The following is a 144,179-nucleotide window of genomic DNA, read 5'->3' on the forward strand; positions in this document are numbered from 1 at the left end:
TTTTCCACGGGCATATTTTGCATTTTTTTTTTAAATCCCTTTTGGAGGCTGGAACTTTATACTCACACATGTACGTTTTTACATATATAAGACAGTAGCACACACACGTATATGCCCCCTTTTCCCAACCTCCAAACTTGTGATATGTGAAAAAGCCCCAAAAAAATGTAAAGACACAAAAGCTCAAAAAAATTTATGTATTTATACATTTTTTACAATTATAAGTTTTGTGTTGTTCCTTTCGTTAATCGCAGTTCGTTTTTTTTCGTTTTTTTTACTTTGAGAATGAAAAAAAAAAAAAAAAAAAAAAAAAAAAAGGCTTAATGATGAATATAATAAATGTATACCCAAATTTGAATTTACTTTATTTGATCAAATTTTATTCCTTTCCCCTAAGAACTAATTATTTGTAATTAAGCTTTACCAATATTTAGTTTTTCTACGATTATAAAAGATTTTAATTTATTTTATTTTTTTTATTTTTTTATTTTTTTTTTATATTTTATTATTTTTTTCTTCCTTTTATTTTTGTTTAAAATGCTGTTAACATTTTAGTTAAATAAAAACATGAACCGGTAGTTATATATTTTACACCCTGTTTGATCTCACCTTACTTGCTTTTTGTAAGTTAAAAAAGTACATACAATTCCCTTGTACAAACTTATTTGCCATGGACAATGCACGAAATAAGGGATGAAAGGGGCAATAAGGGGTAATCTTCATAATGAGTTAAATTGGTGATATGTGGATATCTGACGATAATAACATTTTATTCAAAATGTGGATATGCTATACATTACAGTATTATTCTTATGTTCATTGGAAATGGTGGTGAGGGGTATTTCATTATATATATTCATGCTTAATGCTAGGGGAAAAAAAAAAAAAAAAAAAAAAAAAGGAATAATTGTGATGATATATGCAATGGAAGGCAGGTGAGTGCCTAACTGTGTATGTGTATGTATGTATATATGGGTGGGGGGAGGATGCTTTAAAAATTGGAAATTACTTATCATTATGAGCTGTTGCCTTTTCATCCTGTTATGACCAAGTGATCGGGCAAAATGAGCCACATTGTGAAGGTGACAAAGTGAAAATGGGAATCCCGTTTTTTACAATGAAGCAATGTGTAATTCTGAGTTAAAAAATGTATATCCCGAGTGCGTAATATTTTGTAATATATATATATATATATATATTGAAATTCTTAAAAAAAAATAATAAAATAAAATGCTCACTTCAAAAAAAAAACATGTTCCACTTTTAATGTGCACTATTTTGAGTTGTATATAAAAAGATGAACTGTTGTGTTCGTGTGTAGTGGACCGAAGGACCCATTTGTGTTTACCCTGGTTCGTAATACATCCTGGGTTATTGTTTCACTGCGAACACACAAACACAGGTGCTGCTTCTACCATTTATAAGAACCTGTGTTTCCATTCTAGGAGAGGCAAAATTTGCATGAAAAATAATGGCTCATGTACTGATGCTGAAGGCCAACCCAAGTACAATGTGCATTTTGACATTTAATTTTCACATTTGAATGAATTCTGTAAAGCAATTTCATCACGCCTGTGGAATATTCATCAATTTTAATAAGTCCATTAGTGAGGTATAAAAAACAACTGGGACATTTTATATTTTCTTTACCCCTGTGACATATGATATAACCCCTTAAGCAATCAGAACAACAGGAAGCATAACAACATGGAAATAATATGGGTTCATACGATAAATGAATTTTACATATTGAGCAAATAAATTCATCTAAGTTTATGAGAAGTATAGAAGAAGGAATTTTAATGGTAATTTCTTTTCCCTTTTTTGAATACGAATCTTTTTTTGCCCATGTTGCTCGAACCCTACTGCCTCTAACACGAATTCCTCCGGAATTTGCAGCATTTAAAGTTCTTTGTGCTTCAACATTTGTTGAAAATCGTACAAATGCATACCCTGATGTTGCTGTCCATTCTTTGTTAGGATGCCTTGATTTCTTATCACATACAACCATAGTTAAGTCTACATTTCCAAACTTGCTAAAAACAGATATTAAATCTTTACGTGTAGTATTTGGTGGAACATTAACGATTAATGTAAATTTAGCTAATGAGTTTTTATTTTTATTCTGCGAATCGTTTTGCTTCCTCTCCTCAGCATGTTCAAGTTTTCTATTATTTATTGTACCCTTTGTTGACATGGTCACATTATTACCTGCAGAATTTGTCATATCATCTAAATGCACTATTATTTTACTATTTTTTTTTTCTTTGTTTTTTTCATCTTCCATCAAGTGATCTGAAAAAAGGTTAGCATAATAGTAATTATAATCGTTCGGTTCATTGGGTAAGTTTAATTTGTGATCTGTGTATGTGTTTATCATACCATCATTTTTTTCATACATAGAATATGAGAAATTACATAAATGTGTGGTTGTTATTTCATTTTCCTTCTGTTTCTTATCGTAAGCATTTTTATTCTCTAAATTGTTATTATTTAAATTAGTTATGTCTTTATTTGCTGATTCCTTCACACAAGAAATGGATGGCGTTACACATGGATAAATCTCATTACAGGATTTATTCAACAAATGTTTTTCTTCCATTTTTGTTAGAAATATAAAATTATTGTCGTTCAACTCTTCGCAACTCTTGTACATGTTTAATGAATTTAAAGCAAAATCACTTTCTTTATAATTTATATAAGGATATTCAATGAAATAATCATTACTTTGTTCCATTGATTGATTCGTTCTGTTGTCAATTTCACATTTTGCCATTTCTTCCACCTTGTTATGTGGAGGATAATCCATTTCACTCACAATTAATTTTTCTATTGACGTGTTCTTCTTAGAGTTCGTTACATTCTCAGTGTAACTCCTTTTGTGGAAGTCATTTGGAACCTCATCATTTTCCACAAATTCCATGTGCTCCTCTGATGCATAAAATTGGGAGAAAGGTGTATAATCAAAAAACGAATTTTGTTTTTTTCTGTGTTTCAAAAACGATTTTTCTAGAATTTTAAAATTCAGATTACTTTCCTTGATTTCTGCTTCTTCCCACTGCACATTAAGATCTATGTCATGCTCTTTTGAATATTCATTAATAGTGAATGGTAACCGATTGTCACTATTCCTGTAACATTCGGCTGCCCCATCAGCACGTGACTCGTCCACTTCTGTCAAATTGGGTTCATGCACTTCTGCCAAATTGGGTTCATACACTTCTGCCAAATTAGGTTTACCTGCTTCATCCCAATTTAATTCATCCATTTCTGTCAAATTAGGTTCACCCGCTTCTGCCAGATTGGGTTCACCTGCTTCATCCCAATTTAATTCATCCACTTCTGCCAAATTTAAAATGTTTCTTTCATCATCTTTCCCGAATAGCAAAATTTGGGACTTCTTTAAGTCATAGAAATAGTCTTCGTTCAGCTCCTGGTTTAAGATTTCATCCCGGAGGAGTATCCTCTTTGGAATCGTGGTGGCGTCATACGAATCAACATTTGGAATTCCCCATTCCTTTATATTATGCTTGTCTGCACACTCATTCATATCAGGTTCTGTTTCTAACTCTCCCATGGCATTATTTTCATTTCTTAAGAAATAATATGACCAAGGTGAATCAACTATCTTTGTGATTTCTTCTAAATTTTCCCCATTTGGAATTGAAAACGGAATTTTGTCTACATCTTCTGCAGTATTAATGTGAGGCAAGGTAAACAAACTTAGTAAATTATTTGGTGGACATTGCACTTTTTCTAAATACTTGATACACTCATCAGAATTAAACACCTCATTGATTATAACATTATTTATAGTATTAGTATTGTTTCCTATTCGAATGTCTTTTTCTGTTAGTTCATCACTCCACTTGCTCAAATTATTTGCATGCAAAAGTTTATCTTTTTTTCCGCTCAAAATTTCATGTCGTTTCTGCTCCAAAATTTTTTCTTCATTCTGGCTTGATGTATTTCTATCATATTCAGAAAAAACATTTTTTTCATTTATCCCCCAAACATCCCTTTTACATGGAATCAAAATTTTATTATACATTTGCACTTGATCATTATCCCATGTGTTACATGTGTCATATACCAAATTAGATGGTTTTGGATTTTCATTAAAAAGTATTTCACCATTTTTTAATTTGCATGAAGTGTTATTCATCAGAGGAAATTCATTTTCATACCTCTTATTCAATGAGTTCTTTTCACAATTTGAAAATTTATCATTGCTATTTTTATCTTCCAAATTCAGTATATCTAAACCAAGTATATTCAAATGGTACTTAAAATGTGCACCCATTTCGTTAGTATTTTCTCCCAATTTTTCCAATGTCTCCTCCAATGCAATTTCGTCCTTTTCTTCCGAAATTTTATGCAAGTCATTCGTGTGTAAATCATTTTTGCATAAATACTTCTTGTCGTTCTTAACAACCTCTTTTAAGTTTACCTCATTTGGGATCAACATTCCGGAACATCTATGTGAATCTACTCCCGTTGAAGCGCTGCTCATTTTAAACCTGTCCAAGTATTTCACATTTTTATCAAAAGCAAAAAGAACTTTCGATTCACTTTCTGAGCACACTTTATGGCCAATCTGGGAGCTGTCGATTTCCACATCCTCTGGAGACCTCTGCATTTTTAAGAAGATTAGACACGCACCCTTAAAGTGAGACAAAAAGGGAAGAAAAATTGTTAAATGATAAAAATTCCAAATAAAAATTCCTCTATTTTATGTACACAAAAATTACAGTACAGGATAAGAAAAAAAAAAAAAAAAAAAAAGTGAAAAAAAGTATTACCCTAAAGTACTTTAATATACAACTCGAACATGTGCAAAATTGAAAAGAAGTCAAATTTTAAAAAATGCATAAATAGATGTGTGCAATACCTATGTTGAGTATATATGCTAAAGAACTATGGTAAAAAAAAAAAAAAAAAAAAAAAGGGTTAAACATAATATTTTTAATTAAAACATGTAAGAAAACAGAATCAAAGGCAAAATTAAACAACTCAATTGTAATGTACATGTTCTTACATATGTATGTGTGTAACTTGTAATACAAAAAAAAAAAAAAAAAAATGAAAAAAGGAAAAGTAAATGAGCATCAAGTAATTGTCTCACTATCTAAAAAAAAAAAAAAAAAAAAAAAAAACGTGAAATAAGGAATCTCAAGATAAAGCGTAGGAAATAGACTTAGGCGAAAAGTTTCTCTACATAATGTTGTTTCTCAGGAGTATACCTTTTTCAGAACTTGTAAATATGTACATACATATATATAAATCCTATGAAGTACTGACTAAATGTAAGAACTGTTCTTTAACGAGGGCATTTTTTTTTTTTTTTTTTTTTTTTTTCTATTATTTGTGCAGATAATGTACGTTTCTTTTTTTGTTCAATTTTAAAAAGGAAATTTTTTCGTTACTTCAAATTTTTAATGAATTAGACAATTTAATCTGAAGCAGCTAGTTTGATTGCGTTTCTATTTCTAATTCGTTTAGATATGTGTTTTTCTTTTTTTTAAATAATTGTAGCTAGCTAACAAGAGCAAAAAGCGTCACAAGTGCTTATATATGCATAGTACATGCAAATGTATAGATGCACAAGCTTGTGAGGGATTCCTTAATGGAACACGCCTGTGGTGCCATTGTCAAAGGATAAAAAAAAAAAAAAAAAAAAAAAAAAACTGGACTGAACTGAACTGAATTGAGTTGAACGGAATTGAACTGGACTGAATTGAATTGAAATGTGTTTACGTCCGTTTTGTGGTTAAATGTGTGGAAAAAAAAAAAAAATAATAAAATAGACAATTTGGGTCACATGTTGTACAATATTTTTGATAAGTGACATTTTAACAAGGAATATACAACTCACATTTCATATGAAAAATGAGCACGTGTTAAAAACTGTATTTAGCACCTTATATCAACGATGTGTACATGTACATAATATAATGCATTTTAATTACAGTTATTAGATTGTTATGTGTATCATAAATATAATTCGTAACTGTGAATTACACATCCGTTGTTTATTTGTAAGGCTGATTAGCTAAACGTTAAATGGAAAAAACATTATGCTTTTAGGTATGGTAATACATGAGCATGTATCTTTTATTTGTAGTGCACTATTTGTGTATATGATCTTATTACACCGTGAAAAAAAAAAAAAAATAAAATAAAAAGAAGAAAAAAAAATAAAAAAGGTCCCATGTTAGCTTTTCTCCCATTACAATTATTCACAATTTTCGTGATTAATATATATATATATATTTTTAATTTACAAAAAAGGCATTTCATGTCTATTGCTTTCATCAAATGTGGAGTTTGATACTGCTACACACGAAGAGCCATATTTCCACACCTTTTTTTTTTTTTTTTTTTTTTTTTTTGCTAAAAATTCCGGAAAGTTGAATTTTTTCCTTTAGTTCTGTATATATATGTATATATACATACACAACTTATTAGTGCTCTGGAGATGACAATGCATTTTCCCTTGGACGCATTATTTTTGAATGGCAGGAATGTTCATAAATACCTGCATACAATGTGAGGGAATGTTATAGCAAGGAGGACACATATATTGTAAAGGCATGGAATAAGTTTTTTTTTAAGGCTGCTCCTCCCGACGCTCTTCAGGAGTCAATTTAATGAGATCATCAATCCTTAAAATTGTAACGGTTGCTTCTGTTGCAAATCTGATTGATTTTATTTTACTAATCATGGCTTCCAAAACACCATTCTTCAAATTGTTGGCGACTTTTCCGTTAACTAAATCTAATCCATACCATCTATAGTCCTTTGGATCTTCTGTGTTCATAACCTGAGATTTTGTGTGATATGCTCTTAATTTACATACTAAATCTATAGAATCATATGATGCATTTTGGGCTAATATTTTGGGTATGACTAATAAAGATTCTGCAAATTCAGCAATAGCCAATTGTTCTCTAGAACCCAAAGTTTTTGCAAAATCTTCCAGGTAAACTGATAAAGCAACTTCAACACACCCTCCACCTACAACTACATAATTACTTTCTAAAGCACGACTCACTGAACAGAGGGCATCATGAATTGATCGTTGCATTTCATCTAAAACAAAATCATTAGCTCCTCTTAACAAAATAGTATTAGACTTGGAAGTTTTACATCCTTTAAAAAACATAACATCCCAATCACCTACTTTTTCTTCATACACTTCATCACAATATCCTAAAGATGCAGATTCAAATTTCTCGGTACCATCAATAGATGATAAAGTGAGTCGTATCTGACCATTGGTTAATTTAGCTATTCTCCTTAAATCATCTTTATTAACTCTTCTAACTGCTATGGCCCCAGCTTCAACAAAATATTTGAGTGGCATATCATCTATTCCTTGAGTTGTTAATATAACATTTGCACCAGATTCTAAAATTTTGTTTACTCTTTCTTTCGTTATATCTTTTTCTCTTTGTCTGATTTTTTCTAATTCTGTAGGATCATTAATATTTACCTGAACACCTAAATGTAATCTATACTGTTTTAAAGGGAAATCTAAAAAAGCAATTTTTGCATTTTTAATAGCAGTTGGCATAGACTGGGATGCTCTACCACTCATAATTGCATATCCATCAATTAGCTTGGAATCCAATGAACTTAATCCATGCACTTTAATTATATTAACAGAAGAAACAGGATATTTAGTTTTGCCTACATCGTTAATAATTTTTACAGATTGAATAGCATTAGCCACCATTTTAGCAAAATAGTCAGATTCATAGCTAATGAATTTAGAAGATAATGTAGTTTTGGCTATATTTATAATCACATCTTTTCCTAAATTACTTACTCGTTCACCTAATTTTTCTTTTATATATTTAACAGATTCTTTCATAGCTAATTTGTAACCACATATGACAGTTGTAGGATGAATGTCCATTTTAATTAATTCATTTCCTCTTCTTAACAATTCAGATGCTAGCAACACGACTGAAGTTGTCCCATCCCCTACTTCTTGATCTTGTAACTCAGACAAATTCACTAAAATCTTAGCTGCTGGGTGCTGAACTTCTAACTGTTTTAAAATAGTAGCACCATCATTCGTTATTGTAACATCTCCAATGTTATCCACTAACATCTTATCTAATCCTTGTGGTCCCAGACTTGATTTTAAAATGTTTGAAAGAGCTTGAACAGCCGTAACTGAAGCAGAAGTAGAAGAGGAAATAAAAGAGGGTGTAAAAAAGGTGTGCACACTATACTACATGCAGAATACTTTTTCATCTGAAGCAAAATTAACACACAAAAAAATGTAACTCAATGGGAGGGAACAGTAATTGTGCAATTTTAAGTAAAACATAGATCATCGAATAAAGTGGGATATGCATTTTGTACGATGCCATGTATCAATGTTAAAAGGCTGGGAAAAGGAAAAAAGAAACATGGTTCTTTTATTTTTATATTTTTTTATTTTTTTATATTTTTTTATTTTTTTATATTTTTTTATTTTTTTATATTTTTTTATTTTCATATTTTTTTATTTTTTTCCCCATCCCTGTTTTGTGCTTCTTTACACTCCTACCATTTGCCGTTCTCACATCTTGACCGCTTTCTCGATTTCCATAAATACTTAAAGACATTTTTACTTCCCTATTTTATCACTTGATTTTATAAAAATATTTTTAAAATACAATATTTCCGTGTTAAGTTGTTCTAATGTGTTAGTTGTTGCTATTATATTTGAAGTAATTTATATCATTAATCTTTCCTTTTCTTGTAATTCAACTATGTTGTATTATGTAGATATTTATATATATGCACGGTATGGAAGCAATGTTGATCTTTTTCTTTTGAAAATGAGAAAGCTAAAAAGCTCTTATGTTGTTCTTGTTATGAGTGATGCGCATGTTTTTGTTCACACTTGTTTTGAAAAAGTATACTTTGTCACCTTCATACGTGTAAAAAAGAAAATATATATATATATACATAATACATGTAAAAAATAAATAAGTATATAGGTGAATAACTAAAACGGGATAGGAATAACTTTTTCTCCTTAATGGTAAAAAAAAAAAAAAAAAAAAAACAGTGCTTAAAAATTCCTACCAATATAGGTTGCGTTAATGCATGTGCATATTTTTGCTATGTACTTTTTATTTTATATTCTTTTCATTTTTACGCAATATTTTTTAGTCCCCTTCTACATTTTTTGGTGTTAATGTTTTTTTTTTTTTTTTTTTTACAAGCTTGCAAATGTTCTAATATTTATTATTTTTCTTTCTTCCCTAAGAAAGTATCATAAGGTGGGGTTGGGAAAAGTTAGGATATGATGAATATCTGCGTTTGCATTCTCAACTGAGTTAAGAAGGGTGCAGTTTTTATAAGAAAAACATTTTCTCTCCTTTATTTTGCGTAATTTTTTCGATATAGTTCTTCTTGTCCCTTTTTTTTTTTTTTTTTTTTCTTTTTATTTTTTGCCTAACATATTTTTCGGAACTTTTTTACACCCAATGGGTCACAGAAAATTGGGAATACACATAAGAAATAAAGGGGGAAGCTACTTTGTAGAATTTCAAGTGCAATTTAATTTGAAAAAAAAGTTACAATAGTTTTTTTTTTTTTTTTTTTTAAAGAATTTTTAATGTTGTCAAATTTTTGGTTATTCGTATCCACATATTTGAGACCTTTTAAAATAGAAAAAAAAATATATATATATTTTTAAAGGACCATATTTTTAACACCAGTACACAGTTACATTTTTGCAAAATGGGCAAATGATGTTGTAGCAATAGAGATCTCATAAATAATACATGCAGACATTATACTAAACTTCTGTATACACACCGAACTGAAAATATAATTTCAATGTAGTTCTGTACCATAGATTGGTGAAGGTACCAAAATGAAGGATGAAAGGAGGATTCAAAAATAATTATTTTTTGAATAATAAAAGTTTTTTTTGATTTGTTTTTATTTACCTATTTGTTCATGTGTATTCAAAAATGCAAATTGTGCACGATAACATGCAATTACAGTTATATACACATACGTATATATTTTTATACTACAAAATCAAGTACATGGCTTTAAGTTGGTTGAACTTTCATACTATCTTGGTTATTCAAAGATTCGTAGAGGAATAAACATTTCAGTAGATCTAATCAAAGCTGCTTTAAAAGCTTCCTTTTTTTTTTTTTTTTTTTCTTTTTTTCATTATGTTCATATACCTTTTAGATGGGTGGAGATAATATAAAGAAATAGAAAATGAAGCGTGTACATGCATGATTGAAGTAGCTAATTCTCATTTAAAATGTTAATATAATATTTTTAAGCATACAACAAATTTTTGAAAACAAAAAATGCTCACTTCCAAGGAGTGATTAGTAGGTAAGCTGAATAGAATGTAATTCAGGGAATTTTCGATATAAAAAATAATATGCACCACTCGTATGTGAAGCTATGTTTACATATTTACACTTACAATTTGCACATATGAATATGTATACATTTGTCTGATACCCCACAGGAAGTTTCCCCAAGGAACCCAATAAGCGCGAATGCGTCAGACCTCCCCAGATTAAGCACATATTCTGGATAAACATATAAGCATATACAGACATACATACGAACACACATACGAACACACATACGAACACACATACGAACACACACATATATATACACATGCATACTATTGCCCATGCTCGAAAAGGGAACAGGAATGCTTATAGCGCGTTTTTCCGGAGTTTACACATTGCTCTTTTTGTTCATAATAAATTGAAAATACGTATAAACGAAATGTGTGTAAACGTTTTTTTTATGTTCCTTAAAAAAAAAAATGGAAATTGCAATTTTCATTTACAAAATCATCACCTAAAATATTTATTATTATCATCGGAAAAGTATCCTTGGAAAATTGTTTACCTTTCCATAGGATAGATAACAAGGAGAAAACTTGATTCCTTTTAATTTTCTATATTAATTAAAAAAAAAAAAAAAAAGGCTATAATGTTGAATTGGTGAGAAGAATATACATAAGTGTGAATACTCCCTTGAATGTATATTTTTAAAATACCTTCCTCTTTTACCCCTTGTGCAATTTCAAAGTATTTATAAAAACGATGTGATGAATAATATAATCGGTCTCGCTTCCATTCTTAATGTCTTTTTTTTTTTTTTTTTTTTTTTTTCTCTCTCTCTCTCTTTTTTATGCAAACAGAAAAAAATAACACTACTTTAAATCATTGGAATAAAGATACACATTAAATTTTCTATACCTTGAAAAGGTTACCATATGAAGGAAAAACATAGATACACTTCTTACTCTCAAATTTTGATAAAAAAAAATTTGAAAAGCTCATTTAAATTACATTTAAGTTTTTTCTGGTACTTATATAGGATTATTAGTCTGCCTTTGTGACAAAATTAGAAAATTATCTAAATTAGCATAAGTTTTCGCGTAGCTGTTTTTTTTTTTTTTTTTTTTTTTTTTCTCGCTCGAATTTTTAAATGTGAATGAACTGTTATACATTTTTGTAAATTAGAGGAGAAAAAAAAAAAAAAAAAAAAAAAAAAAAAAAAAAAAAAGGAAAAAAAAAAAAAAAAAAAAAAAAAAAAAAAAAAAAAAAAAAAAGAAAAAAAAAAAAAAAAAAAAAAAAAAAAAAAAAAAAAAAAAATTAAAAATCTAATTTGTAATTATATAAATTTATTATATATATTTTATGATAAAATTTATAAATTTTTTAATTTTTTTTTTTTTTTTTTTTAGTTTTTTTTTTTTTTTTTTTTTTTTTTTTTTTCTCGCTCGAATTTTTAAATGTGAATGAACTGTTATACATTTTTGTAAATTAGAGGAGCAAAAAAAAAAAAATAAAATAAAATAAAACAAAACAAAGGGTAACAAAGGAAAACAAAGTAAAATAAAGCATAATGTAAAATCTGAGGATACACGTAGAAAAAGAAAAAGTTATAAAAAAAAAAAAAAAAAAAATCCACATATATACAAGAAAACATGTGATAACAATAAATAATTTACACACATATGCCACAATTAAAATGCTACATAAACTGAAAAACGAACTTTTTTTCCAATTTTCGGCTATGTCAAAAAAAACGAAAATTTTCCGTATGTAGTCTTTTAAAGACCTCACTAGTTCAAATCTTCAACTAATGATATTAAAGGAAAATTGCATACATATGGCCTATACCTTATATTTGAATACAAATAGTTGAGTGTATATATGCAGAACTTATAAAAACTGGAAAAAATAAAATAAAAAAAATAAAATAAAACATCGCAAGCTCATTCTTAATTATACGTAAGGTAAAAGAAAAAAAAAAAAAATGGATACGATTTAGAAAAGAACATCCCTTTGAGACCTTTATAAACGAAACAAACAAAGATCAGTTTAAGCAAAAATAAAATTATTCCAAGCGAAACCAATACAACCCTAAGCAATATTTGTGTATTCATAAACACAGTTACCCGACTAACGTTAAATTAGTGGTGATTATTTACAGCCTTTTTCTCTCCCTTACTAGCCCCCTGAATTGAGCATACACACACCCAGTGGAACATTTCAAAATTTATAGAGGAGTTGCAGCTTCATAGGCTTAACTAGCCAATAGTGAGCTGTTAAACGATTAACGAAACGGACATCCAAACCTTGTAGGAACGGACATCTACCTAAGGATAGCAGCAAAAATGGATATGAACTTTGGATTTTGCAATGACTCCTTTTTCGAACAAGGAAACAGATCAACTGATAAGGAAGATATAGAAGAATTGAAAAAAAGCGAATCAAACGAAATAACAAAAAAAAATAATGAATTTGGTGAAGAAAAAGAATTACCGAAAGAATTATGTATACCAGTTACAATTAAATTATTATTAAATAAAATGATGAATCATGAAGAATTTAAAATCCATGATTTCCAAATTAGTGGTATTATAGTATTTGGAAAGGTATGTAATATCAAAGAATTGGCTAGTGCAATAATTTTTGAAATATGTGATTATACTGGAAACATTGAAGCAAAATATAATAAAGATGCCAAAAATGAAAAAGTTAAGGAGCACATTGAAAATATAAAAATAAATGATCACATAAAAGTAGTAGGAGTTGTTTATTCCCCTGAAAGTAAAACAGAACAAGTGCAAATAAGTATTTCTTACATTAACAAGGTAGATGACTGGGTATCTTATTTTTCATATTTCACTTCAGATGTAATATATTGTTATTTAAAGCTATTAAAATTAAAAAATATTTATGCTCCCAATGGAATTAATAATGAAGATAAGCCTTGGTCACACATAACCCTAGACACATATTATAATCAATTAGATGATATTGACACGGATATTATAAAATATCTCCACACGACAGCTGAGAAATATGCAAATCAGCAGGATATCTTTGAACACTTAAAAAAATATCATTCAGAAATGAATATAAAAAAATCCTTAACTAAGCTTATCGAGCAATACGACTTGGCCCAGTATGAAGACATCATAAGTATACCCTAATGTGAGAGTGGGCTTGTGGCCTATGCATGTGTTCATATGTTTATGCATTCATGTATGGACATCTCGTGAAGTGGAATTACAGAATATATTTATTTCTCGTGTCGATGGAATGGCAGATGTGAAGATGTTGATATTTGCATGAGGATGAAACTATAACTGATGTAATTTACCCTAATCATCTCTTTTACAAAGTATGGTTTTCCCATACTTCATAAGAAGTTAGGCTACTTATATCTACGTAGCCATATATGTTTACACCATATCATTTTACTCTACCCCCCCCACAGGGGTGTTAAAATATGAGCTTATATCCAATGATACAAGAGGGAAAAAAAAAAAAAAAAAAAAAAAAATGTGTCCCCTTGAAGCACACAATGAAGAAATTTTAGTGTATCAAGGAAGGATTGTGTGGGGGAGAGGGTATGTTCACAATGTGAGCTCTATATGTCATCAAAAGAAATATGCATAATGTCAATATATTATGTGCGTCCGTTTGCACATACGTGTGGATAATACATATAAAAAACGATATATGTTCTACTTACGAGGAAAATCAAACATTTGTGTGTTTGTGTCTTTTTTTTTTTTTTTTTATGGCATTGATGTTTTTATACAAAAAATGGTTTTCTATTTATTTTGTATAAAAAAAGGAAAGAAAAGAATATAACATTAGCCGCTACTTCAAGTTAAACGAACCTCATTTTTATCCCTTTTAATTAGATTACACTTTGGTTTTTAATGTAACATTGGGACTGATGCATTAAATATTTGGCTATTTAAAACACGGCTACAAATTTATAAGTGTACTTTGTACTTTCTTTATAGCGATACTTACTGTCAGATATATTGCGATGATTATTGTTAGGTTTACAAAAATAACGTACAGTGTGCACCATGGGATACCAAAAAAAAAAAAAAAAAAAAAAAAGGTTATTCAACAAATGGAATTAAAAAGGATGACTCTTACATGATCGTATATGATGCATTATTAAAAAAACGAATAAGGAAAATTTGTTTCTACAAAATATGTTAAAAATTTGGTAACATGGTGAGAGAAAATTTCAATAGAACAAATTAAAAGTAAAAATGGTTAAAGAAAAACAAATGAATCATTATTTGGGATGTGTAATCTCACTGAAAAGGGGTGGGGGAACACACAAAAGGTAATTAATTGAAATTAGGACACGCATAAACATAAACATATGTTTATAATGTAAATGAATACGTATACAGAAAAATACACACTAATGCACGGTAAGAATGGGTACTTAATAATTTCTTACCACATAAGAGGCTATACATTCTACAGAAGTTTTCTCATACCCCCCAATATGTTGTTTCTTTATTTTTACTTTTTTAATTTTTTTTTTTTACTTTTTTACTTTTTTACTTTTTTACTTTTTTTATTTTTATTATTATTTTATTTTATTTTTTTTTTTTATTGCCATTTTTGAAATTCAATAACTTCAACTATGCAAACTTATATTGATGTTTTACCTGACTTTATTTTTTTTCTCTGACGCAATGTTTTGATAAAAGAAATAGCTTACACCTGTAAAAACGATTATTATGCTGATGACAAAATAAATGGTAAAGTATTTGTCACTATCCAATATAAAAGGGAAATCGTAAAAATATAAAATGACCAAAGTAAGTGGAGTTGATGATTTCAAAATTAAAAAACATTCGGCTGATGAATAATTTCTGTAAAATGATGATACACTCAAATTAAATATTGCATTTACAATTATGTACAGACTATACACACGAAATGAGTATTTACAATTTGTATTATTTTCCATTGTGTGTCCTAAAAAACACTGAAGGCTATCTTCAATGTATAACAAATAAGACACATCTTTGTTCTTGTTAAATAGTAGTTGAAAATATATGATAATTGGTAGTAAACAAATCTGAATAAGAGAAGTATTGAATGACAAAAGTATTACACTCATTCTGTCTGACATGTTGCTCCCTCCCTTCGTAATTCGTAATACCTCGTGTTTAGATTCTCCTTTTTCTACATCTACGGGATCTACTCTGTTCTGAAGCGCTAAACTTGTCGAGAAGTCTGCTCCTTTAGATACTTTCATTTTTCCCCCTTCTTTTCTAAACTTTGGACAAAAAAATACAACTCCATTCTCGGTACTATTGATTTTGTTACTGACTCCTTTCCTTTCTGGTGTGGATATTCCACTCTGCAAGCCTTTTCCTTCCTCTTCCGCTTCTTCTTCATCTGTTTCTTCCTTTTTGTAGCTTACATTTGGAATCTCCAAATTCATCGTGTATCCATTTTTATCTGTCTCATTTTGTTTATCGAAAGAGTTATATTCGTCGATATTCCCAACTTTAGGATAATCCGTCTTATCCATTTGTCTGTTAGTCTCCTCTGATGACATTCTTACTTCAGTTTCCATTTCGTCGAAAACACCTTGTTGTGTCCCCACTCGTGGGATGCAATTTGCACTACAGATTTGTGTGCATTTCTTTTTACTTTTCCTTATACTTAAAACATTGTGATGTTTTTCTCTTTGTTTTATATACTCTGAAAAAAATATTTCTCTTAGTATTCCACCGAATGATGTTAAAAGAATAGAGAAAACACAAAAGAAAATGGATGCAAATATACCCAATGGTGGTGCAATAGTATCTGTGGTTTCGGAACTATGGTATAACGTAGTGAAATGATTATTATTGTCAAATATTGTATGATTTAAATTTATTGTGAAATTGGAATTCATATAATAATTGACCAGAATCTGCTTTGTGACAATAGTGTTTTCTTTGTACACATATGGAATGTAGAAGAAGAGAAATCCTACTATAACGATAATAACTGATAGCACGTGGTGTATGTTATACTTTCTTTTTAAAATCAAGAAAGATAATAAAATGGAGAAAATAAAATTCAACTGATTCAATAATAATAATATGGTTAATGGAATAGCTAGCTGCGACACGAAATAGAGAGTGTTGGATATTATGTCCAATATGGCTATAATACCTATATATTTATATGCTCCTAATTTTGTCCATTTATTTTTAATATTTGAAAATATTTTATTCACTTTTGTTTCTCTACAATGAAATATATCTTCATATGGTTCATAATGTTTGTAATTTTCTAGAATATCCTTTATGTCTTGCTTGCTGAATGAGGAAATTTCTACCTCATCAAAATTATCTTTATTCATATTACAACTGCAACTTTTATCTATTTCTTCATTATTACGTTCGTTATGATGGTTGACACGTGTCTCATTTGTATTTTGACCATTATACACATTTGTTCTTTTCTTATCCCCCCTATTTGCTACACCTGCAATAGTAGTGCAGTTATGACAAATGTTTTTATTTTCGTCCTCTTGAACTTGTATGCGTTTCCTTTCGTTTGTGTTTGTACGCTCATTAGGAATAATATTAAGATCACATTTTTTGCTATTACTTATGATACCAGTTATGCATTCACTTCCATTCTTAGGGTCACTATTTCTAGTCGATCGACTGAAACACTCATCTTCGATGTGTTCCATATTTCCCTCCAAGAGAGGCTCATATATCCTCTTTTTGTGAATGTAAAAAATTTTCGTAATTTTTTTCTTTCTCTTGATGGTTTCTTCATCTTTTACATCAACTGTGTAATTGTGCTTATCCTCCTTTCTCAAATCTATTTTTCCAATTTCAGCACTTTCCCCTTTTTTTTTAAAAAACTTACGCAAGCATGGATATATATACAACCAATGATCTTTTGTAATACTTCTAGATTTACTATATATGATACACAAAACTAAATATATAATCACATATGCTATGGCATTATATGAAGCAGTTAAGCTGTCAAAATTGTTCAGAACTCTGTTCCTCATTCTACCGCATATATTGTTGCTCACCCCCAAAAAAACAACTAAACATCCATTGAAAAATATTAAGAAAAACTTTTTCATTTTGCTCATAGTGGATTGCTTACTCGAATTGTCTTCTTCTCTAGGCATCGTTCTCCTTATCTTCTTGTTTTTATCGTAAAAGAAGTTATTATGTATGTCAATATTCTCCTGTGTGTAGTTCTTATTGCTGAATTTTACATAATCCTTATCATTTTGTGTAATATAAACTGAGTCATCTTCGCCTTGCACTTCTTCTATTTTGGAATTGCTATACTTTTTTCTGTTCGATTTCTGTTTCTCATTCTCGCTATGACTTTTGGTTATTATATTTTCCCGTCTCTGCAACGGATCGTCTTCACATTGCATATTCATAGAATTATTTTTTCTAATAATTGTATGGTCGGTATATCAGTTGATGTTCTAAATCGCGTTTTCCTGTTGTTTCACCCTTTTTTCCACATTGGAGGATCCCTTTTGGTTTCCTCTTTTCTAAATATTCTTCGTTTATAACCTGATTGATGGATATAAATTTTTCTTTTTTAATTTTATTTAAGTAATTTTCCAGTGAAACATTTTTGTACTCCAAGTGCTTTGAAATATTTTTACAATTTTCCACCTTAATTTCTTTATTCTCAATATAGGACTTTTTTTCTTTTTTTCGTTTTTTCGTTTTTTCGTTTTTTCGTTTTATCGTTTTATCGTTTTTCGTTTTATCGTTTTATCGTTTTTTCGTTTTATCGTTTTATCGTTTTTTCGTTTTTTTGTTTTATCGTTTTTTCGTTTTTTTGTTTTTTCGTTTTTTCGTTTTTTCGTTTTTTCGTTTTATCGTTTTATCGTTTTTTCGTTTTTTGTTTTTTCGTTTTTTCGTTTTTTCGTTTTATCGTTTTATCGTTTTTTCGTTTTTTTGTTTTTTCGTTTTTTCGTTTTTTCGTTTTTTCGTTTTATCGTTTTATCGTTTTTTCGTTTTTTTGTTTTTCGTTTTTTCGTTTTATCGTTTTATCGTTTTTTCGTTTTTTTGTTTTTTCGTTTTTTCGTTTTTTCGTTTTATCGTTTTATCGTTTTTTCGTTTTTTCGTTTTATCGTTTTATCGTTTTTTCGTTTTTTTGTTTTTTCGTTTTTTCGTTTTTTCGTTTTATCGTTTTATCGTTTTATCGTTTTTTCGTTTTTTTGTTTTTTCGTTTTATCGTTTTATCGTTTTTTCGTTTTTTCGTTTTATCGTTTTTTCGTTTTTTCGTTTTATCGTTTTTTCGTTTTTTCGTTTTTTCGTTTTATCGTTTTATCGTTTTTTCTTTTTTTCTTCGCGCGTTTTTTTAATTTTTTTTTTTATACAAGTAGTTGTTGCTTCTTCAACACATGTCGAGGTTGGGTTTGTTTCTTTTTTTTAAAGGCTAGTATTTTTTTCACTTTTTCGTGGTTCTTATTGTTCCCTTCTATTCGTTGTTCGTAATCAGCGGAATTTTTTTTTTTGGAAAATTATTTGTAATATGAAATTTTGGCTAGTCACCACAATTAGCATTGAGTATCCCTCTTTTCCATTTTGTTTTAGCTTTTGTTCTTTTTAACACATATGAAAAGAAGAAAAAGAAAAAGAAATTGTTCTAATAGATAAAAAATGAAAACATGAAATTGTTTCAAAGGGAATACTGAATATTCTACTTAAGGCTATATCTCAATTAATGAATTTTTATAGCAAATTACTAGCCAAAAAAAAAGAAAAAAAAAAATTACGGCATATTGTAAGTAGTATACATTTTTTGTGAAACTTTTATTAAGTTAATGTGGTCTCAAATGAGTGTAAAATAATTCTTTTGAGATTTGAAAAAGGTATTACAAAAAAAAGTGAATTTCTTTGTGATAATATAGTAGTAGGAACGAATTCAAATTTTGTTTTTCAGTCCATGCCTATTTTTGACGAGTGAAAAGTAAATTGACAAACAACAAGGACAAAAGGTACATGCCATACTCAGTGTGTTAGTGAAGAAAAAACAGACATATGTGCTAAGCATGAAGATATGTGTATGTGATATCGTACACAATATTTGTGTAAATGCAAAAGATATTCCTTTCTCTTTAGCCAATTTCATTCTTTTTTATCATTCTATATCACACACCATGAAAGAAAAAAAAAAAAAAAAAAACTATCATCTAAAGGGAGAGAAAAAAGGAAAAACACTTTTAAATATACATTCATATGTACATTTTACAAACCGCTAAAAGGTGTTTATCTAATATATTCATATTTTTCAGAACAATATACCTATCCAGGAATATGAAAAAGTTGGTACTATATATTATATGCACTCACTATTTTGATATTAGCTGGTCTTCGTTTTTGTCACTCGTATTATTCCTACTGTTATTCATTCCTTCTTTCTTTTTTGTTTTCTTTGTTTTTGTTTTTCTTCGATCACAAGCATTTAACCCTACAACAATACTCTCATAATTTCCTCAACGAATTTTTTCCTATTGCGAATTATCATTTTTTAATCAGAACAACATAAGACATTCATGAATTCTGTTGTCTACTGGTATGTGTAAGGGACGCACGGATGAGTCCACATCACGGAGAGGAGGGAATCACTTAAAATAAAATTTCATTACTCTAAATTTTAAATGCAAAAAGGTATAGAAAATTAAATTCAAGCAATTGAGAAGGTGTTGCGAATAGAGTTGTAAAAAAAAAAAAAAAAAAATGGAAAACAAATCTGCAAAGAGTAACAATAAAATTGTATAAATAGGATGAGAAAAAACATTTGTTCGACAAGCAACTGCATTTAAGAGAATTTTTTTTTCTTAACGTTTTGAATTCATATTTTAATCTATATATAGGTTTTAATAACTCCTTTGAAATATTCTTTCATGTGTGCGAAGGTGTAAAACTGAAGATATGTGACCCCTCTTCCAATTCAACATATTAGCAATAAGTACACTAGTTATAAACAGATAGCAACAACTTTGAAATTTTTTTTTTTTTTTTCTTGTACGTATACAACCACTTAAAGGCACATTATTCGTAATAATAAAACAAAAGGGATCACCTTGTTCCCAAATGAAGGTGTAAATTTAAAATTAATTATGAAGTAGCTTAGTATTTATGAATAGCGCTTAAAATGTTGTAATTATATTTATTTTTATTTTTTTTTTTTTCCCAAATATAATGAAAATAGTGCAACTTGTATGTTATGCACATAGTATGCATAACATGTAGGTGTTTTAAATTCCTCTTATTTTTCTTGTCTTACAATATTTAAACTGAAGTAAAAGCTTCAAAGAAAAAAAAAAAAAAGAAAAAAATGTAAGAAATAGATAATTCTTCAAAGGAGATGAACAAAAAGGTATTTCAAATGTGCCAATTTGCTCACACTGTGGGAAAAAAAAAAAAAAAAAAAAAAAATGGATAAACATTGCGTGAAAATAAGATACATGGACTATTCTTATCACATGTGCACTTTTTACGAATAAACATTGGCCATTCATATGTCCCAACTTAGACTCGGATAAGTCTCAGTCTTGTGTAGAATGATTAAGAGAGAACATTCGGAAAAACGTGAAAAAGCCCGAAATGGAAAGGAGTACAGAGAACAGAAAAAAAAAAAAAAAAAAAGACGACAAATGATCAACGTTGTGGGAGTTAAATATCCAAACGATTTGAAAAGTAGCCTGTACAATATGTGCCTCAGTTTTTCTTATAGTGATATTTATCAAGAATACATAAAGAGGTTAAGTCTAAATTCTTACAACAATTGTGATTATGATCAAATAAAACGAAATTCTTTTATACCTAGAGAGGATTTTTTAAAATATTATAATTTCACTCTTTATGACAATAATTTTGAATTAGAATCAGAAGAAAATTATGAAAACAAAATTTTTAAAGATTCTGATGACGATATTAGTGATATGGAGGAAGTAGGAAAATATGCATTGGAAAGATACGACGCATGGGGATATAAAACTAGAACAAGTCGAATAAAAAATCTGATATTAGGAACGCCTGAACGTAAAAATATTATCTTATCAAATCTGAAAAAGATAAAATGCGAAGAATCAAAAGATGAAGTTGTATGTTCAAAATCGTATGCATCTGAACTCTTCAGAGTTCTTAGTGAAAGAAAACATCAAAACTGCTTCTATGATAATTATGACAACTGTGGAAATAGTAAGAATTGTAAGAATAGTGAGAATAGCAGGAATAGAAAAAATTTAAGGGAAACATTAAGAGGGAATATAAAAAGTGAAGAAGAACAAAATGGATGCCTCGAAACTGTGAGGAGAAGATTTTCTTCCTTTTTCAATTTATTGCATGGTGCAAGGGAATCTTCTTTCATGTCCAATTTGAACATTTACTTTTTAAATTATCACGATATAGATAAAAAAAAAATAAAAAACTCATATAACGAAAATTACATCTATATGCTGCAAAATTTGGCAGAAGTTCAAAATGATCCCATAGTTGAAAAGTATTATAAAGGCGTTCATGAAATGAGATACGACAGATGCATGAGCACATCACACATAAGCACATTACACATGAAGGAAGAATTAAAAAACGAAGATGAAAGACACGGACAAATGATAACAAGTGTGAGAGACTATGTGGATTCACAAACTGACAGTTGCATAAAAAGTAGTAAAATGGAAAAAGAGGAAACTCACAACATATCCCCGGTTGTACCAAGTGAACCGTTCATGCTTGAACTCGAGGAGGAAAGAAAAAATAAGAAAAATGGGAAAAAAGTGCGACTAAGCGAAAATTTTGTTAAAGAGACAAAAGTGGACAAATCAGTAAATTCAAATGTGGAAAAACGATGTATACGTAAAAGTATGAAAAGACTTTGTTCAGAAGAAATTGATATATATTTTAAAAAAGTTTTGAAAAATGAAATTATAAATTTTAATCAAAAAAGTATTGATAATCGAGATAAATGGAATTCAGTATGTCATTTTGTATGTTCATGTATAGGTGCATCATTAAGTGCTCAATGCTACTTAGATATGCCACCAATCAGATCAACATTTGATTTTATATTCCTCCTTTTGCTTCTCCTCTTCTGTTATCTATTTATCGGGTTACCAGTAGTACAAATGGAATATGCACTTGGACAAATATCCCAAGGAGGTATAATAAATAGCTTAAACTTTTTACAAAAAAAATTTAGAGGAATTGCAATTGTTTCGTTCATTATATCTTTTTATGTATTGTCCAAAAATGTTAATAACAGTGTAGAAACTGCCATAGTTCTTGTCGGTTCCTTGGCAAATCCCTTGCCATGGAATTTGAACGAATGCAAAAAAATATCGCTAAGAATCCATTGTTTGCAGAATGAAAAATGCAAGTGGTTAACTGCTGATATGGACAGAGATAACACTGTTAGAGGCCATACCCAGCGTTGGTTGCCTTATACATACAAACGCTTGGATAATGTAGGAGAGCAAGTAAGAGTTAACAGACGAAGAAGAAGTAATGCTAGTCTTTCTAAAATTGAAGCTGAAACGAAAATATTACCTAACCACTGCACATCTGTTGCAACATCAGAGGGACATCGTTTCTTCTCACAAGAAGTAAAATTAACTTGGAAATTTTGGTTTTTCTTTTTAATTATACTAATTTTATATTTTCTATTAAGGATAGATGGTATGTGTCTATTCCAGATTTTGCAATACGCATTTTTCCTCTTTTTCCTTGTTGTTTTTTTTCAAATATTTATATTGTACCACGAATTGAAATCTCAAGTTGGCATCGATGTGAATAAAGTTACTACCAAGGAGGAAGGATCATCATATAACAACAAGAGCATATTTTTTAATGCTGACTATTTTCTTTACTTAAATTTTGAAATAATAGCAAAGGTATTTACCACTGTATTGATATCCCTTAACTGTTGCACAGGCATAAATTATATGCTTTCTTCCTATACAAATATTGGAGAAAACATATTTGTATGTGCCTGGTATGCCGTAATTGGTTCTTTTATCGGTCTAGCAACACATTTGATTCATTACTATTTTTGTGCTGAACTTATAAATTATTATCCACTTGTGCATGGAAAAATAACATTGGGCATGTTAGCACATGGCTATGGTGGATTCCCTTTGCATTCTTCCTCTGTTCAGAATTATTTGTTCAAAAAGGTAAAACCTATTAATGATTTTATCATATATATAGATGCACTATCAAGAGTGAAATTTCAAAACATTATGAGTTTAACATATTTTTTATCCTCTTTGTTGGCTTTGCTCACATCTTCTGCTATTTATTTAAAAGGAATAATAATTGTTCTAAAAGAAAGTAAAAAATTTAAAAATTGCCAAAAAAAGGTTATCACCGTGTTGGTAATAGTGGTGTATTTTTTTTTAGGGATTTTTTACTTGTTTCCATTTGGGCATAACACTGAATTGTTAGTGAATTATTCTACATCAAGTTGTATATACTTAATTGTTATTTCTTTACAAGTTGTATGCATTACGTGGATTTATGGTTCTGAACGTACAGAGAAATTAATAAATTGGAAGGAAAAAAAAAAAAAAAAAATTTCCCCTTCTTTGTCCTTATTATATTTGTTCGTTGCAATGTGGCTAATACCCATTATTTTGGTATATTTATATAGACACATTTTTCTAAATATTATTTTTTTTATATTTAGCTTGTTCTTACTATTGACATTATTTGTATGTGTAAATGCATATTTTGTGTGTAAAATTAATTTGAATATCAATTTTAGGGAGAAGATATACTTTTTGTATCTATTTAACGTGGATTTGTTAAGGATCAGATTGAATAATATTTTATATGGAAAAAGGAGAACATATGATTTGGAAAAAGAGGAAAAATGTTCCTTTGGTATTTCGTTACTCCAAAAATTGACAAATAGTTGGTGTTACTTAACAAAGTTTTTCATTCCACATATTTTAATAATCATTGCTTTGAGTAACTTGCTATATAACATTCAATTTCTCATCCATCGTGGAAGAATTGGAGCTCCTTTGCTACCTTCACAACCAAATAGACATTTTGAAAAAAATAAATCCGTTGTCCATTCCTATTTAAGGGCACCATGGAATGGTAAAAATGAATATACCTATTTATCTGTATCCTCAAATGAAGATGATATTCCAAGGGATGATATAGGAAATGACTCCGGCATGCAAAGCGGATCAAGAGAAAAATTCCTTACGCAGCACTATGAAGCAAAAAGACAAAGGGGTAACTCACTAAATTTAATGCAGAATATGGAGGAGAGAAGAAGCAAAAGAGAAATTCTGGAAGGGAAGGCAACTAGATATACACACACAGAAACAGATTTAAAAGGAACAATACACACTTTGAACAATAAAAATAAATCGAATAATTCATTTGGAGCTTTCACGCAACTTGGCAGTACGATAATAATGCTACTACTCATCATCATAATTTCTCTGATTGTTTTTATAAACCCTGACAAAATGAATTTTCTCACATGTGCTCCCACTAACACGTGGAAAATAAACGATGTACATTCTAAGAAAATGAACCCTATTAATTATTCTTACACGAGACATATACTTTTTTTTGAAGAAATGTTTTCCATCGAAAAAATTATGCCTAGTTATGTTTGGACACATATAAATAGGCACATAAAAAAAAACAACTGCGTTACTCCTTTTCAAGAAAATAATGATATAAACCAAACCATTCATGATAACAGTTTTGCATTTATGAATAAAAATGATTTTGAAAACCATATCTTTAACTTAATTGATCATGGTTCAAAACTAAGTCACTTTGCAGACATAAAATTGGAGCACTAAATTTTTTTTTTTTTTTTTTTTTTTTTCCTCCCCTTAATATTTTTTTCATTCTCTAGGACGAGAGGTAACCAATTGATCACCCTTTTGGGATAAATGTGGATAAACATTTTTTTTTTTTTTTTTTGCAGTTAAAGCAATTTACCTCTGCAAACTGACAAAAAAGACCTAATTTAATCATACAAACAAAAAATAGTTGCACAAAAAAGAAAAAAAAATTATTCACATTGCATATGACAAAATGGAGAAAATTGGGAAGATTTATATTCATTTAAGCGGCTTCATGCCTAAATCCTTTCTAATTTGATTCCAGCGCTCTACAGACAATGCATCCTTTTTGTTTTCCTCGTAATCGGAATAATCTTTTTTCTTCTTTTCTTTTTTTTTTTCCTTTTTTTTCTCCTTTTTTTTCCCCCTTTTTTTTTCCTTTTCTTCATCTAAGTTGTTATGTGTATGATGCACCCTCTTGTCCTTCTTTCGAACCTCGGGTGATTCACTCCTGCTATAGCTATAGATATTTCGCTTTTCTGACGAATGTCTTTTTATTTTATGCTTACGATAATCATCATATTTTCTTTTCTGCTTTTTCATTCTCTCCCGGTCAAGACTTCTCTCTTGTTCCTGCCCTCTACCTCTACCACTGCTTCTACTCCTGTCTTTGCCCCTATGTCCATCAACTCTATGCCTTTTTTTGTCCTTATCTGTACGCCTACACATTATTTTTTTCTCTTCATTTTCTTTCTTCTTCTCCTTCCTTGATTCGTAGTCCTCTTCGTCAGGGTATTTACTACTGGGGTGATGGCAATTTTCCCTGGATTTCATTTTTTGATCATGGCTCCTACTTGGAGGATCTCTTTTTTTCTCGGTTTTCTTCTCAAATAATTCATTGCCAGAAGAAATATTTAATAATTCTTTATAATAATCTAAATTGATTTTTTCTAATAAATTATTTTCTTCTAATATTTGTCTCTTGGTCAGGGTTGGAAAGTCGACATCCAAAAAATTATTTAAAATTAGACAGTTGTCAACAAATTCATCCATGTATATTTTTTGAAAGGTGCCATTCTGTAACCTCATTCTTATTTTTCTATAATCAAATAATACTGGTTCCAGGTTCTGATAAATTTCTAAGCTTTTCCCAATCAATCTAAGGTAAAAGATTCCTAACGCTCTTAGGTAAATAAATTCCTCATTTTTTATATATTCGTATATTATGTCTTTATCTGGCTGTATTTGTAACAATTTTAAAACCAAACATAAAAACCGAGTGGGTTTCCTATTACCCCCGTATGTTCCTCCAACGTACTTTAAATTTACTGCTTGGTCTATAATTGATTCGGCTGTAAAGTAGACCACCAAAAAAAAAAAAAAAAAAAAAAAAAAAAAGGAAGAAAGAAAGAAATAAAAAGTATGTAAGTAAATATATAAACAATGCTAACTTGTGTAGGATGGGGATATATACATGTATGCATATACATGTATATGCTTGAAGGCGGTCACGTTCCACACTGTTTCTATTATACTATCACGCGAAAAGACGAAAAAAAAATCTGCTACAGGAGCTTACAATAATGTAATATATAACAATAAGAACAAAATTTAAACATACATGTAAGGGCAAAACATTTCTCCTTCCAGTAGGGACTTTCGTATATTTTATTTCGTATAATGTTTGAAATTAAGTATTGCGGATTAGAGCCAAAAGTTTTAATGGCACTTACATCCGTTCTGTTGGCCATATGTTTGGGATTTCTTGATTTTTCTATTTATACCTCCTAACGCAAAAGCTCATTAGCTTGCATATGTACGTGTTATATAAATAAAACAAAAAAAAAAAAAAAAAAAATGCGAAGGTAAAAATATATGCAGACTATTAAAATATATATATGTATATATACTTAAGCTATCAACAATCTGCAAGCTTGTCGTGGGTAGTGTCATTTTGTTCCATTTCAGTGTTGTACTTCATTACTCAATCCATCTTGAAAAGCATAGGTAAATTATATACGTAAACAGCCATGCGTGCGTTATATGTAATTACCACGCTTATGAAGTTGATAAAAGCACTTTTTTCAAGCATCTTTCTCTCTTTTTTTACCTTGTTCTACAACCTCTGATAAGCAATACCCCCCAAAGCATGTTAACATTTCCTGTTTTTCACATTTATTTCCTTGCGTACTGAATTTTGGTTCAACCATTTCATATTTGTTGTATTCTTCACTATGCACTTGAGGGGAAGCATTTTTTTTTTTTTTTTTTTTTTTTCTTAAAGTTTACATCCCTTTTTTTGTGCCTCTTCTCTCATTCAGAAAAAAAAGAAAAAAAAAAAAAAATTGCTTCTACTTTGGTGCTTTTGTGGGAGGCACGCAGACAAATAAGTATATGTGTAATATTTTGGCATATATATGCAAAATTTAGATACGCATGTGTATGTATGTATGTATATATATCCACTTTTACATATTTAAGCATTCACATGTGCATATATAAGCACGCACATGTGGTAAATCTTCCAGTGAAGTGGTTATTGGACCAAGGAGAAATTTTCACATATAATTAAAAAGCGCTCACCCGCTTTCACACAATTAGTATATTTTTATGTACGCCTCTTTCCCTTCAAACCTGAGCACATACATTTTTGAATCCATATATATAAAAACATTACATTATGCAACACGAACGGGTGAAGTAGCACTATTCAAAATTAAACTTGTTTGTTAAAATTCACTGCAGACGCGAAAGATGAGAAATTGAAGAAGATCGCATATTATCTCATTCATCCCTTTTTTCCCTCAGGCCCATTCTACGTCAGAATGAATAATATAATAGTAGGAAGATTAAAATGTTGCACTTTAATTAAAAGGTGCTTCTCAAATTTTTATTCTCCTACTGTTAAGAAAAATATACCTGAATATATCGACTTTGAAACATTTTTTCCTAAAAAAGAAATAAAGCCAGATGTCTTGACAGCCTTTACTATAGCAAAACAACAAAGACTAGAAAAACTTTTAGAAAATAATTCTCTAGTATTATATCAAGGAAGAGTAATTAAAAATTTATCATGTCCAAAGATAAAAAATTCAGGGAGAAATAATGTGGGGAAAATTACAGTACGTCATAGAGGAGGAGGTCACGTACAAAGGTTAAGATTTATTGATTTTAAAAGATCAAGAAAAGATATCTATAGCACTGTTTTAAGAATAGAATATGACCCATCTAGAAGTGCACATATAGCTTTAATTCAATACGAAGATGGGGTATTATCATACATTCTAGCTCCACTTTTGCTGAGGCCAGGAGATAAAATTATTGCAAGTAAATATGCAAATATTAATCCTGGAAATTCTTTGCCGCTAAAAAATATCCCTGTGGGAAGTATAATTCATAATATTGAAATGAGACCAGGAGCTGGTGGACAATTAATAAGGGCAGCTGGTACCTATGCGACCATACTAAGTAAGGATAATCAATATGCAACTATAAAGTTGAAATCAACTGAAATAAGAAAATTCCCACTTGAATGCTGGGCTACTATTGGTCAAGTTTCCAACTTAGAGAGACACATGCGTATTTTAGGAAAAGCTGGTGTTAATAGATGGCTCGGAAAAAGACCAGTAGTAAGGGGAGTTGCTATGAACCCATCCAAACATCCACATGGGGGAGGTACAAGTAAAAAACATACCAAAAGACCAAAATGTTCCTTATGGGGGAAATGCAGAGATGGATTTAAAACGAGAAGTAAAAAGAAACCACTTGGGTTGATTATCAGGAGAAATATATGTGGTCGCTTACAGAAAAAGTATGGTGTTACTGTATAATTTTGTGATTTATATAGGAATTTCCTATTTTGCAGCAGTGTAAATGGGGAATAAAAAAAAAAGGTACCATATCGTGTATATGCATATTGAAAGAAGGATATTCTATTTTTATTTTTTTTTTATTTTTTATGCATTGAGTTTGATGTGGTAAAAAACATTTCTGAAACATCATTTTAGTACTTCTAATAAGGATGTAGTGATAGTAGTGTTGGGGAGATAATATATAAGGATAATTCATTGGGACATGTTGAAATTGGACCTAGTTATCTCTCTTTAGTCGCTTAGGGGAAGGGCACAGATTTTATCCCTGTTTCATTTGGTGACCGGGAGATTCATGTGTTTGTGCATCCAAAGTTAAGAAATTTCAAGATAACGCAATAAAGTGCATTCATCTAAGCTGAAGAAAATAAATAAATACATAAATAAATAAAACATATGTGTTGCGTTCAACTACCTCCAGATGGAGTATATTTATAGATGGGTCATTTCTATGGAACTTTCATAATGGGCGAATAACTGAAAACAAAATTTGTAGAAATGCTTTAAATTTGGAGAGGAAAAATTAAAAATCAGATGGAGGATAATTTTACAAAAACAAAAATATGTGCTAACGCGTTCACACACTGTTCGGATATTATGAAATGTGCGTTTGCCCATTTAAAATGAACTTGTCATTACAGCATACAGCATACAGCACACGGAGCACAACGGGATGTGGCAAAATTTTCGTAGTTATGTTTTGTTAAAAGAATAAAACATGCCGAAATGTGCTGATATATAGCAAAATATAAAAAATTGTAAAAAACTGTTATGGAAAGTATCAGTTCATGCACAAAGCATCACTTTTTATTTTTTTTTGTTGCATATCCCTTGTTTCCTTATTTTCCTTTTTTTTTTTTTTTTTTTCTCCACCCATTCGAAATGGGGGAAATAGAAAAAGAAAAATATATCGTTTTTACATATAAAATATGCAAATTTCAATTTTTTTTTTTTTTTTTTTTTTTGATATGTATATAAATTATCTATTACACGAAATTTCAATAAAGATGTGTCTATTTTAATATGATAAATGTTAATGTTTATTTATTTTTTTTTTTTTTTAATTAGAAGAAAATTATTAAGTTTTTTAAATTCACCTTTTTGTTTTTAATACATTTGCATATATAATCATAAAAAAGCAGTGGTCAAATCCACTTTTCAGGTAACACAACAACAAAATTATTTTTTAATTCAAGAAGGCATGTTCTTAAACGTACGCGTTAAAACATAAAATAATGTTGTTGAACATGGTTTTCGCATACCATTTAAGGGGGGAAGGGGTGCTACAAAAAAACCATGCTAGTATTTTTTAAATTGACCGCATTTTCATGTGCATGCATTCCGACACTTTAAAAATAGCAATTTCGTTTGAAAAAGTATAGACATTTCGAAAAATGTATAAAAAAACGATTTTCAAAATTGTAAAAGCAAAAAATGAATAGTTTGTAGCAACTTATGGAAAATAAAAAAAGGCGAATGCGAGTTTAATTTGAACTCTGCGATATTTTCATTTTATTTTATTTTTAAAGCGACTATTGTATTTGCATACACACATTGATCAACACGTATGCACCGGTACATAAGCGAATGTTTTGGACAGAGACATTTGCCAGTAGTCGCTTATAGCGATCGTTTGGATTCTCCATTCTGTTGAAAATAATTAAAAAAATATATGAATGCACATATGAATGAAAGGACATTGATTTTATTTTCCGCTTCTTTTGACACTCCAAAAAACGAACAAAAAATGAACTAGTAAATATATTTATATATTTTTACGCACATATATTTTAATATATATATATGTACTAACAGATATACGCCCATTTATTTACACCCTTTGTGTCAGGAACTGTTTTTTCTAAGACAAAAAGCATTCCCTTATGCGAATTATATCAACTTTATCTTTTTACAATTTTTTTGATTCATCTGTACTCACTCGAAGACATCACTAAGAGATAAATCACGCAAATCTTTACCACCAATAACTTTATTTTTTTTTTTTTCCCCATCTCCGTTTTGTCAATTATTTGTTTTTTTTCCCATCTCTGTTTTTCCAATTATTTATTTTTTTTCCCATCTCTGTATTGCTAATTATTTGTTTTTTTTCCCATCTCTGTATTGCCAATTATTTGTTTTTTTCCCCATCTGCCCTTTGCCAATTATTTGCTTTTTTTTTTTTTTTTTTTTTTTTTCTTGTTGTTTTTTGTTTTTTTACATTTTATGATTTCCTTATTGTTTTAAATTGACATTTACTTGTACACGGAAAACCAAAATGCAGATTACCACATGTAACGCCATCATTAGGGAATTCTTGGGAGAATTTTTGGGAACATTTGTCCTTATGTTTTTGGGGGAAGGGGCGACAGCAAATTATCACACCGTAGGAAATGAGAAAGATTGGCTTAGATTATGTATAGGATGGAGTTTGGGTGTATTTTTTGGTATACTGACATCAGCCAAATTAAGTGGTGCACATTTAAACTTAGCGGTGACTATAGGTCTATCCACAATTAAAAAATTTGATTATAAAAAAATACCATTATATTTTTTTGCACAGCTTCTAGGGGCATTTTCAGCAACCGCTTCTGTCTATGGGCTATACTTTGGATTTGTTAAAGTTAACAAAATCCCTGAATTTTCATGGGAAACAGGAAGAAGTCCTATGATAGGTTTTACCAGTGCATTTTTTCACGAATTAATATTAACAGGTATTCTACTTCTTGTAATATTATTAGTGATTGATGAAGACGTATGTGGACATTTTCACATTTTAAAAGTTAGTACAGTAGTTGGATTAACCATTTTATGTATTGGTTTAAGTTTTGGTGGTAATACTGGATTTGCCCTTAACCCATCAAGAGATTTGGGTGCTAGATTATTTTCCTTAGCAGCATATGGAACTGGAGCATTTACAAATGATAAGTATTACTTTTTGATACCTCTTATAGCCCCCATTCTTGGAGGTATAATTTTTAGCCAGCTGTATAACAAAATAATTTCTCCATTAAATGAAGGGGCCAACAATGATAAGGGCGGTGTCGATGTGTAACATTGAGGAACCTTATTACAGCAACACATAATGAAGTTTTAGTGCAATATTTGGTATTGATTAGTTACATACAATAATATGAACTGTACCCCTTATACAGAAAATCAACATTTGTAATATTTGTTTTATATCATATATTTGTTACACATTCATTGTAATTTGCTTGTTTTCAAACAGACAATTTGCTTTTTACTCTGTAAAATTTTTTTTTTTTTTTTTTTTTTTTTTTTTTTTGTATACTTCCATTTTGAAATTATATTAAAAGTATTAACCTAAGATGTAAGAACTGTAACAATGAAAAATTAATGATTCACATAACACTTTCAAATAAAATTATCATATTTTGCAGAAACTAATACACATTATCTAAGTTTAAGGCGTATGTATCAACACTTCAATTATTATGAAATTAAAAAAGTCCAAAAATATAACACAGTAAACATGTATACATGTCTTATTGTTTTATTTTAAAATGATGCTAGGGGTACTGGATTTTTGAAATTGTTTAAATAATATTATTTAAAAAACGTAGCCACGAAGGGAGTATTTCTACTCTCAGGTTATTCCTTATATTGTTACGATTCAGCAACTGTTATTTTTTGTTTGGTTTTGATGATCTACAGAATTAGTTGCCCCTTTAGTAGTCTAGCGAGTTATATAGTCGATAGAATATTCTTCAAACGCGTGGGCATTCTAATATGTGTTATTAATATGGTCAATTTGTATATTCTTAAAAGAAAAAGGTTTGCAAAATGAGCAAGTCACAAAATGAGCAACGTCACAAAATGAACAAAATAAATAATAGGGCCCCCTGTACCAAATGATGCAATTTAAGTTTACAACAAGATGATGAATATAACTACATACGAAATTCTAAGTGTGCTTATAAAAAAAAAAAATAGAAGCGAACAACTTTCCAAAAATAAATGTAAAGTTGTTAATGGTTGGTTACTTCTTTGTATGTCAGAACGTAAGGCTCATTCCTTGTTCCACTTAACCAAAAAGAAAAAAAAAAAAAAAAAAAAAAAAAAAGAAAAAAGAAACGAAACGAAACGAAAGTTTCTATCCATATCTGATGCGTACATATAGGTATACAAGATCTTATATATTTAGCACTTAGCTATGCATTCTCATTGTATTACAATGAGTTTTTCGTTTTCAAGTGTTTGATCATATTTGCTACTTTTTTTTTTTTTTTTTATTTATATAAGTCTTTCAAATAATGTTAATGCAAAAAATGATACGGATTAAAAGATCTTTTCCCCTTGAGCGAATTGGTTCATTTTACTTTCATGGGAGAGTTAGCAGATTTATAACATACTATACGAAATCACACGAGTATATCAAAATAAATGATGAAAATTTGAAGGAGTTGAAAAATAAAAACAATGTTAAATGTAAAATAGGAATTAGCAATTATGGAACAGAAAAATTGGGAGAAATTGTGTATATCGATATACCACATAACATAAATGATTATGTAAAAAAAGGTGACTGTATTGCAACAGTTGAAAGTGTTAAAAGTGTCGGGGATGTTTATACCCCCATCAGTGGGAAAATTGTCGACATAAATAATAAAATAATGGATAACGTAAATTTAATGAATGGAAATTCGGAAGCCGATGGATGGATTGTGGAGTTGCTAACGAACGACGTGAATGAAAAAGAAACAATGAGCTTTTCTGAATATAAAAAAATATGCGAAGAAGAGCAGCAGAAGGAAGAAATCAAAGTGCAACAGAATGAAATGAATTGTCTAGAGGAAAAAAACAAGAATAAGATTTTCGATTTGAATGACATTAAGAATATTGAAAACATGAGGAAGAAATAGGGAAAGAAATGTTGTAAAAAATATGCAAAATGAATTGCGGTCTCCAGAGAAATGATATATCGCTCTCCCAAGTCCCCTTAACGATACCCATATATGTCAATAAGCATATCCCATGTACGTAAAAACGCTCTGAGCATAAAATCGAGAGTGACATACACCCATGTATATATGTATGGGGAAAAACCAATGGACATTTTCTACAGATATAAAACCATTTGGTTTTAAAAAAAAGAAAAAGATGAAATGAAATAAATGACACATTTTAAATTAGTTACCGAAAAATATGTCTTTTTTTTTTTTTTTTTTATACATCTTTTAAAATATAATTCTTGACAATTCTTTACATTTGATTATGCCACTTTTACTCGCATTTGTTTACAATAAAGAATATAAACAAAGTATAGTATTAATAATAGTGTTTCATATGTATTTTCGTAAGTCTGCCACTAGGAATACTTTAAATAACAGCTGATGTAACAGTTGTTTTATTGTATTGTGTTGTATTTTATTTTCTTGTCTCTTATGGTTTTAAAATGAGGTAGCATTTTTTTTTTTTTTTTTTTTTTTTTTTTTTTTTTTGATAATTTTTAAAAAATTTTTTTTTACACCCTTTTAAAAATCACAACGAAAATAATTTTTTTTTTTTTTAAAAATGGTTGAAAATAAAGAATAATTTGAAAAATAAAAATTTGGAAAAATAATAATTTGGAAAAATAATAGTATGGCAAAACAGGAACATTAAAGAATAACGAATAGTTACACACAATGTAAAAGGAAAAAAAAAAAAAAAAAAAAAAAAAAAAAACATGCACGTTCATAACTTTCGTCTGAGGCGTTATTTTTTTATTCGCAAATTTTTTTCACTCTGGCACAGATCTTCCAAAACTGTTTTTTTTTTTTTTTTTTTTTTTTTTAAAACATAATATAATTTTAAAAATAAATTGCAACACCAAAACAAAAAACCTTACAAATTCATCAGTATACGATCCCTTATATCATTTCAACGTTAAAAATTTTTTTGTCAAAACACTTGTGTAGAGAAATATACAAGAAAATGGAAAAAAAATAATAAAATTAAAAAGAAATCATAAGTTTTTTGTTATACACATGTATATATATATATGTACTTACAAACCCACGTATTGTATACATTTAAATAACAACCCCATTTAAGTTAAAGGAGGAAAACAATATACTTTTGATGTATATTTGTGTAAATCCATATATCCAGGAAATACAATACTTAAAAAAAAGTTCGATTCAGTTAAAAAAAAAAAAAAAAAAAAAAAAAAAAATATTTGAAAATTTCCAGACCATTTTAACTTTTAAAAATAGACTTACGAAAATGTGTTGTTGTGTGTGCGGATTGTTACTCTTAGCCCTGATTGCTTTAATTGTTATCTTAATTCTTAATGGTATTATAAAATTGAACTAGGATGGAAGAAGATTCTTTCAAAAATGGAATACAAAAGAGAAAAGAAATTAGTATGCTACGATGAAAATGGAGTTTTTGTAATACCCATGAATAATGTTGATAAAATATACTTATATGAGATGTTTTAAATCTAAAGAACCAAGCTGTAGAAGAATTTATATTTTTTCAGGAATATCATAAGAGAAAGGATGGATTGTTACATCGTTTGAATTATGAGAACAGATACATATAGACAAAAAAAAAAAAAAAACTAATGTGTCTAAAATGAAAGGCATACTATCGTCTTGCTAGGGAACGTGTCCTACTTGGGGAATTGCTTCCCCTCTTCCGTCCTTTATACATTATATATATATATATATATATATATATATATATATAAAGGAGGAAGTGTACAAACATATACATGTATTTATGTAGGCACACATGCAACCCTACATACGTATACATATGCCTATATTTAAATGAGAAACCTGAGATATATTTTGCCCTAATTAAACTTTGTGCTTTTCTGCTACATATGTTTCAGTATGCCTTGGGGCATTGTGTTTTGAAATGGTTGCATCTTGTAAATATATATTGTAAATGTATTTATTCATAACGTCATTGTACTTATTTTATGTTAAGATTTTTTTTTTTTTTTTTAAGTATCAAACATTAATAACATTTTTTAAAAGAAATGTTAAACTTTTGAAGTAAACCAAAAGCTTAGACTTAAAATTGTAACCTTTAAATATAATTATGCAGATACTTTTGTTTTAAATATGCTTCGTGAGCATTTAAGTTACAACGAAAAAGTAGCATTTAAATTTAATAAACAACCCTAACAAAAAATAGGGAACTTCACTGATGACGGAAGCAATAAAACTTCTAATAATATTGGCTACAATAAAAAAAAAAAAAATAGCACTAAAATGTTAAAAATAGCTTAAAACGAACCCAAATGGTCCAAATTAAATGAAAGGGACTAAATTTTTCTGCAAGTGCTCCTATCTAACATTGATGCTTCTTCAATTTAAACAAATGTAAATTTTCCACGTTATTCATGTAAAAATATGTTAACCATTCTCGGTGCAAAAAATTACATTTAAAAACTACATTTTCACCCTTTTGCATTTTTTTGGGGACATGGTGCAAAGATCTATTAAAAATATGTAGATAAAAATTGCTTCTATCATAAAGTTGGTATTATGCAAAAATAAAGGTGCAAAATATAGTGGGATTACGTATTCTTTATTTGAAATAAATAGGTTTTTACGCAACTATATGTACCATACGGGATTTACACAAATACAACTTTTTAAAACGAACAGAAATAATAATATTTTTTTTTTTTTCCATTTTTATTTTGTAAAATGGCCATTCATGATATGGTAAAAAAAAGGAGAAAAAAAATAGATTTTTTTTTTTTTTTTTTACGAAACCTTTGTCAATAGAATCAGGGATTAAAGGCTTAAAACGAACGTTTTGGGGCTTTAGCATCGATGGAAAAAGCATTACTTGTAAAAAACAAGTTAACCACAACAATTTAGTACGACATGACGGATTGGTGCACCTTTTTTATTTTTCTTGCAATTAAAACAATTTTTCAAGAAAACCGTATCCATAGCATAACAAAGTTGTAATATTTCTTTTTTCAAATTTTGAATAAGAATTATAAACATTTTCTACAATTTACAACTATAGGGAAAACAATCGCAAAGTCAGACTTATTTAAAACTGCGGAAAGTAAAAGCAGAAGATCAAAGTGTCCTCTCATAAAGGAGAAAAAATTATAAGTAAAAAAAAATAGTGCTGGAAAATAGGGCAAAACAGAGAGCAAAAGCTATGCAAAAAAAACTCCAAAAGTTACGCTAAGGATACCCCCCCCTCTCAATCCCCAAATTGTTCCATAATAACATTACGATGAAAGAAAACATTTTTGACACAAATGTAAGTAAAGTTAAGAGAAAGAGAAATATCATAAGAACTAAAAGCAGCAAGAATAATTTCCAACCCAGAAGGGAACCAAGTGAAAGATACAAAAATATTTTGGATTATTACAAAAATGAGAAAAAAACAAACAAATTTATTGATAAGAGAAAAAACAAAGGGTTACATAAAAATAGTTCAAATTTTAAAAAGCATAACATTTTTAATCTAAATAATGACTCGTTCTTAAAAGATAAACATCTAGGTACAAATGATGATGTATATGGGGAAAGTGATCAGTCATATGACAGTTCCACAACTAATGGTGGCAAGTTTGGAATAACCTCGAAAAAGGGAAAAAGTAAGAATGGTGCAATGATTAATGATTTTGTTCAGGGAAAAATAAAAAACAGAAAATTGTGGAAAATTAAAAAGTACGAAATTAAAGAAAAATTACGTGAATTTGATAAACATTTTGAAGACATTAAAAGGAGTGTACTTTCTTTACCAAAGACAACTGGTGATGTGAGCAAAAATGGATATTTGGAAAATGCAAGAAATGAAGAAAGCAAGTTTTCCGAAAAATTGAAAAAAACGAAAATCCGTAAAGGAGATGGGGAAGATGATGATGAAGAAGATGATGATGAAGAAGATGGTGATAAAGAAGATGGTGATAAAGAAGATGATGATAAAGAAGATGATGATGAAGAAGATGATGATAAAGAAGATGATTATGAAGAAGATAATGATGCAGAAGATGATGAGGAGGAAGATGATGATAAAGTAGATGATGATAATGAAGATGATGATAAAGAAGGAGAAAAAGAGCAAAATAAACTGCTTCATTTAAGTAAGCATGCGAAAAGGTCAGTTCAGAGAAGCCCAATGCTGGAAAAAAGTAATGGGAAAATCGAAACACAGCTGGAAATGGATCCTCAGGCGGAATTTTATGATGAATGGGAAATGGAAGATGAGTCTGAATGGGAGGACGGGTTGGTAATAGAAGATGGGTGGGAAGCAGGTGACTTATCGGAGGAAGAAGAAGCAGAAGAAAATAAAAAAGAAAATAAGGATAAAAGAAAAAAAGTAAAAATAGGTGACAAAAAAATAGTAAAAAGAGATGAAAAAAAAATAGTAAATATAGATGAAAGGGTAAAGGACCTGGGTGACCAGGATAGGGAGGAAAATAATGATTATGATAAATATTTATCCAAGCCCCCAGAACAAATTCAAGCAAACGGATTGTTGAATTATAAGGAAGATAAAACGAAATCATCATATTTGATATATGAGAAAGAGAAAACGAATGAGAATGAGGAAAATATAAAGGACTCAAAGTTATTTTTTCCAAAAAAAAAGGGAAAGAGAGAGAATTTAGAAAATAACAAGGCATGTTCGGCTTCATACCTTTCAGATGATAGCAGTAATGAAGTAATTGAGAAATTGTTTAATAGAAAAAAGAGTTCCCTTTGTAAAGACGAATCAATGAAAAACATATCAAATGATAAAGTAGACAAAATGCTTGGAAATTTTTTAATGGATGGTAATAATGAATTATGTAGCTATTTTTCAAACGAATTAAATGATGAAAATGAAAAAGGTTTACCTATTTATATTTCCATAGAGAATAAATTGTATCAAGTGGAAGATGTTATAATGCTTTTAGATCATCATAATTTTAGTGCCCAAAAGAAATTATTATACAGAATATACTATATAAATATGTTTAATAAGAAAAAAGAAAAGAATATTTATCACGCTTCTTTCCTTTTTTCGTTAATGGATTATTGCATTTTAAAGATATGCCGATGTTTGAAATATAATTTAAGTTTACGTGACTTAATTGAGAATTACAAAGACATAATTGTAGAAATTTCTTATCTTATGAAGACAGAGTTATATCTGTACATATCTTTTTTACTTTTTATAGTCTATTCCAAAACGCAGCAAAAGGGAAAAACCAACTTATTTTATAAAAAGAAGAGGAACATGTTAGTAGAATATTTAGAATTAAACAAAAATGTACGCGATAAAATATATGACGTGCACATTTATTCGAGAATACTAAAGAGCGCCGATTTATTTAGCGATATTTTTGAAAAATATAATCCACAGGATGGAGAGGAGAAAGTTAATGATGGAAAGGGAACCTTATCCTACATCCACTTTTCAGTTATCTTCTTGACATTAATTATATATCCAATCAACAAGAACGAAAATAATTACGGAAGCAGAGATGGAAATAGAGATGGAAATAGAGGTGGAAAGAGAGGTGGAAAGAGAGGTGGAAAGAGAGGTAGAAATAGAGATGGAAATAGAGATGGAGAGAGAAATGTCGATTCTCGGATAGCCGCTCTGCATGATGTGTTTGAAATAAGAGAAGCTGCGGAGGATGAAGATACAATTATTGATCGTCTCATAACAAACATTAACAAACATGGACTGGATGATGAAAAGATAGCAAATAAATTTCTTCATTTAAAAGGAGAAAATGTTCTCATCGATAAGGAAGAAAGGATTCCTCTAATTTCATATATAATCGAATTTGTAGAGTATTTATTTTATAACTACTTCCATTCAGGCAATGTCAATTTGAGACTTGATGAAGATTATAAGAACCTCCATTACATATGTAACTGTAATACGTATGCTAATGAAAATAGTATAGAAGAATGCATACAAAATGTTGAGAAATTATTTTGTTTTAAACGATTCGAAATAGGAAATGAAAATACACAGAAAAAAGTAGAAATGCAGGATATGAAAAAATTGGATGCGCAAAGTGACCTTGGAATATTTTTCCAAAAAAAAGAACTAAAAAATGCCATTATCTTATTAAACATTTATAATGTAATTATAGAGAATAGTAAAAAATATAGTCAAAGTTTTTTTTATTTATCTTTCAAAATTTTAAATACCCTTCTGTATAACATTATATTTGAAAAAGAAAAGAAACGTATGCACAATGATGACAAAATGCAAGAGGGAAAAGACGAAAATAATGATGAAAAAAAAAAAAATTATAAGGATGCCAAAAATTATTTTTACAATATATCATTTAACACTTTTAAAAATTTAATCTTATTTTTGAAGATTTATATAGACAAAGAATTTAATGTCTACATATTAATAAATCATATAATTATCCCAAGTCTGCTCTATATATATATTAATTTTTTAAACTTTATAATGAAATATGATATAAAAATAGAATTTGTTAAAATTTTAGATGAATTTAAACACATAACTGATAGAGAAGATTTTTTACTTACAAGTGATAGTCTATTTATCAAATATAATAAAAAGAAGGAAAAATATTTCCTCTTTTTGATATATATATATAAATTAATTCAACACTCTAACACACATGATATTAAACCAATAGTATGTCAAAATTCCGAAAACAACCATATACCTCTGTTTACCCCCAAATATGCCAACAGTAAAGACCCCAAGGATTTTGTCATAATGCAGAGCGGTCATGCCATGTTTGCAGAGATGAAATCAGTTAAGAAAAAAATGAAGCAGCAGAAAAAGCTGGACTACAGTGAGGTGAGTCTCGTGCATGAAATTTGTGTATTTACAGGAAACTTGTGTGTAATTGTACATACAACAGAACATACACGGACTAGATGTTTGTATGGACACGCTAGGAAATTTCTCGTTCTTTATTCGTATGTTTATTTTATGTCAACTTTTTCTCCCCCCTCCCCCCCCGCTTTTTGCAGCTGAGGAAGGAAAACAACTACATTTTAGCTCTTAAGTCAAGAGAGGAAAATGAGAGGATAAGGAGAAACAGGGAAAGGTATAAAAAAATAAAACTTATGGCAAAGCAAGACGTTGAGGAATATAATAAGATGAAGACTTATACACATTAAATGGTTGATCATATCGGAACGTAGGAATAATCTACTAAATTACATAACCCAGCAATAGCATCATTACCACCCAATCCCATATACATACGTAGACCTACACGTACATACAATAGCAGACATATATGCTGTATGCATAAGTGTTAGAATGTGTAATAATTAAGCTGGCAACTTTTTGGATAAACGTGATCCGCTTACATGGTGCATTTGCAGCGCTCGAACAGTTCCTTCATATGACATATTTGTTTTATCGTTTCATCTTTTTACTGTTTCGTCGATTTATTGTTTTATAGATTTATTGTTTTATCGATTTGTTGTTTTATGCTGAATGTTAAGTCTCAGTTTCTCCTTCCCCATCCCCCGCCCTTTTTTTAAAAACTCTTCAACTTGTAAAAATATGTATGGAGGAGGAAAAAGAATTAAACCTTTCCTCAACTTCTATACTTCCCTAACCATACTATTTTTATAGGCACATTAAACCGAATTAATAATGCTTGAAATTTTTTTACACTATGCTTGTTGTACGACGAACAAATTAAATAAAGTGTAGTAAGGACAGAATATATACAATAGTGAATTTTTTTTTATTTTTTTTTTTTTTTTCCTTAAAAATGTGGATAATTTTTGTAATGAGAAATGGTGGTTATAATATGCCAATGTAAAATTAAGCCATGTGCAAAGTTAAAAATTTTAAACTGTGGCAAGGATAGAAAAAAAAAAAAAGAAAAACATTTTTACAGAGAAAGATAATAACATTAAGATGAATAACAATGGGATTTTCTTTATGTAAATAATTTCTTGTATCATTACACTTTCTCCATTTTGCATATATGTCTACGCCACTTTGTATATATATTTGTGTGTGCTTGTGCCTTTGGTTAGAGTTTTCTCCACTAAGGGGGACTGATCAATCTATACTTCCTTTCATTTTTTCTTTGGCGATTCAAAATTAAAATCCTCATTCATCATATTACGTATATCCTTTATTTTTAGCCCACACCACTCATATTTATTTATATAGGTGGAATTATAGATCTTTTCACATAATTTGTTTTGCATGGATATATGATCGTACAAATTATTTATGTTGGTTCTTATTTTTACTATTCTCGAAATATTTTCATGTATATCTTCATCAAAGGTAGTTGAAATTAAATCTCTCCACCCCTTTCTTTTCAGTAGTCCTAGACTTTCTCTTTCTTCCTTTTTCGGGATCATATAGTACATGTACAGTTCGCTGCATCCTGAGAAATGAGGAAAATGAAAAAAAAAAAAATAAAATAAAATAATAATAATATAATAATATAATAATAAAATAAATAAAAAGAGAATAAACAAGTAAAAAAACAAAAAAGGTTTCAAATATATGGCGTGATTTAATCTACTTTTTCCCCATGAGCTCATTGATCTGTTTTTTTTTTTTTTTTTTACATATATACTAGTATATCAATTTGTTTTTATTCTATTTACACTTCATTTGCATTATGTATGTACTTCTTTTACATTTTTCATTTCTTTTCCCCCGCTTGGTTAATTCTACTGAGGGCACTTACCGATAATCCTCTCGTACGATTCCTCAGCATCCGAGTTGGTATTTTTGATGGACGAGCATGGGCACACGTTAGACAGCTCAGTAGTTTTCCCTATGTTTTCTTTTTGGATATTTTTCAAATCCAAGTCGTAGTGCTCCGAATAACAGTCTGTGTCATAATGCATGTTTAAGCACATGTATTTATAAGAACATAACAACAAATAGCACTGTCTTGGGAATATATCAATGTCGCTAAATATTATGTATAAAAAATTTCCTCCATTTTTTACATTCAATTTATTTTCTCCTTCTGTTTCTTTATCCATATCGTTTGTGTTCCACGTTGGGTACGTGTGTGGTCTACTGTGTTCATTTCTACTGTTCAAGTATTCACCTGAAGAGTCAGCAGAATTGTTTAGAAGTGTGGCCCATTCTTTATTGAAGTTTAAGAAGTAGGTAGCTGGGTATTGTTGTGCGGCAAAATTACTAAAATAACATTCTTCTTCATTTGTATAATGATTCTGACTCTTATTATATTTCTTCGGATCATTTGAATTACTTTCTTTAAGTTGATGTAATCTATCGTAAAAACTCTTTTTTCTTTTTTGTTTAGATTCCTTTTCTTGTATTTCATCCTTCTGGTCTTGCTTCTCAATACAAGATGAATTAAATAACTGCTTGTGGGTTGAATTATTTTCTGAACATGTATTATTATTAAGAAATGCCTCCAGAATAGCCCTAGGCAAAAATGCACACAAAATATGATAAGTCGATTTTGCACTCAAAAATGGATGTGCCCAGATACATTTTATATTTAATTCAGAAGTACTTAAGTACTCAACTAAACAACCACATATAATTTTTGAAATGTGAATTGAATTTCCATCAACAGCTGTTGAAAATGAATTTGTATTTAATGTTATTATGATCCCTGAAAAATCATCCAAGAGTATGTCGTCATAAGTTTTTTGTATATTTTCTGCTAAATTTTCATCTAATTCTAATAATTGAAAAGGTAAATTTCTATTTCTAATATCATTCTTTTTATTAATTATATTTTCCACGTAACTCCAATTAATTAACATTTTTTCATGTAAAAAGTGTCGATGTCTATACATGTTAGTATATTTAAAAAAGTTTCGATGGTTGCTTAGAAGTACGTCAATTTTTTTTTCTTTTATTTTAATTTCTGTTATTATTTTTTTTAACTTTTTAAATTTTATTTCTTCGTTTTTTATCTTCTTGTATTTCAGATAGTTCTCTTCCTCGTTGCTGTTCATTGTAAGGCTCTTCATAACATTTTTTATAAATTCCTCCTTTTCTACATTTCCACTTTCGATTATATTCACTTTGCATTTATCATAATTCGTTATATTCTTATCAACAATTGAGGCTTCATCTTTTTCATCACTAGGTATATTTTCACTTTGATCCTTCGCTTCCGTGGGTTCTGCAAATTCATTGAGATTTTTCATATCGGATTGTTCGTGCACTTCATTAGTATCACATTCTTTTGAACAATTTCCCATATTCATTTTCGCAAAAACGTTTAAAAAATTATTATATTCCCTTTCCACAATCTCTTTATCGCTATCGCCCAAATAATTTAAATCATCGAATGAGTTAGAAACTTTCTCGACCTTCTTGTCATCTGGTTTTCTTTTCTTCTTTATATTTAAGCGACTATTGCCTTTTTTCATTTCATCCTCATTAAATATGTCCTCTGGATGATTCAAGGTCTCTATACAGGATATATTATTCTTATCGTTAGTTGTAATATGCACTAGTTCACTTTCATCAACATCCGTTTCACATTTATCAATATCGAGATCTTTACATTTTGGAAATTCCTTCATGTTGTTATTAATAGTTTTCTCTTCTATGTCAGATAGTTCTGGCATTGCTTCTTCGCTCTTAAGACATGTGATGAAATGCTTGGCATTTTCTAACACATCTCCTTCATCATTATGTGTGACGTGATTATTTATGGTAGGTTCATTTTTATTTTCCTTTTTGTCACAATCTGATTCAATTTTCGACACATCTAAATTTGTATTTAGTGCATCCCCATGTTGACTTTTTATTTTTATGTATTTTTCATCCCTTTTGGAAATATTTCTCTTTTCCTTTAACTCATTCTTATAATCATTAATTGTATTTACAATTTTTCTTTTTTTTTCAATAAGTGCTTTTAAGTCATCGGGAATATTAATTGGAAGATGCTCAATTTTAAGATTTAAATTATACATATTGAAGAATTCATTTGTTTCGTTAATTAACTTTTTGCTTTGATCCATTGCAAATTCAGGGAACTTTGTCCTTAAATTGTCTGTATCGTAAGTTTCATTTTTGTTATGTTCAAATTTCAATGAATTCTTGTTATTTTCTTTCCATTTGTATTTTTGATCTCTTTCAAATTCACTTTTTTCATTCTCTATTTGAACATTTAATTTTTGTTCGTCTTTCACCTTCGTTTCATTTGTTTTTATATCTTCCCCCATACATGAGATTTCTGTCTGAATGTCTATTTTTTCACTTTCTTCTATTCTTCCTGTTGAAATGTTGATCTCTTCATCTTGTGTGTTTTTTATTATTTCTTTTGTTTCCTTCTGAGCAAGTCCTTTTAGTTGTTCATCGGCACCAGTGTCAATTATTAGTGCTTTCGAATTAATATGATTGCATTCTATTTTCAAAGATCCACCCCCTTTGAATTCTTTTCCACGGGTGCAGAGACTTCCATTTTCACCATCCCACTCTGGTGTTTTCTTTTTTGCTATTGTCTCATGGTTTGAACTTACTGTTCTATTAGTTATTGTACCCATGGTACCATTAGGAGTATGCTCATTCGCTTCTTGTGTAGTTTCATCTGTTATTTTATGGTCTATTTCAATTTCATCAATAATACTAATACAATCGGTAGTGCTAATGTGGATCATTTGATCAGATATATTATCACTCTTGGAATTGTTTAATTGTTTTTCCTTTTTCTCATTTTGTTCTATAATGAGACTTTTAAAAATTTCATCAATTCTGTTTACCCTCTTCCCATCTCCATTATTTTTCATAAAATTTGAATTCTCCTTTTGGTTACTATTATTTATGCTACTTATGCTGTGATTTGTTTTTTGTTTTTTAATCTTTGTATTTTTTTTTTCCATTGTACTTTTTAGAAATCCATACGCTTTTTGTTGTTCCTTTTGATTGTTTTTTTTCTTCTCGTTTATGCTCTTTTCTTCTCGCTCCTTTGGGTTTACATGTGTTATATGTATTAAATTTGTTTCTTTCCCCTCGTTCAAGTCGTCAACAATTTCAATTATGTCTCCTGAATTGATAGCTGGTGTCTGTTCTAGACCACCTTCGGCTTGTACAATATCATCATTATTTTGTTCATTACTATTAATGGGGCTCGGTTCTAATGTTTTTTTTTTCTTTTCATTTTTGTCTTCTTCGTTTTTTTCGCTTTTTTCGTCTTTTTCGTCCTTTTCTCCTTTTTCGCCTTTTTTAGGTAATAAAAAATTGCAAATGCTTGTTGTATTTAATGTAACCATACTAGCAGAGCTAGATGTACCAAAAGTGATGGGAGTAATTGTTGTTCCAATTTTTTTCATATCCTCCTCATTTGTGTAGTTTGTTTCACTGCATTTTTTTATATTAATAAAATTGTCAATTAGATAAACATTTTCATTATTGTGTAATTTCATTAATTTCCTTTTTTTATTTACATTATGATCAGTGTTCTCTTTTTCTTCTGTAGATCTATTTTCTATTTTATCACTGCTGATGATTATGTCGTTCTTTAGTCCCTTCTTTTCTGTGGATAGAGAATCTAATGTACTTGTGTCCTTGGGATGCATTCCATCTTTATCAGACTTATTCGTTTTATTTTCACAACGTGTGTTATCCCCTTCCTCTTTGTTATTTTTCTTTTTCAAAATTGCAAACACATTTTGCACTTTTTTCGTGAAGAAATTTTCCATTATTCCTGTGTCAAGATGAAGAAAAAATTTACGTTCCTTCGTTCGGTTTCGATTGGTACTTTTTATGTCCTTGCCTAGGTTCCCTGCTTTGTTTTTCTTTATCTTTTTGTTTGTTCTTTTTCGTCGATATTTAAAGCCTCCTCACTTTTCCTCTGATAGCATATTATTTTAATTTTATTTTTAGCATTTCTTCTTGAACTTTAAATTAATAATGCACCTCGTACAGAATAAAGGATTTGGAAAAGTAGTTCATTGCTATAGGACAGATGTAGCTTATGTTAAGTGATGGATATGAGGAAATTTTTAAAAAGATGAAAATTTTGAATAAATCTGAGTTTTCATAAATTTGTTTTAAACTCATTTTCTTAATTTTATTTTAAGCTCGTTTTCTTATTTTACTACATGTCCTTGTACAATGAAGCTTGTAGGAAAGTTCAAGCTTTAATGGAAATTTCACTCGTATGTGTTTTGAATAAAATTTTATGCCCCAATACGAGTATATGTAAGCTAATAAAATGGTAGCAGCACTTAAACAAAATTGCAAAAGAGTGACATGAGTGAACGGGTTTCAATTTTTGTCTGCCATTTAAGCGACGAAAAAAAAAAAAAAAAAATATATGAGTAAATGTAAAGGCATGCACGAGAAAGTATATTCCTACCAAAAATGGGGATATTGTAAAATAAGGCCAAACGTAAAAAAAAAAAAAAAAAAAAAAAAAGAAAGTCATGCAAAATAAATATTACATCGAGAACTACACCAGAAATGAAGAGATACTGGTTATGTAATTTTTTATCTTTTTCTCAGACCCCTTGTGAATTGTGTATTTTTTTAAAAAAGTGCAACAAAGAAGAAGTTACATGTAAATATGTGTATAATATGTGAATATACAAAATGTCAAGTTGTCACAGAAACACAAATATAATGTATAATGTATAATTGGATATGCACATATTCTGGAAAACAAGTGCCATTTTTCAATAAGGCCTTAAATTGTGCAGTAATAACAAGATGTGTTAAGTACCTTTATTAGCAAATCTGTTAATATGTTTTATGATAAAGTTGGAAAAGAGATACTAGCGCGAAATTGGTTATTTCATAACTTAGGCAACACCAAATTAAAGGGGAAACATAACTATAAGGATCTTCAGAAAATGAACATACGAAAAATGTTCGTTATAAATTAAAGAGGAACATATCCGCACCATAGGGATATGGTGATTATGTTCATACCCTTTTAGCTCAAGGGAGTGTGCAAAAATACTAGCATCGCCATTTACACTTTTGTATATATACTAAAAAGAAAGAAAAAAATTTAAGTTAGAATAAATCCCAAGGGCTTACAAACAATTTTTTCAAATTTGACATTTTTAAAAATGTTCTCTTATATTTTAACTCCCTTAAAGAGGAAAAATCTGAATATACAACTAAAAAAATAAAATATTAAAGTTAACTAGTGCACACACGTGTTATGTGTATGTATCTAACACACATAAAATACCATAAACAAATTCTACATCTTTTTGTTTCCATTCATAATGCGAAGAAAGAATTATAACAAATAAAGTGCACATTTACCAAACATCCTTTTGCTTATTATTATTTTATTTTTTTTTTTTTTCCTCTCTTTTTTGTTTATTCAAATTATATTCATAAAAAACAGTGGGTGGAAATGTGAACGAATGAAAGAACATCAAATGAAAGAACATCAAATGAAAGAATATCAAATAAAAGTGCAAAAGTTTTCTCCATAGCACTTTTTTTAAAATATTCAACTGAATATATATATATATATATACACATTTTTTATTTAGCGTACTTCTTTACAGAGCCTGTTTTTTTTATGTGCCTTTTTTCTAAATAAATTTGGCTTGATACTTAGTTGCCATTTTGGAAACACATTAGATAATTGATGTCTTAATTGCAAAATGGTTACTAAGTACAAAGGAAGTTTCACCAACCTGATATTTATGCAATCCTGTTCAAAAAGGGGTGTTGTAAAAACTAGTAGAAATGTGCGTTGGACGTGTTGGTAAAATATCCCATCTCTTAACGTTGGAGATGTGTACTTGTAAACATTGGCACCTGTACATATTCAAAGAATTTGTCTTCATTTAAAAATTTAAATTTACTATTGCAGACTTTGATATTGCGTAAAATTCAAAACATGAAAACTTAAGTAATGAACGGTCATTACTTTTAAGGTAGAAATAGCTTTTTCCAATTTAATTATCATCACATGAACGTTCAGGATGTATATTTTTGTGTGTATGAGGTTCAGGTCAAGTGCTATAAATTTAGGAGTGAACAATATTGGCTGTGCGCAAAGTATAATTCCTCCTCGTCTTTCTCTATTTTCCAGTTTATGCTTATGTATATAGATATATTTCATTTATGTTTACACTTTTTAACAATTTGATTTACGAACTATGTAAAAACAAGAGAGATCAGGGATAAAGGGTAAGTCTAAAGTGCATGTTCAAAAATTGTTCACATGACCTTTTTCCATTTATTTTTTTTTCATGCACCTTTTGAATAGTTTTTAAATTTGAAAACCATGACATTAACAGTTGTGAGTGCAAATAGAACAAGGGGAAAGGGAGGAATAGAATAGCTTACACTTATCACAAATGAAATGGTTTTAAATAATTGTAACTCAGTACCTTTATGTGGGTTTACATAGGAGGTTATATAGTCATTATGAAAACGTATTAAATTAATACAAAATTAATTGACGCATTAGACAATAAGGAAGAAAAAAAAAAAAAAAAAAATTGTGTAATGATTCAAGTGAGAATAAATAAGTGTACATAAAATTGTTGTGAAAAGAAAAAGAAATGTATATAAATTTATTCAAATCATGTTCCCTTTGTACGATCCATTAAAAACTTATAAAAATATTTGACATATATCTATCATATTAATGCATCAAGGCATACATGCATGATGGTATCAAAAATTACATAAATTTAAATCACCTTATTCTTTAGATCAAGTTTGTTGTACAACTTTTCTCATGACAGTTTTATTTATTTATTTTTTTGTGAAGGGGTATGAATAGTTCATCGTTCGTGTTGATAAAAAGAACAAAAAAAAATAAAATTTTCCAAAAAATACAAAGTTGTAAAAAAAAAAAAAAAAAAAAAGTAAAATTGTCATACAAATCGAAGGTGAAACAAATTTAAATGATAATCACATATGAATAAACACACACGCCATGATGTGTGGTATGAACGCAAATTTCTAATTTCAGTGAGAATAATATAAGGCATAATTCTTTTAAAAGAATCTGAATAATATAATTTTTCGGTTGTATTTGAACGCTCAAGATAAAATACATATATATGTATATATACATGTATATGTTTGCGTGAGTACAACTTTGACTAAAAAATGCTTGAACTTACTCATGCATATTTTTTCTTTCACGTATTTTAATTGGTGCAACGCGACTGGGGTTGTCTTGGGGGGTGGGGGGCACTGGTTCAGGAAGAGCATGAATGTGCATATGTATGTGTGTGTGTGTGTGTGTGTGTGTGCGTATGTATGTATATACGAGCGCGTATTAGCGAGTTAGGATTTCCACTGCTACAGCAAAGGACGGGAAAATCGCCATAGCCAGAGTTAGTATAACATGAAGAACCCTAAAAAGGAAATCGAATTTTCCAAAAAAGGAAAAAAACTAGGTTATAAGAAAACTTCCAAATATATAAATTTTCTACACGAGTTTGTGCAATGGTATAGAATGGAAAAAGTAGTTGGACCGATTTGGGTGCCTACATACTGTTCAATAATATTCTTTTTACTTTTATTATTTCTCTTCAACATGCTAATGGGCGTGACGACATTAATTTTGAGCTCAAAATATATTGAATGCAGAATTCCGTATGAATATAAAAGTCAAACATATACGAAATATTCTATAATTAAAGTAACGCCAAAGCATTGTAAGGGGAATGAAAATATAAAAGAACTTAAGGGGAAAATAAATATCCATTATGAAATTCAAGGTGTTCAACAGAATCATTATCGATTCATAACAAGTTTTAAAAAAGAACAACTAAAGGGAAATATATTTTTGCAAAAAAAATATCTCAATGAATGTTACCCTTTAATTACATATGACCAAAATGGAGTAAATAAAATATTACACCCATGTGGAATATTACACTGGAATGTTTTTACGGATAGTTATCTTTTTTATGATAAAGAACCTGATGATGCTCCTTTTCCTAGTCCTTTACCTTTAAAAGAAAAACCCGAAGATATCACAATAAAATATTATAGAAAATATTTTAAAAATCCATCTCTCAACGTTATTAATTCGTATAAAAAATATATCTACTTTTGGATGGATGAAGAAATTCAATCACAAACATTAAAAGAACATGATGAAACAAACGAAAAGCTAGTTATTTTACCACAAACTTTAAAATATAAAACAGCAGGAAAAGCAATAGAAAATAGTCATTTCATAAATTGGGTTATCCCCTCTGCTTTTAATTATGTTAAACGTTTATATGCAAAAATTGATGGTCCCCTAGTTTTCCCTTTTTATATTTACATTGAAAATAATTTTAAAATTAGCTACACCAAAATAATTGTCATTTCGAATTCAGATTTTTACCTTAGCACAACATTGATAGGAATAATTTTTATTATTATCGCCATTTTTGCTTTACTACTGTCGGTTCTTCATTTCATAAGGATGAAGAAATGCCATTTTAAGTAAGTCAGTCTGATGAATCGCCGTTCGTGGTGAAAAACTGTTTGACGTACACACACACACACATAAAATAGCTAATGCAGAATGGATATCCCCTTAATGAACAAATCGAAAAAAGTGTCTTATGCGTTGTTATTCTATTTCTGTCTACAACATCAGCTGTTTCACTCCATTTTTTCGTTTCGCTATTTCTTTTTCACCATATGCGTTTCACCATTTTTTTTTCACCATTATGGTTTTATAATTTTTTCATTTACTCCACTTTTATTACATTAGTTAAGAATTTTTTTTTTTTTCTTTCCTTTTTGGGAAGCTCAACATGTAATTTAATATGAAAAACAACATATATTATTAAAGAACCGAAATCATTTTAAATGCAAATTAGACTTAGATGTATACCCCCCACGCTTTACAGATTTCACCTCGTAATGCAATTACTCATCTAGTAGAAGAACAATTTTATCACTGTGGCAAGCATGTTACCCTCTTATCATAAATTTTTTTTTTCCTTTTTGATATTTTTAAAGGCATTATGAATTATGATAGAAATTTTTCATGAATGGAGTAGACATATTGTCATCCTTTTCCTAGGCACACTTCTTACCATTTACAAACAATATGTATAACGGCTTTGTTCTATTTTTTTTTTTTTTTTTTTTTTTTTTTTTTTTCGAACTCTTATATTACAAGGCATCGCATAGGAAATTAGTTTTTAAAAATTCTACATATTTCTTGACGTATTTTCCCAATGTGCAAGTAACTTTACTTGGTGTTCGCATAAGGTGTGTTTGAATTTTTAGTAACATTTTATTCCTGATACTTCTGTAAGGATCCCCCGCAAAGCTCAGAAGGATCAGAATTTATATACACAGTAGACAATATACATCCATTTTTCTTTTTCTCTCATATTAAAAATTAGAATATTCAAACTTGACACTTGAGATATATATATATATATATGTGTATACATATATGACTCATTATCTTTCTGAAGTATGGTAAATGAAAAATTGGAGAACTTCTAGGGTTGAACAAGCAAAATAGGGATGGGGGAAGAAAAAGTATCAAAAAAATTATGTAAAATAGGAAAGCGAAACATGTAAACAAAAACATTAATCAGTTAACTGTTATTTTTCTTATTTTTTCTTTTTTTTGAAAACACTAGTTTAACTTGAATGTGTCTACATAACATTATTTTTTGCAAGCTGTTAATTCTTTAAAAAGTCAAGAAAAAAAAAAAAAAAAAAAATAGTAAAGTAAAATAAAATCCATTTTATCAAAAAATGAGTTTTTAAAATGTATGAATTTTTTTTTTCATTTTCCGTAATTTTTTGTTTTTTTTTAAAAATGGTAAAAATGTTATAATAGTCAAATTTTTTTTTTTCATTTTTTCCCTCCACCTTTCTCTTTTTCTTGTGTAATTTATAAAATTAGTAAAAATTAGGTTTTCAAATTTTTTCTGATACCTTTATGCATGAAGAAGGAAAAATCTGTTCACAAAAAAAAAAAAAAAGCATTTGACACATTTTGCGGAAATAAAAAATTGAGTGTGTACGAAGAATTATGCTCACATTTACATATTTATATAAATGAGCAGAACTTTACGTACAATGGGTAAATGCTTAGTGTACTCTTAAATTTGACACAACGCGGTCTATGTGAACGTGTGTATATAGTATAGAAGCTTAAACATGTGTATGTAGTAAGATTAAATATGTGTATATATTTGTACTGATGCTTTTATAGACTTGCATTCACATAAATGAGTTTTCCTTCAACTACATGCAGTTCCAGCTTGCGTCACTTAAATCATATTTTTTATATTTTTAAAATCGCAAAAAGTTTAAACGCAATTAATTTGAACACTTATATATAGGATTAAATGCCTGAAACACGTTATATCTGGAATTTCTCTATTAAGAAAAAGTTACACAAAATGAAACGAGTCACTAATTTGAAAACATCTGTTGTAGTAGAGGACATGGAGAAAAAAAAAAAAAAAAAACTCATCAAATGTTCTACATGAACTTGGAACTTTTAAAACATAATAATTTATATAAATGCATATAAAAGTTAATATAATTTTTATATATGCATGTAATTAAAGGATCATATTCAATGATGTTTTTTCATTCCTGCATTTTTTTTTTTTTTTTTTTTATGATTGCTTAGTCCTCTCACTAGCATGCGAAAGTTGTAAGAAAAAATAGAGCAATTTCGTTTTTTTTTTTTTTTTTTTTTTTTTTTTTTTTTTTTGTGTTTACTTCTTTTTCATAAAATTATTTGTTTTTTTTTTTTTTTTTTTTTTTTTTTTTTTTTTTTTTTTTTTTTCTTTTTTTTTTTTTTTTTTTTTTTTTTTTTTTTTTTTTTTTTTTTTTTTTTTTTTTTTTTTCTTTTTTTTTTTTTTTTTTTTTTACTTGTGTGTACACATGTTTATACACCTTTTTGCTTCACTTGTGTGTTTCCTTTTTTCCTACTTTTTTTGTTCATTTTTTCTTTTTTGAGAAAGTCTCTTGTTTAATGCAATCAAATAAAATAAAAATTAGCGGATCTATTTTTAATGCACAATAATAAAAAAAAAAAAAAAATTACTATTTGTTCATTGCTTTTCTAATTACGCGATGTAGGAAATTATATCTTTAAAAGAATGATTTTCCACAAAATAGTTTACGTTTAAAATATGTGTAAATAAAAAAAAATAAAATAAAACAAAAATTAAAATAAAAATTAAATTAATTATAAAACCTTAATTTCACTTGTTTTATTTTATTTTATCTTATTTTATTTACTTCTTTTTTTTTTTGCTTCTATAATTTCTTCTATGTCGTTGAACCCCTCAAGAGCTAGTCTGGGTTTTAAAAAACAATATGAAGCTTATTAATAGTATGTAATTTTGTAATTGTGTAATTATGTAACTGCATAATTTTGTAACTGCATAATTTTGTAATTGCGTAGTTTTGTAATTTTCGCAACTGCATAATTTTGTAATTGCATAGTTTTGTAATTTTCGCAACTGCATAATTTTGTATTTGCGTAGTTTTGTAATTGTGTAACTAGTTAGCGGAGTATTTGGTAAACTGTGAAACAGTAAACTAGTGAACGGATTTAAGGGTACGTACAAAGGCGTATATATCCGAAGGGGAAACTGAACTCTAGATTAATGCGCCCAGAGCTCTATATACGATACAATATATATTTTTTTTTTAATTTATACTTTAAAAAATGAAGAAAATATACTATATATTATTTTTAAGTGCTCAATATTTTGTGCACATCAGCAAGTGTGGAAGAAACCTCAAACCAAGCAGATTGTCTCATAGTGGTAACAATGTTATGTTAGAAAAGGGTCCAATAATTGAAAGAAGCACACGAATGACTAACCCATGGAAAAATTTTATGGATAAATATGATATACAAAAAATACACAGTTCAGGTATTCGAGTTGATTTAGGGGAAGATGTAGAAGTGGTAAATTCGAAATATAGGATACCTGCTGGTAAATGTCCAGTTTTTGGAAAAGGTATTGTCATCGAAAATTCTAATGTTAGTTTCTTAACACCTGTAGCTACAGGACAACAGAAGCTAAAGGAGGGGGGTTTCGCGTTTCCAAAGGCAGATGATCATATATCCCCAATAACCATAGACAATCTTAGAGAAAGATATAAAGATAATGCTGAACTTATGAAATTAGATGACATATCCTTATGTAAAACTCATGCATCTAGCTTTGTTATGGCACAGGATCAAAATACTTCTTACAGACATCCAGCCGTTTATGATGAAAAGGGAAAAATATGTTATATGTTATACATATCAGCACAAGAAAATGCGGGTCCAAGATATTGTAGCAAAGATGCAGCAAATAAAGATTCTATGTTCTGTTTCAAGCCAGATAAAATTGAAACTTTTGAAAACCTTGTATATTTAAGTAAAAATGTACGTAATGATTGGGGAAGTAAATGTCCTCGTAAAAATTTAGGAAATGCTAAATTTGGTTTATGGGTTGATGGAAATTGTGAAGATATTCCATATGTTAAAGAAGTAGAAGCTAACGATTTAAGTGAATGTAATAGAATCGTTTTTGGAACTAGTGCTTCAGATCAACCTGCTCAATATGAAGAAGAATTAACTGATTATCAAAAAATAGAACAAGGTTTTAGACAAAATGATAGTAATATGATTAAAAGCGCATTTTTACCTATAGGCGCATTTAATTCTGATAATTTTAAAAGTAAGGGAAGAGGATATAATTGGGGAAATTTTGATATTGTAAATAAAAAATGCTACATTTTTAGTGCAAAACCAACATGCTTAATTAATGATAAAAATTTTATTGCAACAACAGCTTTATCTCATCCTAAAGAAGTAGATAATGAATTCCCTTGTAGTATATATAAAGATGAAATAGAAAGAGAAGTTAGACAACAAGCCAGAAACATGCAGCTATATAGTGCTGATGGAGAAACACTTATAGTACCTAGAATATTTATTTCCAATGATAAGGATAGTATTAAATGTCCATGTGAACCTGAACATATTTCTAACAGTACTTGTAATTTTTATGTTTGCAACTGTGTTGAAAAAAGAGCAGAGATTAAAGAAAATAATGAAGTCGTTATAAAGGACGAGTTTAAAGAAGATTATGAACAGGAAGGAGCAAAAACAAATAAACAAAAATTGATAATTATCATTGGAGTAGCTAGTGGCGTTGGTGTATTAGCACTTGTTTCATTATTCCTCTTCAGAAAAAAGGCTCAAAATGATAAGTATGACAAAATGGATCAAGGAGAAAATTACGGGAAAGCCAAATCTAGAAAAGAAGAAATGTTGGATCCGGAGGCATCCTTCTGGGGAGAGGATAAACGAGCATCCCATACTACTCCTGTTTTGATGGAAAAACCTTACTATTAAAATGGAAATTAAGAATAATGATAATATAGTAGTAAAATAATATCAATTCGTGTTATATAGAGTCTAATTGTGTTATATTTAAAAAAAAAAAAAAAAAAAAAACTAATCAAGTAGCAACAAAATCAACCAGAATGTATAAAATATGGCATGCACTGAAGTTGGGTGATCGTCATGATTTTTTGTAATTTATAGGATTAAATAAAAAGTGTTAATATACATATATTAATGACAAGCAAAAAATGCGTTAAATTTGTTAAAATATATCAGCGAAATTTATCACACACTATAAATTCTGAGACAACTGGGACATAGATGTAAATAGATAAGGCTTAGAGGACAAAAAGAAAAATCGTTCAATAATTGTTTTTCTGTTATCGAAGATCTTATGTATACATAATGCTAGGATATGGGAAAGAGTGAAAATAAAAGAAAAAAAGAGTAGCACATTAACAAACTAACAGATTAAATAAAATATGAAAATTGTCCCATTTTATGTAACTTGTTCAAATTATGTTTTTAAAAGCATAATTTTCTTCTTTCGTTATAAATTTTTTCTATTAACGATATGCATAAATTTTTCCTAATCGGTGAAAGTATATACCTTTTTACACTCGCTTAAAATCCAATTATAAGTGTTTTAATGGTATTCTTTTTTTCGCCCCCTTTTTAATCCCCATTTGGGATTTTCTCTCTCTCTTTGCTATGATTTAATTAAAGTATACATATACACCTCCTTGACGCATTCGTCAGGTGTTACTTATTTGTCTTCTGTTTTATTTGTTTTAATTATGTGTTTATGCATGGATTGGCCTTAAATTGAAAAAGAAAATAATAAATAAAAATAAGCGCATAATATTCCACCGCCGCTTAACGTTTTGGGATGTTTATGATGATGTTCTCCTTTTAAAACAGCATCATCAAGAATTTCCGAGATTTTGCTATTTATATATTTTTTTTACTGATGTGTGATGACTTCATTATGGTTATTTTTATATACTTTTGTTTTCTTCACGATTGTTTTTTTATGAATATTTTCTCTTCTTTAAAAAATAAGTTTCCTACAAATTTTCAAATCAGCTTTATCTCATAAGCACAGTGTGCTATATATTCTCGCAGTTTTTTTATAACGTATATTTATTATTCTTCTTCTCACTCCTCACTGCACAACTTTAACACATTTTTTTTCTTTGATTAAAATCCTTATCTCATTTTTTTCTTTTATCTTCTACCACATAACTCTCATTTTTTTCGATTAACACAAAAATGCAAAATATTTAAAAAAGAAAAGAAAAAAAAAGAAAAAAAAAGAATAAAATTATGGATTTGTTAAAATGGAAATATAATTCAATTTAACTTAGTGAAAAGAACGTCGGGTGTCCTAGGCTTTTTTTACACCTAACAGGGGTGATATGCGTAAATAAATCTGACATGGCAATTTTGAGGTTATTCTAACAACTTCATTAAAACGGAAACACTTATTTAAACACATATTTTGACATATGTGGGGAAATTTTCTTTTTTCTTGTCCAAATTCAATCGAATTAGAAATAAACTAGACTCCTCTTGATGTAAAAAAAAAAAAAAAAAAAAAAAAAAATGTAATATTTACGCAACCCCTTGCAGTACATCGAAATGTTGCGGTATAAAGAAAGCGTCCGTGTGAATTATATGAAACGTAAAAAATAAAACTCCTTTATTAAATTAATTTGTAGAGAAGAACGACATTTTCTTCCAATTACAATTGGAGTTATACTTCTTCCTACATATTATTAGATCGATACATAAAGACAACAATAGAAAGGGCATTTGTGAGAAAGTTTACTCTGGCTTAATTTAAAATTTACAAAAATTTTCTTTGCAGTTGTGATATTTAAAGGGGGAAATCAAAATAAGGGTGAATGATTAAGCATGCTCGGAGTAGGAGGGCAGAGAAAAAAAAAAAATATAATAAATAAATAGGTAATTAGACAAATAGATAAATAGACAAATGAATAAGTAGGTAATTAGATGGACAAATAAATAAATAAACAAATGCATCATAAAAACGCAAAGTGAGGAGACGAAAAAGAAGAAGAGCGTGTGTACGTTCAACCTAAATTTCACATACCCCATTTTGTGGAGAAAACGAAAAGATGTCTACAAATTACAACGAAATAAGAAAAATATTCAATTATTACATTAGAGAGTATTATTATCAAAAGTCGAAAGGGACATACTTTGTTAATATTAAAAAGCCTGGAATATTATTTACATCCTTAAAATTCTACAAAAAAAAAAAAACCTTCTTTCCTAACATTTATGATTGGTACTTTGATAGTTTAAGCGACTTAAAAAAAAATAAAGATATTTTAAATTATCCAAATGATTATGATACAAAAAATATTTTTTCATATAAAATAAGAAAAGGAACTCAAACGAGTGCAAAAAATGATGTAGATAGCGGTAATGTATATATAAATGGAAACGAGGAATGTTTAGAAAATACATATAAAACTAGTAATTTATATTATAATATGAATCCGGTTTATTTGTCTAAAATATGCTTGTACAACTTAAATGATTATCACATATTATATTCAAATAATTATTATGATTCTTTTATGCAATTCTATTACAGCATTATATCCTATAAAATGGATATAAATAATCTGAAAATTTTCCCCAATTTAAAAATATTAATAAGTCATATTAAAAATTTAAGTAGTATAATAAATGATGAACTAATAAAAAATTCCTTTTTCTATTTCATTAGACAAAAAAAAGTATTTGATGAGCAATATCTTCTCAATATATTCAGCAGTTTGTACGCTGTTATGTTGCACAATTCTCCCTTTTATTTGTTCCTCGATGATTTTAATCAACTCAAAGTAGTTCTTAACCTTATGGATAGTGGGGTATGATAAGTAAACACACTTCCCGATTTACATAAATAAAAACTATCTAAAATGGAAGTAGAACAACAGAATAAGCGGGACACTGCTCGCACAACTGTAGGAATTTCTATGTCGAAAAAAATATGTAGCCCCTATGTATTATATTGCATCACTGTGTTTATCCCATTTATATGTACATACATTCCCATATATGTAGTAATTTTACAAAACACATGTGAAAGAAAAGACATGTAAAACAAAACACGTGTAAAACAAAACAAGCGTAAAACAAAACAAATGTAATAGAAACACACGCGTAACAGAAAACACATTTCCTTGGTTCTCATTCCTAATCTTCGGTATTCTTTTCTGTAGGGTGAAGTAAGAAACATGTTTGAGAGCGTCATTCCGTATCCATACTATTTAGTACTAGACGACAACATAAATATTTATAATCTGCAAAGTTTTAATATTTATTTAAAAAAAATTTTGGATAAAAAAATGGAAACCTCATTTTATGCTGACGAAAGCGGATATATTTCATCCTCCCCAGGAATGTCCTCATGTCAAAATGTTCGAATCTCATATAGGCATTGTGATGGTTTCAAAAAGGGTAACAGTCCTAATGGAAACAGTTCTACGAATGATGGTGCAGGTAGAAACGTCCATCGTAATGACAAATTAAAATGGGATGGAGAAGAAAAGTTACAAAGCGTTGAAAATGAGAAAAATATAAAAATTTACTTTTTTAAACTCATAAAAATTTTTGACATGAAGCCGAATCACCGTTTTGTCCAAAAAAGTGGAAAAATGTAGAAAAGGAAGAAGAGGAAGAAAAGGAAGAAAAACCGTTGTTTTTGCCCCATATATTGTTATGTACATAATTTACGCTTGTGATGTACATATGGTATATATGTATGTATATATATCTTTATACAATTTTAGCTCTACTGAATCGTTGCGTGCGCATTTGTACAGCATAAATAGTTTTTTGTTGGTTTATATAACGAACTTAGTTCTTCCAAAAAAAATAAAAAATAACATAACATAACTTCTTCACCCATGAGAGGTGGGATTTTATGATACTTTTAACATTTCACTTGCAAATATTTTTCCATCTGCTTTATTTCTGTACGTGAATACTGATCCATATTTTTAAGAGTATGAAGATGGATTTCATTTTTTGCCTTGTTATAGATTATATCATAATTGGACATAGAATTTAAAAAATAAAAAATTTGATATTTGTCTAATAAGCAAAGGCTGTTTCTCATTTTGTTAAAAATGTAACTGAATAGAATTTTTTTATATTTTATAAAAGACAGAATTTCCAATATTTGCAACAGGTGATTATTATTCATTATTTCTCTATTCTGGAATATGTAATTTATTAGCTGTTCTGTTAGTAAGTATATTTTTTCCTTTACTTCAAGTACATAATTCTTGTCTTCAATTAATTTGTTACTCTTATCAGAATTCACAAAAATGTGAAACGAATTTAGAGAACTCATAAATGACTTTCCTCTTAATAGGAAAATACAAGAATTTAATAAAATGATAAATGTGTTAATATTTGTGTGCATTTTATTTTTCAAAAATAGGAGTGGAAGGGATGCGAACAAATTGATTACAAAATGATTGGACATGCTGTACATGTGCATTAGTAGGCAATAATTGGAAAAACTTATCTTGTCAACGTTATATTTATTTTGTATTATGTCTAAAAAATAGTTTAAATACGATTCATTTATACTGTAACTTAGTAAAATTTTATCTTTCACGTTAACTATGTATGTTTGTTTTTTCTTTGCATCCTCAAAAACATATGAGTCAGAGTCCTGGTCGCTCACAAAGACATTTTTCTCTTTGTCCGGGATGTGATCGCCACTCCGATTGCATGTGTGTCGTATAGTCCTTTCAACATTCTTATTGAGATAATCTATAATAAAGGATATATCATGCACCTTTTCCAAAATAGACTTTTGCCTCTCCTCATAGAGAAAATTTTCTCCTTCGTTGATGTTCACAGGGGCACTACTACTATTACCATGAATGGTTACAATTCCTCTGTCCTTTCCTATATTCACATAACCATGAATAATTTCAAAATTCATTTGGCTGACATTTATTTCATCTTTAATTCTGTACAATTGTAACCCATTTAAAAAGTGTACAATGTATGTATAACCAAATTTTAACTCGAAAAAACTATGAAATATATTGGATATCAAAAATACTGAAACGATTTCATACCCTTTGTTTTCTACTTTATTTACTTTGTTTAATGCTTTGTAGTTATATATATAAGAGCAAATATGCTTTAGAACATTGTCTAGGATAAAACTAGAATAATTATTAGTTAATTCGAAAAGATTAAAAATTTCTACTCCTCTTTTTTCATCACTCATGGATGTATTGTTATTTCCTAAATTTAATAATATATGTTGAGATTCTGAATTTAATTCATTTTTTTTATTATCAGAGATGCTTTTTTCTGTACTCGTACTTTTGGTCCCTCTGGTTAGTTTTATTTTTCTCTTATTTCTTCCGTATATATTTTTTGGATCCGTGTTAATCTCTAGAAGTTGTATTGATGTTTCATTTTGAGATCCATCATTATTATGTGCATCTTCTTTACATTCATATATTTTGAAAGATTTGTTCCTTTCGATTAATGTTCTAAGTAATAAATGGTTAAAATAAATCTTTTTTTTTAAAGATTTCAAATCTTTTTTTACTCTTACATTATTGTGTATTATATTAGTTATAATTTTGTTCGGATTGATATGATTTAGGGTGTTAATTATTTGGATATTTATGTTGTCTAGATCATCTTGTTTTATCTCTTTGTGTTTGCTAAGCAGTTTTATTATGTCGGGAATTTTCATTCGATGCACTTTTATGTTTCTCTCATTCTGAGATAGAAAATGAAGTACCTTTCCTAATCCGATCATTCAAGGAAAGCAAAATTAAAAGGGGTACAGTGTGGGTGGTGCATAATTAAACTGTTGCCAATGAAAGCATGTTGTAAAAGTAATGAATGAGAAAAGAACAAAATAAAAATCATCAAGGTCCACAAAGGTAGCTTTAAAAAAAAAAAAAAAAAAAAAAAAAGGATAACGTTCAAAAGAGGAAATATAACATGGAAAGCAAATTGGACACCTTTAGGAAAATCCCTATACATGTATACCACATCGATAATGTAAGGTGAGTTCAGTTCTAACCTTACCCATATGAGTTATATAAATCTCTAAAAAAAAAAAAAAAAAAAAAAAAAAACACATTAACAGTGACAAGGGTATGCGAGATGTCTCAAAAATGTGATAAACTCCTCTAAAGCATGGAAAATTTTAAAATTATGTAGAAACTATAATTATATTTCTTATTTGCTTGAATCGAATGGGAATGAGTCGAGATCCTGTAGGGCATATTTCGTTTTTTTCATTTACGAAACATGTCATTGGAATTTTGTCATATAGAAAAAATAGGAAAGGTCTTATAATTAAACAAGCCCTTTGTTTTACTCATTGGAAAAAAAGAAAAAAAAAAAAAGGAGTAACATTATAATACAGTGAACGCATATAATATATTTCATAATAGCGGTTATCTAAATAGCGATTTAAAAAAAAAAAAAAAAATCAATGTAAATTTAAAATTTGTTTACATGAACTAAATAAGATACTGTTCATTATGAACAAGCCACGAAAACCCTACGATGCGTGCAGAACTGATAAGGCACATTAAATGTATAATAATTATATGGATTGTTATGTATGCACACATATTATATATGTATCCCTTTGTGAATAACGAGAGCATATCTATGAATTCATGATTATTTTGGGGACAAAATAATGAATTCTTAACTATTAAAAAGCAACTATGGCTACATGAGGAAAAAAAAAAAAAAACTGTGTTAACAAAGGAAGAAATGAAATATATTTTAAAACAAAATGAACCATAACTTGGAAACTATCATACCGAATGAAAAAGAATATAAGGAAGAATGTGTAATTACATCCATTGATATTTTTAGTGGACCACACAATTATTTAAATTTTTATTACATTTGTGAAGTACTTTTTAATGATTTCAGCTTTATTTCCCCATATCACTGTTATTTTTTTTTAAGAAATCAGTATGAAAATGTAGAAAATGTTGAAACGAATTATAAACAAAACACAAGTTTTAATTTTGATAAAAATATCCATTTTAAAATAATAAATGAGAAGAAGGCCATTGAATTATTTAAAAATCACAATGTAATTTACTATGAAGAGAAAGGGTTAACAGAATCGAAGCGGAAGGTCCTGGAGAATATCGCTGAACTTGTAAATAAGTTGACAGTCTCCGATTTGGAGGCCATTTCTCCCTATTTCGGTGAGGTAAGGCGAAGGAGGGGGGGGAGAGGGATTAATTATGAACCCAAGTTTATACGAATGTTAATGTTTATGCTCATGTGAGAGTTTACACGTATGTGCTAGTTTATATACATGTACGTGCTAGCCTATACATATGTGCCATGAGTATTTGGATCTATTCCCAATTATCATAACCCGTGTGTACCTTTTTTTTTTTTTTTTTTTTTTTTTTTTTTTTGGAAGCACTTTCCACATTTTCTCAACACGTAAAAACTTAATTGGGGTGTTTTCATTATCAACTTTTGTAGAATCCAGAATGGAAACGAAACAAACTGCTGTGGATGGATATGATCCAAAGGGATAAATTTCGGAGGTATGAAAAAATGAGAGAAAATTTGAAAGAAACAGGAAATCGTGAAATTGTATACAAAGTAAATAAGGAGGATGTGACAAAAGTTCAAAATAAGAATATGATAAAAGATTTTTTATTTTTTGGCGTTTTTGAAAAGAAAGGACAAAATAATTTAGGGAGAATTTATATGAGCATAAGAAATGACATAATGAAAAATGCAGAAATTTATGTGTGGCTTTTAACAAATTGTAACATGCAGACAGACAAGAATCTAGTTGCGGACATTTCTATTGAAGAAACATATTTCGAAAAAAAAATAGTTGAAGATGGTGATGTAGAGGAGGAAGAAGAAGATAACAAACGTAATGATATACTAGTCAAAGAAACTAAAAAAAAAATTTCAGGAAATGTTAATTTTTCATCAAGTAGACGCATAACAGTAGAAGAGAAAATACAAAATTACTCTTTTGAAAAAAAAGAATATATATCATTTGGTAAAAATGAACACAATGATATTATCTGTTTGAATCCATCGATTTCAAGATTCCATTGTATACTATTTTTCTCGAAAGATTATTATCTTTACCTCATAGATGTAGGATCTAAATCAAGAACAAGACTAAACAATAATTTGTGTGAGATTCACAAAAAGTACAAAATTGGGAATAACGACATTATCACATTAGGTGTATCAAAGAGAAGATATAAAATTAATATACATATAAACAACGTTTTGTCATACCTGGATAAAAAACAGAGTGAAATAAATCAAAAAATGAAATATATGAATGAAGATATGGAAAATCCACAACGAAAGAAAAATCTACTTAAATTAAAAATTTCAAATATTTATTATAAATGTAATGAAAATGATATAATAGATTTTTTTAAAGACTGTGGCGAAATTAAGAAGATACACATGTATAATGTACCTGCTATAAAATCCTCCGAAAATGTTAAATCGTCAAATAATTTGAAAAACAACAAATCTTTAAAGGAAGCACTAGTAGAAGTTTATGATAGAGAAACATCTGCTAAAATTATGAAAAAAAATGAGTCTTTTTTATATGGAAGAAAAATTTATATCATCTACCAACCATGGTCTCCATACAAACAGCGTGATTCAGCATTTTACAGAAAAAAAGAAAAAGCTTTTGACACACAAAGTACACGCAAAAGTGGAAAGTATCAGGGGAATAAAATCGTTGTTTCGAATGACAAATATACCTACAGGAAAAATAAGAATAAAAAAATTCATGATATTCTGGAGGGTGAAGTCCAGAGAAGGAGTAGCGAGAACAGATCTCCTCAAAGGGGTAAATTTCTAAAGTATGATTCCATTCATAGGAGGGAAAGTGACAGAAGTGATAGAAGTGACAGAAGTGATAGAAGTGACAGAAGTGATAGAAGTGATAGAAGTGACAAAAGTGATAGAAATGACAGAAGTAACAGAAGTGACAGAAGTGATAGAAGTGATAGAAGTGACAGAAGTGACAGAAGTGACAGAAGTGACAGAAGTGACAGAAGTGATAGAATTGATAGAAGTAACAGAAGTGATAGAATTGATAGAAGTAACAGAAGTGATAGAAGTGATAGAAGTAGACCTAGGCATAGGAGAAAAATGGCGAGCACCAGCAGTAGTAAACGAATCGAACGCTCGCATGGATTGCGCAAACACAAAAGACGTAGTGGGCAACGGAAATCCAATGATAGTAGAGTCACCAAAAGGAGGAGTAACAAATATCACCATTCCAGGAGAGACAGCAATGGTGGTTACAAAAGGAATACATAATTTAAAAAAAAATATATAGTTCCTGTCAGAAAAATTGTACAACGGGAGCCAAGAAACCTAATCTAAACACGAACAAAGAATTAATAATAGGAGAATATATGGCCCAATTTTTTCCCAGTCTTTTTTCCTTTTTTTTCCTTATAAACTAGTTTCCGAAGTTGCATAACATACTTATTATAACCTCATGTAGGCTCGAAATGTGCAGCTTCCAAATATAAAAGAATAAAAAAATAATTCATGTATTTCTTTTTCGTTCTTAATGTTTGTGTATTTTGTATAAAAATATATATAAGACGAAATTTATTTATCCATAAAAAACACAAAAAATAGTAAATAAAGCATCCAATAAAATGTATTTTTACTTATTTATATTTTTATATAAATACCACAATTTTATCCTCATTTTGTTCTTATTTTACGCCCATTTTGTCCTTATTTAAGGACCATTTTGTCCTTATTTAAGGCCCATTTTATTCGTATTTCATTTTACTACTACACATTTTTTGCAAGAAAATTTTGAGAGGTAACATACATTGCCTTGAGTCTCGAAATGGAAGTAGACACTATGCATATAATGTCTTCGAATAAACGAAGTGTACTCAGCGTGGCATTCAGGAAAATGTTTTTTTTGTCTACTAAATCCATGTGAAAAGTTGTATAGGTGGAGAGGGGAGTATTTTAATTCGGATCCTTTTCAAAAAATTAACTATTTACTTATTTCTTTAACTTGTCGCAATAATTCCTTCATTGTAAAAGGGAGATCTAACGATAACAACAAATCTTATAATTTTTTTTTTATCGCTATGCATGTAAGCAGAAGTAAATGTTACGACTACTACTGGGAAAGAAACCTGAGGAGTATATTTGACATTAGAAGAATATGTACAAGTTTCGGCTTCCCTTCAAACTTATTTTACAATGATATTAACGTTACATAACAATTTATGGTTCGATATTTTTGCACCTTGCACAAGAACACAGACATACATGTATCCCCAACCATATCGTTCCTTTGATTTAACATAATTAAGGGGGAATGCCAAAATTTTTATAAATTTTTTAATCATACATATTTTTGCCAAACGGTAGGGGAATTTTCCCCTTTGAATTTCCTAAAACACGGAGAATATAAAAGAATTAGTAACATCCTGAGGGCAATATTTGTTTAGTGAACTAATTCGTACATTAAGTATGTGTATTATATACACATGCATAGGGGGATGGTGGGAAGATAACACAGAGCATAGGAAGTAGAGAAAAATCAAACATTAAAAAGAGTATACCCGAGTATGCATAATTTCTCCTCCATTCTTTATTTTATTACTATTGGTGTTACTATTCCTATTACTATTGCTATTCTTATTGTTATTGCTATTGTGTTTCGTTGTATTGTATTGTATTTTTTTTTTTTTTTTTTGTGTGTGCGTCTCATGAAAATATCCTATATTCCAAACGGTTAAAAACTTTGATTTACAATGTCCCATTTGCACATACCTATCAATTATTGTTTGTTAACATTTTATTTGTGCTGTAGGAAAGAATACAAAACATTTTTGTCCTCAGAAAAGTACAAGTATGAAAAATAAAAAAACATATGGACTTATATATACGTATGAATATATATGTGTATAAAGGTATATATACTTTTTTATATGATCTTGTGACTTCATTTCATATTTCATAGCACACATAAGCTAAGCACCAAAAAAATGATTGGGCTAGGGTGAAGGGAAAATTGTGTTATCAAAAATGCATCAAAAAAATGAAATAAAACAAAATCAGTGCAAATGCTTATACAATTTGTCGCGCTTCAACTGTTGGTGCATGAGTGCAAACTTACAACTGCCACGGAAAGGAACTTTATGGCACAGTTTTGTGCATTCCCAAAAAAGGAAAAAAAAAAAAAAGTTAAGCGTAAAGTGTAAAACGACAAAATGTAAAGCGACAAAATATGGAACGACAAAATGTGATGCGACAAAATGTGAAGCGACAAAATGTGAAGCGACAAAATGTGAAGCGACCAAAAGTAAAGCCACAAATTGTAAAGTCCCAAACTGTAAAGCCACAAATTGTTAAGTGACAAAATGAAAGTATGAAATACAAAACAGATCACGGTATACATGCGAAAGAATTATACATTGCATTTACATTTGGCGAATATTTTGAGAGAAAATTTTTTTGTTTATCAAAAAGCTGATTTATATAATATTTTGTGTGTCACAAACTTGCGGTAAAAAAAAATACATGTACAACTATATGTACTCTCATTACATGTATATACTTATTATATTTTCCTTTCCTCACCGCCCATCATACCTCCTCTTCCCTTTTGTTGTTTTTCAATTGTACATATTATTTTTTTGTTCCATTGTGTTTTATTTTACCCTTTTCGCCTTTTTCACTCATTTTGCTGTTCATTATTTTTAAAAATTTCTTCCATTTGCTCTAAATGACTGAATTATTTTTCTTTAAAAACGAGTTTTCATTTAACATCAACTGAATAAAACATTGTTTTGTTATACAATTTCTCCGTATTCACATGTACATTTCCACCAAAGCAACAAATTGGCTTGCTATAAATGGCGTGATTATACACATGAATGTAAAACGTTTTTAATGTATATGCAACGGGGAACATATCTAACGACAGTGCTAATGTGGCATACAAAAATGCTAATAGGTACTTACATGCATACATGTTCAATTGAGTGAATGCCGGAATGCCGCATGTATATACACAGAACGCACAAAGGAAGTTTGAATGCATATACATACGTTTGAGAGAATTATTTGCTAATCCTTGAATGAGAAAACAGCTACTATTTTTAATAGCTTCTTTCTTGTTTTATTACGCAAAAAGAAAAAGTCTTTACTGTCTAGGTATTACAAGAACAGCAAAGACTATTCCTCATTTGTGTACTTGGAAAAAACGGAAAGGAGAAAAGAAGGGCATACATTATAATTACAACATGGAAGATAATAAAGAAGCAATAATTGCAAAAATGGGATCCCAAAATCTCATAAGGAACGGTAATAACAATGTTTATTTGTCATTAAACAATTACACAAGCAACTGTTCAAATTATTTAAAAAATAGTAATACAAAGGATAATAACGCAAACACAAAATTGGTGCGAAGCAATGTTTTAAGTATTTTCAGTTATACACTAAAATATATGAACAAGAAGAGCTTAAATAAATGGCTCAGAAATAATATTAAGGCTACGTTTTATGACACTTTTGTGCCGCGAAACAAACCTTTAGCATATATCCGATTTAAGTGTTATGAAGATTTAAAGGTATTTGAAAAAATGGTAGAAAATAAGCGTATTTATCCAAATGATAGCTTATCAACTATTAAAATTAACAGATTTTCAAAATACGCGAAGAAAAGAAAGTTATTTGAACGTGATAATAACAGAGACGCCATCAAGGACGTTGGAGAAAGTTATAACTGCAATGGGGATAAGAACAGGGACGATATGAACAGGGGTGATCAAGGCATTGATGATGACAACATGGAGGAAGGATACTCTGATGATAATTTCAGAAAGCAAAAAAGAACCAAGAGAGAAAGCGCAGAAAATTCCTTTGAGAATAATATCAAAGGAAAAACAAACGTAGAAAGCGAACTTCCAGATTTACAAACTGTTATCAAATTAAACAAAACTCAAAAGAACAAAAGCATAGAAAATTTTGTAACACCCTTTCATAAATATCCATATACAGATCAAATTAAAATTAAGCAAAAATTTTTAGAAAAATGCAAAGATCAAATTTTATCTAACTTAAGAAATAAATGGGAGAAACAAAGTTTGTTGTTTGGGGATATAGAATCAAATATTGTGGACGAAGATACCAATGTGAGTAGTACGAACGAGGGACATAATTCTGGCCCTTGTGGAAGTATCCAAGGAAATGGAATCAGAAGTGCAGGCTTCACCATGAACAACCACAACGGAAATTGCAACAGTAATAATAGCTTAGAAAAGAAAAACAAAAAAAATGAAACAAGCAAAGACAGTTGTCTGAATAAAGCTATACTAAGTGAGCTAAAGCAAAGTAGTAATAATAATAAAGAATATTCCATTGACAAAAAAATAAAGAAGTATGAATTCGAGGTTGACAATCCCTTGTACCCAGATGAAAGAGGAATAAATGAATACCGTAATAAATGCGAATTTACCATTTCATATGATGAAAATAATAATGTTGAAATTGGGTTTGTGACTGGAAAAGTAAAAACCGATATCAATGACAACAATGAAGATAAAAATTGCACTGATGATAACAACTGTAACTTTAGTGAGCACAATATAAGTAACAATGTATCTCCAGTTAATGAATCACAGAGTACAAAACTTCGAAACAAGAAGCAGAAGCAGTCTTACTATCTAAATCCTATTGTCAAAAACGTTGATACATGTGTTCATATTCATCCTTGCATGAAGCAAGTCGTTCAGGAGATGAAGAGTATAATAAAGGATTCCAATTATCCCGTCTTCGACAGAGTTTATAAAACAGGTATTCTTACATTAGCTCTTCATATGTGCATGCGCATTCATGCCGTCTTGTGAACAATCGAATACATTGTTATGTTCGCAGTTGAAAAATTCCAGTGCACATATCGCTGATGAAGTTCGTTTGTACGAGATACACGCAATAATTCTTTACGATTTCATCTTCCTGGATTCTGCTTTTTCCTTCCCCACCTTTTTCTTCCGCTTATTTTTCCTTTTTTATCTTCTTCTTCACTTTCCCATTGCAGGCGTTTGGAGATTGCTTGTCGTCCGCTTTAACAGCAAAAAGGAACTGATGATAACCGTGCAAACATACGCACTAGATCAGAAAAAAAAGAAAGAAATAAAAAAGCTGCTAATAAACAGGTTGACAAAGAAAAAGGATGAACTATTCATGAGTTTTTCCGATTTTAAAGTGGTTTCTCTATATTTGCAAGAACATGATAATTCTAATGACGCATCAAATCAATCACCGAATGAGCATTTATGGGGTGTTGAATTTTTGGAAGAAATTATTTTAAATAATCGATTTTTATTAACACCATCTTGTTTTTTTCAAGTAAACCATAGTAGCTGTGAAATATTATACAAGAGAGTTATTGAATATATAAATATAAATAATAAGAAGAAAAATTATATATTTGATTTATGTTGTGGTACAGGTACCATTAGCATATGTGCTGCAAATGAGTTAAAAGAGGAAGACACATATATAATTGGTATCGATATATGTGAAGATAGCATCATTAGTGCAAATAAAAATGCAGAAATAAATAAAATTAAAAATTTTAAATTTATCCAAGGTAGAGTAGAAGAACTATTTGCAAATGAAATTAAAAATGTATCTGAAAAAAATTCCAATGTAATAGTTATTGTCGATCCCCCAAGAAGCGGCTTGGCTAATAGTGTCCTTAATATTTTAAGTTCGAACCAACTTATTAGTCAAATAATTTATGTTTCCTGCAACCCAATAACGTTAGTTAACAACGTAACAAATGTTTTGTTCCAAAATGAAAATTTAAAAATCAAAAATCTTGTTTTTGTTGACATGTTCCCCCATACTTTCCACCTAGAGTGCATCACCAATATTGTAAAAGAGTAACATTGGGTACAATATAACTGCCATCACGCCTGTGTTATGCGAATACAAACATGGATTGCGTATACCCAACGCATATGCAATTGGCACGTATGCAGTTGGCACGTATGCAGTTGGCACGTATGCAGTTGGCATGCATGCAGTTGATACCTATACCGGCATCTTATCAACAACACACCCCATATTAGCCTTTTCTAAAAATAACAAAGTGGAGAATAATTACAACAAATTTTAAGTACGTTTACATTTATATACATAAATGTTTCACGCATAAAAAAGTTCCCATTGTTGAAAAATAATTATTTAGCATGTATTAAAAGACTTCTTCATTAATCATTCTTAATGATGCATGCAGTGAAATGAAATTAAGGCCTATACATCATATATGTATATATATATATATTAAATCAGCTTTTTGTATGCAGCATACAACAAACACAATTTTTTTTTTTTTTTTTTTTTTTAAGTACATAACAAATTATATGAAATATTGTAGATCATACAATTTTTTAAAATTTGCTAGCAGTCTGAATAACAAAAAGGGAAATAAATTGATATTCCGGATTATGATTTATGGGATTGTAATTTCTATCAACATTGTGAATTTTGAATGGATGAATGTGAATCCCAAAGTGTACATGCAGTTTTCAGCATTACAATAATATATGTATGTGTAATATGTGTACATGTGATGTATGTACATGGAAAATGTATGTATATGTAATGTATGTTTATGTAATGCATGTATATATAATGTATGTATATGTAATGTATGTATATGTAATGTATGTGTACGTAATATATATATAAGCATAATACTACGCACAATTACTTAAATGTATACACAAGCAGAGGTACATTATGAACATACATAAAAATACAACATTCTCCCTTTCCATTTCCCCCATAAAAGTTTGAATAGAAGAGTAAAATTACGGGCACTTAGCAATCGACACCCTTATTTGTGTTGAAACTAAGTTGCAGAGTTTTATTTAATCCCCGTATTCATTTTACCTAGATTTAAAAATAGTTATTTATTAAGCACTTTTTTGTTGAATATAGCATTATCTTAATATATATATATATATATATATATATATATATATAAGGAGTATAGCTAGAATCCTTGAATGAGTTTTCAACGTGGTTGAGAAATCGTTCTAGAGTTCAGCCTACTCCGAATGGTTTAAATCTTTACTTGAGTTGAAGTTGCTCAAGTTTGTCACAATGCAATTTCGTTAATCATTCCAGACTCCTTTATATCGAACTAAATAACATAAATTTCCTTAAACAAGAGATCTGATCGTTCATGAATTAGCTGACATATTTGTTCAGTTTTTTTTTTTTTTTTTTTTTTTTTTTTTTTTTTCCCATTATCCGCATATATATTAGAACTCGTGTATTACATTTTCATATGCTTTACACGTTTACATATTTATATTTTTCTTTGATTTTTATGAAAACTAAATTGAACTTTAAGAAAGTTTTCGGTTTATAAAGGAAAAACAAAATGAAGATTGCAAAATGAAGGACCTAAATGAGGACTTAAGAGGGTTAAAAAAAAAAAAAAAAAAAAAAAAAACAGGACTTCATGAAAATAATGATTTATTAACATGATTTATATGATCATGTAAATTTGTCTTTGAATATTTTTTTGTTTTTCCTTGTCTCGATAGTATTATTTATACCCCTTATTCATTCCATGAGTATTGCCCTGTCGACAATATATGATAAAATGAGAGTATTTTTATTGCCGATTTGGTATACCCTCTTTCTGTTCTGCAAATCAGAAGATTTGCCATACAAATTACCGGATAGACTTTTAAATAAAAGCTTAATAGATATACTAAACTATAACTTCAATGTTAATGATGTTATGGATATATTTGAAAAAATATTCAAGAACAGCGTTGACGATTTCAAAATCGAAGAAGAAAACAATGAGATGAAGAATTTACAATTCATGAAATACAGTTTTGATAAGGATAATTATAACTTTATGTACACCTCTTTTAAGGACTATTGTAATGCTTCTACATATAAAATTTTTTTTTTTTTTTTTTTAATTATCCATTTGAGGTGTATACATATCGAACCTAACAGTGCATGTCCAACCGAGTAGTGCATGATATTTTTCCATTTCCACGAATATCACATTGTGTATTTGCATCACACTGTGTGTTTACATAACATTGTATGTTCGAAACGTTGCATTTATTTTCCCATTTTTCAATATTTCCAAAGATCCATTATTAATTCCACCCTGCCACTCCCCCCCCCCTCTATTTGTAGGTCTAAATGAAGTTACAAATAATGAAAATTGCAAAAAATACACAGACAAAGATTACATTTCCAACATTTTCAAAGACATTGATAGCAATTTTTATTCTAGATTTTATAAAGAAATAAACAAATTGAAACATTACATTTTCGAAATAGGGAAATTATTAAAAAGAAGAGATGAGTTAAATAATGAAATTAATTGCACCGTTGATAGTATTAAAAATTCGAAAAGTTGGGTTAATAAAACCCTTACGAAAAAATCTAGCAAGGCATTACCTATTATTCGATATTTTGAAGAAATGTCTTATAATCTAAAACATTCAAATAAAGGTTTAAGTTACTATGATATGATGGTACAATATGGAAATGATTTAAATGCTATCATAAAAAATGCACTAGTAGAATATGTATATTTGTATAAACAAACAAAAACTTATCAAAAAAAAATAGAAAGGTATATGGAAAGAAATGCTAGAATCCTTTCAAAAATGCATAAGAAAATTATATTAAGTATTTTTTATATGATTTCAGATATGAATAAAACAAATGAAAAAATTGACAATTTAATAAATAAAAAGGTACACGAATTCAGTGAATGGGTAAATTATGAAAATAATAATTATGCAAAAAGACTAAAAAAATTAAAAACAACTGTTGATTTTAATTTAGATGACATTAATGAATATATAGATATTTCTAAAGAAAAACTTGAACAAAATAAAGTAGCCTTTATAAATATGAGCAAATATTTGACATTTCAAAATCCAACAAAAACTATTACGTCTATCATGAATCTTATTAATAACAAATATTCTAAGGATGTTAATGTCATTTTTATATATAATGAAGAATATATAGATTTTTCTTCTGGAAACGTGATAGAAGAATTAGAACCATGCAAAGTTAATATAAATACAAAATCGACAAACAATGTTAACTTTACTCATTTGGATTTTATGAAAACGTCCAAGTATGAAGAAATGCTTAATACTAACATGTATGAACAAAAGGGTTTTAAACACATAGATAAACAGAAGATAGACAATGTTATGAATGAAATATTTCATGGAGACAAGAAACTTGACACCGAATACTGGATCAAAGAAAAAGAATATGAAGATGTTAAAAGTAATATTTCTTACAATGAACTAAATAACCAAATCAAAGTATATACAGATGAAATGGAAAAAAGCATCACCATGAATAACGATAATTATATTTTCAAACCTACCATAAAAAGATATATTTCCAGTGTTAGAAACCTTTTTAAAAATCCAATTTTTTATTTTAACAAATATATTTATTCTTTTGAGAAAAATTTTGATTCATATTCCAACAACCATGCAGGAGTTGTCACTACTACTTTTAAAACCATTGATAAGGAAGATAAAAATGAATTAGAAAACGAGAAAGCAAGTGAAAATGAAGCCAAGGAAGAGGGTAATAATAAATTAGAAAACGAGATAGAAAGTGAAGAAGTGAAGAACATTAAGGATCATAAAAGAAATGAAGAAATAAAAGTAATCGGGAATGGCTCAAGCAATGTCAAAATTTATGGAGTGAAGAAAGAACTAGAAAAGGAGATATTAAGCGAAATAGAATCCGCTGCAAATTTAGAATTAGATTCTGATCTAGAAAGAGAGTTTGAAAACAGGGAAGGGAAAAATGCTTGGGAAAAATTAGGAAACGAAACTGCTCTTTCCAACGAAGTAACTGTAGTGTCAGAAAACATGAAAGGTGATAAAAATGAGCAAGTGGATGAAAAGATATTTGATGAAATATATTTGGAACATGCAGGAAAGGACAAGGAGGACGTTGAACATATCATCCAAGCATTAAATAAACATGATATTGAAAATGTTGAAAGTGAAAATAAGAATGATAATGAAAATGACAAGGATAATTCACATTATAATTATATGGATGACAACATTATTCTCGATGATGTATTTAATAATGTGGACTATAGAGAGAATGATAAAAAGAGCGATGAATTGAACGAAAAGGAAGAAGGTAACGACGCTTATAAAGAGGACCCAAAAGAGGAGAATAATAATGATCTTATTGATGACAGTGTGATGAAGAATAAGAAAAGAGGAAATTTAAATGATAACAAAGGAGACAAGGTAAACGATGAGGAGCAAGAAAATGAAAAAGAAAAAGATGGAGAAGAAGGAGAAGAAGAAGAAGAAGAAGAGAAAGAAGAAGAAGAAGAAGAAGAAGAAGAAGAAGAAGAAAAAGAAGCAGAAGAAAAGGAACAAGATGATGACGATGATCATGTTGAAGAAAAAGGCGAAAATGTGGACAAAAATGATGATGAAAATGATTATAATTATGGCAGTGACGAATCAGGAAAATATGAAAACACAGTGAACGAAAAAAATAAAAATAATTTATCCATTTTCCATAGTGCAAGTTTAAAGTATCTGTTGCGAATTCCATTCATTAAGCAGCTGTATAACATGTGTTATGAAAATAAAAATGAATGTGTACATAGAAAAGATGTAGAAGTGATTGAGATTTACGAAATAGATGAAAAGGAACTAGAAGAAATATATAACGATTTTATTAACTTAAGCTATGAAGACTCATTAAAAAAAATTAAAGAAAAAATATTTTATGCAGTACCTGACATGGAATATCTTTCGAAAGCTTTGAAATTACAAAAAAAAAATAAGGAAGAAAATAAGATTCGAAATTTTTTTTATGATGCACTTTATGGAAATGATTATTTGTTTGTAAAATCGAAAGGTGTTAATGTTGAAACATTTATTTATCCATATTTTGAGACTTTAAATTTACAGTTAAGTGAAATAAAAACATGCACATCAGAGGATTACTATGGTTGTATGAAGAATTATATTCGAAATGAAATTAAAAAAAAGGAACCAGAGAATAAAAAATTAAATGACAAATTAATGCAAAAAACATTATTTGTATATTTAGGAATTTTTAAAGATGAAGTTTTTAAATTGCCGAAATCGAAAATCACAGATGATTTAAAAAAAGCTCATTTGAAACAGTTTTTAGACAATCCTAATGATTATCATTTTTTTAATAATTTTTTAATTAAAAAATATGAAGAAGAGTACTATTTTTTTCAAAGATTAAAAGTGTTTACTGTATATCATTCTAAATACAAAAATTCCATTATGTATGGTATTGACTTTAACTTTTATGTTTCCTATTTTTCAAAAGAGGACATACAGTATTTGCCCTTATCATACTATCATGATTCTATAATATATTTTAAGGTGGTTCTTGCCACCTCAAAATATGGATTCCATGAAATAGTCCCCATTGATGATGAAATTATAAAGTTTGGGTTAATGCTCTCATTAGATAATAAAAATAAAAATATACATTATTTAATATTATCAGAAGTTATCAATGACACAAATTATGACCTGCTTAAAAGTAAAACCGGGGTTGTTAAAATTTATGAAGTGTCTTATGAAAATCTTAATATGCAAATGGTAAATTCAAAATATAAAGTTCAAGTAACAAAAAATATGAAAATAATTCTACAAAAGAAAGTCACTTTTAATAACAATAAAAAGAGAACACATGATTATATTGATACCTTTTATGATAAGATGAATAAAATAATGAAAAATAACATGAACCTGGAATTGTTCGGGAAAACTTTTTATGTTCATCTACAGAAAACGTGAATACATTTAGGTACTATAAATTTCACTTATTTGTATCTTTGCTTTGTTTTACTTTGCTTTGCTTTTCTTTGCTTCACTTTGCTTTACATTACTTTACATTGCTTTTTTTTTTTTTTTTTTTTTTTTGTTAAAAATGTTAAAATTGTGAAAAATATACAAAAGATTTCCCATTTGGGAAAAACGAGATACTGCTCTTTTAATTATACCTATGTGCACTTTATTAACACTTCCTTAACAGTTCGTCATTCAGTTTTTATATTTTTTGTTCATTTTTTCAGTTTAACTGTATCATAAATGGTTATGTATAAAATGTTCATCCACAATTGATCACATTTCATTTTGACATATTATTAATCTATCTACCCATACTTTGCTATTGTTCTTTTTTTGAAAACCCTTTTTCGCACATTTTCTCATCTTTTTTTTTTTTTTTTTTTTTAATTAGTTTTAACATTACTTAAAATTCAGTGTTGCACTGATTCTTTACACATATGTGTTTACGGCATATTTATGTGTTGTGTGTATCATATTTCATAAAATCATTTACGGAGACTTTTTACCTTATAATTAAGTTTTTAAATTACCCTTTAAAAAATAAACATTATTATTTTTTCTTTTTAAAAACCTCTACTCTGAAACGTCCATTATGTTATATCCGCACTTATCTCGACCCCTATTGAACAAGTATCCATTATACGTAACAAAAGGTAAATCACTTTTATTGAATATACCTTTATTGATATACCATTATTGAATATGCCTTTACTCAAGAGATCTTTTTTATGCACAGAATATGACATATTTTCAATAGTTGCCGGCATAAGTAAATTATGTAGCTATTACCATGTCACTGCGTATGAATTTAGAACACGCCATTTTTTTTATTTATATTGGACATATAGCTAATGCTACATAAAAAAATTTATTCATCGTTTCGGCCTCAATTTTTTTTACCTCGTGAATACAAAAAAAAAAGAAAAAAAAAAAAAAAATATTTGATCTTCTCTTCAATAACAACCTTTGCTTATAATATTACAACATAAAAATAAAAATGTAGGTATTCATGTTCTTTCAAATAAAAAATCTGTAACCCGTCAAACGGAAATGCGTTCCTTCATAAATATAGCACAGGAAAGTGCATTACACAACCATCCAATAATGTTATGAAAGTATTATATAAACATCAAAAAAAAAAGTAGCTAGCTCTATATTATTCTTTACTTAAGCGGAATTGATTATATGTGCAAACTGTTTTATTAAGGAATAGAAAAAGTGGATACAAAGTTCCACACTGAATGAAAAATACACAAACCAGTGGGGAATAAGACAGTCTCTCTATGTATATGAATAAAGCATCTATAATGTTGTTTATTTTTTTTACTAAAGCAGTGAACTTTTTCATTTTTTTTTTCTCCATTTCGTAGTTGTATTGAAAAAAAAGATAAAGCCAAAACAATTAAGGGATAATATTTATGTTTATTGATCTACAATATTATTATTTATTTATTTATTTATTTATTTTTTTTTTTTATTTATTTCTTAAAAAATATGTTTCATAAGAAACTTATAAAATATTATGAGCCTTGTTTAATTTCACATTCAGTTTGTAGTATTTTTTTTTTAAATGAAGAGAAAGTAACTATTTATTATTTTATTTTTTTTTTTTATTATTAGCACACCTTTTTTGAATTTTCTTTTTTCTTTACATCTTTTTCAGTAAATTAAAGGTGCAAAATATGCAAATGCATATTTTTTATACTTGTGCATTCCATTAAGTATATTTTCTCATATTTGTACATGGGCACATGTACATGCATAAAAAATACTTTATGAGGCCTTGATACTACAATTTGCATGTTGCAAAGTATTTTGAGACCATTTCATGAGGGCGAATGGGAGCAACACCTATGTGACAATTTTTATGGAGCCCTATTTTTTCTTCCTTATTGTGCAATTGATTAAAACAAAAAAAAATAAAATAATAAAAGTAAAAATAAAACAAACACATCATGATGTTATTTTATATCGAAGAAAACACCCTTTATATATATATATACATAAACATTTGAATAAGTGCAATGTAATAATACTAAATATTATATGCAAATTTTTTATTGTCAAATAAAATATAACACCCGCTTTGTGTACGTCCCACACAGCATATCATTTTTGAATTTTAGTATAATGTAATATAGCGTGTATGGCAAAAAAAAAAAAAAAAAAAAAAAAAAAAAAACCTCTGGCATACCATGGGCTTTAAAACAAGTGCTTAATTAAGTAAACATTACATATGCAAATGAAAAATGCACATATCATTTATTAACATGCTTTGAAAAGAGAGTGTGGCACATGTGCAGGGAGCAACATCTGTAAATTAAGTGAAAAATTGTTCAAATTAAAAAAACTTCAATATATTTGAATGAATTTATTTTATTTATTCTTAATTTATATGAAAAGGCGAGTGGTTATTTAAATATTTTTATAGGTCACACTTTTACCATTTTTATGGAGCCTTCTTAACGTTTATTTTACAAAATATTATTTTTGCTTCACATCTACAACATTTACAATACCACGCACCGCAACAACAAAAAGCGTTTTTCATTTCATTATTATATATGACAAAGGAACAAATTTAATAAAAAAAAAATTAAGTGCTCATTTTATTATCATTCAAATTACGTAATTTTTTAACCAACATGTTGACAACTAAAATGAACGCATAAATATATATATATATACATATATGCATATATACATATATACATACATGTACATATATGTATAAACATTAATTTACGCATCTCAATGTTTTTACATTTTTCGTTTTTAACAATTCATGAGGACACATGTACACCAACATAATAAATAAATGTATACTTACAAAAATACATTTGCATGACTTTGGAAATAAAACCATCAAAATTGCAAATCGTATATTTGTAGAAGCAGAAAAAAAAAAAAAAAAAAAAAAAAAAAAGATTAAAGATCAAAATTGATAACCATTAAACAGGGGAACCCCACTTTGAGTAAACAAAATAAAGCTATTAAATTGAAGTAATTCCTGTTAAATCACAATAGAACTTTATTTGACTCTCAAACGTAGAGGAATTGAAATGTAAGCTAATGTTCTTTCTTAATATATCTTGAACATATGATTTACAGCCTTTACGGGAGTAAAATGTGTAAATAGCTTAGTATATCATAGATAAACTCTTTTGTGCTTTCTCTCTTGAATCCAAGTGACATAAATTTATTTTTGCCTACATATGTACCAAGTTATGTTGTTCGAATATATCCATATGAGTGTACGTAGAAGTATGCACAAGTATATTTTTTTTCATTTTTATGTAAAACTTTGTAGAAAAATATAAAAAGATAATTCATTCTGTAAACAATTGCTCATGACCTGTTTTTTTTTTTTTTTTTTTTTTTTCACATTGCATTGCTCGTGAATGTTTGAGTATTTATGAACCTCAACTTATGCGACGTGAATGAATGCATTTTTGGTTCTACGTTTTGTTGTAAATATTTGCTCATTCTTTAAAAGCATTGAAGGCTTACTTATTATCTCCAGCATATTGTTTTTCTTAAATTTGCCGTTTTTCGGCTTTATTTTTCCGCTTCTTCATTTGTCTTCTTCATTATTCTTTCTCATCTTCATTTTTTCTCATCTTCATTTTTCTCATCTTCATTTTTTCTCATCTTCATTTTTCTCATCTTCATTTTTTCTCATCTTCATTTTTTCTCATCTTCATTTTTTCTCATCTTCATTTTTTCGCATCTTCATTTTTTCTCATCTTCATTTTTTCTCGTCTACGTTTTTTCTCGTCTACGTTTTTTCGCGCCCTCACATTTATGCTTCATTTTTTTTTTCATTGCCTCCATCAGAAAACCGCAAAAATGGCATCGTTGAATAAAAAAAATATTGTAAAAATTTTTGAAAAATGTGTAAGGAATAACATACTAACAGATAAGAGTCGCCACCTATGCACGAGCAAAACGAATTTCAATCGAGCATCTGGAGATATAATAGGTATCGACTTAGGTACAACAAATAGTTGTGTTGCAATTATGGAAGGGAAACAAGGAAAAGTGATTGAGAATGCAGAAGGATTTAGAACAACTCCATCTGTTGTAGCGTTCACCAATGACAACCAGAGATTGGTTGGCATAGTAGCAAAGAGACAGGCAATAACAAATCCAGAAAATACAGTTTATGCAACGAAAAGATTTATAGGTAGAAAATTTGATGAAGATGCAACAAAAAAGGAACAGAAGAATTTACCATACAAAATTGTTAGGGCACCAAATGGAGATGCATGGATAGAAGCCCAAGGGAAAAAATATTCTCCAAGTCAAATAGGTGCTTGTGTTTTAGAAAAGATGAAAGAAACTGCTGAAAATTATTTAGGAAGAAAAGTACACCAAGCTGTTATTACTGTACCTGCGTATTTCAATGACTCACAAAGGCAAGCAACGAAAGATGCTGGAAAAATTGCTGGTTTGGATGTACTTCGTATTATTAACGAACCAACTGCAGCAGCTTTAGCATTTGGATTAGAAAAGAGCGATGGAAAAGTTATTGCTGTTTATGATTTAGGAGGTGGTACATTTGATATTTCTATTTTGGAAATTCTAGGAGGTGTTTTTGAAGTGAAAGCAACGAATGGTAACACATCCTTAGGAGGGGAAGATTTCGACCAAAGAATATTAGAATATTTCATTTCTGAATTTAAGAAAAAAGAAAATATTGATTTAAAAAATGATAAGTTAGCTTTACAACGATTAAGAGAAGCAGCTGAAACAGCAAAAATAGAATTATCAAGTAAAACTCAGACAGAAATTAATTTACCCTTCATCACTGCAAATCAGACCGGACCAAAGCATTTACAAATTAAATTGACTCGTGCAAAGTTAGAGGAGTTATGTCATGATTTATTAAAAGGAACTATAGATCCATGTGAGAAATGTATTAAAGATGCAAATGTAAAAAAGGACGAAATTAATGAAATTATTTTAGTTGGTGGTATGACAAGAATGCCAAAGGTATCTGAAACAGTAAAGCAAATTTTCCAAAATAATCCATCCAAAAGTGTAAACCCAGATGAAGCAGTTGCATTAGGTGCAGCTATCCAAGGAGGTGTGTTAAAAGGAGAGATAAAAGATTTGTTGCTCTTAGATGTAATTCCATTATCCTTAGGTATAGAAACATTAGGTGGAGTTTTCACCAAATTGATTAATAGAAACACAACTATACCAACAAAGAAATCACAGATCTTTTCCACAGCAGCTGATAATCAAACACAAGTCAGTATTAAAGTTTTTCAAGGAGAAAGAGAAATGGCATGTGACAACAAAATGTTAGGATCTTTTGATTTAGTTGGAATTCCTCCAGCACCTAGAGGAGTTCCACAAATTGAAGTTACATTCGATGTTGATGCTAATGCTATTATTAACATATCTGCTATTGACAAAATGACAAATAAAAAACAACAAATTACCATTCAAAGTAGTGGTGGTTTAAGCAAAGAAGAAATTGAAAAAATGGTTCAAGAAGCTGAATTGAATAGGGAAAAGGATCAACAAAAAAAAAATCTAACAGATTCGAAAAATGAAGCAGAAACGTTAATTTACAGTTCAGAAAAACAGTTAGATGATTTCAAGGACAAAATCTCTGATTCAGACAAAGAAGAATTAAGAAAGAAAATTACTTCTCTAAGAGAAAAATTGTCTACAGAAGATTTAGATGGAATTAAGGAAGCCACAAAACAGCTACAAGAAAAGTCATGGGCCATTTCTCAAGAAATGTACAAAAACAATGCATCCCAGGATTCGCAATCACAGGAACAGAAAAGTGAAAATAAAACAGAGGAGAACAAGGACAATGCTTAAGGCTCTTGGAGAGGAGAAGAAGCGAAAAAATGTAAAAGTGCTATGCACAGATAAGAACCCGCGTTTGTGAAAATGTAAACCGATGTTAAACATAGTATCAAACAGAGTATTCCATCAGAACGTATTTTATTCGTTTTGTGTTTACAATTGAAAGATAAGTGCAGCAATTTGTCTGAATGCAGATAGCTAGCTGGTTTGTATATATATATATATATATATATATATATATATATATATGAACGTGTGCATATTCGCATTTGTAGTTTTACCCCATGTAATCTTAATTCGACGGTCATTGAAAGCACCCTTCCCCGCCAATATAAATTATTCATTTGTCCTGTATATAACCATGTGGCGTGAGGTAACATCTGATGCATCAGATGATTTTAAAAATATTAAGGAATTAAAATCCTTTCATATTTTATTTTACATATAACACTTTTTATGCTTGTTTTTTCCCACGTCCTCCCATTTTGGAATGTGGTATAAAGTAAATTATATGTAAATCTGTGTACAATTTACCGTACCAAAAATGTGGAATATTAACAAGTTTCGACTTTTGAAAAGAAAAAATGTGCAAGAATGTCTACAGGTACGTATATATATATATACATACATATATTATATGCATTTTTAAAATGTTTAAAGTTAATTGAGCCTCATACTCTTTCCCTTGTGCGTGGTAAAAGTGTGCATGCAGATGAATACTTATGTGTATTTTGACAACGATACTGGCAGGTAAATATATATATTATAGGCATGCACGCCTATTAAATATACACAAAAATCTCGCATTGCGGAAAACGTCATTTCATAAGACCGCACTTTATTTTATTCTTTTGCTGCAATATTTTCTTCATTTTTTATTTAAAAAAATTTAATAATCAGAAACAAATAAATTATTACACAAAAATTACAAAGGGTGGTGTTGTTCCAAGACCACTTGGGTGACTTATACAAAAAGGTTTTTTCCGTATCGAAAAAGAAGATGTTTTAGTGCATATGTGAAGTCATTGTATTTCACCCACAAGAACAAGATTTAGGTATATATCTCATTTCTATTTAGTTACACTCGTGTTTAATCGAAAGTTCAGCAAAAATACATGTACTCATTTGAAAACACTTATATATTTCTTAGTCACTTTTTTCTCCCTTCTGCATATTTGTAAGCCACACATTTGCACCTTTAAAAAGGGAAATTTGTCCTATTTGTCGCAATGCCTCTTTATTTGAATTTTTTAATAGGCAATTTGATTTGAGTCTTATCAATTGGCACTGTTAAGATGGTATTATAACTTAACAATGGTAGTTTGTCTCTTTTTTCTTTTTCGAGAAGCTGTCATATTTCTTTTGCATATAAATAAACTGTACATATATGTGTATGTACACATGAATATACCTCCCTACGTAAAACAGCATATTTTATAAAAAAGAAAAAATAATTACGAAAAAAGTTGTGTTTTTTTTGTGGGAAAACAACATCATCATGCTAAAAAAAATATATTTTTTTTTTTCCACTACTAAAGAGGCATAAAGTACAAGTTGATAAAATTACATGAAATTGTATGCAGTTACACACAAATGAATTGATATAGTAGAACATGTTGAAAAAAAAAAAAAAAAAAAAAAAAAAAAGAAAAGTTGTGGCATATTTTTCAATATATGTATGTGTAACATGATCAGTAGTTGCATCGTGTGGAAGTAAAAACAAATTATGAGTGAAGTTAAATACACTTATTTTTGCGTATGTTTGTGCATATATACAACAGGGGGGAAGAATTTAAGTTTATACATTTTTTGGTGACATAATAAACGTCTAAATATTCATATGTATGTACATTTTCAAGAACACCTTGCTTGTGTAAAAATAGGCTATTATTTCCTCCATATTTTTCCAACTTTTTTCCCGTCATTTGCTCCACTATTTTCCCAACCAGATTACAATTCCGAATTGGATTCATTCACATTACTGAAGGAAAACTTTGGGGCATTTTTTACAGTAAAGGGAACCAAGTTGTCAACAGAGGCTTTCCCCATCATCATTTGTGTGATAAAATTTTTTATGGAATTTTCAGAATAATTTCCCTTCAAAATCGAATACACATTTTTTGAAAAACTAATAGCAATAACAGTGGGGAAACCAAATGTTAGATTTAACTTTTGCACAATGTCTAATTGATCCCCTGCTTGTGTCCATAATAAAGAGACAGGTAATCTACTGACGTCTTTAATAACACTGTTTAATATTTGAATATATGATTTAAAATAGCTGAGTTCTGTATCTTCTTTATTTGGTAAAATAGCTAGTAGACATACGTCTTTTTCACAATATTCATCAAAAACTTGTTGAGAAGTTAACTGAATTACTTCCTTTTTTTCTGTATAATATTTTAAAAAAAATTGATAAAGGTCATCTACAGTTCTTGAGTCGTTATAATCTACTGCACTGTGTGATTTTTTATTTCCTGATGGGAATAATCGAAAAGATGGATAATGGTTTATCCCATAAGTTTGTGCTGATCTTTGTTCAACTGTTGCATCAATTTTCGCAATTCTAGCATTTTTCATATTAGCTACTTTTTTAGCTAATTCATCAAACATAGGATGTATTGGTTTACTATGTCCACACCAAGGAGCATAAAAAAAAACAAACCAAACATTTTCATCATTTTGCAACACATTTTTATCAAAGTTACTATCATTCAGTATTATAACTTTTCCATCATTTTTTTTTTTTGATTTTTTTTTATAAGAACTTTTATTTTTTCCACCAATATCAATATTCAATTGTTTCAAACGATAATTTTTTATACTGTCATATATGAAGGAAACTACCTCTTTTATTTTATAATTCCCATCAAAATTTTCAATATCTTTTTTATTATCATTTACGAAAAAAACTTGTACACTTGGGAATGCTTCAATTTTATAATGATTAATTATATCTTCATTTTTTACAGCCAAAATTGTTATGTCATCTTTTAACGTTTTTGCTATGCTTGTAAAGTCATTAGCAAATCCTCTGGAAGCCCTACACCATGTTGCATAAAATTCAACTAGGCAAATTTTTTTCGAATTTAACAAATCCTCGAATTCTTTCAGACTATCTACTGTTGTTATTTCTTTCACATTTGTATATAAGCCTGAAGTGCACCTACTGTATAGGACTGCCAAAACGAGTGAGAAAAATATGAGACCTATGCTTTTCATCTTTTTTTACCTCAGATGAGTGCAAGCGCGAATGAGCTAATATATGGCCAGACTTCACACTGGGGACGAGCCAAAAGGCGATACAAAAGAAGGCTACAAAATGGGAATTAAAAAAAGCGAACAGCAAAATGTTCTTATATTTCCAACTTCCTAACTGTAAATAATATTTAAAAAACGAATGCGCACTTTTTGGGACAGCAGGAAAAAAAAACAGTGTAGAAACTGCTTAAAAAATGTGCATGTACCATAAGCTCGTTTGGTATTTGTTATGTTTGGCTAACTTGAAAAAAAAAAAAAAAAAAAAAAAAAGCTAACATTAATACTAATACTTATAGCAATAGTTATATACATTACAAATATGGGTTGTCAATTGAAAAACGTAAATCCTAAAGTTACTCCTATAATGAACATGAAAATTATTTTGGTGCTATATAATTGTGCTACCTATTGGTACCCCATTTTCAACCTAAAATTTGGCCCCTTTTGATGCATGCGCCTTCAGATTTACTGCCTTAATTTTTGAGAGGGGAGAAGATTGAAAAAAATTAATAAATAAAAAGTAGCACTCTGAAGGGGATGTAAAAACAAAAAAAAAAAAAAAAAAAAAAAAAAAAAACATGAAGAAGTATCACATCCATATGTAAAAGTAAATATATATACACGTAAATAAGTGATTATATGTATATTATTGCTTGATCAACATATGTACGCACACACACATGCTATATGCGGCAAGGACGAAAGTGTGCCCAGAAATGATAGAAGTCAAAGTGATCTTCATGAATATATAAAAATTGTTCTATGGAAGTTTAGTATAATTGCAACCTAAATCCGATAAAAATAAATCATTCAATATGAACGACTAAACCTTATCATAGCAAAAACCTATCAATAAATGTTTGTAAATAATATAAGTCTATTCCTAAAATTGAATATCTGACTTAGGGTCACTACAAAAGAATACATGCATGCGAATATAATCACATGAGATAATTCGCACAAAAGGCTTATTACTGCTTTGCTCATATTGAAGGGAACTATAATATATGTGTCATTACTCGGGTGGAGGATATTAAGTTCTAACGTTTAAAGAGGTTCGATAAGAGTGATATGACAATTAAAGGGTCTTGTACAGGTATGCTATATTTCATTATTCTTTCTTCAATTAAAAAATTGCACATTTATAAATATGGACGTATTTGCGTATTTATTCAAGGTGTACATATTTGTTCGCTTTACTGTCGCTTGTTCAGAGTGTTAAACTGTGACATAAATGCGCCCTTTCATGTGCGAAAATGTATATAGATTTATGGCTTTATTTTCAACGGCACAATTTATTTTCACCTTTCTGCTAATCCAGTTTTGTTACCTCCAAATTGTGAACTGCCAATTTTTTAACAAGAACAGGAATATCATTTTCATTTATCGGCACCCCTTCACTTTCCAAAAAAAAAGGAATGAAGACAAAAAAATGATCTCATAAACATGCAAGGGGAGACGTAAAATTGGAAATACAGTCCATATGTTGTTACAACAAAATTTTGAACAATTTATTCACGCAAACGAGGAGAAGGGGTAAAAAAAATAAAATAAAATAAAAAATAAGTAACGTTAAAATTGAAAAAACATTTCAAATAATGCTCTCTTCTTTTTCGTAAAAACTGAATAAAATATATATATATAAATTGAAATTTCCATTTTTTGTTCATACCACGCTTCCCTTTTACAAGCATGTGATAATTTCCAAATATAGATAATTAACTTTCGTCCTCATATACGAACATCAGCCCATCCACCTACTTTTCCTTTTGAATATTTTGAACTTGTTGCTTTGAATATTTATTCAAAAGGTTCTCTGGTTCAACATTATTTTTATTGTTTGGATAAAAGAGTATCCTATACGAAATACACCCAACGACCTTTACTGTTTAACATCATGCTATTTATAGGTTCTTGTCGCTATAATATTTTTTTATGTGAAATATTTTCCATTACCTTACGATGATGATATAATATGAAGCTACTTTAGGAAGCTTTTAAAAAAATATAACCTAGCAGTTAACCATTATAAAAAATTATCCACCTATAAATAAGGGGTAAAAAACCCAAGCGTCCTCACAAATTATGAGAAGCGATCTGGTGAGGGAAAAAAAAAGTTAAAAAATTGCCTTGGAAAAGAAATACAAAGAGGGGCGACATATATATATAATGAAACCCCAAACAGCTTTAAAAAAAAAAAATAAAATAAAATAAAATTCAGTGGTTTTTAAATTTAAACGAATAATTTAAAAGAAAATTATTATCACAAAATTTGAAGGTCAATTTAATCAGGTCACTATATACATTTTTGTTACATGTTCTTGTATTTTTTATTTTCTGTTCCGAGCAAAAATATGCTTTTGAATTCAGAGGGGCAAGGTTACATATTGCAAAATTGTTCCTTACTAATTTTGCATATATATGATTACTTGGTTATGTCAATTTTTCACATGATTTAATTAGCGTATTTAATTTTTTTTTTTTTCAAAATCCCTAAATTTACCTACACGAGGAGCATATTGCTTCTGCATAGCAAATATTATTTTTTGTAATTTTAAAGGATCATTTCTTCTACATTTTTACTTATCTGTTTAAGTGATATTACATATATATGCTACAGTGTGTTTCTTTTTTCTTTTTTTCGAGCTTATATATATGTATAACATTTATGCATAAGGAGGAACATAAAATTTTTTTTTGGTAACGTCTCTAATGCAAACACTAGAAGTGTTGAATTTTCATTAGGAATAAAATTATTACTTAAACATAACACGAATACAGTTTAATAAAAAAAGGAAGTGACTAATAAACAGGCGTTGTTGTTTTCCTTACATGTTCATAAACGGAGTGACACAAAAAAAAAAAAAATATAAAATAAAATAAGGCATATGTCTTTATATCAAATAAACATACCGATCTAGTAAAGAAAAAACAAATAACATTTAACTCAGGGCACCAACACATGATAACACACGAGATAAATGGATAAATTCAAAAAATGCAAAAAAAGAAATTTGGGTCAACTGAAAAAGACCAAGACTTTTATTAAAAAAAAAAAAAAATTGCCATATGTGAACAGTAGTAACAGCAGCTCACCGAATGATTTTATCACAAATGTAATTATAAAATATATAAACCAGAGGAAATATGAAAAGAGGAAGAATGGAGGAAATTTTGAAAATGACAAATTTAACGAATTTATAGGAAACAAGAACGCAACTGAATTATTGAAGGAAAGATTATTCGGAAAGAACGAAATTAGAGAGACGGATATCGTTAAAAATTGTCTCCTTTTTAATGATAAAAATGAGATTCTTGAAAAAGTGAGCTATAAAATTCTTTATGATGTTATAAAAAAATGCATAGATCATGAACATGTATTAATGAAAGTAGAAGAATTAGGTTTTACAGCTGAAAATATAAGAGATAAAAATAACGAAAATGTAAATATATGTTCGAAATACAAAGCTGAAGTTTTTTTCAATTACATATATAAGAATTTAAAAGTTATAAAAATTACTAAAAATTTTCAGATGCTATATAAATTTATGAATGTTATCATATCCGTTACACACATAATACCATATATGTATAAAGTAAGATTTATATTTTCTTTTTGCTCCATTTTTAACATCTACCAAAAAGAATGTGAAAATGGTGTGAATAGTCCATCACTGATAGGAAAAGCCAAAATAAGAAATGACAAAGAGGATAATAACAATCATGGTAGTGGGAATTTTTTCAATTCAGACGTAGAAGAATTTTTAAATTTATTTTTTGAATTAATGAATGAATTAATAAATCTACATGAAAATTATAATACATACGATGATAATTACAAAATATTTAACTTTTTTGTTTTGAGGTGGATATTGGTTTATTTCCAAAATAAGCAAAGTTTTTTTGCAAAAGGGAAATTCATGAACTCTTTGATAAAATTGAAATACGTCATGTTGTTATTCACCTTGTTGAAGTTTCTACATGAAAGTGCAAATAATGTGACATCTAAGAAGTTTAAGGATAGTGAAGGAAAAGTATGTGTATTAAATAACATCACGATAGGAGTATGCAAAGAAGGTACAAACGTAGTTCATGTAAACAATCAAGAGGAGGAAGAAAGAAATATTTCCCAATTTTTAAATGAACATTCATCTTTTTTTGTGGAAGAAAAGCTTGATTCAAATAAAACAAATTTTTTGGATCATTTATGCAATAGTGAACAATTAAAAAATGAAAAGATAAAAAATAATAGGGACGAAATTAAGATGTTGATGGAAAATTTTTATGATAAAGTCGATTTGCGCTTGGAAAAAAGCTTGAAAGATGTGAAAGAGACCATGAACACATTGACACAGAACATATTTATGACAGTGTACAATCTATTTAACACAATGCACCTTATACATAGACATGTAGTATTGTTGCATTTTTCTTTTCATTTTTTAAAAACGAAAGCATTTGAATACTCGTACTTTATCATTTTTAATGCATTTCAATGGATTGAAAAATTATTAACAGTTAACAATTTTGTAATTCATCCGATGATATTTTTGACAGCTCAGGAAGTTTTTACCTTTTACGAAAATATTGTTATTCATTTATATAAAGAAAAAAATTATACAGAGGAGGAGGAGTTTTACCAATTTTATGACAAGTTTAATAGTAAACATAGCAACGTTTATTCAACAGTTTTGAAAAAGATATGGAGTTTATATATGCTGATTATTTCTGATGAATACATGAAAAGGGAAGAAGTTGGTAAATTGAGTGAAAATCCTTATTTTATAATAAACAAAATGGATGAAGAAACAGATTTAATGAACAGTTTGAACAAATTAACGACTGTGCTAAGAGTTAACAACTTAGAATTTCCAGAAGAATATAAAAATTTGATACTAAAAGGTGTAGATGAGACGTACAAAAATTGCTTAACAAATTGTTTATCAAAACTGTTTCGTGTATTAGGGTTGAACACCTTTTTTGAAGAATACTTTTTTTTTTCAAGCAAAGAATTATTATCAAAGGATGTGTATATAATAAATAGAATTCTCAAAGACACAAACAGAACATACCATGGTGGAAACTTTAAATTTTTAATGAATTTTTTTTATCCTTTGCTAATGTATTACATTGATTTATATGAGAAAGAAGAAGAACACAGTATAAAAAAAAAGTTATTCTTAACACATATAAAAAATGTATTGATTCATTTCTCACGTGTATTAAATGATTGTATCAACTTGTATTATTTCCTATCTACAAATATGGAAGATTTGTATATATTAGTAACAAAGTTTATCAATTGTAATGATTTTAAATTGCTACCTCTGTTTATCAACTTTTTTGAAAATTTTTACTTATCAACGTTGAAGATAAATAATAATCAAGGTTCAGAATGTATTTCCCAAATATTCGATAACAACAAGATTGTTAGAGATATAAAATGTAAATACACCATTTTAAATTTAAAGAAAAATAATTTCTTTTTAAGCCAAGTTTCAGATAATCTGTTGAAAATTTTTTTACCGCGATTCATATCCATTGTAACATCTAATTATGAAAACAAATTTTCTCAAGTTAATGTAAAAACAGATGAAAGTAGTTTAAATATGTCTATGGTAATTGAAGGATTTTCAAAACTGATACATGTGGCTTTATATTTTTCATCAGATGCAAATTTAAGTGAAATTTCAAGCCTCCTCGAGCAGCTTATACAAAGAAACGAAATTGAAAAAGAAATTTATTCCTTAATTAGTATATTAATTGTTCTCAAAATTTTAATACCATTTTTTACCTATGATGAACTTATCGCATGTTCATCTCATTATAAGAAATTAATTTATTTAGTGAATGAAATGGTTAGTAATAAGCTGTTACTAATTGGGAGAATAAAAAATGCAAGGGGAAATAGGTGGAATGTTAATAGTACACAAATAGAAAAAGGTAAAGATGCATATTCGAGAATGTCATCTGGAGGAAACAATTTCTGCGTCAATCAGATGGAGCAATCGACGAAGCTCTTTGATCAAAACCTGCAAGAAAATAATAATAGTGCCCAGTATTATTTGCCTAAGCAGGTGAGTGAAACTATGTACACTGATGGGATATACCATCCAATTGGCAATGAAAATGGTAATCCAATGCTGAATAACAACTACTGGAACAGGAACATAACAACGAACACATGTGATATAGATCCATGTGGTGATACAAATCAGATGCATGAAAATAGTAAAGAGGAGGAGGAGGAAGAAGAAGACTGCATGTTACATAGAAAAAACCAACGTAGCTACAAAAAAAACTTAAGAAGAGGGAAAAAAGACCAAAGTAGTAGTAATATTGGAAAAAGAAGCAAAATTAAAAATTTTATTAAAAAGAAAAAAAAAAACAATAATTGTTCACAGATGGAAAGGTTGAGAAGAACAAAAATTACAAAAGAGATCAAAATGGATGTAGAAAAGTACAAATTTATAAAGATGTTAATATATGATAACGTTGCATCCATGTTTAAATATTTCGGCAATATATTTTTAAAAAAAAATCACACCACTGGCTTTGGCAGTGGAGATGATGGGATTAAGAACCCAAGAGGCAGCTTATGTTTGAACAAAAACGAGATGCATATCCTTAACAGCATATATAGCAACAGTAAAGTGACAGAAAGTAAACTCCCTGTAATGTTGACCAAGGAAAATATTTTTTTATTTTTTGAAAATCTTGATAATTACAACATTAATAAGTATATTAAAAAATTTTACGTGTATTTAAACAGCTTACTATTTTACTTGAATGAGTGTAAACATGTGGATAGAGATTATTGTTACGATTTATTTTTTAAAATTTTGCCAATCACTATGAAATCTTTATTTTATATCAATAAAAAATTTACAGCTAAGTTAGGGAAAAATAGTTTCTTCGAACACATAATAAAGTTGGGATCCTCAAATTTAAAAAAATTATTTTTACATGTGACACCCGGTTTGTTAATGGAAGAAGCTAGCTGCAAAAAGACAGCTATTCATCTATTACACTTATTAATAAAAAGGTATAAAATTGAGTATGATGACCAGGTGCAGTTATTTAGTGTATGTTTAGCCTTATCAAATGCTAGTGAGAAGAATTTATTAAAAGTATTTTTAAAATTTCTCCTCTCATGCGTGTATCGGTTTAACAAAGATGTTATACTAGATAACATAACACAGTTAACGAAACTTCTAAATGACATTTCAGAAATTAGGAAGGGGGTTAAAAAATACACCATTGAAAATTTTTTATTAAGATTACACTACTTGGTAAGCAAATCGGAACAAGTAGTTGAACAAAAACAGAATCCATATGACATTATCGTGGCGTATCTGTCAAAACATAATAGAAAAATATTCAACAAATTAGTTCATAAAAAAAATTTCAAAAGTGGCAATAGTAGTGATGATGGCAATGATATGAATGATTATTTGAATGGGAAGGAAATGGAACATGATAAGAAAAGAAAGAAGATAAAAAGGAAAGGTACACACGTATCTCTTTCCTCATCAGATGAAGGATCATCTGTCATATCCTATGCAATATCTGAAGATGATGATGTGTCATCCGATTCAAGTGGAAAAAGTTCATATAACGATGGCTTACTTGAAAATGGTAAAATGGCTAAAAAGGCAAACGAGGATCCAGAAAAGTGGGAAGAACATAAAATAATGGAAAATGATAAAAGGAAAAACAAATTAAATAGAAAAAAATCGAACAAGGCAACCAATCATGATGTGAAGATAAAAAGTCAGAACCGAAATTTAACGAAATTTTTTGAAAATTTAAAAAATACAAGAGGTTCTAAAGAAACTACTTACATTAAAAGTACTCTGGATAATATCCTGCAAAGAACTCCAAAAAAAAATAGAAATAATAAAAATAATAAACATACAAATATTAAAGTTAATAAAAAAGTCAGTGATGTTCTTAACAATTTAGGAATATCCCTATTTAAAAAGAAACCAAATATCGCATTTACGAATCAAAAGGAAATAAATGATTTATTTGGTAAACAGTATTTTACTATGCAGAGTTTAAGAAAGGAAAAAACAAATCCAAAAGGAAAACATTCAGTTGATTTTAATTTTGATGATGAAGAGGAGGAGGAGGAAGCAGAAAATGTAGAAATAGGCTTGGATGGAAAAATAATTGTTCATCCAGCAAATTCAATATCGCAAACTTCTAGAAACAAAAAAAAAGATGAAATGATTAATAGAAAATATAACCACGTGAATGAAAAACAAAATATTCACTCCAAATTTAGGTTACATAACAAATCGAAATATAATAAAAAAAAGGCGAACAACTTCGTCACAGCAGATAAAAAGTTATATACATCAAAGAAGGGAAAAGGGGATATAATCAAAAAGGATAAATTGTTACCATATTCTTATGTTGAATTGAAGCCACTTATGACAAAAGAAAAGTTTAGGACAAAAACACTTCATGCTTTTAGATCAATTAAAAATAATTCCAAAAGACGGGGAAGAAAAAGAAAAAATTAAAAATACTGTAAATTATGCAGTGCCTTCCAAAAACTATATTGGACCACGTTTACATTTATAACCGCTATATAAATTGGTGGGGAAAAACTGAAAAATGGATATGTTTGAATTACTTTTGTCATCAAAAATGGGGATGTAGGTAATTGCTAAGACGTTTTTCTATACATGTTTGTTACCCTACATACAAACATCCCCCCTCGTCGCTAAGATATTCACTGAGTCAGAATCTATCGTAATGCACTACTTCCCTTGCCCGCCCCTTTTTTTTTTTTTTTTTTTTAACGCGTTTGTATTTTACATCCATTAGCAACATAAATATATATATATTTTCCAACACATTGTTGTAACATATACCACTTCTCATGTTGTATTTTACGCAACCTTTATTTATTTTCCTATTTTCCTGCTTTTAAAAATGGTGGAGAATGTATATAATCAAAAGTGAATTTTGTTTTGAGAAGAAAGGGGATGAATACAATTTTATTTTTTTTTTTTTTTTCATTACAGAACAATTTGAAAATAAACATTGAAATTAAATATTCTCTTTATTTTTTTAACACATATTTATGTTCAAATATATGAATTTGTATTCCCATTTTAAGGATTAAAAAAATAAAATTAACACAAGAAAAAGAAAAAAAAAATGGTATGAAATGTTTCTATGAAGTTATAATGGGGGGGCAGCATTATGTTACATTTAGACTTTTTATAATTGAAAAAAAAGTTTTACCAGGTTTGTTACATATGAAAAATTCAAACATGTATAAAGACATATGTGTATCCACATGCGCGTTTCTTTTTTTTATCGCATATACACATGTACATTTGTACAAATATAAAGGGATGTAATTTTTTTCATACTGTAAGGAGTCCATATCGAACATATAATTAGCACAGGAATTTTTTCTCATGTTAATTTAGCGTCATTATAAATTTACATTTTTTTTTTTTTTTTTTTTGTCCTGACTGCTTCATTTTGCTTGTCCACATTCCTGTATTTACCGCTTCCTCCCCCCCCCTTTTTTTTTTTTTTTTTTTTTTTTTTTTTTTCCCCTTTTTCTTTCCCTTTTTTTTTTTTTTTTTTTTTTTCCCTTCCTCCCCCCCCTTTTTTTTTTTTTTTTTTTTTTTTTTTTTTCCCCTCATTACTTGCACATTTTTTTTTTTATATAAAATTTGTTCATTTTAAAAGCAAAAGTAAAAGGGGGAAAAAAAAAATTATAACGAAAATATTAAACTCTTAATTAGAATGTCAAAAAGGTGAAAGTAGGTTAAAGTTGTGTTCACCTGTAGTTATACGTGAAAAGTAAAACGAGACAAAAACAGAAGAATGCAACACATCAGACCATAATAGCAGGGACACACAATTCTCCAATTGTTACGAGTTGACTAAACATGATATTTATATGAGAGTGTTAAAAAAAAGGGGAAGTTCACATATTTGCACTTACAACTTAAATGTAATTTGCATTAAATAGAGCAAACATCACTTATTAATGTAGATATAGTGAATGCACTTATGCAGTTATATATACAGACGCACACGCAAAAATTGGCATCTTTCCCTGAACGTGCATATGTGTGAAAGTATTTCTTTATAATCCATATGTTTGCATTTATTTTTTTATGAATAATCGGTTTTGGATTTTCCACAAACAAATGTTGCGCATGCTTGAAGACCCGTTTTTTTTATTTTCCAGTGCATAATTTTTTTCACAATGGTTAAGCCACAACCTCGTGTATGCAACACATTTCTGTAAATGTCTACACATATATATGTAAATATGTAAATATTATCAAATGAAAAGATGCTAAAAAGTACATTTCATGATAATATGGGGGAATACACTGAACCACAGAGAGCAAGGTCAAAATCTGCTTCAATCTTCTCGTTTTTTAAAAAAAAGAAAAAAAAAAATAACACTAACGATAGTGTCATTTCTACTAGTAATAACTCCTTTCATCGCACATCCGAAGAAACCAATGAAAAGAAACAGAACGGTGAAGGAGAAGAATGCAAACAAAATTGGACACGCGAAGAAGCAATCTCAGAGAAAAGGGGTGTAAAAAAATGTAAGGACAGTTCTGCAAAAACAGTTGACAACGAATACACGCAAAATTACCAGGAATGTCAAGGAAAAAATTATGATTTAAAAAAAAAGAGAGAAAGTTTTTTTCAAAAAATAAATATATTGCAAAAATTTAAAAATTATAAAAAAAAAAACGCATCCAGCACATTTCACACAGGTCATAACAGAAGTTCTATATCAGCTAGCGATGATGAAATGTTAGGAAATATAAGCAGATTACATAAAAATGAAAACAATGACTATACAAAGAAATCAAAAAAATACACGACTTTGAAGAACAACAGTTATAGCATAAAAGAAGAAGTAAAGAGCTTAAAAAACAAAACACAAAATTTAAAGGGTAGTGTATATTTTAATGGGGAAAAAAGAGCGAATAAAGGAAAATTAGCCAATAAACATTATACCTGCACTAGTGAAATCATCAGAAATGCTTACGACACAAATTCATCTTCTGATTCTTTGGAAACGTTAATAACAAGCATTAAAATAAAAAGTAACAAATTGAAACACGATAAAAGAGAAAATTCCTATAGTGATGATGATCGTGGTGAAAGTAATTTATTGAAAAAAATGAACATATTGGATGGAACTCAAAAGGTTGGAAGAAAGTACGTATTTGATAGAAATTCAGACATTGAAATATGGGACCATGACAATTTAAGCACCGATGTGAAAATTGTGGAAGAAAATGATATAGATAATCAGCAATTAATGAACTCGAACAGCAATGTGATAGATTTAAATGAATATGCGTATGGAGAGACGAGTGAAAAAGATGTAGGAGAAGGAGAAGATTATTTTGCAAAGCTTAATGGCCTAGAAAATGATCATGTTTGCACAGATGTGGAAAATTCCCAGCGTGGCGTCAGAAATAGCAACGAATATCATCTCAGCAGAAATCAGGAAAATTGTGCCAATTTTTATCACAAACATGAAAATAAACATGAAAACAAGCATGAAAATAAACATGAAAACCAAAATGATCAAAATTTATATCCAAAGCATACGAAAAAAAATGACAAAATCGAGGGGGAGAAAAAACGAATAAGCGAATTTTCTTTTTCTAAAAAAAAAGACGAAGTAATTCGAAATGTACGTTCAAGCATTAACAATAGCGCGAATAAAGTCAATAATCATGTGGTATATAAAAATATGGAATTTTCCAATTTAAATAGCCCTAATGTAATAAAAACAACTATTCAGGAGGAAGACAAATTAGCTAGTAAAGAAATATTAAAAAAATCAGAGTATGAGAAAAAGAAGACAAATGATGAAATACATAATGAGTCTGATTTATCAAATGCACACAATGATGCTAATTATTCACAAGAGAAAAACTCATTAAAATACTTTACCAACAAGGAAGAAGAAAGTATAGCACAGAGAGAAATTATACTAAAGCTAATGTATAACAATAATGGAATCTACTTTAATCAAGATGAAAAAGGAACAGGAATTTCCATAAAAAGTGAAAACACTGCTAAATCAAGGGGGCATTATGAAGTGAATAAGGACATGAACAAATGTGAAGTATTAAAGAAAATCATAAATGGAAGAAGTACAAATTTCCACACTAGTCAACAACAGTGCGTGTATGAGAATGTAACGAATTCGTCACATAGTCATAATAAACTTTCTAACTCTCCGAATGAAGTTACACATAGATATTTTAGCAGTCCAAAGGATGAAAGTAGAGAAAGTAGAACCCATCAGGGTAATGATACACATTGCAATAAATCACTTGGAGCCTTGTCTGTTAAGAAAACAATTTCTTCGATTTCCACGCATGAGAAACGGAACAATTTGCACGTTAATGAAGAAAAACAGAAGAAGCAAAATGATGATCCAGTGGATGACAAAAATGTAGGGGGTGAAAAAAACGTAGAGGATGAAAAAAGTAATATAATCAACAAGTACCTCATTAACCCTTTGTATAACTTATTTGTTCAATCCAAAGAAGAAATAGATAATTCATGCATTTCGAATAATAATATAAATATGCTACAACCAAAGGAGGGAAGAAATTGCACAAACGAATTGCAAAAAACTTACAAAACGTTGTATGACATTTATGATGTTTCACATGCTGTTGGTGTAGGGATTAATGCATGTGGAAATGTACGAAGCAAACTTAATTCGATGCACGGTTCGCTCGTTAGAAATATGCATAATAACACAGGAACCGGTAGTAAGTGTTCACAAAATAGAGGAATTCTCACAAATAATAAAATTGATGGAAGGAGCATATATTTGCCTCAACAAAATTGGAACAGTTCTATGGGCAAGATAAATGTACAACTGCCATCTGAGCCTATCCAAAAAGGGGAACCCAATGATTCCTCATCCAAGGGTTATCAAGCGAAGGATTCCTCATCCAAGGGTTATCAAGCGAAGGATTCCTCATCCAAGGGTTATCAAGCGAAGGATTCCTCATCCAAGGGTTATCAAGCGAAGGATTCCTCATCCAAGGGTTATCAAGCGAAGGATTCCTCATCCAAGGGTTATCAAGCCAATGATTATTCAACCAATGTGAGCGCTAAAAATGTTCACCATGATTATACAAAGAATACCAATTTTCATGATAACTATTTTAATACAAGAAACATAAAGGATAAAACAGGAGAAAGAAAATATTTGGGTACAGGGACTAGGAGCTTCATAGGCGAAGATTATTTAAAGTCTTATGGAGCCCCTATAAAAAATATACGAACCCTTTTGGATAAAACCATTTTAAGGTGTAACTACAACATCAATGAACCCAACACTAATAAGTTTAATGGAAGAAGCTACATATTTTGTAAGGAAAATGAAGGCAGTTTTATTAATGCCACCGGTACCAGAAAAATGTGGGAAAATGGTAGCATAAGAAAATCTTGTACATATTTTAGATATCAACACGATGGATATCAAAATGGATTTGGGGGCATTTACTCCCAAATGAACCCTGCAGCAATTTCTAAAGTGAACATGATTCACAGAAACAAAACATATTGCTCCAACGTTGGAGGAAATGTATATGCACATATGAATAGAAATTACACGACAAATAATGCCACAATTAGTGCCACAAATAATTTAGCAAAAAATGGAAATTCTTTTAATTACACAAAAGGGAATGTAATTAACACAAATGCTTTGCTATTAAACAATGGAGTGTTGAAAAACTTCACACAATACAGTTCGAATATCAGAAACGATCACCAAACCGAGAGTAGAATTTCACATGCACAGAATAATAAAACATTGTTAAATAAAAATGTGAGGAATTGCACCCCTTTTCCATGTATGGTGTATGAAAAGTGGACACAAAGTGGAAGCAGTTTCAGGAATAATGGCAAAAATAATTACACAAAAAATAATAATTTCTACACTCCTGTAGATATATTAAAAAATGAAAATTTAAGAAAATTGCAGAGTTATTCAGCGAATCCCAAAGGTTTTACCTGTCTCTCGAAAAGCCAAGGACATGGGTATAGTCAAGCAAATATACGACACTATGATATCAATGTTAGCACTTTGAAAAAGGCAAAAAGTGTAAACCTTATGGGATCAATTTCTGCCCCTCAGGATCCATTGGATATATACCAACAGTGTTATATACAAAATTGGGGCGAAAATAAAGATCAACAGTACAGATATCATAACTATATTCACAATGATGTTATGTTAAATAATCAGAGTATTGGAGGAAATTATGCCAACCAGAATGATCCTAGTAGTAGTGCTAATATTTACAATTTGAGGGATGATAATTTAATGCATAATTCCAAGGGCCCCCCTTTAGTTAGTAGTATTAACAGTGTTAAAGATGTTAATAATGTTAATCGTGAAAGTAGTTCTAATTTTATGAATAATGATAATCATCTTTACAATCAGTTAAGAGAAAATAAGCAAACATTTTTTAGAATCAGTTCCTCGAATGATACCACTAAGGGAGGTTCCATAATGGATGACATGGAGCTAGTGAATAAGGAGAAGTTTGACAACTTGTCATGTAGCCATTCAAATAGTGATGACAATATTGAAATTTATGCTGTCAGCATGGAGCAAGACGCAGTAAATAGTGTGCAGGTAGAGGACCCTGAAAATGGGTCTGTTGCCGTCGCTAAAAGTGCATCTACTGCCATCGCTAAAATTGAATCTGCTGCTATAGCTAAAAATGAATCTGCTGCTATAGCTAAAAATGAACCTGCTGTCATCTCTAAAAATAGCCCAGATTCCAACTTTCCTAATGAGCAGGATCAAAGAAAGGATGGAACTGCTCTTGGAGAAAGCATTGGAGAAGTGATGAATAGCAACGTAGATAAAGACATCCCATCTGAGTATCATACGTATGAGGGAGAAGAATCCTTATGGACAGTTCATAACCCTAGTATGGAAAATACACCATATAGATGCATAAGTGACGTGCTCGAAAATGATTCCCTTGATGATGGGCACAATTATTGCAACGTTTCCAACGTTTCAGATGTGATAACAGAAAAAAAGACACATAATAATAAAGAACATTCCGTTAGTACTACTATACATAACAATTTGACGATAGAAAAAGAAAGTAATGCAGAATTATTAAAAGATCCAATTCCTGATAGTTTCCCTAATTATACTAACTGTGATAAGGAAAACGAATTGCATAACGGTATGATGATGGCAGAGGTGAAATTTTCTTATCACAATGATGATAATAAAAATGTTAATACTTCACGTTATGATTGTATCGAAAGTGATGATAAATTTAAAAAAGAAACAACAAATAATATCAGTTCTGATGTTAAGCGTAGATGTACAAAGCTAAAAAAATTAACATATGAGCATAAGCATGGAGACAAAAGGGGAAAAGACATTACAAACAGAGAGAAAATGAATAATAGTTATAGTAAAAATAAAACATTCTCAAATGAAATGAATAAATATGAAAAAGAAAAAAAAAAAAAAAAAATTGTAATGAAAAAGGGAGGTAGTACACTAACTAAAAATTTGAAAAAAAAGAAAAAAAAAAAAAATTCAACAATTGGTGTAGGAGATAATAAGAAAATTTTGAAACATACGAAAAAGACTTGCGTATTACCAATTTGCTCTTTTTCACAAGAGAATAAAATTAAATCCATTTGTGAAAACTTAAAAAAGCGTTATAAAAATAAAAATATGGAACATTTTAATATAGTAAATACAGTGGAAGAATCTGTAAAGTTTAATTATAACGAGGAGGAAAATAAAATTAATTATAAAAAAGAAAGCATCATAAGTTCTAGCAATTCTGTATACATTCTAAACAAATTACAAAGTAATGAGGTGAAAATAAAGACAAAGAAAAGGATTGGACAGAGTGTAAGTAAAAAATACGACTTTAAAATGGAGGAAAGTTATTCTAGTACCTCTATTCAAAGGGAAGACTGTAACTTTGTTGAGTCTTTTTCTAGTATGTCTATTAAAAGGGAGAAATGTAATACTGAAAAGAGTTATCCACAAGTACATGATGATCCTCCCTTAGATGGAAATGGAAGAGAGTCGATGGGCAGCAAAATAAAGCGGGATAATGCAAAAAAATTGAAAAGAAAAAAAAAAAGTGAAAAAAATTTGGAAAATAAGCACGAAAGAAAAAAATCTACAGTTAATTTGTCTACACACAAGTGTATAAAAAAGAAAGAAAATGTAGATGAAAAAAAACAGAAAGAGGAAAATAAATTGAAAAACAAGATATGTACAAATCAAACAAATAAAATAACCATCAATTCAGTTTCTACGACAGAAACAGTGTATTTTCACAAGAAAAAGGAAGACAAATCCAGTATAAGGGAAGAATTCCTTTGGGATACAAAAAAGGAAAGTCAATCGAATGAAAATAATAGCAGTGATGCACTGATACTACCAATGAAAAGTGGAGACAATAAAATAGTGTCCAATAAAAAACTATATAACGAAAAAATGGGATTAACAAATGCCATAAAATCAATAGACATTTTGCATAAAACCGATTTGAGAAATGCTGCACCACTTGATAATTTCTACGAAGAAGTTAAAGTGCTGAATTACATATTATGTAATAAGAACAATAGCCATTTCTTAAACTTAATAAATTTAATTAACTTAATAGAAATTGAAAGAAATTTCATAAACAATAACATATATATTAACAAACAGATAATTACATCTAGAACTAATGGGAGCAAGGTGAAAAGACAGAGTAGTCAAGATGATAGTATTCTATATGACAACAATTTCAGTATCGTTCATTTAGAACAAGACATAATTTACTTAAAGAAAAATTTCTTAAAAAAAATTCTTTATATATTATTAAATGACGCTTCCTCATTTACTGAAATCAAAATAACAATTCTTCTCTTAAAATTTTTTGTTTCCATAGAACAAAATAAAGTAATATCTCCTAGTGTATTCCCCCTCTCTTTAATTAATACATTAATACAAAAGTTCAGTTTAAAAGTTCATAAAAAAATTAAAAGGACGCGTGAAAATGAACGTGTCATGACACCTAGCACTTCTCCGTGCAATTCTTATACAAATAATTATATCCACAACACGAATTCGAAGAGAGGAGAGACATTGAGAAAAAGTTCCTTTAATTATCTATTTATTTGCGACGGAAAAAATTACCTATGTATAAACGACAATTCCATGAGTGGAAAAACGTACAAAGCAAAAATTAAAATGAACAACTTAATTGGCTATTATCATTACATCAATTTAAACAGATTAGCTTACTACCTAGAACGGGTTACAGGAAGAACTACAATTTTAGACAATTAACAGAAGCCACAAAGTTGTGATTTCAAGAAAGCACTTTATTTTTCCACCAGTCTACTTTGCTACCAATCCAGTTTTCTACGAATATAATTTTCCATTTCGGCCACTGTTATTTCACCATTCATATAATTTTTTTTGAACCCACATTTTTATGTTTTTCTTAAAATGTAATTATGTTCATATTGTCATATATATTTCGTGAGCAGAGTTTCAGTCAAAAAAAAAAAAAAAAAAAAAAAAAAACAGCTTATAATTCGTTTGACTTGTTCATTTTTTTTTTTTTTTTTTTTTTTTTACTTTTTATATTTATGAAATGATGCTAAGGCAGGGTATACCCTATTTTGTTTTTTCACGTTTTTGTGTTTTCCTTTGGCTCCATCCACCTTGTCACTTGCACAATTTTACTCCCTATTTTATTCTATATCAAAAGGAACACATATAAATCTTGCCTAGATAAAACTAATTTTTATGTTTTCTTGTTTCGAAACACACCTTTTTTCATTCCCCAAGAATTGTGTTCCCCTTTTTTAACTCTCTGCATACCATAGGACTTGTTTAAATTGTATTTTAGCATCAATGAAAATTTTGTATCTAAGTAATCATTCTGTAAAAGTAGAAAATGAATGTATTGCATTGTTCTGTGTAATTACCTATTCAAAACAAGGTTCAATATATCGAGAAATGTACAGTTAGTATATGCCATACTGTGTATTACATGTATGCGTAGAAAGTAATAAGCAAAAAAAAAAAAAAAGGAAAACCTTGTCTAATTTTTCTTCAATTTTCTTAAATCCATCCTTAATTTTATCCATATTAGCTTCCTGTAATGGAGCGAAAAAATGTAGTCATATATTATTGCATACATTTTTGTATATTCATGTGTTACGTTGTGCATTACATGATAGTTGTCTGTTAGTTATATCATCCAGCGGGTTTGATACATGTATGTGTGTAAATATGCATGTATGTATATATGTATGTATTTTTTTTTTTTTTTTTTTTTTTTTTTTGCATTTACCAATATCTTGAAGTCTAAATAATTTAAGAACATTAATGGCCTCTTGGCAAAATCACAGACACAGAGAACAGTCTCTGAAGGAATTTTTTCATTATTTGGATTTAGCTAAAAACAGAGAGATGTGTTAGGACGAGAGGGATAAAATTAGTAATCATGTTAATTTGATAGGGAAAAAAAAAAAAAAAAAAAAAAAAACTGGGAGCTGATTAAAAGATGAAAAAAGAAGTATAGGTGCAGTGTGCTAAAATGATAGACAAATTAACCAGTGGCTTGATAGTGTTTGAAATTTCATTGTCAAATTTTGTGTCCCTCTTGTATGCATTAAAGACGAAGAATTGTTTTCCATAAGGCTCAATCTATGAATCCATCCAAGAAAAAAATAAAAATAGTGATAGTAATAATGATAGTGATAGTAATAGTGATAGTAATAGTGATAGTTATAGTGATAGTAATAGTTATAGTGATAGTAATAGTAACTGTGATATCTATAAGTAGGGAAACTAAATGTGGTAACACAAAAATAATACTCTCAGCATTTTGGACAAGGAATGCGAAGAATACATCAAATAGGAACATCATTTAGATGGATAAAAAAAATAAAAGGGAGGCGGAGAGAAAGGAGAGGCAAAAGATACTAACGACGATGAATGCAGGTTATTTTTATCTTACCGGATGTATAGCTGAACATTCTTGAGGAGGCCAATTGAATCTTCTCATTCGATTATAAATCAGCTCTGTCCAAATGTGGTAAGAGACATGTATACAAAAATTGATGTGTAAAAATGTACATATGGATACTCAAAAATGTACATATGGATACTCAAAAATGTACATATGGATACTCAAAAATGTACATATGGATACTCAAAAATGTACATATGGATACTCAAACGTGCACATATGGTTGCTCAAACATGCACATATGGGTGCTCAAACATACACATATGGATGATCAAATATATGTGTATACATGAGCCTATTTTTATACTTAATCACTTTTGAATATCTATATTCACAATGGAGAGAAAAAGATTTTCCTCCATATGATCATAAATAAAAAAATTTTTTTTTCGAATTTTCAAAAATTTTACTAATTTTTGTACACTCATTTTTTCTCACTTTTATGTGCATTTAAGCGAAAAGCATTGTGTCTGACTCCCGTTGCATTTTTAATAGACGACATTTTTTTTTTTTTTTTTTATTTATTCAGTTTATGATTATATTGTCGAAGAGTGCCTCTAACAAAAGGGTTCCAGTTCATTTCCGTGATGGTTCATATGAAACCCGAAAAGATATTTTTTCTCTTTTGTTCTAGTACGCATACATATTATGCATATGGCGTACGATAAAATATTCGTCTGTTAATTAAATAAACTTCTATGGGGAATAATTATCACATTATTCTAACTCTGTCCATATATATATGAAAAAGACAGTGAAATTAAAGAACATTAACTCAGTTTAACTCATATAATGAAATGGATGTTAAAATGCCTATGTGTACATGGAGACTTAACAAAATACAAAAAAAAAAAAAAAAATACCCCAGCTAACACTTCACATATATTGTATTAAAGAAATACTGCTTGCTCATGTTACATCGTTGTAGCATCGGAAATTTTGAATTTACGTATTTGTTAATCATTTACAACATTGGATGGATGATATATATATATATATATATAAAGTAACTACTTCTCTTTGACTAGGCTTATAAGCATAATTGATATTTTTAGGAGGTACTTCAACGTCTCCAACATTACTGCATTTTGGCAAAATGTTAAATTAATTAAAATTTTTGGAACAAATTTTATTACTATCCTTGTGTGTTCGTTAAATCACTTACGACAGTAATTTATGGATTTTTCACTTAATTATGGATCCTATATATGTACAATAAAATTATAATTTTTTTTTTTTTTTTTTTTTTTTTTTTTTTTTTTTTTTTTTTTTTTGATACGATTACGTTCCCTTTCAGCGAATCTTAAACTAGCCTTCTCCGTTGTAAAATGTGTTATCCACTATATCTTATGTCAGTTTGAAAACTATACAGTGTGCAGAATTATGCATATACACACTTATTTATGTATATTAAGCTACAACCCTTTTTACCATCATTTATGTATACCTAGTCAACCATTTGTTCCCTCGTATCATTTAGCAACATTATTTAAGAACACTGAAAGAAAATTTCGAATTAACGTGGACTTTCGTACAATTTCGGGTGTGTTAGCGTGATTCACGTAGTGTTCTTTTGAGTGATTTTATTTAAACATGCTTACTAAAAAAAATAAAAAAACTTTAAATAAGTTCTTTACATTTGTTTAACCACTTCACATTACAGCATTTCTCATGCATTAGAAATTCCGTAGCACCGTGGATCAGTGCAATTACAAGTTTTTTTCTCTTTTCTTATTACTTTTTTCCTTTTTCTTTTTTTGTAAAATTTTTTTCGTAGGCTGCTTGATGACTCAGAAAAAACTATGTAAACTAACTTTTTTTTTTTTTTGTAAGCTATTTTTATGCATTTTACTCCCTTATTTGTTTCTTCCACTCGAGTATTTTTTTTCTTTTTTTCGTCCATTCTTTCCTTTGCTTATAATATCAGGGCGTGTATGCATACACATCTCTATGAACGCACCCGAACTATTAAGATTACATGTTTAAATGACATGACCAGATGTGCCCTTTGGTATTTACATGATTCATCAAACGAAACCAGAGTCTTTAAAAAATGAAAGGTAGATATGAAGGAGAATATGCTTACTGAAGATATAAAAGATACAAAGGGGGGATTCATTTAAATTTAGTGCGCATGCATATATATATATATATATATATATATATATATATATATATAAATACATAAGCATATATACATAGGTATATAAATAAATGAGGAGTGGAGAATAAAGGAAGAAAAGAGACTAAATAAAAACATGTATGACAAGTTTTTAGAGAAAATAAGTTTTGCTTCAGCTAATTTACTTTCGAAGCTAAACTTTGGAGACAGGAAAAAGAACAAAAAATTAAAAAATACAATAAAGCATAGGAAAAACATTACGACATATCCCCTGTTGTTAAGGATAGAAGATGATCTAAATAAAAAAAGAAAAAAAACAGGTCATTATAATTACAAAAAAGAACAATCATTCTTGTACCTATTCAAAAAAAAAAAATACCCATCAATAAAATTTCTTTTTAATGACATTACTGAGACTTATAAGGATAGACAATTCTTAAGTGATTATTCTTTGAATTTTTTGTATGAATTAATTAGGAGAAACAAATTTGCAAACACTTTGGATGCCCGTGATGTCTACTCCGTGTTGTTAATTTTGAGTCAGGAATTTCTAATTACGCATGACAGAAACTTAAATTCCCAAGCGATATTTGAGAATATTGAAGAGATCAAGAGTGAAGAGAAAAATGTCGTTATAAACAATACGAAGGATTTAGAAAAGAGTACCTCCAACTATGCAGCAAACGATGGTTCTACAGGGAACCCAGAGGAGGGGAAAATCTTACCCATGGAGAATGAACGAAATCATAAAATTTTAAAAATTAGTTGCTATTTCTTGAGACATATATTATTGAACAAATCGAAAAGTAAAATACTAGATGACTCTTTTGTGATATATTTTTTAATGAAATTGAGTTACGTGATGAATAAAAAAGCAGACATTCAGAATAAAGACCTCAAGCACAACTACAGTTTCTATTTCTACACCTTTTTGCTTTATTATTACCTCTATATTTACAACAACACAAAAAAGATTTTCTTATTACCCGGGCAGAGAATATTTAAATACTCATTTAGGAATATCAATGAAATGTCATTAGTTCATAAAAATTATGACCACGTTAAGGATAATTCCATTTATAACATAGAGAGGTATGGAACACATATATATAAGAATTCTGAAAAAGATGAAAATGAAAAAAGATATAGTTATATGAAGAAACAGAAATATACCAATTTTTTAAAAAACAATTATTTGATCAATTTCGATTGTTTAAAAGAAAAATTTCATATTTTTTTCAAATTTAATGATATTTCGAATATACATTTTGTTATATACTTGGACAAATTTAACGTTTTACAAATGACTTCTCATCAATATGTCATAAAAAATAAATTGGATTTAATGAACGAATCGACAAATAACTATTTGCTACTAGCCATACGCCTTCTTTTTAAGTTAAATAATAAAAAAGAAAGAGAAAATTACAGCGAAGACAACCATTTTAATTGTATCCCTAACACCAGTAACGAATGTGTAAGAAGTATAAAGAAGAACAGAATGCAAGATTTCTCATTACAAAGGGAAAAAAATAAACGTAGAAATTTGTCATCCACTTTGTTATTAAAAAATATTAATAACCAAAAAAAGAGATCCCAAAACAAAGTAATTTTAACAGAATTGTTATATCAGATAATTGATTATGTTACATTAAATGAAAAGATGCCCACGTATACTAGCAAAGGGAATAACAACAACAGCAGCAGTAGCAACAGAATCAGCAGCGACAAGAACATTTTCGAAAATTGCTTGAGTGAAATAATAAAATGTTTAGAGAAAAAATATAAATTAAAGTACGTAGGTAATGTAAAGGACATGGAATATATATCACAGAATGAAAATAAAAAAAAAGCAAAAAATGATAAAAATGTGGATAATGAAGAAAACATCTTATTTAACCTAATTCATATAGACAGAAAATTAAAAAATAAAAATAACTTAAACATTGAAACGTTGCTAAAAAAGATAAACGATTTGTTGAACATAGGGAACGATCCATCTGTGTATGTAAACTCCGGGATTCATGTAATTCTCAGGAACATGTGCTTGAACAGGTTGAATTCGCTAAACCTAGATTTCCTCTTCCTCGTTAACTTGTATTCAAATAATAATTTTAAGAATAAATTTTTTCATTACGATAAGAAGTTTTCATCACCCCTCCCATGGGTTAACGGCAGTGAAAACATAAGCAAAGAAGTGAGTGGAAATGCAAACCAAGAAAAGAGAGAAAATGTAAGCAATGAAAAGGGCCAAAATGTAAGCAATGAAAAGGGCCAAAATGTAAGCAATGAAAAAAACGAAAATGTAAGCAATGAAAAGGACGAAAATGTAAGCAAAGAAGTAAGCAGAAATAGTGACATAACCAAGCATAGTGCAAATGAGAACGGAAACGCATATCAAGTATCACCTAAGAAGATTTTTATGGGAACTGGGTCGCATGAACAGCAAGAGATAAAAGAAAATGAAAAATCTTATAATACATCAATGCTAAATTTGCCAACGATGAGCTTTCCAAGGCTGAGTCTACCAACGATGAGTCTACCAATGATGAACTTGTCAACCCTAAACGTGACCTCCCCATATGGCACAAGTGCGAATAAAGGCGCAGATGATCGTTTCAATATAGAAATGAAAAAGAAATCTCATAATATTATGAAAAGACAAAATAGAAATATACATAACGAGTTAATTCTCTTTATGAAAATTATTGCAAACAGTTTTTCATCCAAGGATTTATGTTTTAACTCTTTTTCTGTTTTGTATTTTATGTATAAAAATATATTAGAAAATGTGATGAGGATATCATTTAATTTTACATATTTTATTAGTGCCGAATTTTTTTTTTTCAATGATAATATGAATTTTTTATCCCTCATAAATTTAAAAAAGGGACTAGTACCAAGCTCAGTATATTTTGATAGTATAAGAGCATTTACGAATATCAAGTCACATTATAAATATTTTATTGGTATGACAAACATACAACACGAGAAGAAAAATATAACAAGTACGAAAAAACACCCAATTCTATTAGCTACCTTACAAGGAGATGCAGAAGAATATGCGTACACATGTGAACGTCCTTACCAGGAAGAAGGAACTTCTCAAAAAAAGCAAAAGAAACAACAAGCTGTGAATGAACAGAAGGAAGAGATTCATGAATCACATCGAAGCCCGTTCGATTTATTTTTAGACAATGTAGATAATATGCTAAAAGATGAAACAATGCAACATAAGATAAATTTGAAGGAATTGTTATGTGATTCTCCCGCTCATCAGACATCCTTATTGCAGAAGAAAAAAAAAAAAAAAAAAAAAAAAAAAAAAAAAATATTGCTAGATGAGCACATGTACATGATAAGCAATTACAATCACCATTTTTATAACATGAATTTACGTTTTTTGCCTGTTTATACTTACTCTAAAATGTTTCACATAGACAGAAATAAAAAGATAGCATCAGAGGAGGGCAATCTTGATGGAAAAGGGCAACTAGGATATGGTAATTCACGGGAAGCACAAAAGAGAAAAGAAAAGAAAATGGAGAAAAATGAGAGAGATGGAAAAGTGATTATAACAAATACGGAGACTTTAAAGAAAAACAGAAAAAAGGAAAAGAAGAAAGAGGAAAAAAAAAAAAAAAAAAAGGTAGACATAGTGCTCGTACACGGCCTGAGGGGAAACGCCCTTCGTACGTGGAGATTCTCCAATTTATATAATAACAGTCCAAGCCATCGTTTTTATTATCGAAATAATAGATTGAAAAAGTACAAAAAAGGTATTATTAACACAGAGATGGAAAATAGTGGCTATGCAAGCAAGACGGTTGATAGTAGTACTGACAAAAAACATTACATGTGGAACTTTCTCGATATAAGCAACCAAAATGAAAGCAAAAAAACATCAGATGAATCAGAAAGTGAACCATCATCAAAATTGAAGAAAAATGGGCTGAAAGAAAAAGGTAATGATCTTTTTAATGCTATAAATGATAATACAGAAAATTTTAAGGATAATAAAAATGTGTTTTTGTTTGATGAGTCAAGTAAAAAAATAATGAAATGCACAAAAATACGAAATAACTTTCATTTTATTGCGCACGAATATTTATTTAGCATGCTAGTATTAAATTACAAGCACAATCAAAATATTTTGCCTATTTATGCTAATACGAAAATTATTAACAAAAACATTTTCAAGTTCATATTTTTGCATAATAAAAAATTAAAAAGTGATTTGGATCTTTATAGCGATTTATTATCCTATTTATTATGGCCTATTTATTTATTATACCCCAGTAATAAATATTCCAATATTTTCATTTTTAATTATCACGCCCCACTATATCCTGATGGAAACTACTACACCAAGGACTGTCGTCAAAACGAGAAAAAGAATGCAAAGAAGAAGGAGAAGAAGAAGAAGAAAGAAAAAAATGAAGAAAACAATAGAGAGAAAAAAGAAGTAGGAATTATAAACAGCACAATTAACGGAAATGAAAAAAAGGAACAAGATAGCAACTATAATTATATGTTTTCTTATCTGAACGTGCTTAATTCACTATTTAACAAAAAAGAAGAAAAGTATGAACACTATTTTAATAAGGAAAAATATTTTTATACAGATAGAATGAATTTGGATGAATTATCCAATTTCCTTTTGAAAAAATTAAAAGACATAAATTTAGGAAAGCATAATGATATTATATTTGTAGCCCATTCCATGGGAGGTTTATTAACTCAACACGTATTATTAAAAAATAATAACATTTTAAGCAAAACAAAATTTGTCTTTTTTTATGCTACGCCTCATTTCGGCTCTCCCTTATCATCCACTGCATATTTATTCAAGACTTTTTTATCGCCCTACGTTTATCAGCTAAATAATTATGATTCGTCCTTGAGCAATTTACAGTATTCCTTCAAGGAAAGAATTAAACATACTAATATTAAGGTTTATTCCTTCTCAGAATCGGAAAAAACACCTCTTCCCATTATAGGTTTGACAAATGAAAAGCAAAGCAGCAGCTGTTTGTGAAGCTGCTTGTGAACCTGGTTATCCAGCTTGATATGAAGTTAGGTTGGCAATTTTGCCCCATGTGTGATTCTTCTAACACGTATAAGAATTTTTTTTCCAATCCCCACCCCAAACACACACATACATACACTCTTCCGTTTTCCCCATTTAGGAATGCATACAATGATAGTACCAAGCATTAGCTCATATTTGAACTACGCAAAGATGTTTGCAATCATCAAGGACTGCGACCATTTGGAAATAAGCAAGTTAAATAGTAAAGAGGATATAAAATACCATTACTTGTATAAGGCAATAAAGGAAGTGTTACAAATGAAATAGAGAGAAGAGAACCTATTCAACAATCATGGTCGTTCATATTTGTATAGGATTTTATGCACGTCTTTTTTTTTTTTTCCTTTTTGTTTTTTTAGTTCTCTATAGAATGGTCAACCCATTGTACGTTTATAAATCTCCTATGCATGTTCCGCACGAAACTACCCCTTTTTAAACGCCTTCTCATTTATCTTATCGTATCCTGTCTTGTCCTGTCCTGTCTTGTTTTGTTTTGTTTTATTTTATTTTATTTTATTTTATTTTATTTAATTTAATTTAATTTAATTTAATTTTTTTTTTTTTTTTTTTTTTTTTTTGTGTAAACATTTAAATGATTTATTAAATGATTTGCCTTAAAATTGTCCCTATTTTTTTTTTTTTTTTTTTTGATGGCGTCCATTACAATTATTAACAACATTTGGTAACGTTTCCTTATCTTAAAAAAAATTATATTTAATAGGTGAAAAAGCTAAAGTATCATTGTTTCATTTTTTTTTTCTTTCTTTTGTTTTAAATAAATTGTATGTAAATATACTTTGAAGGGCATGGGAGGGTCCTGTTCTCATACATTCAACATACCGCTTGATGGTACCCATATGAGAGAAGTATAGATGGTACATCTGTATAGCGTTCTCATAGAGGTAGGAAACAGGATTGCGTAATATACTTGTTTAAATATATAAACACGGAGTGACGAGAAAGAAAAAAGAAGAAAGCAATATTTGTTCATATGTTCATCATTTGGAAACCGTTTTGTTTTGAACAAGCTTCCCAATTTGATATGTGTGTGTGTAGTGGACGTGGCGTTCTTGTTTTTGTGCATGGGTTCAATTTGCTTGTTTTGTTAAGGTTTAGTGTTCAGAATTTTTTTTAACAGAAATTACCTTTATAGAAATAACTGAATCGTTGTTTCTTCATACATTATGTTTTCAAAATGTATAGTGAATATATATAATGCTTAACAGCGTTATGACCGAAGGGAATAACTATGCCAGTTATTTTTACAGGTATATATTATGTTAGCATAAATACTGCTTTTTGTTTTTATGGATACACGGAGAGTGGTGAGGAGAAAATAAACTGCCCTCTTGATTATAGGATGTATCAGGAATACATCATTCTTATGAATTATGAAAAGGCAGGAACAAAATAAACGTTGCAAAATGATGATGGTAATTATGACAATTGTGACAATTATAAAACAAATAAACACACAACATGATGGGTATCTCTCCCTATTCATGTGATGGAAAATTCATTTGCAAAAATTGTGAATATAACTTACAAATGTGTCTTTTCAAAAAAAGTTCACAAAACGGAAAGGACAAAAACGAACATAAAAAGGAAGTGATGTAAAATGGTGTGCATGATAAGGGGAGTAAGAAGGGTAAATTCTTCTTTTATTATTATTATATTATTATTATTGCTGTATTATTTTATATATATATATGTTTTCATTAATAGCGGTAATTTACGGACAAAATAGGATCAAAAGAATTCCCCCATTTTCCCCCTTTTTTGCACATTACACATAAGACAACTTTCTGAGTTCAATTTCCTATGTTCCTTAGGGAAAACTAGTACAAGCCAAAAAGGTGTACACTTGTCTTTTATGCATTCATATGTATGTACATTTATATATGGGCCATTTGTACACATACGTGTAACCTTACTATACGCACGAGAATAATTAAAAAAAAAAATGTCTAATTTAAGCGCAAAAAAAAAATTTTTAATTCACCATTCTTCATTTTTTGGGATTTTGGAAAATGATGACTTGGGCACCTTGTGCTACTTCCTCTCCCTCTGATGCATTTTTCATAGGATCATTAAGTTCAGTTTTTTCCGTAGTTATGATATTTACAGTGTTTTCATCTTTGTTTGCCCTATTTTCATATGGTTCGTAGTTCGGGTGATTATTATTGGCAAATAAAAGGTTGCTATTCTGATCATAATTATGGTCGTTGCTGTTATACACGTGATTATTGTTAATACCACAATTGTTGTAGCTCTGGTTATAGTTATAGCTTTGATTGTGGACGTGGATGTGGTTATCATTATAGTTGTAATCATTGCTGTACTTCTGGGCACTTCCATATGGATGGATTCCACCATAATAGTGGTTGTTCCGATGATGGGGAGATGAGCTGTAGTGATGAAAGTTATCACCTTGCAGGATGCTGCTTTCATAGGGATGTATGCTGTTATAAGGTTGCAAACTGTCATAAGACTGAATGCAGTTATAGGATGGCAAGCTGTCATAAAGGTATGCACTATCAAATGGGTATATACCATCGTAGGGGGGCGGTATATTTCCATATGTATATTTGCCGTTATAATCATAGTTGTTATAGGAGTTATTGTTGTAAGGGTTGCCATTATATTGGTTGCTGTTATAGGGATTGCCATTATATTGGTTGCTGTTATAGGGATTGCCATTATAAAAGTTCATGTCATAGGGGGTGTTGTTATGAGTGTAGCTACTGTATTTGTCATGGTTATACGGGCGCTGGTAAGTATACAAGTGGTTGTTGTAGTAAGATTGATTAGTACGATAAAGAGGATGGTTAGCATAGATTTGGTTACTATAGACCTGGTTAGTATATATCTGATTGGTGTAAACATTATTGTTATTATAATTCCTGTAGTTTTTAAAATATCCATTGTTCATTCTTCTATCATAATTTTTGTATGTATTATATGGCATGTATGTATTTCTTTTTCTTCTCTCTCTCGAGGTGTTTTGCGTAATTTGCATTTCGCACGGATTGGCTTTTCCAGTATGAATGTTCGTGTTCAGTGCTTCTCTTGTATTTCCACCGTTTCTTCCACATATTATAATTTCTCCATTACTCATATTATCATCACCATTAATGCCATTGTTCTGGACATTTACTCCATTTCCATTATTTGAATTGAGGCTTAACGAACCTTTTGATGAACCCGATCTATCATTATGTGATATATTCAATGAAGATGATACCTCATATTTTTCCTTATGTATATGGGGGCTACTAATATCCGTACCTAAGCATGTAAAGGAACTTCTATTGTGACTACTATTACCTATTGCAACATTGGACAAAGCACAGTTTTTCTCATATCCGTTATTGTTGATTTGAACATTTACACCTCGATTTCCAATATTGTACATATTACCAGTGTCATTTAAAACATTTGAATTACTCGAAAACATCTTTGTATGATCATTTGAGTATGGCTGCAATTGGGGCCAATTATTTGGTGTACCATTGCTAGATGGAAAAATTCTGGGTTGCTCAGTTATGAGAATTGGTTGGTAGTTTGCATAAGCTCTGTTTAATGAGTATGGTGTTCTTCTGTTAAAGGTGTTCGCCTTGTCCATCATGTATACAGCTTCGTTTGCGATTCTGTTTGTGATTCTGTTTGTGATCCCGTTTGTGATCCCGTTTGTGATCCCGTTTGTGAACCCGTTTGTGAACCCGTTTGTGGCCCCATTTGTGGCCCCATTTGTGGCCCCCCTTGGATATACCATCGAATTCGTCCTGTCCGCCGTAAGAATGGGTATCTGGGTAGCCATATTCATTTCCACATTCAAATATCTTAAGCAGTTGTTTCGATTCGAGTTCAGATTGCTTACATTATAGTTGTAATAGCTAAAGTTGTTGACCAATTTGTTCAGGGGAGATGTGGGAGAGACATGTAGCATGCCGTTATTCTCATTATCCATGTTTTTATCATAATGTGAATTTGTTCTATAATTACCAGTGTCATAAATGATATTGTAATTTTCATTATGTTTAGGTATGGTATCCTGCATGTAAAGTGAATAATTCGTTTTGTCATAGTTTGTGTGTAAGCATTTGTGTGAATCTTCAATGTTATATTTTGAAGAATTATGAGATGGTGTAATATATGTCTTGTTAAACGATCTGAGAAAATTTTTGTATAATAAATTGCCATGTTTTAAGTCATAACAATTCTTTGTTTCTCCTCTTGTATTTTCTCTATCGCTCCTGTTTTTTTCCTTTTGCCGCTGCTCATGTATTTCCCTTACCTTTAGGAAGTTTCCACTGCAGTTATTTCCTTCGATGTGTGTTCCAATATGTCCGATGCCATTACAACCACTATTCCCACCCATATGGTTGACGTTGATTCCAGAAATGATGGTTCTGTTATGCGTGATGAACTTGTTGTTTAGCTTCATTAGGTTATTAAAATCGTTTTTGTCAAAATTTCCGTAGTTCCCAAAACTTCCACAGTTATTTACGTACTTATTTTCCATATTATACTTCTTATACTTATAATTAAAATTCTTTTGGCCATAATTCCCAGAAGTATTCGTTGTAGGGCAGCTAGCCAATTTGCTCAGGGATACATTTGTCTTTCCAACGTTTTCCTTTCTGTATTGATTCTTCAATATAAAATTTGTATCCTTTGAGAAATCATTTTCTGTTTCCTTGAACTTTTTAAATGTGTTATACTTGTCACTTTCCCTTGGATCATTGTTTATGCAACTCCCATGAATGTGGTTCTTCAATTCATATGGTTTATTTAAATAGCGTTCATCATTTTCTTTCATTCGTTCTGTGTACTTGTATTTGTTTTCAATTATGCGTTCTGATTCCTTATCATGACAATTCTCCTCTTTCTTATCATCCTTCTCATAATAATTCACTTCGTAACTGTTGTCATAATTCTCGTCTTGGTTCACAAGGTCATGCAAATAGCCATTCACATCGTCACCCATATCGTCACCCATATCGTCACCCATATCGTCACCCATATCGTCATCCATATCGTCACACATATCGCCATTCTCATAGCCATCCATATCTCCATTTTCATGTTTATTATTTTCAAAGTCGTAATTTCCCTTCATTCTCATTTCTGATGAACCATCTTCTAGTAATGGATTATTTTCTCTAAAATCTGCATAATTTCTATGTCCTTCTCCTCCAATTCCCATTTCAAATACGTCATTCATTTGAATTTCTTCCTCTACTGATCCATGGGTTTCATTATGATCGCTTTGGTTGCTATTTCTATAAGAATCATTATGGCTACACTTCTTAATGGATTCATACACAACGCTGCTTTTACCAATAGAAACGTACTGGCTACTATTTCGTCCATTAGACATATTCTCACTGCTTGGATCCTCGATATGGTCGAAATTTTCTTCTTTATATCCCTCTCTATTTTTTTTTTTTCTGAACAGTTTATATTCTCCATCATTCATATGATCACTCTGAGATTTTTCTTCAACTGAGTTCTGCTCCTCATTTGTACTCAACTCCCTTTCATCATTCTCCATCTCTAATGATCCTTTTTTGGGTGTCGAATTTTCGTCTTTCGCATGAACAATTTCAGCATTCAACATCTTATTTTTTCTTTCCATCTGATTTTCTCCATTCTCTTCTGATTTTTCCATTTCGTGTCCCTCATCGTCTGTTGAATTGAACTCTTTTTTGTCTTCCTCCATTTTTTCGTTCATTTCTTCGCCAATTCCTTCGTCTATTTCTTCGCCAATTTCTTTGCCCATTTCTTCGTCCATTTCTTCGCCAATTTCTTTGCCCATTTCTTCTTCCATTTCTTCGCCAATTTCTTTGCCCATTTGTTCGTCCATTTCTTCTTTTTCTCCATTAACGTTAATTGCTACTTCCGTGCTGTTAGTCGTGTTAGAAATCCAGTGACACAAATCATTCCTGTTTTCTTCCCCTAATTTCTCCTTATCAATCTGTTCTTCCGCTTGCTCACTATAAACATGTCTGCCCTTGAAATTTCCATATTTATCAAAATAATTGGCATCATATGTAATGGCACAACAATTAGCAGCATTCTTTGTTCTGTCGAACTGTCCATCCTTCTGTTGAGTATATAAATCATTATTCGTGGACATATTATGAGTAGAATATATTTCTTTCTCCTTGATAAGACAATCAGATACATTAGTCTTGATAAGTTGTTTTATATTTTTCCTTTTTTTCGGTTTATATATTTGGTTTAAACACATTTTTCTTTTTTCGCCAAAGTTTTCTGATACATTTTCTACATTTTCAACATTTGAATTGGATACACGATTCTCCATACAACAGCTAGTGAAATTGCTAAAGTCATTGTTACGGTTAAATTCGCTCCAATTATTAAATTCATATTTGTCTATATTTTCCTTTCTACTTCCACTGTTTATTGTGTTCAGAAGATGTTCTGAGTATTGCCTCTTCATGTTAATGTCATTATGTAAAAATTTTATATTGGTCTTATTTTTTGGAAAATATTTTTCTAGTTCGTTTTTTCTATAATTCCTTTGTCTTAATTCTTCCTGACCATGTGCATGTCTACATTTATCTCCTGATGGGCATGCTCCTTCTTTACCAAAATATTTACACAACTTTGTTTTGTAGTAATCAGGTGTTGCTCTTAATTCCAATTCTCCATGTGCATATACACAATTTTGATTCTCGCATTCATTTTTCACCCACAGTTTACAAATTTTAGTCTTCATTAAATTCATACAACTTCTTAAAGTTTCCACTGAATGTGCATAAGAACAATTATCTCCTCTCTGACATAATCCTTTTTTTAAAAATGGGCATAGCTTTATTCTATAATATTGATCATGTATTTTTTTTTCTTTCGAGATCGTACAATAACGACCATCTGGATATGCACCAACTCTTGCTGATTCTTCCTTATTTACGAATGGATCTATATAAGATGGAATTACATGTTGTTGTGGATTTCCAACGTTTACATATGTGTCATTATTTTCTCCATCATTTTGGGAATTGTACGAAATTGTTTCATGAATTTTCTTCGAACTATCAACTAACTGTTTTTCGAAATATTCAATTTTCTGTTGATTGTTGCTTTTTGTACTTGTGGGGGGTGCTATACTTGCATACCCAAAATTGTTACAACTTATACTATTGTTCTTATCGCTTTTTTCGCCATTTTCTGGACTAATCGTCACAGCTTTTGTGTTATGCATATTCCTTAATGGATTATTATTATTATTATTATCAGCACAAATTTCTTCATACGGACAGTAGTACTTGTTAAATCCTTGAATATTGCTATTTTTTATAATTCTCTGATTGAAGAGGTTTGGCTCAATGTACGGCCTTTTAACATGCGAAAAGTTATTTACACCATTGTTAAAATTTCCTATTTTATTCTTATCAACATTATAAGGTGAACGATCTACACATCTTTCATTATAATATCCATTTTTGTTACTCTCTAAGCCATAATTACTTTCTCTACTAGAATATTTTAAATTTTTATCATTCTCAAAGATGTTTTTTTCTTTCCTTTTATCATTATGGTAATTTACCTCACTATCATTTTTCTCTGTTTGTGAAACACGTTCAGTTGGATAAGTGCCCCTGTTAATCGATTCTCGCTCAAAGTACGATCTGTTATTCATTTTTTTCATATTGTCAATACTACTGCAATTTGTGAAATTTTTATTCATACAGTCCACTTTTCTTTTTTCGTTATTATCTCCACTTGTGCTGTTCTCAGCAAGTTTTGAATTCTTAAATTCCAGATTTTCTTCCTGATGGTTGTTCTGGCTAGCGATATGTTGGTTCGTTTGTCGATCCGCTTGCTGGTTAGTTGGTTGATCAGTTTGCTTCTCTGTCTGTTTTTCTGTCTTCTTCCCGGTCTGCTCAGATTGGTTTTCATTCTTGAAATCCTTATTATGTGTATTTCTCTTTCCTTTGTGTGCCTCTCGTTCTGGAAACTGGCTGCTGTTCATTCTTTCTACTTCGTCCTTGCTGATCTGTACTAAATCATCCTGAACTTCATTTAAATTTTCATTAATTTTTTTCAAATTCTTCTTTTTTTTATTCTGTTCATGAACATTGTAATTCTTATTTTTGCTACTACATGGTTTATTTTCATCCAACACACGCACTTCTTTATTTACATTTATATCTTCTCTGTTCATCATTTTACTGTTTTTTACTGGGGGACATATTTTATCTTTCTCCATTATATTAAGCTTGTTATTTCTGTTCATATTCGTAATCGAGTTCGAATTTTCTTCATTCATTTTTATTTTTTTTTAAAAAAAAAAAAAAAAAAAACAATTCGTCTTCGTTTATATGTAAAATGGTGTAACGGGGTATAATCCCGTGTACATATATGTATATGTTCTTATATATGTAATATAGCCCTTTGGTGTACACTACCTTATTGTATTTTTATGTATTTTCTTCCTATTTCGTATGAGTGGGAATTTGCTTTTCTTTTGTTGTGGTTATGTGTGGAAATATTCAAGTGGAGTTGAAAGTTGTAAAACAAAATGGACGAATACGTACCTACAAGTGAAAATATACTGAACGTATATATACACACATACATAGATGATAAATCAAGAGGAACAAAAATGCATATACAAAGGAAACCTCAAAAGAGCTTACACTTAACGTTGTACACAAATCTGGAGATATATGATTAGAAAAAAAAAAAAAAAAAAAAAACATAAATGTACACTAGACAATTTATGTAAAGACCTAATACCTTTAATAAATTATTGTATTAATTCTTTATTTTTCTGATAATATAATAACAAGCAAAAGACTTAAAATGACATTAAAAAAAAAAAACAGAACAAACAAACGAGCAAACAAACAGAACAAACAAACAGAACAAACAAACAGAACAAACAAACAGAACAAACAAACAAACGAACAAACAAAACAAATGAACAAACAAAACAAAACGAACAAACAAAACAAAACGAAACGAAAGAAGGAAAACGCATGCATGTAATATACATGCTAAGTATCTACTGTTACGCTAATATATACATACACACACATACAATGCATGTAATGCATACACATGGATATTCCTTGTTGCCTGTTTTTTTTTTTTTTTTTTTTTTTTTTTTTTTTTTTTTTTTTTGTCTTCTTGGTTATTGTGCATTATATAGAATAAAATTACAACATGCGTCTATAATACATAAATACAAAAAACAATCAACAGAATTAATCTAGGGGTGAGTATTTCTTAAATTATTGAACAAGGTAAAAAAAAAAAAAAAAAATGTACATGCATACAAATATGAAAATATACAAAGGTAAAAATATATCACACTTTACTACCAAAATTCCCTTTTTTTTCAAGTGAAGCAGAATGTAAATATCTTTACTAGCTGATCAAAATGTGAGATCTACAATATGCACACGCATATATCAATATTCATGAAAAGTATTATAATATAATTTATCTCAGAGTCACAAAAAATGAACGTATTTATTGGGGATATCTTCAATTAAGTGATATGGTATTATTCATATATGAAATGGGAATGAACAGAATGAAGAAGTGCATATGTAATGATGCGCCTACACGGGGAGAAATCACAAAATTGGATACTCAAAAGTTTAAAAGTGCACAAAATTGGATACTCATGGGGTGCTTCTTCCCTTTCATGTACAACAAATGTATGTGACTCCCTCCTAATAGTGTTGTAAAAGTATTTAAGTGTATATATATATATATGTACACAGTTCCCTACGGTGTAAGCACATATGTGTATACGCGAAGTGACTAGTGTTTATTTCTCATGTCATTAAATATAGAAAATGGATGAGGTAGATGCCTACTGTTATACTTATACATATAAACATGTAGGAGAAAAAAAATAAAATAAAATAATTTTTGTTCACTCTTACACTTCCTGTTTCTCTTGAAACGGCACAATAAATGCTAATGTTCCTATAAATGTGTATATATATATATACACATATACATATATATAAACGGTGCCTGAAGAAATAAAAAAATGACATGTACATACAAACTGAATGATCAAACGGATTTATATTAACTTATCCTGGAAAGATACATCTTATAAAACTTTTAGGATAACAAAAATTGTGTATAACTTATATGCAAAAAACTTGAGGATGACGTCTCCCTATGTATTTTTTTTTTTTTTTTTTTTTTTTTTTTTTTCATATATATAGTAGAAAAATATGTATTACACACTTTAATTTTAATGTGTTGTAAATCGGTTTCAGTTAATACATTCTTGGATGTTCATTAAATGTATGAACACACGAATGAATGGACATATATAGATATAAATATCCATAAGTATGCACACATGCAAATTCGGTTATTCCTTTACAGGCATAATGCTGTGCTATCAAAATTTTGTCTTTCTCTTTTGTACACTCTAGAATTACGTAAGTATGTAAATTCATGCACAATGGAAAATTTTCTTTTCAACTGGCAATGATACAAGCGGTCCAAAATGCGTGATATAAATAAATGGTTCAAAATGAACGGTTCGAAATAAGAAATGAAAAATCAACACTTTAAATATAGAATAAATTTGTACTTATGTATGCAAATAAAACGTTTCAAAATCACCAAGATGTGTATACATTCAAGATATACTGGTTCCCGTTTAATTAGTTATATTTTCAAGCATTCCTTTATAACGAGGTATTCATACATAAATTATGTGAATAAGTATGCAGGGTGGTTCTAGTTTAAACATATATATATATACATACACATGAGTTGTGCAGGTTACATGTGTAACAAGCATTTTTTATTATAAAAAAAAAAAAAAAAAAAAACTATTTCATACGCATGCATAATATGTATATAGTAATCTCCTGCACTTTTAGATGTACATTTGCCAATATCATTTAATTTTTAGTAGGTTTTTTTTTTTTTTTTTTTCTACTGGTTCTTGTAGCACCTATTTCCCTCCAGAAGTATTAATACACTCATTTCACGATATTAATAAAAAAAAAAAAATGATAAAATAAAAAAATTTCGAAATGTTAATTTTATGGTAGATAAACAAATCATGCAATTCTGTAACAAAATTGTTGTTGGGTGTGTTCTGGTTGTAGAAAAAGTTCCAAGCTCTTAATGGTAAGGTAAAATGTGAATATGAATTATGAAGTAGTGTGCATATGTGCATATATATATATATATATATACATACATGTGCTACATATACCTACACTATTGTAAATTTTAATAAAAAAGTATTAATCAAAAAAGGAATTAATTTCACGGGCACAAAAAGTATTTTTTATTTTATTTACATATACCTCAAAAAAAAAAAAAAAAAAAAAATCGAAACGTATACCCCTTTTATGATTCCAATAGTGTGCTATGTTTTGTGGAAATAACGGAACATTTGCGTATGCACTATATTCCAATTTTTCTGTGCATATACAAATAGGCGCATATAAATAGGGTATATACATACACTCATACATGTATAGGGTGTGGGGGGGTATATAAACGTATTTAATATCTATTTTCCGATGCATATGTATATATATATATATATATATACAGAACAGTTATACGTTACACGGGATCCTACGGGTGGCAACACAACCGATTCACTCTAAAAATATCATTTGTTCAGTACACAAAAAAGGCAGAATCATAAAAAAATGTATTTGTTTCAACAAAAGGAATAATGCTAATAGCCTGACACAATGATTCATGAAAACGAAGGTTCACATAAATGTATGTTTATACATATGTGCGTTTATTTATACATATATCCAATGACACATACGTATATATATAATTAAAAACATTTCTATGTGCACATGTGCTGTCGAAATTAAAGGTCTCATTTGTTGTAAGTTTTTTTTACAATTTCATTTCATAAGAAGAGTTAACTCTAATGTGAAAAAATTCCTAATTTATTAATAATATTTTTAATTATGGTTAAATTTTCATTTGTGAAAAAGAAAAAAAAAAAAAGGGAAAATAAGTTATAAAAAAAAAAAAAAAAATTAATTTACTGCAGCCTGTACATAGCAGAATATAACATTTTAAATTATATCCATGTGAAATTTATTTCACCTACAAATAAGAAAATGAATAAATGATCAAACAAACGAACAAACAAATGAGCAAATAAATGAGGAAGCAAATAAGCAAACAAAGAAACCAACAAAGAAGCAAATAAATGAGGAAAAAAATAAGGAAGCAAGTAAAGAGTATTGAGGCGAATGTAAGGGAAAATATGCGAAATAACCAAAACAAGACCACATACAAAATTGATCCAGACCACATAAAATTTTAAGGATAGTCATTTGTGGACTACTACAATTTTTTGAAAAGGAATGTAGTGCAATGTGACATGTGATCAGATAAAAATAGAGTTGGATGCTCTGCACCATTTTTATTGCCCTAGATGAGAAGAAATAGAAAAGATATCTTTACAAAAATATTGCCTATTTTTGATTTATTTTGATTCGTATTTTTTTGTGCCTTCACTTTGGTGGAGATTATATTTATAGTTTACTTGGCACATATATTTTTTTTTTTTTTTTTTTTTTTTCCGTTGCTTATGACCCATTTAAGTGCACGCTATTTTTTGTTCATGTATATGTATAATTATTTGTTACTTTTATAACTTCTTTTTATTTTATATTTTCTTATGTTTTATTTCCCCTTTTGTGAGACTTTGTAGAACAAATCTTTGAAAACGTGTAAAAGGGTGGAAGGCGTTTTCCTTCAAATTAAATAGATTGCCTTTTCGAGGGAATTTCATTGAACACTTATATCATTCGATAAAAATTTGTAAAAATTTGCAAAAGATTGCGAAAGATTGTAAAATTTTGATGAGCAAATAGAATAAATGTTAATAAACCTTTTTAATTTTAAGAACGCTTGGTCTTAAGTACCGGTTCACATGCATGTAAGGATAAGTAAATATATATAAATAAGCTCACATACGTATGCACATATATACACGCGTGACGATGTACTATTCTATTTTAACGCCGTTCCTACAAAAAAATAAAAAATAAACAATAAAATAAAAGAGTAAATAAATAAGTAAAATAATAAAAATAAAAAATAAAAAACACAATGTGTGAATTAATTGAATTCCATGCCTGTAGAAATCGGGATGTAATAAGTTTTCATATTTTTGTGTACAACATGTATACAACATTTTTTTTTTTTTTTTTTGCGTCATAATAATATTAAGCAGTTATTCACAATATACTGCGCTTAAATGGCATGAATATAAAAAAAAAAAAAATAGAATATAATATTTTTTTTCTTAATATTAAAATTGTATTTTTAGAATAATCTAACAAACAATAAATGAAACGAACGAATGGTACTGCTTAGTAATATGTTTTTTTTTTTTTTTTTTTTTGTTATGAGTCAAACCAGGCCTTGTGAGGTTCCCCTCACACTTGAGACAAAATTTTTACACATATGTATATATATATATATATATATATATATATTTCATGTAGAAAATATGCATTATTGCGCTTGTTTGTGGAGACACCTATATTTACAATGTGCATACGAATACATTCCCTTGGACAAATATCATTGAAATATTTTGTGGGTAATCAACGATGGAAAATACCATGTCCCTATGCAATATGCAGTATAAAGAGTCAATATTATTTTGCACGAACTTTTTTTTTTTTTTTTTTAAATAACCTCCTTTTTAAAAGCATTATCCTTTTTAATCATTAGCTAGTGGGCGAGGGAAAAAAAAAAAAATAAAATAAAATAATAAAACAAATTTGAACACATTGGAGAAGCATCATTCTTTTATCTTAATGGTGTATCATTTAAATAAAAAATTAGTTGCAATCTTATAGTGAACCACAAAAAAAAAAAAAAAGAGTACTCCTGCTTTGATTTCAAATATATATAATATAGTGCTCGTTTAGGGTTAATTTTCAAAATGAAATTTCTTTTGCAAAAAAGCAAGTGCTTAAATAATTTACAGTTTTTTTGAAAAAAACAAAACAAAAAACAGTTGACTGTTTTTGCGTAAAAGAACTGTTAAAAAAAAAAAAAAAAAAGAAAAGGTTAATTAAAAAGGGTTGTATAGGTTGTAAATTGTAAAAGGCGCATTCACTTGTGTTTTTTGCTTGCCTTTATCTTACACAAATTCATGTGCTTATTTTCTTTCAGGCACATATGAATCCACACATGAAGGTGCGTCTGTGCACAAATACAGTGACAACATTCAGAAAAGAATTTTTTGCATATCAGAATTATTACCCTTATTTTCTCTTCAAATTTGGGTAAAAAGGAAAACAGAACATACATACCATGTGTATAATGTATGCACCGTAGTATGAAATAAAATTTCCTCACTTTTTCATTTTTCTTTTTCAAGCCAAAACAGCCATTAACATATATAAAACTAAAACAAACAAAGCTGATGACACATATTTGCGTCCACTTTTGTAAATAAATAAAAAAAAAAATAAAATTAAATAAACATGCAATCTAATAATTAACGAATAGATAAACATGCAATCTAATAAATTAACGAATACACACGTAGGCGTACAAAGAAATAGGGAATTCCCCACATACCTTTGGGGACAGAGACATGCTTATAGGGGACAATCTTTCATTTGTCCCTACTTTTCATGTCAAACATACTTTCCACCGATTTTATATTTATCCGTATAGTGACATTTAAACAAATTAACTCATTTAACAAATATCGCAAAACATAGGGAACATATACAATTTTACACGACACTTTGCAGGATTTGCAAACAGCTAATTTACTTTTTCCTCCAATACTTCTACCTTTTATCATTTGACCACTACAGTTAAATTGCATAATTGGGGAAAGAATTAGTCCACATTGGGGACAAACAAAACATTCATGTCCATCTGAATTCATCAAGAATCTTTCATTAATTATAAAACTGCAACCATGTGATATTAAACCATCTCGTTCCATTTCACCTAATCTTATTCCACCATGTTTTTTTTTTCCTTTCAATGGCTGATGCGTTAAATTACATATTGGTCCTGTTCTCCTGACTTGCGCTTTGTCATATGCCATATGTCGTAATCTTTGGTAATAAATAACACCAAAAAATATGTGTGCTTGCAAGGGTACTCCATATATACCACTGTAAAGTAATTCTGTTCCATAATAATCATAGCCTTTGTTTAGAAGTAGTTTTGCAAAATAGTCAATTTTTTCATCATATGTGATATCTGGTTTTAAAGTTTCTTTTCCTTCCTTTTTCGGTTTCTCATCGTTTGGTTCGCGTGGTTCGCGTGATTCACTTGGTTTACCTGGTTCACCTGGTTCACGTATTTTTATTTTTTTTTTTTTTTTTTCATCAATGGGCGCATTTTTTTCAAAAAGTTCACTCTCCTCCTGTGCTGTTCCTGTAGATCGAGAGCTATTTTCTTCCATTTTTTTTTCGAGAAATCCTTTAACACCACAATTATCAATCCATTCGTTGTTAAAGCTTTTTTGCCGTGTGTATTTTCTAAAAGGAGTAGCATCAATTCTTTTGCCATAAATACATGCAGCTTTTCCACAAATACTTTCGATAAGCATACCAATTGTCATACGTGAGGGGATACCGTGAGGATTAAAAATGACATCTGGAACAATTCCACTTTCTGAAAAAGGCATATCTTCATGTGGAAATAACCTAGAAACAACTCCCTTTTGACCATGTCTAGATGCAAATTTATCTCCCACTAGAGGTGGTCTTGTCGTGCGTAACCTAACTATAGCAACTTGGTTTTTCTGGTTTTTGTAATTAGTTACGCAATCCACATAGTATTCACCTGCCCCTTTGAATTTCTCATATATGGTTAATTCGTTCACTTTGTTAATATATGAATAAAGTGGATTTAATTCTACAATTTTTTGCTGAACACGAGGCAAACCATCCTTATTTAGCATTTTCCCCATATGTTCATAATGATATTTCAAATTTCTTTTTCCTATAGAAGTACTGTTACTACTATTCGAATTCGTATTGGCATTTGTACCTTCTTTGGAATTGCCTCCTGTATCACTGCTCTTGGTATATCTAATGTTATTTCCAAGAATAAAATCCCCACGTCCATGATTTTTTTCTAAATCTATAATTTCCGTTTTGTATATATGAGTTCTAAAGATTCCTCTTTCGGAACTGGATTTATTTATGATTAGTGCATCTTCCATGTCGTATCCAGTGTAAGCTAAAATAGCTACTATTGCATTGGTACCACTTGGAAAGTTATCCACACCATATAATTCATAATCTCTGGTAACAACTAAAGGTAGTTGTGGCGTTATGATTCGATATATTTTATTTGTAAATGTATATAACATATTTAAGCTTTGTATTCCCATTGTCTGTTTTAACATTTGACACTGGTAAATATTACGAGGGCTTTGGTTGTGATCAGAAAAAGGGGTAAGTGATGCTAAAAAGGATAAGAAAGATGTTTCTTTTAATTCCATATATTCAAATTTCTGTGGCATTTGTTCGTAAAGGTCTAGTTTCACATTTTCATCGCTGTCTATGTAGGCAGTTGAAGATATGCTATCACTTTCTGAGTCCCTCCTCGAATCGCTATTCGAATCGCTGCTTGAATCATAATTTGAGCTGCTAACATAGTTCCCTTCGCTGTCCGTGTTTCTAACAGCACTGTGATTATGTTTGATATATTTCAACACCTTTTTGTTAATTGCTGATTGGTGGGTCAAGTTGCTCCTTGTGGGATTTCCATTTTCCATATCACCTCCTACTGAGGGAGAAAGTAGGTTCTTTCTTTTAGTATAAAATAAATATTGCTCTTTTATTGTCATTTTTTGTTCATCTCCTTTTTTTGAACAAATGAAGTATTCTTTTTTTTTTAATATTTTTCTAGCTAAATTGTTCTTTTTAATATCTTCATAATTTATTGCAATAGCTACATAAGGTTGATATGATGGAGAAATATATTCAATGCATTTCATTTTTAAGTTAAATATAGGTCTAATAAGTCTTCCCGGGAATGTATTAATTATTATGGAATTCATTAGTAATGGCTCGTTCAAGTATGCATTAATTTCAAAATACGCCTTTAGATTATACAGATTAAAATTCTTTGCATATTTTAATTTGTATACAACTCTGTTAAAATCTTGTTCACTTATGTATGTAATTGGTACAGAATCAACAATGATAGGAATGCTTTGATCTTCATAAATTGTAGGTATCCCACTACTTTCATCCAAATTTACATTAACACCAATTTTTTTTAAATACAATTTTATGTTAAGTTTGTGAGATTCATTACTAGCTAAATTGTGAACATAACAGAATTGCGATAAATGATTCAACAAACCACAAGGAGAACCGTCAGGAGTATGTACCGGACATATGAATCCCCATGATTCTCCTAATAATTTTCTTGGACTTAATACTTTCACATCTTGAAAAAAACATCCTCTATGAATTGCTCTAAAATTTGTTATAAATCTTAAGCTGTTAATTTCGTCTGCACCTATAACCCAACCACTTTTCTGTTGATATCCTATATTTTCTGATGAAATATTTCCTGTTTTGAAAAAAAATATTATTGGCATACTCAATGTTAAAAACAACTTTGAAGCTTCTATGAACATGTGGTTATCGTTATATAACTCTCTTACGTAGCTGTCAACAGTGCTGAACAATTTTTCCTTTTCTCCAATGAAGATAGATTTCAGTTTTTTTTCCGATTCGGTTTTATTGTTATAAATATATTTATTGCCTGTGGAGGGAGGGGTGGGTGGGGTACGTAGTTACAATGTGTTGTTGCATTTTTAAGAAGCTGTGTCACGCTCTTGCTCGTTTATGAAGCTGTGTCACGCTCTTGCCCGTTTATGAAGCTGTGTCACACTCTTGCCCGTTTATGAAGCTGTGTCACACTCTTGCCCGTTTATGAAGCTGTGTCACACTCTTGCCCGTTTATGAAGCTACTCCTTTGCTTGGATATGCACATGTTTCGCTTTCCTACCCCATGTAAATGTACCTGTGTCTGTGAGCTTGGAGGGGTCAGATTCGTCAGCTTCGACTGGAACTGAATTCAGATGTTGCTCGTTAAGCTCATTCATCACCATTTCCTTGTACCTGAGGTAAATTTGCTTCACATTTATCTTAAAGGAATCATATTTTTTTTCATAAAATTTGTAAAAGGTTCTGGAATATCTATAGGCAAAACGGTTAAGACAAGTTAATATTTGCTCTTTTAGTAAAGTTGATAATAAATGGCTACATGTAGTAACAGCATGATTTTCTAGAGAATCTTTATTTATACGAGAAATTAATTTAAATTTACTAAGAATTAAAGTTTTAAACATAAGACATATTGTTTCGAATTTTTCAGTATAGCTTTTTATATGTGGTAATATAACATACTTGAGAATATTTTTTCCTTTTTTCTCATCCGATACATAGGAATATTTGAATATACCTCTTCTAAAATATGAAAATCTACCTATATATTTTAAATTATATTTTTCAAAAATTTCTTTTTCATTCAAAACATTTTTTAAAAATATGGAATCTATATACTGTTCTATATACTTAACTGCATTTTCATTTTTAATTCCCATTTTCATTTTATTAAATAAGTACCCTTTCTTTTTAATAGGACTTAAAAGTATCAGAATAACATAAAATGGAACAGCCATAACAGAATTTTGATATCTAGCACCGTATAAAAAGAAATCGAATTTTGCACATGATAAAAAGTTTACACAAACAGTATTATCATTTAGTAAGCAATTCATATGAACTTTATTTTCTTCATTAAGTAGAACTGTGTTGTATTTGGGATGAATTACATATCTAATTACTTTTAAATGCCCTGAAATTATAAAGAAACCTCCCAATAAGCTTTCATCTTCTCCTTTTTGTGGCAACATCTTCTTATTTAAGCTACTTAAATTACATAAATTTGATAAAACCATGACGGGGATGTAACCAGCACTAACAGTTGTACTGATTATTTCATCATTTATTTTTTTATTTATTTTTAGAGTAATTTCTCCTTCATATGTTCTAGCTGATAATTTACATAAATATGGATAATCATTTCTTGTTTCCCCTTTCTCATTTTTTAAAACAGGATTTCTTATTTTTATATCACTTACATAAAATTTTATAGAATGTCCAGATTTTGTGTTAAAATTTTGCGTTGCATATGTGTGTAAGTTTGGAGAAAATTCAATAATGGGAATTAATTCGGGCATATTCTTTATATAAACATTGATGAAAGAATTATAATCATCTATATGTGATTGTACTAAAAATTTTGTAAAAATATTGTACGTTCCGTTAATTAACTTATCAGCTTTTAATTTCATATTTGGATATAGGGATTCTATTATTTTTAGGTGTAGTTTTATTTCTTCATCGGTTATTGTCAAGTTTATTTTTTTTAATCTCTCCTTCTCTCCATCCTCCTTGCTGTTTCCGCTCACGTTGCCGTTATTCATGTTTTCTCTTCTTACTGTTTCATTGTTCCTTTCACTTATCTCGTCTTTACTCAGCATCATTCTGTTTCAGTGTTGCATGCTTTTGTTATTATTATTTTGCTTTACTTTAATTAATTAATTAATTAATTATTTATTTATTTATTTATTCATTTATTTATTTTTTTATTTATTTATTTTACTATTTCTCCCTCTCTCTTTTGTGGACGCTTGCTACGTGTTTGCTTCCTTTCTTGAGCGAAGCATTTGTTAATTGTTTTGTCGATGGGAACTCACACCACCACTGGGGATTGGCATATCCAAGCATGTGCAAGGGTACTCAAGGGTAAAAGTTTAAGTAATCACGCGTTCATACGTAGGTGGGAAAAACTTACTCTCTCCAGTTCTCCCACTCTGCAAATTGTAATAACCCATGCGATGATATCAGTCAATGTAATGTCATAATATTGAGAGATCTTAATAAAATGACACAAAAAAGTTATGCAGTTGGATTGAAATATTAAAATGTTCTTAAAAATCATAAAATAAATATAAAAATATATTTTATAAAGACAACCAAGTCTTGTGAGAATATATTCTGGTTCTCACTTCTGTTAATGTAGTCACGCTGGACTTGTACAGAATTCCTTAGTTGCAATGCTAAATTGGGTCAAGGGGATGGGGGAAAAAATGGCAAAAAGGAAAAAAGGCAATATAGAAAAATGGCAAAAAGGCAATATAGAAAAATGGCAAAAAAGCAATATGGAAAAATTGCAAAATGGTAATATAGAAAAATTGCAAAATGGTTTTAATTATACATATGCCAATTTAGGAAACCATTGTTAAAAAATGTATTTCCTTCTCGTTGGGCTCATGTTCGTTTTGTCAATATTCTGCAGCCTCTGGGACACGCATGAGATGTATATAGGGATGCCGAATGAATTAGGAAAAATGATAAAGCATAAATTGGCTATATTTCATAAAGCCACCTGCAATAGGATGTCGAAGATTGTAGATCTGTCAATTAAAAAAAAAAAAAAAAATTAGTTCAACGCGCACTTGAAATGGCATAAATCGTACAGGTATATATCTACATATTGAACCATATGTTTATTTTAACACGTTACAATTCATTGTATTCCATTATATACTTCATAATAATCCATTATATTTCATCATATTTCAGTTTATTTTTTCAGCTTGGAAGTTTTCTTAATATTGCCCAAGGGAACACGGAAAGTAGGAAAAAAAAAAAAAAAAAAAAAAAAAAAAAAATCTACAAAACATAAACAAATGAGAGCAAAAATTGTGGCCTAAACCGTAATTGGGCATGGGGTCGTTTTCTTATTTTTTTTTTTTTTCAATTTATACATTCACTTGTTGCATTTATATATATATATATATATGTAAATGTATACATTTATAAGTACTTTTTTTTTTTTTTTTTTTTTTTTTTATTTTCTTTGCTCTTACTACAATTATATTAAATATATGGACACATCATACACTGACACAGTGGAAAAAGTATGTCATGCATAATACTCCCCATTTATGCATGTATACTATATATAAATATTATATTTTTGACAAATGTGATTATTTTGAGCTCTGAATTCTTAGGACTAGGATCTTCTTCATCAAAATTTCGGTTTTACACATATATCCCATTCGTCTCAGGGAGTATGTATTTCATTTTTTAATAATATTTATATATGCAACTTTCAAGTGTCAGTTTGGGGCAAATTTTGCTTCCCCAATTAGGTTTCTTTATATATATGTATATATAATGTATCTGTTTATGTAAACCCCTTTTTACACAAATAAAGCCGTTTTTTTTTTTTTTTTTTTTTCTTTTTTTTTTTCTGTTCCCTTACCTCGTGGACGAGAAAAATCAGTGTGTTACATGGAAATGCTTTTTCTTTCATTTGTAACTCTTTTGTATTCTGTTTTCATACATATTGGCGCCTTTTATGAGTACATTTTTTTTTTTCCCCCCAACAATATTAAATTTGTTTTCATATTTTTTACTGCAGTTTTACATAAAAAATAAATGAGCTTATGCTTATGGAATGTCATATCCTTCTCCTCCTCTTGTTTTTTTTTTTTTTATGAAACTCTTACCCTCGCTTGAGTAAGTAGTACCCTCTCCAAAGATCTTCACTTTTGTGGAAACTTCTTAGCAGCAATCAAATCGGAGGAAATTTTTCCAAGGCGTACGAAAGACTGTGTTAAGAATGACCGTACTAAGTGCAGCGATAAGCACAAAGAGCAAAGTTTTGGTTTCTCGTCAGTTTCAGAACATTAGCAAATGTGACTTGGACTCGTTAACGATCCCGTTTCACAATTTAATCGAGAGGGAAAGGAGTGACCATACGTACATAGAAACGGACAAAGTACGATATGTGTATCAGCCGCTTGATAGTATTTACATTTTTTTAATAACAAATATCAATTCTAACATTATAGAAGATTTAGAAATAATAAAAGTGTTAAGTCAGATTATACAAGACATATGTCAGGGTAACATAAATGAAAACACCATTTTAAAGAAATGCTTTACCATTATATTTTATATAGATGAATTAATAAAAAATGGGGTTAGAGAAATAGTGAATAGCAATCAGATAAAAACGTATATAGACATGGAATCACATGAAGAAAAATTACAAACCATAATAAGAGAGAATAAAGAAAAAGAAGAAAAGGAAAGAAGGAAATTTATTGCATCGAAATTAGAAAAAAATAGACAAAAACAACAAAATAAAGCTAACAGTAATAGTTTTCTTTCCAATGATATTATTACAAATATCGATTATAACACAAATGTGATTGACAATTTCTTATACAAAACAGAAGAAACAAATGATATCACGATTGAAGAAAATTTTAATTCTTATGGAGGTATGAAACTCGTGGGTAAAAAGGAACAAGTCAAAATATTGGACGTAGTGGATAGTAATAAAATATTAAATAAACCAACTATAAATGTAAATTCGCTCTTTGATAAGCCCATTAATATAGTAATAAATGAAAATGTTATTTGTACACTAAGTTCAGAAGGAACTATATGTGACCTAGATATTCAAGGAACTTTCAACATGCAAATAAATAACCACAAATATTCCAAAGTTATAGTAGAATTAGATAATGAATATTCAGATAAGGCAAAAATTCATCCCATATTGGATAAAAATAAATATAATTCAAATACATTAGAATTAAAAGATAAGAGCAAAAATTTTAGGGTAAACACTATTTATCCTTTACTCAAGTGGAAAATAAATCACCTAAATGATTCTTACATACCTCTAAATATTAGTTGTTGGCCATGTGAAGACAATGAAAGTACCCTATTAAATTTAGAAATTGAAAACAAAAGGAAAAACATAGATGAAGTTATATACGATTTGAATGTTAATTTAATGTGTCCTTCATCTAGTAAACCACAAATTATGAGTAAAGACAAAGGAATTATTGAACATGATGGAATTCTATTAGCATGGAAAGTAGATGCATTGAAAAGTAATCAAAATTGTCAAATAGAAATATCCATTCAGTCTAAACCAGAAAGTGTTTTCCCCTTTTCTGTTGAGGCAAAGTCGAATATATTGGCACATAAATTAAGCGTTTTAAAGGTCTATGATGAGGATACAAATGAGGATATTGAATACGAAATTAAGAAGAACATTACTTATCTTTTCACAATTAACAAATAGTGTTTATTCATGTATAAACATGTTTAGTAGTAAATGCATTCCGTTTTTAACCTCCCTTTTTTTTCTTTTTTTTCTTTTTTTTCTTTTTTTTATCACTATATGTGCCTATTTTAGCTTGTAGAGTTATAGATCATTTTCCCTTCCCATTTTTTGTTTCCCCTTTATACCACCATTTTGCATTTTGTTTATCTACTGCTTCCTCTCATTGATTCCACGAAATCCAATCAGAACAAGCCAATCAAACCAATCCAACCAAATTGAGCTAATCCTATTTTTTTTTTTATTTTTTGTCATATCGATTAACATCAAATTGCTGAGAATAATTATCACACCTTAACTACACATATTAATAATCTCTTCTAATAAGAAATCAATTTATAACTTATCATTTTTATGCAATGCAGAAGCGAGGATGATAAGGCTTTTTGATGTCGTTAGTGAGAATTTATTATTTTTATCCATTCTCCAAGTGTATACACATGTGGAATTAGATTACTACTCTTGAAATTTGAAAATGTATAGATTAAATATATGTAAAAAAAAAAAGAAATATTTACATACAAATATGTATTGCAATGGAATAGTAAAAAAAATATAGTGTATATTTATAGGAATAGCTGCCAATGAGGTAATTTTTCATGTTACCTTTTTTTACACAGTTGTGTCCCTTTGCATATGATACCTTATTTTGGGAATATTGTATTTTATAGAAAATAAGGGGAGTGGTAAAAGAAAATTATCATTTTTAGCTGCAAAAATGACCGTGTGTGCAAAGAGATATAGTACAAATAATTTTTTGTATTAAAATTTTTTTTTTTTTTTTTTTTTTTCCTGGTTCTCTATTCGATGGAAAAGAATTATAATAATGAAATATTCCATTTCAGTTCACACGTAAAACATCATATTGAACAGAGACATCCTTGTGTGTACCAACGTTTCTTCTATTCCGTTTTTATATTTGTCAATAACATTTTTTTTTTTTTTTTTTTTGCCTTCATTATCCAATGAAAAAGGTAACTTCCTCATCATTTTATAGTTCATTCACAACATCAGACATGCCATTTTACTTCAGAAAAGTAAAAAAAAAAAAAAAAAAGGTTATTTTGATATTTCCATTAGTGGTGCATAAGGCTTTTTTATATTTTATACATCCTGAATATCTCTTTCTCTTTGCGTGATAAAACTATTCTTGTCTTTCCTCTCCGTGGTGAGTGATGCGTTTTGAAAGGGAAAAATAAAAGCGTAAAAGTGGAAGGATAGAAATTGAAACGTTTTGTGAAAAATATTCAATCATAAATGGAAAAAAAGTATAAATAGTTCAAGCATATGCCAAGAAGAAAAGAAAAGAAATGACAAAAAAAAAAAAAAAAAAAAAAAAAAAAAAAAAAAAAAAAAAAAAAAAAAAAAACTCAATCATCACACACGTGTGCACTTAACAAGAAAATTCCAAATGTCGTAAGGCATCACTCTCCCCCCCCCCCCCCTTATCTCCCACTTGAGCTTAAACACCAAATCATTCACAAAATTTGCATAAAATTAATGTGTGATAAGGCTTTGAAAGGATGTTTCTACAAAAACTGTACGTTGTATGTTGGAGAATACATCCTTTCAGAGGAGCTGAGAAATGATGAAATATTAGACGGAAATGTAATCGATTTGGATGTGAAAAAAAATGATTTATTGCAAGGTGGTGAGAAGAAGGTAACGAATAAATTATCAAAGAAGGATGAAGTGTATAGAGAAATATTGGGTATGGGTAAAAATGAAGAATCAAATGATTATATAAGAAAAGACAACTCAGGATATGACCATGGGGCGAATGACAAAATTGAAGAAAAGGAAAAATACAAAGGAGGAAGAGGCTTAATTTTTCATGGGAAAGGAAAGTATATTAAGGCAAATGAAATGTTCGTTGGAGATTTCGAAAATAATAAATATAGAAAAGGCATATGGGTAAAATATAAAAATATACACAACTTGTTTTACTACATGAATATACATCATATGATGTGTAAAGAAAATAATGAAATAAAACAAAAGTATACCAAAAATTTCAGAAATTTTTTATATGTACCTTTAAGAGAAGTTAACATATACATAGGAGAATTTCATAACAATATGTTCAATGGATTTTCCTTATACTACTTTTATCCCTTTTTATATGTGGGGTACTTTATAAACAATTTAATGAATGGTTATGGATACATGTTTTACATTAATTCCGTTCACGAAACAGTGGGAAGTGAAAGGAAAAAAGAGAATATAGTTATATCTAATAATTTATTCGATTTTTCATTTCTACCGGATGGGAAAAAAAAAGAAAAAAAAAAAAATATTAATAATTCTGAACAGGTACGAAAAGGCGGAAAAGAAGGAAAACTACATGTCCCAAATGAAAAAAATGTAGATGGTGTTAAAAACTGTCTAGGAAAAGAGGACATATGTAAAGGTCTACTATTCAATGTGTACAAAAAATTGGAGTCTATGATTAAGAACGAGAATAGGTTTTGCAAGGGGGAAGAAGATGATCATCAGGGGGGAGAAAATATACTTGGTGATAATATAAAACAAGGCAATAGAGATATGAAGATAGATCACCCTTCCCGTGAACCAAATATCATAGAGGAACTGAAAAAAGACGTTTTTAAAAATTTCAAATTACAAATTAGTAGAAAAAACAAAATAAATAGAATAAAAAAATTTCTCAACGAAAATGAGAAACAAAACTTTTTTGATATTTTCAAATATATATCTTATGAACATTTAATTTTCCAGGGTTACTTTTATAATAATCACTTTTCATCTACTACGGGTAAACAGGAATTATATAAGAATTTATTCATACAAATGTATGAACAAATTATCATCAAAAAAATAAATTCTTTTAGGAATAACATAGTTAAAGGAATGATACCTCAAGACTTGTGCATAAATGAAGATACTATTTTGTACGTATTGGAAAAAGAAGAAGAAAAAAAAAAAAAGTTTCCTGATGTGGTGAAAGAACATTCGGACTCGCAGATGGGAACAACAAATGATACTCCAAATAATGAACAAATTCATCTAGTGGATGAGAAAACTGATCGTGAACAATATCATAAAGTACGGGATAAGAGCTTATGCAATGTTAATGTGCGATATGGAAGGACGCAAGATGGAAAGACACAAGATGGAAAGATACAAGATGGAAAGATACAAGATGGAAAGATACAAGATGGAAAGACACAAGATGGAAAGACACAAGATGGAAAGATACAAGATGGAAAGATACAAGATGGAAAGACACAAGATGGAAAGACACAAGATGGAAAGACACAAGATGGAAAGACACAAGATGGAAAGACACAAGATGGAAAGATACAAGATGGAAAGATACAAGATGGAAAGATACAAGATGGAAAGATACAAGATGGAAAGACACTTAGCAGAAATATGACAAATGAACGTTACAGAGACATTGTAGATCTGAACCTTCTTAGACATATGTTCGAGGCCACTGAAGACAACAATGTAGAATATGGAATAGAAGTAGTTAAAGACAATAAAATTCTAAAATATATGAGCAGGTGTGATGAATTAAAAATGGATGGAGAGAAAAATTACTTAGATAAGGCTACGCTAAATTTAAATGGGCATTATCAATTGGTAGTTATCAATATTAAATGTAAAGAAGATAAATCATTAAACTTAAATACTAACAAGTGTAACATCCAAAATATTTATAAAATAAAAATGTTTTTAATCTCTTCTGATAAATCGTCTATAATAACCCATAACATGTTTTTCTTGTATTACATTCATGTATATATTAGAAATCCGGTTAAAAAGGAGAAAACTAAAATAAGGAAAAAGAAAAATTAACGCTCCTTAAACCATATTCACCTTTTTTTTTTTTTATTTTTATTTTTTTTTTTCTTCCCATGAAGTTATGTCCAGTGTGAACGTTTGGCACATCACAGGGGGACAAAACGTTTATAAAAAAAGGGATATTTAATGTGAATGGAACATAATGGGAGAAACGAGAAAATCGGCTAAACATTACTTTTCAGTGATGACCCCTTCACTCAGCTAAAAAAATAAATAAATAAAATATATATATATATATATATATATATATATATATATATATATATATTTATATGCTCTATTTCATATTCTAAGTTTTACAAAATTATTGAACTCAAAATAAATAATATGTGCAAAATGCATTATATATAACTAATTGCAATTGGCCTATCCGGCATTAAGAAAAAGGGTGAGATAAGTGCACTATTGAGTCTACACACATGTTCAAGGAAAAAAAAAAAACAAAAATGCCAAGTTTCTTCATGTAGTTTTCGCACTTTTATTGTAATGTTCATTTTGTTTGAAATTTAGTGAACAGACTTCTTTGTTTTATTTTATCTTTTTCCAAATATAACTGAACGTGAATAAACGCATATGTGAACGCGAATAAATGGATATGTGAACGTGAATAAATGGATATGTGAACGTTCTTAAGATGTGTAAATTACCTTGGTGTAGCCAAATGCGCAATGAATCATATACCCAATAAAGTATAGATTAAGTCACACACACATACTCAAAATATTATTTTTTTCAGACGGGGGTGCATAATTCACTTATTGGCTTGTAGATCTCATTCCCCTCGTTTACAAACCTCGCCACACCCCTTGTGAATTCATGAGAACAAGAGCTCTTTAAAATGAAAGGAATGCACTTTAAAGTTTTGTCAGAAAGTTTTTTCGACAAACAAAATATAAGATCAGTTAATAAAAGAAAAGATTGAAAAATAAAAAGAACAAAAAAATAGAATAATGAAATAGAATAAAACAACTCATACGTTATGAACATGTTTATAAATGTATACACTTACATAAAGACAATATCTCGTCAGATGGAAACATTTCCCCTCATACCATCCGTAAATACATTCTCCTTACTAACTCTGCGGAACTTTTTTTCTTTTTTTTTTTTTTTTTTTTTTTTTTAAGGTGTTAAATAACATATTCATATATTCTATCATTATTGGATCTTGCTTCATAAAAATCCCACAATTATCTAAAATTGTTTCGAAGAAAAATGTATCTGGTCTCTCATTTGTGTCTGTATATTTAGAGGTAACAATTTTAATTTTTCCATATGACCCGATGTGTTTATGAAACTTATGAGAATTTGTGATGCGATCATATATTTTTCTTTTACTCCATGTACAATTATATGTATACAGCATTATTTTCCTCACTTTGAGGGGATAACTAAAAGTAGACGAATAAGGAGAAAAGGAACGGAAAAGAAAAGACCCCCTCATTACACCTCCAAAATTAATTGCCCATATTGAAATGGTTTAGTAAGAATAATATATGGGGTTAACCATTATCAATTTTTGTTACTTGTCTCATTTTTTTTTTTTTTTTTTTTTTTTCCAGACCCTGGTAGCCACTTCTTTAATAGTATTTTCAATAAAAGAAAAGCTGAACATTAAACTCTTCATCGATGTTATTTTGATAAGTTAAAAAGAAAAAAATGGAAATACAAAAATAAATATATAAATAAAACATGCAGAAAATAAAAGACGTGATTTTTTTCTTCCCCCTATTTTTCTCTCCCAATTTTTTCCCATCCTCCCCACATGCTGCATTTTCGCAGATACCCAAAACATTTTAATTATCCTATTAATGTGGAAATACAGCTATAAATACTCCAAACGTATTAAATTTTTAAAAGCTGTCCTTTATGTGTTTTTCTTTTTGTTTTTGCTTTTTGTGCTTCCCGATGCCTTAGCTCACCTTCTTGGATTTGTTTCTGCACCATTAAGTTATTTAACGAAAAAAAAAAAAAAAAAAAAAAAAAAAAATGAGACGTGAGAAATAATATGTGGGGAATACATGGAAGTGTAATTCATGCAATTCTGAAATTTGCCCCGAGTGAGTTTGTAGATAGTTCGTTTTCCATCAGTTCACATAATACATTTCCTGGGTTCCATCATTTTCAGGTTGTTTCTCAAAAATACCACAAATTTATATAAATTACAAAAATCAGAATACAGGCACTTTGTCTTTTGTCACTTGTTTTTTAATTTTCTGCGGAAATTTAGCAAGAATATATGTTATACTATACAATCTTAACAATCGGATTTATTTAGTAAGACTATTTGGTAAAAGATGACAAATCTTATATAGATATATGTACAATGCGCGTATTTCCTCATGCTTTAAGTCCACATGAAAGGAACGGAAAAAACACCACACACACACACACACATACACACATACAACTTGCATATACATTTTATTTTTTTTTTTTGATAACCTTCAACATAAAAAAAAAAATAATAGAATATTTATTAACAACACAATACTTTTGGAATATTTCATTTTGCACTGATCAATTTGTTTGTATAATGCTTTTTTTTTTTCTTTTTTTTTCGAAGATCAATTGTGCATTTATATCCACCTTAAATTTAACAATTTTGTGTCAAGTAAGTCTTCAAGAGGGAAGAAGTAAAACTGTATGGTGTGATGTTTTCTTTTGCTGATATATTTTATATGATAATTTTGCTGTTGTTTCTTTCTACTTGTAGATACTATATTACTGGAAGAACACAAAGAAAATCTCAGCAAAAAATGACAAGAAAAAACAATTATGAATAATGGAGGTAATGTGTCCATTTTTTTATATTTATTTATATATATTTTTTTTTATGTTTCATATTTTTTACCTTTTATATTTAAAATTTTTTTTTTTTTTTTTTAGCCTTCCTACATGTATATAAAGTATCCTATATACCTACTAAATAACCAGCATAGCTTTTTTCCCCTTTTTACTTGTTTCAATATAGGATAACTGAAAAAGTTTATCAATATATTTTAATAATAAGAAGAAGAATAATAAAAACGAGTTTGTAATGGTATACTAATATGTATATGCTGACCCCGGTTACACGCCTGCTGTGATTGCATCATTGCATCGTTACATGTGTGTGCATAAGTTTATCTTTGAATGCACTCATAAGACAATGATTAATACTTTCATTTACTTTATGTACAAGTATCCACTCGTTTTGGTTTCCCCCCTTCCTAATTAACTACCATACATACGTTTTTAGCTCATTCTTTAATTACGTTTGACATACTTAAAATTTACAAATCAACATATATATACTGAATAAAAAGCTAAAGAAATGAACTATAATATACTTATTTCTAGAAACGGACTTTATAAATAGTGGTAATCGCTTCTTTATGCCCTAATTCGAATGTATAACAAAAATGGGTAAAAAGAGACAAATAGAAATATAGACAAATGGTACAATAGTTTAAATCATTAATGAAAGGTAGAATAGTAAATGGTGTAAAAGTAAAGGGTGTAAGGTTTTTTTGTGCGTGGCGTAATTATTGTGTATATATATATATATATATATTTGCTCTGATTCACACATAAATAGGAAAAGATAAAAAGAAGAAATAAAAAGTATATAAAAATAAAGGCATCCTCGAAAAATGTTTGTTTTAATTTTGATAATAAAAATTTAATAATTGTGTATACTTCCAAATTTATATAATAAGTTTTTGTGAAAAAGTGGGACAAACAAAAAAAAAAAAAAAAAAAAAAAAAAATTTCGCAATTGGCTATTTTTTTTTTTTTTTTTTTTTCTTTTTTTTAATGTGAATATTAAAATTTAAAAATTGTAGATTCTTACAAGTTTGCATCATAAATTAGAATAAAAAAATAGAACAAACAAAAAAAATAAAAATATTAAAAAAACCTTAAAATTTATTGAAAACCCTATAAAATCATATTAACAATAGCAAGATATTTGGGTGTGCGTAAAGGTCGGCTAATATATGTAACACACATACATGCATTACATTCATAAATTTCTGCGAATGTGAGATGTCTAATAAATGAACCTTGAGAGTATTAACAAAATTTTAATGTACATTAAATGTACATGTTTTAATCACAAAAATTCTATAATATGCAAAGATATGTGACACAAAAACTAGGGGAGAAAAAAGTGCCGATTTCCTTCACTGTTCGGGTCTTCTGTAAAGTCATAAATATATATGCGTAAAATTCATAGGATTTAACGTTTATCCCACTTGCTTCCTTGTTCATATATTATTTGTTTCACTAAAGGACGGTTAGGTTTTCCTCCTTTTTGTTTTTTTTTTTTTTTTATCTGATCCACACACACTACTACATATATATATGCATGCGTGTGAATTACCCATGGATTTTCCATTATGGACCAGATTTATTTATTGCTTCCTTGTTTCGGTCATTTGTGCCTGTTAGTGTCTCCT

The 144,179-nt window shown here is 29.1% G+C and overlaps 29 protein-coding genes across 29 annotated transcripts; 19 read left to right on the forward strand and 10 right to left on the reverse strand.

Annotated features, from left to right (window-relative positions):
- Positions 1 to 1,441: 1,441 nt before the first annotated feature.
- Positions 1,442 to 4,639, reverse strand: PGO_092880 (hypothetical protein, conserved; the record flags this gene model as incomplete). Its single annotated transcript, XM_028687876.1, has 1 exon — positions 1,442 to 4,639. The coding sequence occupies one exon, from the start codon at positions 4,637 to 4,639 to the stop codon at positions 1,442 to 1,444; it is 3,198 nt and encodes a 1,065-aa protein (XP_028543677.1).
- Positions 4,640 to 6,610: 1,971 nt separating this feature from the next.
- PGO_092890 (T-complex protein 1, alpha subunit) lies at positions 6,611 to 8,621 on the reverse strand (the record flags this gene model as incomplete). The annotated part of the gene is made up of 2 exons (XM_028687877.1): positions 6,611 to 8,184; positions 8,564 to 8,621. 2 exons carry the CDS (start codon positions 8,619 to 8,621, stop codon positions 6,611 to 6,613), a joined length of 1,632 nt encoding a protein of 543 aa, XP_028543678.1.
- Positions 8,622 to 12,685: 4,064 nt separating this feature from the next.
- PGO_092900 (hypothetical protein, conserved) lies at positions 12,686 to 13,507 on the forward strand (the record flags this gene model as incomplete). The annotated part of the gene is made up of 1 exon (XM_028687878.1): positions 12,686 to 13,507. The coding sequence occupies one exon, from the start codon at positions 12,686 to 12,688 to the stop codon at positions 13,505 to 13,507; it is 822 nt and encodes a 273-aa protein (XP_028543679.1).
- Positions 13,508 to 15,000: 1,493 nt separating this feature from the next.
- PGO_092910 (hypothetical protein, conserved) lies at positions 15,001 to 17,763 on the reverse strand (the record flags this gene model as incomplete). The annotated part of the gene is made up of 1 exon (XM_028687879.1): positions 15,001 to 17,763. The coding sequence occupies one exon, from the start codon at positions 17,761 to 17,763 to the stop codon at positions 15,001 to 15,003; it is 2,763 nt and encodes a 920-aa protein (XP_028543680.1).
- Positions 17,764 to 20,910: 3,147 nt separating this feature from the next.
- Positions 20,911 to 25,179, forward strand: PGO_092920 (hypothetical protein, conserved; the record flags this gene model as incomplete). Its single annotated transcript, XM_028687880.1, has 1 exon — positions 20,911 to 25,179. The coding sequence occupies one exon, from the start codon at positions 20,911 to 20,913 to the stop codon at positions 25,177 to 25,179; it is 4,269 nt and encodes a 1,422-aa protein (XP_028543681.1).
- Positions 25,180 to 25,443: 264 nt separating this feature from the next.
- On the reverse strand, positions 25,444 to 26,915 carry PGO_092930 (pre-mRNA-splicing factor 38A; the record flags this gene model as incomplete). The annotated part of the gene is made up of 2 exons (XM_028687881.1): positions 25,444 to 26,516; positions 26,786 to 26,915. The coding sequence occupies 2 exons, from the start codon at positions 26,913 to 26,915 to the stop codon at positions 25,444 to 25,446; spliced, it is 1,203 nt and encodes a 400-aa protein (XP_028543682.1).
- Positions 26,916 to 27,989: 1,074 nt separating this feature from the next.
- PGO_092940 (50S ribosomal protein L2) lies at positions 27,990 to 28,994 on the forward strand (the record flags this gene model as incomplete). The annotated part of the gene is made up of 1 exon (XM_028687882.1): positions 27,990 to 28,994. The coding sequence occupies one exon, from the start codon at positions 27,990 to 27,992 to the stop codon at positions 28,992 to 28,994; it is 1,005 nt and encodes a 334-aa protein (XP_028543683.1).
- A 2,314-nt stretch (positions 28,995 to 31,308) lies between these two features.
- On the forward strand, positions 31,309 to 32,085 carry PGO_092950 (aquaglyceroporin; the record flags this gene model as incomplete). Its single annotated transcript, XM_028687883.1, has 1 exon — positions 31,309 to 32,085. One exon carries the CDS (start codon positions 31,309 to 31,311, stop codon positions 32,083 to 32,085), a length of 777 nt encoding a protein of 258 aa, XP_028543684.1.
- Positions 32,086 to 33,307: 1,222 nt separating this feature from the next.
- On the forward strand, positions 33,308 to 33,916 carry PGO_092960 (glycine cleavage system H protein; the record flags this gene model as incomplete). The annotated part of the gene is made up of 1 exon (XM_028687884.1): positions 33,308 to 33,916. The coding sequence occupies one exon, from the start codon at positions 33,308 to 33,310 to the stop codon at positions 33,914 to 33,916; it is 609 nt and encodes a 202-aa protein (XP_028543685.1).
- A 3,337-nt stretch (positions 33,917 to 37,253) lies between these two features.
- On the forward strand, positions 37,254 to 41,137 carry PGO_092970 (hypothetical protein, conserved; the record flags this gene model as incomplete). Its single annotated transcript, XM_028687885.1, has 2 exons — positions 37,254 to 40,811; positions 40,988 to 41,137. The coding sequence occupies 2 exons, from the start codon at positions 37,254 to 37,256 to the stop codon at positions 41,135 to 41,137; spliced, it is 3,708 nt and encodes a 1,235-aa protein (XP_028543686.1).
- A 921-nt stretch (positions 41,138 to 42,058) lies between these two features.
- PGO_092980 (hypothetical protein, conserved) lies at positions 42,059 to 46,642 on the reverse strand (the record flags this gene model as incomplete). Its single annotated transcript, XM_028687886.1, has 2 exons — positions 42,059 to 42,378; positions 42,688 to 46,642. 2 exons carry the CDS (start codon positions 46,640 to 46,642, stop codon positions 42,059 to 42,061), a joined length of 4,275 nt encoding a protein of 1,424 aa, XP_028543687.1.
- A 3,632-nt stretch (positions 46,643 to 50,274) lies between these two features.
- Positions 50,275 to 51,372, forward strand: PGO_092990 (LEM3/CDC50 family protein; the record flags this gene model as incomplete). Its single annotated transcript, XM_028687887.1, has 1 exon — positions 50,275 to 51,372. One exon carries the CDS (start codon positions 50,275 to 50,277, stop codon positions 51,370 to 51,372), a length of 1,098 nt encoding a protein of 365 aa, XP_028543688.1.
- Positions 51,373 to 54,588: 3,216 nt separating this feature from the next.
- On the forward strand, positions 54,589 to 56,277 carry PGO_093000 (apical membrane antigen 1; the record flags this gene model as incomplete). Its single annotated transcript, XM_028687888.1, has 1 exon — positions 54,589 to 56,277. The coding sequence occupies one exon, from the start codon at positions 54,589 to 54,591 to the stop codon at positions 56,275 to 56,277; it is 1,689 nt and encodes a 562-aa protein (XP_028543689.1).
- A 2,132-nt stretch (positions 56,278 to 58,409) lies between these two features.
- Positions 58,410 to 59,966, forward strand: PGO_093010 (hypothetical protein, conserved; the record flags this gene model as incomplete). The annotated part of the gene is made up of 2 exons (XM_028687889.1): positions 58,410 to 59,171; positions 59,526 to 59,966. 2 exons carry the CDS (start codon positions 58,410 to 58,412, stop codon positions 59,964 to 59,966), a joined length of 1,203 nt encoding a protein of 400 aa, XP_028543690.1.
- A 272-nt stretch (positions 59,967 to 60,238) lies between these two features.
- On the reverse strand, positions 60,239 to 62,104 carry PGO_093020 (hypothetical protein, conserved; the record flags this gene model as incomplete). The annotated part of the gene is made up of 1 exon (XM_028687890.1): positions 60,239 to 62,104. One exon carries the CDS (start codon positions 62,102 to 62,104, stop codon positions 60,239 to 60,241), a length of 1,866 nt encoding a protein of 621 aa, XP_028543691.1.
- Positions 62,105 to 63,103: 999 nt separating this feature from the next.
- Positions 63,104 to 65,655, forward strand: PGO_093030 (hypothetical protein, conserved; the record flags this gene model as incomplete). The annotated part of the gene is made up of 2 exons (XM_028687891.1): positions 63,104 to 63,535; positions 63,820 to 65,655. The coding sequence occupies 2 exons, from the start codon at positions 63,104 to 63,106 to the stop codon at positions 65,653 to 65,655; spliced, it is 2,268 nt and encodes a 755-aa protein (XP_028543692.1).
- Positions 65,656 to 68,459: 2,804 nt separating this feature from the next.
- Positions 68,460 to 71,277, forward strand: PGO_093040 (hypothetical protein, conserved; the record flags this gene model as incomplete). Its single annotated transcript, XM_028687892.1, has 2 exons — positions 68,460 to 70,179; positions 70,424 to 71,277. The coding sequence occupies 2 exons, from the start codon at positions 68,460 to 68,462 to the stop codon at positions 71,275 to 71,277; spliced, it is 2,574 nt and encodes an 857-aa protein (XP_028543693.1).
- Positions 71,278 to 73,009: 1,732 nt separating this feature from the next.
- Positions 73,010 to 77,231, forward strand: PGO_093050 (hypothetical protein, conserved; the record flags this gene model as incomplete). Its single annotated transcript, XM_028687893.1, has 2 exons — positions 73,010 to 73,298; positions 73,567 to 77,231. 2 exons carry the CDS (start codon positions 73,010 to 73,012, stop codon positions 77,229 to 77,231), a joined length of 3,954 nt encoding a protein of 1,317 aa, XP_028543694.1.
- Positions 77,232 to 81,134: 3,903 nt separating this feature from the next.
- PGO_093060 (heat shock protein 70) lies at positions 81,135 to 83,126 on the forward strand (the record flags this gene model as incomplete). The annotated part of the gene is made up of 1 exon (XM_028687894.1): positions 81,135 to 83,126. One exon carries the CDS (start codon positions 81,135 to 81,137, stop codon positions 83,124 to 83,126), a length of 1,992 nt encoding a protein of 663 aa, XP_028543695.1.
- Positions 83,127 to 85,064: 1,938 nt separating this feature from the next.
- PGO_093070 (protein disulfide isomerase) lies at positions 85,065 to 86,336 on the reverse strand (the record flags this gene model as incomplete). The annotated part of the gene is made up of 1 exon (XM_028687895.1): positions 85,065 to 86,336. One exon carries the CDS (start codon positions 86,334 to 86,336, stop codon positions 85,065 to 85,067), a length of 1,272 nt encoding a protein of 423 aa, XP_028543696.1.
- Positions 86,337 to 89,356: 3,020 nt separating this feature from the next.
- On the forward strand, positions 89,357 to 94,906 carry PGO_093080 (hypothetical protein, conserved; the record flags this gene model as incomplete). The annotated part of the gene is made up of 1 exon (XM_028687896.1): positions 89,357 to 94,906. One exon carries the CDS (start codon positions 89,357 to 89,359, stop codon positions 94,904 to 94,906), a length of 5,550 nt encoding a protein of 1,849 aa, XP_028543697.1.
- A 1,805-nt stretch (positions 94,907 to 96,711) lies between these two features.
- PGO_093090 (hypothetical protein, conserved) lies at positions 96,712 to 103,758 on the forward strand (the record flags this gene model as incomplete). Its single annotated transcript, XM_028687897.1, has 1 exon — positions 96,712 to 103,758. The coding sequence occupies one exon, from the start codon at positions 96,712 to 96,714 to the stop codon at positions 103,756 to 103,758; it is 7,047 nt and encodes a 2,348-aa protein (XP_028543698.1).
- Positions 103,759 to 104,221: 463 nt separating this feature from the next.
- On the reverse strand, positions 104,222 to 105,956 carry PGO_093100 (hypothetical protein, conserved; the record flags this gene model as incomplete). Its single annotated transcript, XM_028687898.1, has 6 exons — positions 104,222 to 104,359; positions 104,517 to 104,576; positions 104,774 to 104,878; positions 105,037 to 105,129; positions 105,443 to 105,507; positions 105,893 to 105,956. The coding sequence occupies 6 exons, from the start codon at positions 105,954 to 105,956 to the stop codon at positions 104,222 to 104,224; spliced, it is 525 nt and encodes a 174-aa protein (XP_028543699.1).
- A 1,756-nt stretch (positions 105,957 to 107,712) lies between these two features.
- On the forward strand, positions 107,713 to 112,935 carry PGO_093110 (hypothetical protein, conserved; the record flags this gene model as incomplete). Its single annotated transcript, XM_028687899.1, has 2 exons — positions 107,713 to 112,576; positions 112,766 to 112,935. The coding sequence occupies 2 exons, from the start codon at positions 107,713 to 107,715 to the stop codon at positions 112,933 to 112,935; spliced, it is 5,034 nt and encodes a 1,677-aa protein (XP_028543700.1).
- Positions 112,936 to 114,676: 1,741 nt separating this feature from the next.
- Positions 114,677 to 120,970, reverse strand: PGO_093120 (zinc finger protein; the record flags this gene model as incomplete). Its single annotated transcript, XM_028687900.1, has 1 exon — positions 114,677 to 120,970. One exon carries the CDS (start codon positions 120,968 to 120,970, stop codon positions 114,677 to 114,679), a length of 6,294 nt encoding a protein of 2,097 aa, XP_028543701.1.
- Positions 120,971 to 127,315: 6,345 nt separating this feature from the next.
- PGO_093130 (DNA-directed RNA polymerase I subunit RPA2) lies at positions 127,316 to 132,238 on the reverse strand (the record flags this gene model as incomplete). Its single annotated transcript, XM_028687901.1, has 2 exons — positions 127,316 to 130,449; positions 130,711 to 132,238. The coding sequence occupies 2 exons, from the start codon at positions 132,236 to 132,238 to the stop codon at positions 127,316 to 127,318; spliced, it is 4,662 nt and encodes a 1,553-aa protein (XP_028543702.1).
- Positions 132,239 to 134,388: 2,150 nt separating this feature from the next.
- Positions 134,389 to 135,870, forward strand: PGO_093140 (coatomer delta subunit; the record flags this gene model as incomplete). Its single annotated transcript, XM_028687902.1, has 1 exon — positions 134,389 to 135,870. One exon carries the CDS (start codon positions 134,389 to 134,391, stop codon positions 135,868 to 135,870), a length of 1,482 nt encoding a protein of 493 aa, XP_028543703.1.
- Positions 135,871 to 137,409: 1,539 nt separating this feature from the next.
- On the forward strand, positions 137,410 to 139,731 carry PGO_093150 (hypothetical protein, conserved; the record flags this gene model as incomplete). The annotated part of the gene is made up of 1 exon (XM_028687903.1): positions 137,410 to 139,731. One exon carries the CDS (start codon positions 137,410 to 137,412, stop codon positions 139,729 to 139,731), a length of 2,322 nt encoding a protein of 773 aa, XP_028543704.1.
- An 844-nt stretch (positions 139,732 to 140,575) lies between these two features.
- Positions 140,576 to 142,519, forward strand: PGO_093160 (PQ loop repeat family protein; the record flags this gene model as incomplete). The annotated part of the gene is made up of 6 exons (XM_028687904.1): positions 140,576 to 140,638; positions 140,865 to 140,990; positions 141,300 to 141,381; positions 141,520 to 141,687; positions 141,866 to 142,014; positions 142,454 to 142,519. 6 exons carry the CDS (start codon positions 140,576 to 140,578, stop codon positions 142,517 to 142,519), a joined length of 654 nt encoding a protein of 217 aa, XP_028543705.1.
- Positions 142,520 to 144,179: the final 1,660 nt, after the last annotated feature.

This window comes from Plasmodium gonderi, assembly GCF_002157705.1.
Source record: "Plasmodium gonderi DNA, contig: Chr09, whole genome shotgun sequence".
NCBI classification, from domain to species: domain Eukaryota; phylum Apicomplexa; class Aconoidasida; order Haemosporida; family Plasmodiidae; genus Plasmodium; species Plasmodium gonderi.